This window comes from Pristiophorus japonicus, chromosome 10, assembly GCF_044704955.1.
Source record: "Pristiophorus japonicus isolate sPriJap1 chromosome 10, sPriJap1.hap1, whole genome shotgun sequence".
NCBI lineage: Eukaryota > Metazoa > Chordata > Chondrichthyes > Pristiophoridae > Pristiophorus > Pristiophorus japonicus.
Genome location: NC_091986.1, coordinates 209,255,352 through 209,399,530, shown reverse-complemented (window position 1 = coordinate 209,399,530; position 144,179 = coordinate 209,255,352).

Genomic DNA, 144,179 nt, shown 5'->3' with positions numbered 1-144,179 from the left:
TGGTGCAGACTCGCAGGGCTGAATGGCCTACTCCTGCACCTATTTGTTATGTTTCTATTTTTCTATGTTTGCTCGGGCTCTTTGGTGCCGAAGTTAGTGGAATGCTGCCTTGATGTCAAGGACAGCTATTCTCACTTCTCCTCTGGCATTCAGCTCTGAATATCCGAATCGAGACTGAGGAGGTCTGGAGCCCTGTAGTTCTGGCAGAACCCGAATTGAGCATGTGCAGTTTGATGGGACTGTCGATGACTCCTTCAATGGCTTTGCTGATAATTAGGAGGAGGTTCATTGGAAAATAATTGGCTAGCTTAGATTTATCAGCCTCCATTTTAACTCCCGGGCCTCATTGCCAAGCATTACGAGAGTGATTATAATCCAGAAGTAGTTCCTTGGCTGGGAAGCACTTTAGAGTATCCTCAGGTCATGATGTGCACTACATAATTATAACTTCTTTCTTTCTTTCATTAACTTTTCTCAATAAGCTTATGAACTTCGTAACTGGCATAAATGTCAATAAAAATGTTCATCCAGCGACAAAGTGCGTAAGTCTAATAGAAAAGAGTTGAAGAGAAACAGAGAAAATTCAGATTTAATACCAAGATTCAGATTTAATACTCAGGCCTATAACCACCATCCTGATTACTTCCTTGACAATGGCTTGAAGCAGGACACATGTAAAAGGTTAAGTTACAAGGAGAGATAACACAAATTAAGTTGTATTCCCTAGAATTTCGAAGGTTAAGTGGGGGATCTGATTGAAGTTTTCAAGATATTAAGGGGAACTGATAGGGTAGATACAGATAAACTATTTCCGCTGGTTGATAAGTCTCGGACGCATGGTCTAAAAATTAGTACCAGACCTTTCAGGAGTGAAATTAGGAAACACTTCTACACACAGAAGGTGATAGAAGTTTGGAACTCTCTTCCACAAACGACAATTGATACTAGATCAATTGTTAATTTTAAATCAGAGATTGATAGCTTACAGTTAACCAAAGGTATTAATGGATATGGGCCAATGGCGGGTATATGGAATTAGGTCGCAGACCAGCCATGATCTCATTGATGGTGGAACAGGCTCAAGGGGCTGAATGGCACCCTCCTGTTCCTATTTTCCTAAGACTAATAGCAAGATGTACACAGGAGCCTGATCAAACTGATCAAAAGGGATGTTGATAGTTTCTTGAAAAAGGTACTATTAAAGCGTTTGGGGAGTAAGATGTGTGAGGGGACATTCAAATCACTGTCCAAGTCACACACCATCCTGATTTGGAAATATATCGGCCGTTCGTTCATCGTTGCTGGGTCAAAATCCTGGAACGTCCTCCCTAACAGCACTGTGGGAGTACCTTCACCGCACGGACTGCGGCGGTTCAAGAAGGCGGCTCACCACCACCTTCCCAAGGGGCAACCAGATGAAGTGCAATAAATGCCGGCCTTTCCAGCGATGCCCACATCCTGAGAAGGAATTTTTTTTAATTGAGACCAGGTGACTCATGTGGAGAAAAATGCTGGCACAGACATCGGAAGGAATTTTAACCCCCAAAAATGGGATGGGTTTGGGTCGGCTGAGATATGACAAATAAAAAAATCTCAAACCTGACCCCATTGCGTCTCCAACCCACCCTACATCCGGTTTTAACGGGGGCAGGGTGGGGGCGGTCAACTATCCCACTCCCAGGAGGCAGGTTGTCATTTAAATATTATAATGAGGCTGCGTGCCTCAGATTTAACCTATCATACCGGTGCAACCCTGGCCAGCTGGGTTTCCTGGGCTCCGGCCAACTCACCAGGTAAAGGGAGGGTGGGAAAGGTTATTGCTTTTCCAGCACTGCATGTGGACCAGGAGGAGGAGTACTTCTTCCCGGCCCCAAGCTTAACTTCTTCCCTGCCCTCCATCGGAGCCTCCCACCGCCCTATGAAATGATCTCACCACTCTCATTCGATGTGGCTTCTGACCAGTCCACACCACTGAGCTTGGCAGTGTCATCTTCTGAAGGAGGGAACTGGCTGCAGAGTAGCCTGACTGCTAGTGCCCATTTGCATGTCCATTTTGCCCACCCCCATTTCACCCACTCCTATTACCCTCGGTCCCATTACCCCCACCCCAATTATACCCACCTCATTACCCCACCCCCATTACCAACACCTCTACACGCGCTCCCATTACCTCCCATTACCCCCACCCCATTACACCCACTCCCATTACACCCACTCCATTACACCCCACCCCATTACACCCACACCCATTACCCCCATCCCATTACACCCACTCCAATTACCCCCACTCCATTAACCCCACCCCATTATCACATTAACCCCACCCCATTACTCCAATTACCCCCCATTACTCCCACCCCATTACCCCCACCTCCATTACACCCACACTCCCATTACACCCACTCCCATTACACCCACCTCCATTACACCCCCACCCCATTAACCCCACCCCATTACCCCTGCCATTACCCCATTTGCATTATCCCCCACTCCAATTACCCCCACTCCCATTACCCCCACCCCAATACATCCACTCCCATTACCCCCACCTCATTAACCCCCCCATTACCCCCACTCCCATTATCCCCATTCCTATTACCCCTACCTCATTACACCCACTCCCATTACCCCCACTCCTTTAACCCCACTCCATTATCTGCATTTCCCCCACCCCATTACCCCAATTACCCCCATTATCCCCACCCCATTACCCCCACCTCCATTACACCCACACTCCCATTACACCCATTCCCATTACCCCCACCTCCATTACACCCCCACTCCCATTACCCCCATTCCCATTATCTCCACTCCCATTACCCCCATTCCCATTACTCCCACTCTCATTTTCACCACTCCCAATATCCCCACTCCTATTACCCCTACCTCATTACACCCAATCCCATTACCTCCACTCCAATTACCCCCACCCCATTACCCCCACTCCCATTACCCCCACTCCCATTACCCCCACCCCCATTACTGCCAGTGCCATTTGCACGCCCATTATCCCCATTCCCATTATTCTCACTCCTGTTCAGCAAGGGCAGGGGTGATGGGTGAACAAGACTGGGTGTGACTTAGGATACGGTCAAACACTCCCACAATCTCTTCCCATTATCTTTTTCCCTAATCTCCCACCTTACCAAGAGCAATGGATTATTCTGCAACCGAGTGTCCTCTTCAAGGCAGCCCTTTAAAAGCTGAATCTGCCCTGCCCCCTCCAAACTCCCGCAGCCCAAAACAACCCTGGATGGAAGGAATGTGGGGCGCTCGTGGCCTCCCAACTTTGCTAAGAGGCAAATTAATGGGAATTTGACAGTAGTCTTATTCCATACATTTGCAACTGATTGTGATCATTTGCCATTACAGAGACGTGTTTGCAAGGTGCCCAAGGCTGGGAACTGAATATTCGTAAGGATAGGCAGAAAGCAAAAGGAGGTGGGGTAGCTCTATTAATAAGGGACGAGAGCAGTGCAGTAATGAGAAATGATATTGGTTCAGAAGATCAAGATGTAGAATCAGTTTGGGTGGAAATAAGAAATAATAAGGAAAATAAGTCACTGGTGGGAGTGGTCTATAGGCCCCCAAACAACAGCCACACTACGACAGAGTATAAATCAAAAAATAATGGAGGCTTGTAAGAAAGCTAGGGCAATAGTCATGGGCGATTTTAATCTTCATGTTGATTGGACAAATCAAATTGGTCAAGGTAGCCTTGAGAAGAGTTCATAGAGTATATGAGGGATGGTTTCTTGGAACAAAACGTTGTGGAACCAATGAGGGAACAGACTATTCTAGATCTGGTAATGTGCAATGAATCAGGATTAATTAATGATCTCACAGTGAAGCAATCTCTTGGGAAGAGTGATCATAGCATGGTAGAATTTCAAATTCAGTTTGAGGGTGAGAAAGCTAGGTCTCAAACTAGTGTACTGAATGTAAATAAAGGTAATTATAAAGGTATGAAGGCAGAGTTGATTAAAGTGGACTGGGAAATTATATTAAAGGGTAAGTCTGTAGAAAAGCAGGTGCAAACATTTAAGGAGATATTTCATAACTCTCAGCAAAGATATATTCCAGTGAGAAATAATGACTCTAAGAGAAGGATGAACCATCCGTGGCTAACTGAGGAAGTAAAGGATGGTATCAAATTGAAAAAAAAGGCATACAATATTGCAAAGAATAGTGGAAGGCCAGAGGATTGAGACATTTTTAGAAACCAACAAAGGATGACTAAAACAATGATAATGTCAGAGAAGATAGCATCTGAGAGTAAACTAGCAAGAAATATAAAAACAGACAGTAAGAGTTTCTACAGGTACATAAAAAGGAAATGAGCAGCTAAAGTAACATTGGTCCCTTAGAGGATGAGACTGGAGAATTAATAATGGGTAACAGGGAAATGGCAGAGACTTTGAACAAATATTTTATATTTGGTCCTCACGGTAGAAGATACTAAAAAATCCCAAGTTATTGGGGCAGGGAGGGAGGGTGGAATTTAAAACAATCACTTTCACTAGAGATAAAGTACTAGGCAAACAAATGGGACTAAAGGTGAACAAGTCCCCTGGACCTGATAGCCAGCATCCTAGAGTCTTAAAAGAAGTGGCTGCAGATAAAGTGGATGCATTGGTTGTAAGCTACCAACATTTTCTGGATTCTGGAGAAGTCCCAGCGGATTGGAAAACCGCAAATGTAACGCCCCTATTTTAAAAAAGAGGCAGACAGAAAGCAGGAAACTATAGACTATTTAGCCAAACATCAATCATTGGGAAAATGCTAGAGTCCATTACTACGGAATTAGTAGCAAGACATTTAGAAAATCATAGTGCAGTCAAACAGAGTCAGCATGGTTTTATGAAAGGGAAATCATGTTTGACAAATTTGCTGAAATACTTTGAGGATGTAACTTATAGCGTGGATAAAGGGGAACCAGTAGATGTCATGTATTTGGATTTCCAGAAAGTATTCGATAAGCTGCCACATGAAAGGTTACTGCACAAGATAAGAGCTCATGGGTTTGGGGGCTAATATATTAGCATGGATAGAGGATTGAAAACAGAGAGTCGGGAAAAATGGGTCATTTTCAGGTTGGCAAACTGTAACTAGTGGAGTGCCACAGGAATCAGTGCTGGATGCTCAACTATTTACAATTTATATTAATGACTTGGATGAAGGGACCAAGTGTAATGTAACCAAATTTGATGATGATACAAAGATAGGTGGGAAAGCAAGTTGTGACGAGGATGCAAGGAATCGACAAAGGAATAGAGATAGGCTAAGTGAGTGGGCAAAAATTTGGCAGATGGAGTATAATGTGGGAAAATATGAGGTTATCCACTTTGGCAGGAAAAATAAAAAAAGAAAATTATTATTTAAATGGGGAGCGATTACAAAATGCTGGAGTACAGAGGGATCTGGGGGTCCTTTACATGAAACACAAAAAGTTAACATGCAGGTACAGCAAGTAATCCGGAAGGCAAATGGAATGTTGGCCTTTATTGCAGGGGGATGGAATATCGAAACAAAGAAACATAGAAAATAGGTGCAGGAGTAGGCCATTCGGCCCTTCGAGTCTGCACCACCATTCAATAAGATCGTGGCTGATCATTCACCTCAGTACTCCCTTCCTGCTTTCTCTCCATACCCCTTGATCCTTTTAGCCGTAAGTGCCATATCTAACTCCCTCTTGAATATATTCAATGAACTGGCATCAACAACTCTCTGCAGTAGGGAATTCCCCAGGTTAACAACGCTCTGAGTGAAGAAGTTCCTCCTCATCTCAGTCCTAAATGCTTACCCCTTATCCTTAGACTGTGACCCCTGGTTCTGGACTTCCCCAACATCGGGAACATTCTTCCTGCATCAAACCTGTCCAGTACTGTCAGAATTTTATATGTTACTATGGGAGTGTTTGCTAGTGCTGTTGGGGAGGAGTTAAACTAATATGGCAGGGGGATGGGAACCAATGCAGGGAGATAGAGGGAAACAAAAGGAGGCAAAAACAAAAGACAGAAAGGAGATGAGGAAAAGTGGAGGGCAGAGAAACCCAAGGCAAAGAACAAAAAGGGCCATTGTACAGCAACATTCTAAAAGGACAGAGGGTGTTAAAAAAACAAGCCTAAAGGCTTTGTGTCTTAATGCAAGGAGTATCCGCAATAAGGTGGATGAATTAACTGTGCAAATAGATGTTAACAAATATGATGTGATTGGGATTACGGAGACGTGGCTCCAGGATGAGCAGGGCTGGGAACTCAACATCCAGGGGTATTCAACATTCAGGAAGGATAGAATAAAAGGAAAAGGAGGTGGGGTAGCATTGCTGGTTAAGGAGGAGATTAAGGCAATAGTTAGGAAGGACATTAGCTTGGATGATGTGGAATCTATATGGGTAGAGCTGCAGAACACCAAAGGGCAAAAAACGTTAGTGGGAGTTGTGTACAGACCTCCAAACAGTAGTAGTGATGTTGGGGAGGGCATCAAACAGGAAATTAGGGGTGCGTGCAATAAAGGTGCAGCAGTTATAATGGGTGACTTTAATATGCACATAGATTGGGCTAACCAAACTGGAAGCAATACGGTGGAGGAGGATTTTCTGGAGTGCATAAGGGATGGTTTTTTAGACCAATATGTCGAGGAACCAACTAGGGGGGAGGCCATCTTAGACTGGGTGTTATGTAATGAGAAAGGATTAATTAGCAATCTCGTTGTGCGAGGCCCCTTGGGGAAGAGTGACCATAATATGGTGGAATTCTGCATTAGGATGGAGAATGAAACAGTTAATTCAGATACCATGGTCCAGAACTTAAAGAAGGCTAACTTTGAAGGTATGAGGCGTGAATTGGCTGAGATGGATTGGCGAATGATACTTAAGGGGTTGACTGTGGATGGGCAATGGCAGACATTTAGAGACCGCATGGATGAACTACAACAATTGTACATTCCTGTCTGGCATAGAAATAAAAAAGGGAAGGTGGCTCAACCGTGGCTATCAAGGGAAATCAGGGATAGTATTAAAGCCAAGGAAGTGGCATACAAATTGGCCAGAAATAGCAGCGAACCTGGGGACTGGGAGAAATTTAGAACTCAGCAGAGGAGGACAAAGGGTTTGATTAGGGCAGGGAAAATGGAGTATGAGAAGAAGCTTGCAGGGAACATTAAGACGGATTGCAAAAGTTTCTATAGATATGTAAAGAGAAAAAGGTTAGTAAAGACAAATGTAGGTCCCCTGCAGTCAGAATCAGGGGAAGTCATAACGGGGAACAAAGAAATGGCGGACCAATTGAACAAGTACTTTGGTTCGGTATTCACGAAGGAGGACACGAACAACCTTCCGGTTATAAAAGGGGTCGGGGGGTCTAGTAAGGAGGAGGAACTGAGGGAAATCCTTATTAGCCGGGAAATTGTGTTGGGGAAATTGATGGGATTGAAGGCCGATAAATCCCCAGGGCCTGATGGACTGCATCCCAGAGTACTTAAGGAGGTGGCCTTGGAAATAGTGGATGCGTTGACAGTCATTTTCCAACATTCCATTGACTCTGGATCAGTTCCTATGGAGTGGAGGGTAGCCAATGTAACCCCACTTTTTAAAAAAGGAGGGAGAGAGAAAACAGGGAATTATAGACCGGTCAGCCTGACATCGGTAGTGGGTAAAATGATGGAATCAATTATTAAGGATGTCATAGCAGTGCATTTGGAAAGAGGTGACATGATAGGTCCAAGTCAGCATGGATTTGTGAAAGGGAAATCATGCTTGACAAATCTTCTGGAATTTTTTGAGGATGTTTCCAGTAGAGTGGATAAGGGAGAACCAGTTGATGTGGTATATTTGGACTTTCAGAAGGCGTTCGACAAGGTCCCACACAAGAGATTGATGTGCAAAGTTAGAGCACATGGGATTGGGGGTAGTGTACTGACATGGATTGAGAACTGGTTGTCAGACAGGAAGCAAAGAGTAGGAGTAAATGGGTACTTTTCAGAATGGCAGGCAGTGACTAGTGGGGTACCGCAAGGTTCTGTGCTGGGGCCCCAGCTGTTTACACTGTACATTAATGATTTAGATGAGGGGATTAAATGTAGTATCTCCAAATTTGCGGATGACACTAAGTTGGGTGGCAGTGTGAGCTGCGAGGAGGATGCTGTGAAGCTGCAGAGCGACTTGGATAGGTTAGGTGAGTGGGCAAATGCATGGCAGATGAAGTATAATGTGGATAAATGTGAGGTTATCCACTTTGGTGGTAAAAACAGAGAGACAGACTATTATCTGAATGGTGACAGATTAGGAAAAGGGGAGGTGCAAAGAGACCTGGGTGTCATGGTACATCAGTCATTGAAGGTTGGCATGCAGGTGCAGCAGGCGGTTAAGAAAGCAAATGGCATGTTGGCCTTCATAGCAAGGGGATTTGAGTACAGGGGCAGGGAGGTGTTGCTACAGTTGTACAGGGCATTGGTGAGGCCACACCTGGAGTATTGTGTACAGTTTTGGTCTCCTAACCTGAGGAAGGACATTCTTGCTGTTGAGGGAGTGCAGCGAAGGTTCACCAGACTGATTCCCGGGATGGCGGGACTGACCTATCAAGAAAGACTGGATCAACTGGGCTTGTATTCACTGGAGTTCAGAAGAATGAGAGGGGACCTCATAGAAACATATAAAATTCTGACGGGGTTAGACAGGTTAGATGCAGGAAGAATGTTCCCAATGTTGGGGAAGTCCAGAACCAGGGGTCACAGTCTAAGGATAAGGGGTAAGCCATTTAGGACCGAGATGCGGAGGAACTTCTTCACCCAGAGAGTGGTGAACCTGTGGAATTCTCTACCACAGAAAGTTGTTGAGGCCAATTCACTAAATATATTCAAAAAGGAGTTAGATGAGGTCCTTACTGCTAGGGGGATCAAGGGGTATGGCGAGAAAGCAGGAATGGGGTACTGAAGTTGAATGTTCAGCCATGAACTCATTGAACGGCGGTGCAGGCTAGAAGGGCCGAATGGCCTACTCCTGCACCTATTTTCTATGTTTCTATGTTTCTATGTCTATCCTTCTAAACTCCAGTGAATTAGAGGGCATAGTTTCAGAATAAGGGATCGGCCATTTAAGACAGAAATGAGGAGGAATTTCTCCTCTCAGAGGGTCGTGATCTTTGGAATTTTTTACCTCAGGGAGCTGTGGAGGCTGGGTCATTGAATATACTTAAGCTGGAGATGGACAGATTTTTGAATGATAACGGAGTCAAGGGTTGTGGAGAGCGGGCGGGAAAGTGGAGTTAAGGCCAGGATCAGATCAGCACGATCTTATTGAATGGAGGAGCAGGCTCGTGGGGTCAAATGACCTACTCCTGCTCCTATTTCTTATGTTCTTATGTTCTGATTACAAAATGCCCACATTTACATGGCCGGCATATTGGATGCCTGACGTCTCTCCTGGCAGAGATTGTTGGAACACCAAGTCTCATTCACTCATCACCCCTTTCCTCACTGACTTATGTTGGTTCTTGTTCCCAGAATGCTTCGAGTTTAAAATTCTCATCCTCATGTTGAAATGGTCTCACACGCTCCCTACCTGTTTAAACCCCTCCAGCCGGACAACCCTCCAAGAACATTGCTTTCCTCCAACTCTGACCTCTTGTCCATCCCCCACTTCCTTCACCCACACCATTAGCTGCGAAGCCTTCAACTGTCTATGTCCCTTGTTCTGGAATTCCCTCCCTAAACCTTTCTGTATCACTCTGCTCCCTTAAGACCCTTCTTAAGGTGTGTGTCAGGTGTGGCTCAATGGGTAGCACACTAGCCTCTCTGTCAGTTCAAATCCTGCTGAAAGGGACTTGAGCACAAAATTCTCATCTGACGCTCCAGTGCAGTGCTGAGGGAGTGCTGCACTGTCGGAGCTAACATCTTTCAGATGAAATGTTAAACCGAGGCCCCGTCTGCTCTCTCAAGTGGACGTAAAAGATCCCATGGCACTATTTTCATAGGAGTTATTGCTGATGTCTTAGCCAATATTTATCCTTCAAACAACATAACAAAAAAAACAGATTATCGGTCATTATCATATTGCTGTTTGTGGAAGTTTGCTGTGCGCAAATTGGCTGCCATGTTTTCTACATTACAACAGTGACTACACTTGCAAATTACTTCATTGGCTGTAAAGCTCTTTGAGACATCCAGTGGTCGTGAAAGACGCGATATAAATCCAAGTCTCTCTTTCTTTAAAACTTATCAATTTGACCAAATGGTCCTAGTTGATCCTTCTTTGGCTCAGTGTCACTTTTTATTTGATTACGCTGCCGTGAAGCGCCGTAGGATGTTTTGCTACATTAAAGGCGCTATATAAATGGAAGTTGTTTGACACCGAGCCGCATAAATAGAAATTAGCGCAGGTGACCAAAAGCTTAGTCAAAGAGAGAAGTTTTAAGTAGATTCTATGAGGAGGAAAGAGAGGTAGAAAGCAGGAGAGGATCAGGCAGGGAATTCCAGAGCTTGGAGCCGAGGCAACAGAAGGCACAGCCACCAATCCTATACTCAGAGATGGTTAAGAGGGAAGAATTAGAGGGGTGCAGACATCTCGGGGCGGGGGGGGCTGCGGGCAGTGGGGTGAGGGGATTACAGAGATAGGGAGGGGCGAGGCCATGGAGAGATTTGAAAACAAGGATGAGAATTTTGAAATCGAGACGTTACTTAACCGGAAGCCAATGTAGGCCAGCGAGCACAGGAAGTGATGGGTGAACGGGACTTGGTGCAAGTTAGGACACAGGCAGCTGAGTTTTGGATGATCCCACATAGGGTAAAATGTGAGAGGCCACCCAGGAGTGCGTTGGAATAGTCAAGTCTAGAGTTAACAAAGGCATGGATGAGGGTTTCAGCAGCGGATGAGCTGAGGCAAGGGCGGAGACGGGCGATGTTACGGAGGCGGAAATAAACTGTTTAGTTATGTTGCGGAGGCGGAAACGGCCGGCTGGACCTCGATGGTCTTTTCCATTCCTGTGCGTTCTCACGTTCCTTCCCAAATGCGGCACAGGATCACTCAGGAGTGAAGTGAGCTTCCCGAGGACCTCCATCCAGGTCGGAGTCAGCCAAAAAAAAAACAGAAGAGAAAATTGAGGCGAAGGTGGGTCAAGAAATGGTGTTATTTTCAATCTTCTTCTCCCCAGCCCACTGTACACCCTCAAAATCTTCCCACCTCCTGCTCTAATTTATTAGAATTCTTTGAGGATATCACGAGCATGGTGGATAGAGGTGTACCGATGGACGTAGTGTATTTAGATTTCCAAAAGGCATTCGATAAGGTGCCACACAAAAGGTTACTGCAGAAGATAGAGGTACGCGGAGTCAGAGGAAATGTATTTGCATGGATAGGGAATTGGCTGGCGAACAGAAAGCAGAGAGTCGGGATAAATGGGTCCTTTTCGGGTTGGAAATCGGTGGTTAGTGGTGTGCCACAGGGATTGGTGTTGGGACCACAACTGTTTACAATATACATAGATGACCTGGAAGAGGGGACAGAGTGTAGTGTAACAACATTTGCAGATGACACTGAGATTAGTGGGAAAGCGGGTTGTGTAGAGGACACAGAGAGGCTGCAAAGAGATTTGGATAGGTTAAGCGAATGGGCGAAGGTTTGGCAGATGGAATACAATGTCGGAAAGTGTGAGGTCATCCACCTTGGGACAAAAAACAGTAAAAGGGAATATTATTTGAATGGGGAAAAATTACAAAATGCTGAGATGCAGAGGGACCTGGGGTTCCTTGTGCATGAAACTCTTTTAGAGTTCCTTGTGCATGAATCCCAAAAAAAAGTTAGTTTGCAGGTACAGCAGGTAATCAGGAAGGCAAATGGAATGTTGGCCTTCATTGCGAGAGGGATGGAATCTAAAAGCAGGGAGGTCCTGCTGCAACTGTATAGGGTACTGGTAAGGCCGCACCTGGAGTACTGCGTGCAGTTTTGGTCACCTTACTTAAGGAAGGATATACTGGCTTTGGAGGGGGTACAGAGATGATTCACTAGGCTGATTCCGGAGATGAGGGGGTTACCTTATGATGATAGATTGAGTAGACTGGGTCTTTACTCATTGGAGTTCAGAAGGATGAGGGGTGATCTTATAGAAACATTTAAAATCATGAAATAGATAGACAAGATAGAGGCAGAGAGGTTGTTTCCACTTGTAGGGGAGACGAGAACTAGGGGGCACAGCCTCAAAATACAGGAGAGCCAATTTAAAACTGAGTTGAAAAGGAATTTCTTCTCCCAGAGGGTTGTGAATCTGTGGAATTCTCTGACCAAGGAAGCAGTTGAGGCTAGCTCATTGAATGTATTCAAGTCACAGATAGATAGATTTTTAGCTAATAAGGGAATTAAGGGTTATGGGGAGCGGGCGGGTAAGTGGAGCTGAGTCCACGGCCAGATCAGCCATGATCTTATTGAATGGCGGAGCAGGCTCGAGGGGCTAGATGGCCTACTCCTGTTCCTAATTCTTATGTTCTTATGTTCTTATGTAGACCCACAAACTATGCTTCTCAAAATAAATCAGCATCTGTGCAGCACAACTTCCCTCACCAAATAGTCTGACTGAATATAGTCGCTGGGAATCGGGCACTTTGAACATTATAATTGTGTCTTTGTGCGAATGTCACTGCTCTAATTTGTGTCGAAGTCCATCAAATGTAACCGAGCACACTATTATGCCCAGCCTGCTCAAAGGCCAAATTACCGGCAATTTCCTCGCCTTTGGGTAACCATGGTTACTTCATCATTAGAAACTAATTTACTCAAAGTTCTACCCGAGGTCAGTTGAAGAAAAAGGTCTCACAGATGTTAAATTAAATCAATCTCGCTCCTGGGAGCCACTGGTACAATACACCGACCAATGTCAGCTCCTGGTGCATTTCTTTTTTATTAAGATTGCAAGATCAGTCACAACTTGCGTCGTGAGAAAATTGATACAAATATGTCATGGCAAGTCAGTGCGAGAGGGCATCAGATTCCCTTCTTTATATTTCTGTTGCTTCAACTTTCTTCCCGTCTTCTAAAGCCACTGTTTCTTGCGGTAAGGTACAATGGATGCCTTCAGTCTCCCTGCTGATTCCTGTTAACCATGTAATTTCCATATAATTTATTTCACTTCCACTGCACTGATCAGCTCCACTGGGCAGGCCACATTGTCCGCATGCCAGACACGAGACTCCCAAAGCAAGCGCTCTACTCGGAACTCCTTCATGGCAAACGAGCCAAAGTTGGGCAGCGGAAACATTACAATGACACCCTCAAAGCCTCCCTGATAAAGTGCAACATCCCCAACGACACCTGGGAGTCCCTGGCCAAAGACCACCCTAAATGGAGGAAGTGCATCAGGGAGGGCGCTGAGCACCTCAAGTCTCATCGCCGAGAGCATGCAGAAATCAAGCACAGCCGCACCCACCCTTTCCTTCAACAACTATCTGTCCCACCTGTGACAGGGACTGTGGTTCGCGTATTGGTCTGTTCAGTCACCTAAGAACTCATTTTCAGATGTGGGTACGGATGGAATTCCTGCTGAGGCGCTAAAATATGGCGCAGAGGCGCTGTTGGCGCGGATACATGACCTCATCTCTCTCAACTGGAGGGAGGAGAGCATGCCGGGAGATCTCAGAGATGCAGTGATTGTGACCATTTTTAAAAAGGGAGCCAAGTCCGACTGCGGCAACTACAGGGGAATCTCCCTGCTTTCAGCCACTGGGAAAGTTGTCGCTCGAGTTCTCCTCAATTGTCTTCTCCCTGTGGCCGAGGAGCTCCTCCCGGAATCATAATGCGGATTTTGTTCCCTACGGTGCACAACAGACATGATCTTTGCAGCGCGACAGCTGCAGGAAAAATGCAGGGAGCAGCGCCAGCCCTTATACATGGCCTTTTTCGATCTTACAAAGGTCTTTGACAGTGTCAACCATGAGGGTCTATGGAGCGTCCTCCTCCGTTTCCGATGCCCCCAAAAGTGTGTTCACGATGACATGCAGGCCGTGATCCTTACCAACGGATCCATTACAGACCCAATCTACGTCCGGACCGGGGTCAAACAGGGCTGCGTTATCTCTCCAAACCTCTTCTCAATCTTCCTCGCCGCCATGCTCCACCTCACAATCAACAAGCTCCCCGTTGGAGTGGAATTAAACTACAGAACCAGTGGGAAGCTGTTTAACCTACGCCGTCTCCAGGCCAAGTCCAAGATCACCCCAACCTCTGTCATTGAGCTGCGGTATGCGGACGATGCCTGCGTCTGCGCACATTCAGAGGCTGAACTCCAGGATATAGTCAATGTATTCACTGAGGCATATGAAAGCATGGGCCTTACGCTTAACATCCGTAAGACAAAGGTCCTTTACCAGCCTGTCATCGCCGCGCAGCACTGCCCTCCAATCATCAAGATCCATGGTGCGGCCCTGGACAATGTGGACCATTTCCCATATCTCGGGAGCCTCTTATCAACAAAGGCAGACAATAATGCGGAGATTCAACATCACCTCCGGTGTGCCAGTGCAGCCTTCGGCCGTCTGAGGAAAAGAGTGTTTGAAGACCAGGCCCTCAAATCGACCACCAAACTCATGGTCTACTGGGCTGTAGTAATACCCGCCCTCCTGTATGGGTCTGAGGCATGGACGATGTATAGAAGGCACCTCAAGTCGCTGGAGATATATCACCAATGATGTCTCTGCAAGATCCAGCAAATCTCCTGGGAGGACAGGCGCACCAACATCAGTCTCCTCACCCAGGCTAACATCCCCAGTATTGAAGCACTGACCACACTCGATCAGCTTCGCTGGGCAGGCCACATAGTATGCATGCCAGATACGAGACTCCCCAAGCAAATGCTTTATGCGGAGCTCCTTCATGGTAAACGATCCAAAGGAGGACAGCGGAAACGTTATAAGGACACCCTCAAAGCCTCCCTGTTAAAGTGCCACATTACCACTGACACCTGGGAGACCCTGGCCGCAGACCGCCCGAGGTGGAGAAAGTCCATCCGAGAGGGCGTTGAGCTCTTCGAGTCTCAACGCAAAGAGTATGAAGAGGTCAGGCGCAGGCAGCGGAAGGAGCGCGCGGCAAACCAGCCCTACCGACCCCTTCCCCCGACAAATGCCTGTCCCACCTGTGACAGGGTCTGTGGCTCTCATATCGGACTGTTCAGCCATCAAAGAACTCACTTTGGGAGTGGAAGCAAGTCTTCCTCGATTCCGAGGGACTGCCTTTGATGATAATGATGATGACTCTCAGCAGACTCACAGCAGAAGTACATCAGAAGCAGGAGAGACTAGGGAAGCTGGGATTGTTCTCCTTGGACCACAGAAGGTTAAGGGGAGATTTAATAGAGTCGTTCAAAATTAGGAAGGGTTTTTGAAGAGTAAATAGTTTCCAGTGGTGGGAGGGTCAGTAGCCAGAGGACACAGATTTAAGGTAATTGGCAAAAGAACCAGAGGTGGAGATGAGGAGAAATGTTTTTTCGCAGCGAGTTGTTACAGTCTGGAATGAACTGTCTAGAAAAGTGGTGAAGGAAACAGATTCAATAGTGACTTTCAAAAGGGAACTGGATAAATACTTGAACATTTTGCAGAGATCTGGGTCCAATATTACAATCTTTTCAGGTAAGCTGCCTCACACAGGAACCATAAGAACAGGAGGAGGCCATTCAGCCCCTTGAGCCTGGTTTGTCATTCAATTAGATCATGGCTAATCTGAAAGAAAGAAAGACTTGCATTTATATAGCACCTTTCATGACCACCGGACGTTCCAAAGCGCTTTACAGCCAATGAAGTACTTTTTGAAGTATACTCACTGTTGTACAGTACAATCGGCGCCCTCAGTCTCCCTGCTGATTCTTTTTGAGTTATGGTCATCATCATCATCATCATAGGCTGTCCCTCGGAGTCGAGGACAACTTGCTTCCACTCAAAAAGTGAGTTCACATGTGTCTGAACAGTCCAATATGGGATTTACAGTCTCTGTCACAGGTGGGACAGACAGTGGTTGGAAGAAAGGGTGGGTGGGGAGTCTGGTTTGCCGCACGCTCCTTCCGCTGCCAGCGCTTGGTTTCTGCATGCTCTCGGCGACGAGACTCGAGGTGCTCAGCGCCCTCCCGGATGCTCTTCCTCCACTTAGGGCGGTCTTTGGCCAGGGATTCCCAGGTGTCAGTGGGGATGTTACATTTTATCAAGGAGGCTTTGAGTGTGTCCTTGAAATGTTTCCTCTGCCCACCTGGGACTCGCTTGCCGTGTAGGAGTTCTGAGTAGAGCGCTTGCTTTGGGAGTTTTGTGTCCGGCATGTGGACAATGTGGCCCGCCCAACGGAACTGGTCGAGTGTGGTCAGTGCTTCGATGCTGGGGATGTTGGCCTGATCGAGAACGTTGACGTTGGTGCCTCTATCCTCTCAGAGGATTTGCAGGATCTTGCGGAGACATCGTTGTCTTGCGGATGCTTTGTATGAGGCCCGTGCTTTCGTGTGGGGTATGGTACAATGGTTATGGTTCCATTCCAGCCTTTCCCCTGCTGACCTTCCAGGCTGGAATCCCTGACTCCCGCTGATCTCCCAGATCGGAAGCTCTGATTCCTGTTCATCTCCCAGACCCCGTGCTCGGATTCCCGCTGCTTTCCTCGACACAAAGCTGTGGTTACTGCTGCTCGTCCAGCCTGGGAGCCCAGGTTCCTGCGGATCTTCAGACCCAAAGCTAAATGGCAGAGTTGCTTTCTATCAGTCACTGTATCTGCAGATACTTTATACTCGACTGGAGCAAGAGCTCAGAACCTGAGAGGAATCAGTCAGTTCAAACTTTCTATTGCATTTCATCCAATTTTGCAAAACTAAGTCTAGAATCCCATTAAAATTCCAGTTAATAAATGAGATTGGGGATAATGGGAAGGTGGATCATGAGAATGTGGATAATGGAACATGATTAATGGGAGTGGGGGGATGGGAGTGTGGGGGGGATGGGAGTGTGGGGGGATGGGAGTGGGGAGATGGAAGTGGGGGGTTGGGAGTGTGGGGGATGGGAGTGTGGGGGATGGGAGTGGGGAATGGGAGATGGCACCTGCGTGCCAACTTTCAATGACTGATGAACCATGACACCCAGGTCTCGTTGCACCTCCCCTTTTCCTAATCTGCCACCATTCAGATAATATTCTGCCTTTGTGTTTCTGCCCCCAAAGTGGATAACCTCACATTTATCCACATTATACTGCATCTGCCATGCATTTTCCCACTCACCCAACCTGTCCAAATCACCCTGCAGCCTCTTATCATCCTTCTCACAGCTCACACCACCACCCAGTTTAGTGTCATCTGCAAACTTTGAGATATTACACTCAATTCCTTCATCCAAATCATTAATGTCCCAGCACTGAACCCTGTGGCACTCCACCAGTCACTGCCTCCCATTCTGAAAAGGATTCGTTTATCCCGACTCTCTGCTTCCTGTCTGACAACTAGTTCTCTATCCACGCCAGTACATTACCCCCAATACCATGTGCTTTAATTTTGCACACCAATCTCTTATGTGGGACCTTGTCAAAAGCCTTTTGAAAGTCCAAATACACCACATCCACTGGTTCTCCCTTGTCCACTCTACTAGTTACATCCTCAAAAAATTCTCGAAGATTTGTCAAGCATGATTTCCCTTTCACAAATCCATGCTGACTTGGACTGATCCTGTCACTGCTCTCCAAATGCGCTGCTATTTTATCCTTAATAATTTATTCCAACATTTTCCCCACTACTGATGTCAGACTAATCTGAGGAAGGACGTTCTTGCTATTGAGGGAGTGCAGCAAAGGTTCACCAGACTGATTCCAGGGATGGCTGGACTGACATATGAGGAGAGACTGGATCAAATGGGCCTTTAGACACTGGAGTTTAGAAGGATGAGAGGGGATCTCATAGAAACGTATAAGATTCTGACAGGACGGGACAGGTTAGATGCGGTAAGAATGTTCCCGATGTTGGGGAAGTCCAGAACCAGAGGACACAGTCTTAGAATAAGGGATAGGTCATTGAGGACTGAGATGAGGAGAAACTTCTTCACTCAGAGAGTTGTTAACCTGTGGAATTCCCTGCCGCAGAGAGTCGTTGATGCCAGTTCATTGAATATATTCAAGAGGGAGTTAGATATGTCCCTTATGGCTAAAGGGATCAAGGGGTATGGAGAGAAAGCAGGAAAGGGGTACTGAGGTGAATGATCAGCCATGATCATATTGAATGGTGGTGCAGGCTCGAAGGGCCCAATGGGCTACTCCTGCACCTATTTTCTATGTTTTTAATTTCTATGGGAATGTGTATAATAGGTATTCAGATAATGGAAAACCCACAAAATGAGGACTGCAGATAATCTCAGTGGGACTACATAAGAACATAAGAATTAGGAACAGGAGTAGGCCATCTAGCCCCTCGCGCCTGCTCCACCATTCAACAAGATCATGGCTGATCTGGCCGTGGACTCAGCTCCACTTACCCGCCCGCTCCCCGTAACCCTTAATTCCCCTATTGGTTAAAATAGACTGTATCTAATTATGGACCTCCTTCTAACATTTAACCCTGAAAGTTTTTATTTAGTGCTGATGGGTGCCATAGTAACAGAAACATTCTTATATTTACTTTGGTTAAACGTTTTCACTGAAAATACAGCGCAGTTTCTTTTGTCTTAACCTCGTTATGAATGGTAAGCTTGAAAAGTTTTGCAATGGAGCTGCATAATTCTCAAATATTAAAACATTCTGAAGAAAGTAAATTCTGAATAAATCTTGAATACCTTGACTCCTTATAAAGTCATAAAGAAATGTTGTGGTTTGTTAATATATTCTAATACATATCCTGAAGCATATTAGATTAGGAAATCACATTATACATTTATGTTCTTTTAACCAACACTGCTCGCCTCGTGCTGAAATTGCATTGGGGTTGAATTGTCCTGTGGTGTTAATAATTAATGATTTATTTTAAGTTGCCTATTATATTAATCAAAGTGGTAAAATAAATGAGTCAATATTAAGAAAAGAAGCAGGAGTTTGCAGTTATAGCGCACATCATCACATTCTCAGGATGTTGCGATGCACTTTACGACCAAAGAATCACATCTGAAGTGTAGTCACTGCTGTAACCGAATCAGATGCGGCAGCCATTTTGCGCACAGCAAGCTCCCGCAAACAGCAAGTGAGATAGATGGCCAGTTAATCTGCTTTCGGTGATGTTTGTTGAGGGATCTACGTTGGCCAGGGTGTGTTTCCTTACGTTACCACAGTGACTACACTTCCAAAAGTACCTCATTGGCTGTAAAGCGCTCTGCGGCGACCTGAGGTTTTAAAAGGCGCTATATGAATGCAAGTCCTTTCCTTTCGTTGTTATTATTTCCCTATCTGCCTTGAAGGTCATAGAATCGTACAGCACAGAAGGAGGCCATTCGGCCCATCGAGACTGCGCCAGCTCTTTCGAAGAGCAACCCAGTTAGTCTCACTCTCCCGCTCAATCCCCATATCCCCACAATTTTTCTTCCTTCAGGTGTTTATCCAATTGCCTTTTGAAAGCGACTATCGACACTGTATCCAGCACCCTATCAGGCAGTTCATTCCAAATCCTAACCACTCATTGAGTGAAAAAGTTTTTCCTCATGTCGCTTCTGGTTCTTTCTTAAATCTGAATCCTACATTACAACAGTGACTACACTCCAAAAGTACTTAATTGGCCGTAAAGCACTTTGAGATGTCCGGTGGTCAGGAAAGACGCTATATAAATGCAAATCTTTCTATCTTTACTTTAATGTCTCATCTGAAAGACTGCACCTCCGACGGTGCTAGAATATTGTGTTCAGTTTTTGACTCCTAATCTGAGGAAGGACATTCTTGCTATTGAGGGAGTGCAGAGAAGGTTCACCAGACTGATTCCTGGGATGGCAGGACATATGAATAAAGACTGGATCGACTGGGCCTTTATTCACTGGAGTTTAGAAGAATGAGAGGGGATCTCATAGAAACATGTAAAATTCTGACGGGACTGGACAGGTTAGATGCAGGAAGAATGTTTCCGATGTTGGGGAAGTCCAGAACCAGGGGTCACAGTCTAAGGATAAGGGGAAAGCCATTTAGGACCGAGATGAGGAGAAACTTCTTCACTCAGAGAGTTGTTAACCTGTGGAATTCCCTGCCGCAGAGAGTTGTTGATGCCAGTTCATTGGATATATTCAAGAGGGAGTTGGATATGGCCCTTACAGCTAAAGGGATCAAGGGGTATGGAGAGAAAGCAGGAATGGGGTACTGAGGTGAATGATTAGCCATGATCTTATTGAATGGGGGTACAGGCTCGAAGGGCTGCATGGCCTACTCCTGCACCTATTTTCTATGTTTCTATGATAGATTCTTGGATATTAAGGGAATCAAGGGACATGGGGACAGTGCAGGAAAGTGTTGAGGGTTGAGGTAGAAGGTTAACCATGGTCTAGTTGAATGGTAGAGCAGGCTCGAAGGGCCGAATGGCCTACTCCTGCACCTATTTTCTATGTTTCTATGTTTCCCTCAGTACTGCATTGCAATATCAGTCTAGATTTTTGTGGGGACCACGTAGGACTTGAACCCACAAACTACTGACACAGAGGCAAGAGTGCTACCCACTGAGTCATGGCTGACAAGGCTGAAGACGTGCAAAGAAACCATGAATATTTTAGCATAGTATCGAAGTATGAGCTGGGTAAGTTTGGAATGCCTCATTGATCCACAGTGAGACTTTCACAATGGGCTCAAGCAGTGAAAAAGTGCTAGTTTGTTAATGGCCACTTACTGTTCAATGGTGGATGCATCTGCTGTGTTGTCTGCATGCTCTATAATGATCTACTTTTAAAAATACTGCACCTTGTTAATGGGCTATTAATGAAGTACCATGACACACTCCTCTCTCTTCCTCTCGCCGCGTAACAATGCAGGGCGCACTCTCTCTGTCAGAGGCCATTCTGACACATAGACAAGCCATCGCCAATGATGCTGGAGGCACCATCACCCTCCTGGGAAGTAGGGGAGAGGAGTTCGTTGCTGACCATAAGGTCCCCTCAGGAGCAAGGCACTCCCTTGTCAGGTGTGGCTCAGTGGGTAGCAATCTGAGTATTAAAGTTGTGGATTCAGGTCACACTCCAGGGACCTGAGCACAAAAAAAAACTCGGTTGACAATCCAGTGCAGTGCTAAGGGAGTGCTGCACTGCCGGAGGTGCCGTCTTTTGAATGAGACATTAAACCGAGGCTGCGTCTGCTCTCTCGGGTGGACGTAAAGGATCTATTTCGAAGAAGAGCAGGGGATTCTCTCCAGTTTACTGGGCCAATATTTATCCCTCAATCAACATAACAAAAACGTATTATCTGATCAGTATCACATTGCTGTTTGTAGGAGCTTGCTGTGCGCAAATTAGCAACACATTACAACAGTGACTACACTCCCCGCTTTATTGGCTGTAAAGTGTTTTGAGACTTCCGGTGGTCGTGATAGGTGCTATATAAATCCAAGTCTTTGCTTTTCTTTCTTTCCAATGGATGCACTTGCATTGATTCCATCTTCTCGTCTCTTGGGCGTGTGAGGGAACGGATGTTGTCACTTACTAATTTATGCTGTTCCACAAGATAACAGAGTTCAAAAGCCTTTAGTGTCTTTCATAGGCATCTTGCATGCAATGATAACCATTATAACTAATAATCACACATGTACACAATCATAATAATTATTACTAATAATAATTCCACATTTACGTTACTTACGGTAAATCAAATGACCAGAGAATTCACAGATTTCAAGCTCGAGGTGATTGAGTGGACAAGCCTTGTCAAATTCTGAAGTATCTGCTCTAACACTGCTCTCTTTATACTCCGGCTATGTGAGGATCAATGTTCCCTCTAATTTATTTTTTCATGCACTGTCCCTTTCAATTCGCTGCGTGGCCGCTCTCGTCCATTTTGAGAGCGGCCTGCGCGGAATCTCCCGATTGCTGCTTACCTTGTATTTATATAGCGCCTTTCACGACCACCGCATGTCTCAAATGAGGTTCTTTTGGAGTGCAGTCACTGTTGTTATGTGGGAAATGCAGCAGTCAATTTGCGTGCAGCGAGCTCCCATAAACAGCAATGTGATAATTACCAGATGATCTGTCTGAGGCTGAACCACACTGTTCACAAACTTAGTGTTGTATTTGACCCTGAAATTAACTTTCAACCACATAGCTGCAGCATAAGAAAACCGCCTATTTCCACCTCCGTAACATCGTCCATCTCCGCCTTTGCCTCTGTTGCTGAAACCCTCATCCGTGCCTTTGGTACCTCCAGACTTGACTACTCCAATGCACTCCTGGCTGGCCTCCCACGTTCTACCCTACGTAAATTTGAGGTCACCCAAACTCGGCCGCCCGTGTCCTAACTCGCTCACCCATCGCCCCTGTGCTCGCTGACCTACATTGACTACCGGTTAAGCAACACCTCGATTTCAAAACTTTCATCTTTGTTTTTAAATCCCTCCATGGCCTCGCCCCTCCCTATCTCTGTAATCTCCTCCAGCCCCACAACCCCCCGCAATATCTGCACTCCTCTAATTCTGCCCTCTTGAGCATCCCAGATTTTTATTGCTCAACCATTGGTGGCCATGCCTTCTGTTGCCTCGGCCCTAAGCTCTGGAACTCCCTGCCTAAACCTATCTACCTCTCTACCTCTCTTTCCTCCTTTAAGACGCTCCTTAAAGCCTACCTCCTTGACCAAGCTTTTGGTCGCCTGCCCTAAATTCTCCTTATGTGGCTCAGTGTCAAATTTTTTTGTCTCATAATATTCCTGTGAAGCGCCTTGGGACGTTTCTCTACGTGAAAGCTGCTATATAAATACAAGTTGTTGTTGTTGTTGCTCACTTCCTGATGAAATCTACCCTGCGATTCAAATAAAACACGGCAGCCAATGTGCGCACAGCAAGATCCCAAATACACAATATAATAATGACCAGATAATCTTTTGTTATGTTGATTGAGGGATAAATATTGGCCAGGACACCCAGGATAACTCCCCTGCTCTTTTTCAAAATCGTACCATGGGATATTTTACCACCTGAGAGAGCAGACGGGGCCACTATTTAAGATCACATCTGAAAGACGGCACCTCCAACAGTACAGCCCTCGGGAGTGGGACTTGAACCCACAACCTTCTGCTTCAGGAGGTGAGATTGCTACCCATGAGCTAGTTGTATAAATAGGAAGGATTGGATAAGTTTGCCTCAATTCGGCACAATCGTGGAACTGTTGGAATGATCCCTTATATGTCATAAAAGGGACATATCACTCCATTTTACATTGTCCAATAAATTGCGGTATTTACGGGCATTCTAACAGCCATGGCAGTTCTGCGTTGATTCTAAGGAGGCCACTTGCATATCAACAACAACAACTTACATTTATATAGCATCTTTAACGTAGTGAAACGTCCCGAGGCGCTTCACAGGAGTATCATGAGATAAAAAATTTGACATAATAAAATAGACTGCATCACCATCTGACACACATGCATATACAATCAAGCAAGCACCCTTAATGCAGGAGAAGGAAAATTATTCCAGAAATGGCCCACCCATGTGTTATCCTGTCTGAATATTTGCGTCCAACTGGTACAATTCTTTCATGCCACACAAAAGTTAGGTACTGTTTTTGACTGGATTGGACGTCACCATAACTCAGGTCGGTGATTGGAGCGTAGGCAGGTACAGCAGGAGCGACGTGATCGGGGCCCAGGAGAGGCGTGAGTTCGGAGCCCAGAAGAGGCGAGGGCCCAGGGGCAGCACGGGCCAGCCCACACTGCGATATGTGCGCGCACTAGGTCCGCGCAGCAGAGCTGATCTCCGGTTGTCTCGGTTAATCCTTGCCTCTGGACCAAGACCTGGTCCTATCAAGCCCGTGTGGTGGCTGGTGTGCAACGGCCACCACACGTTAAAAAAAATCCATGCACAGGCATCTTCCACCCTTCAACATGCAGTTCGGGACTTGGAATATTAGGTCCTTCATTGAAACACCTGTGAACTCATCTCTTTTTGGCGTGGAAGCAAGTCATCCTCGATACGAGGGACCGCCTTTGATGATGACTGTTCTTCAGCTATTATTCACAGGGACTTTACCAGCGTGCATAATACAAACACATTTCTCGATCTAAGAGGATGCTCAATTTCATCTTTGGACCAACTTCCTAACCATAACAGTTCTGGCGAAAGGTCATCGACCTGGAACGCTAATTTGTTTCGCGCTCCCTGAGCCATTTGACTCTCTGTTCCACTCCGTAGCAACAGGACAGTCAGGCACCCACTCTGATAAATCAGGCCGAGCGATCCTTTTATTCCGCCGTTCTCTATCTCTTGTTCTCTCTCGCTCTCTCGCTCTCTGAAAGGTCTCAGCGCTGAATCAATTACTGTTAATTTATGAGAAACATGTTACTTCCAGTGGTTTTCAGGCCAGTAGCGTTTGCCTATAATTACTTTATTACACATGGATGAATCCAATTAATGCAATTACAGGATCCTCACCAGCAGTGTTTCCCAATCACGACTCCAGCTCACCTCCTTTCAGTGGCCATTGCTCCCACGGAAAAGGTTAAACTCTGAAGAGCTCACCTTTAATGCTGCCACTTAGAATCGATGGGGTTTTAATATCCTCTGCGCGCTAATTCTAGCGCGTTGTCTCATGCCTTCTTGTAAAGCCCTGTCGGCGATGACCTTCTTTGTGTTACACAGTTGTGGGCCCGGTTCGAATTAAATCTAGCATCGTCCTGGCAATGCCCTCACCTCCGAGTTCACCTGCCCGTCCTGGGTTAAGTCTCCTTCGTTGCTGCTGGGTCCATATCCTGGAATTCCTCACCCAACACCAGGACCCCGTAAGATTTTCTCCCTCTGGCATTAAATTGACAGCAAGACCAATTTGGAGTAAGTTTATTAAACACACACACACACACACACATACATGCACATAGCCTATCGGACAAAACAACAGTCGACTGTACCCTGTGGCTCCACTTAATTACAACAGGTAAGGTAATGAGTTGCAGATTTAAACAGACTGAGACTTCCCTCTGAGTCGCTCGCTTCGCTGCTGCTGCCCGACCTCAGGCTTCGCCTCACCGCTCCTCGCCTCGCCCCACTTGCTGCTGCCGCCCTTATCTCGGGGTCTCCTCGCCGGCCAGCCCGAACACCTGCTCGGCAATCCGGCCCAACCGATAACCTCCTTGACAGGGCTGGCCCGACGACGACCTCCTCGGCGGGACCAGTCCGCCCAACAAACTCCTCGGCAGAGCCAGACGGCCAAACAGCTCCTCGGTAGGAATCCTGTCCTTCCCACCGCTTTCTGACTGTCATGCATGCACTTTTGGGATCACTAGCCACTAGATGGCGTCACTGTTGGAGGCCATTGGGCTGCGCGCACGTGTGTGCAGCCCAAGTATAAAAGGCCAGACATTTTTTATATTGGTCACTTTGGGCCTTAACAAAGCAGAGCCAATGTTATACCTCTTGGAGCTAAACAGTAGTCAGTCTAACCGTTATTGCATACACAACATTTGGCGAGAGGCAACAAGAACCTTTGCATGCAAAAATGAGCAAAATTAGATTGTTATAGCAATTTGTGGAAGGAGAAGATTGGGTAGACTTTGTGAGTCGTTTGAGCCAGTTCTTTGTGGCCAACAAAATGGAGGAGATCGACGACGCAGATTGGCGCCGAGCGATATTCCTCACGGTTTGCGGTCCAAAAATTTATGGTCTGATAAAGAATCTACTCCTGCCTGTGAGTCCAACAGAGATGAGGTATGAAGAATTGTGTACACTGGTACAGGACCAGCTTAAGCCAGATGAAGGCACCATCATCTCGAGATACAGATTTTATATGCACGTTCGCTCAGAGGGCCAGAATGCAGTGGAATTCGTTGTCGACCAGAGACGTCTCGCGGGACCGTGTAAGTTCGGGGCTGTGTTGGCAGACATGCTGCAGGACTTCTTTGTAATCGGCATCAACCACGAGTTGATCCTGTATAAACTATTGGCGGTGGAGACGTTGGACTTGAACAGGGCAATCACGATCGCTCAGTGATGCATGACGACGGATAGAAGTCTAAAGCAGATATCCATGAAAAATCAAAACTCGGCAAGTACTGTGAATAGGATTGATTTGGCGTTCGACAGACCGGCACATGGCAGGGTGTACCTCACTGCGTATGCGAAACCTGTGGTTGCCCAAAGCCCAGCAGCGGGAATGCATCCGATTTCTCCGTGTTGGCGTTGTGGGGGAAATCACCGGCACTAGCAGTCACAATTTAAGCAATATAGTTGCAAAGGCTGTCTGAGAGTGCAGCATCTCCAGCGCAAGTGTCCGCAGATGAGCAAGTGTGCTGCGACACACCACGTGGAGGATGATGGTCAGACTAGCGCGGATCCGGATGCAAATCCGAGGTACCAGAGGAGGAAGTGTATGGACTGTACTCGTTCCTAACTAAGAGCAAACTGATAATGATCAACATGAAATTTAATGGGGTGCCGGTATCGATGGAACTGGACACAGGGGCGAGTCAATCGATAATAAGCCAGAGCGCATTTGACAAGCTGTGGGATACTAAGGCTGTGAGGCTCCGGCTGAGTCTAGTCAATGCCAAGTTGCACACTTACACCAAAGGACTCATACCCAAGAAAATGTACGAGGAGACCAAACCTTACATTCATCGCAAAGATAAACTGTCTAATTAGTCAGATTGTATACTGTGAGGCAATCTTGTTGTTATGCCCAAGCAAGGGAGAGAGAAATTTCTATGTGAGCTACATAGCACACATCTCAGCATTGCAATGATGAAAGCCATCACCAGGTCTCATGTATGATGGCCAGGAATTGACTCTGAGTTGGAATCATGTGTGCATCAGTGCAATACTTGTATGCAGCTCAGCAAAGCACCAGTGGAATCGCTGCTGAGTCTGTGGTCGTGGCCGTCCAAACCATGGTCCAGACTCCACATAGACTGTGCAGGTCCCTTCCTGGGGAAAATGTTTTTAGTTGTGGTGGATGCGTATTCGAAGTGGATAGAGTGTATAATCATGTCATCCAGCACATCCACAGCTACTATTGAGAATCTCAGTGTCATGTTCACGACACATGGTCTGCCTGACATCATTGTTAGCAACAACAGATCGTGCTTCACCAGTCAGGAGTTTCAAGCGTTTATGAAACTCAATGTTTCAAACATCTAAGGTCAACACCATTCAAATCTGGATCCAATGGGCAAGCAGAATGTGCTGTCCAGATCATAAAACAGAGTGTGAAGCGAGTAACCCAAGGGTTACTGCAGACCTGCCTGTCAAGCATACTGCTTAGTTACAGAACAAGGCCACACACGCTTACCGGGGTCTCACCTGCTGAACTAATGATGAAGAGAGGTCTTAAGACCAAACTATCTCTTGTACACCCTGAGTTGAATAATCATGTTGAAGAAAAAGACAAAGTCAGCAGGGGTATCATTATCGCGCAGCTGTGTCACACATTATTTCTGTAAATGATCCTGTATATGTTCTGAATTATGGTCAGGATCGCCGGTACTGTCATGGCCAATGAAGGCAACAGAGTATTTACTGTCAAGCTTAAAAATGGACAAACATGCAGGAAATATATGGATGAGACAAAGCCGCAGCACACAGACGAACCAGAACAGTCAGAAGAAGAGACAACCGATGACCAACCAACCTACCCTCATTCATCGGTGATCATCAGTGAATTGGGACTTTCCATCCCTGATATGTTCAATGAAAATGGTCTTTCAATCCTTGACATGTCCATTGCCACTCCTACCAGGTCAGCCACCCAATCACCAGTCACAACAGACTCTGAACGCTCACCCAAGGGCCGGAGTTGAACTGGGACAGCCAACCCGGGAGCGTAAAACACCGGACCGTCTCAATTTGTAAAAGACTGTTAATATCTCAGAGGGGGGTATTGTCATGTAGTACTTTTGGGATCAGTAGCCACTAAATGGCGTCACTACTGGAGGCCATTGGGCTGCTCGCACGTGTGTGCAGCCCAAGTATAAAAGGCCAACCATTTTGTATATTAGTCACTGTGGGCCTTAATAAAGCAGAGCCAAGATTATACCTCTTGGAGTTAAGCAGTATTCAGTCTAACAGTTATTGCTTACATAACACTGACCTTCCGAAATCCGGAAATACCCTCACTTGGGCTTGGGTGTTTCCAGATTGGTGACGTCAGAAAACAAATCAAAAGGATGGAAAAGCCCGGAATCCGGAACGGCCTTGGTCCCGAGGATTCCGGAATTTAGGCGCTGCACCCGTACATACATCCTGTAACAATAGTCTCGAGTCCATCAAACACCATAATTCTATTGTTAACATACACTTTTATTCTTACAACCCCTTGCTACGAGGCCTGCAACTGTTCGAGAACAAGAACCTAGTCTCTCCACCTCAAGGTAACTAATCATCATCATCATAGGCGGTCCCTCGGAATCGAGGAAGACTTGCATCAACTCTCAAAATTAGTCCTTAGGTGGCTGAACAGTCCAATACGAGAACCACAGTCTCTAACACAGGTGGGACAGATAGTCGTTGAAGGAAAGGGGTGGGTGGGACTGGTTTGCCGCACGCTCCTTCCGCTGCCTGAGCATGATTTCTTCATGCTCTCGGCGACGAGACTCGAGGTGCTCAGCGCCCCCTCGGATGCACTTCCTCCACTTAGGGCGGTCTTTGGCCAGGGACTCCCAAATATCGGTGGGAGGGCAATAAATACGGCCTTACCAGCGATACCCACATTCTGGAAACTCATTTTTTTCCTTAAATCCCTGTGTCCTGGAAGCACTTGATCCGGAGTTTTGGGACTGGTGCTTGTTGAAATGTCTCTCAAAATATGCCAATGTGTATCCCTTCCATCGAAGGAAACGGACAAAAATATGAGCGATCAAACGCCCGCGATTTACCTGGGTGGGCAGAAGTACTGGGTGGACACATCGGATTGCGGAAGCTACCTGATACTGAGCTGAGCTGAGTTTCTGACCGCACATTCTCTCCATCATCAAGGCTGCCTACTATAAACTTAGAAACATAGAAACATAGAAAATAGGTGCAGGAGTAGGCCATTCAGCCCTTCGAGCCTGCACCACCATTCAATATGATCATGGCTGATCATGCAACTTTAGTACTCCATTCCTGCTTTCTCTCCATACCCCTTGATCCCTTTAGCCATATCTAACTCCCTCTTGAATATATCTAACAAACTGACCTCAACAACTTTCACTGGTAGGGAATTCCACAGATTCATAATTCTCTGAGTGAAGAAGTTTCTCCTTATCTCGGTCCTAAATGGCTTACCCCTTATCCTTAAACTGTGACCCCGGTTCTGGACTTCCCCAACATTGGCAACATTCTTCCTGCATCTAACCAGTCCAATCCCGTCAGAATTTTATATGTTTCTATAAGATCCCCTCTCATTCTTCTAAATTCCAGTGAATATAAGCTTAGTCGATCCAATCTTTCTTCATATGTCAGTCCTGCGATCCCGGGAATAAGTTACACTCCCTCAATAGCAAGAATGTCCTTCCTCAGATTAGGAGACCAAAACTGTATACAATATTCAAGGTGTGGCCTCACCAAGGCCCTGTACAACTACAGAAAGACCTCCCTGCTCCTATACTTAAATCCTCTCGCTATGAAGGCCAGCATGCCATTTACCTTCTTCACCGCCTGCTGTACCTGCATGCCAACTTTCAATGACAGATGTACCATGACACCCAGGTCTCGTTGCACCTCCCCTTTTCCTAATCTGTCACCATTCAGATAATATTCTGCCTTCCTGTTTTTGCCACCAAGGTGGATAACCTCACATTTATCTACATTATACTGCATCTGCTATGTATTTGCCCACTTAACAAATCTGTCCAAGACAACCTGCAGCCTCTTAGCATCCTCCTCGCAGCTCACACTGCCACCGAGCTTAGTGTCATCTGCAAACTTGGAGATATTACATTAAATTCCTTCATCTAAATCATTAAATGTATATTGTAAATAGCTGGGGTCCCAGCACTGAACCTTGTGGTGCCCGACTCGTCACTGCCTGCCATTCTGAAAAGGACCCCTTTATTTCTGCTCTTTGCTTACTGTCTGCCAACCAGTTCTCTATCCACATCAATACATTACCCCCAATACCATGTGCTTTAATTTTGCACACTAATCTCTTGTGTGGGACCTTGTCAAAAGCCTTTTGAAAGTCCAAATACACCACATCCACTGGTTCTCTCTTTTCCACTCTATTAGTTACATCCTCAAAAAATTCTAGAAGATTTGTTAAGCGTGTATTCCCTTTCATAAATCCATGCTGACTTGGACCAATCCTGTCACTGCTTTCCAAATGTGCTGCTATTATATTTTTAATAATTGATTCCAACATTTTCCCCACTACCGATGTCAGGCTAACCGGTCTATAATTCCCTGTTTTCTCTCTCCCTCCTTTTTTAAAAAGTTGGTTTACATCAGCTACCCTCCAGTCCATAGGAACTGATCCAGAGTCTATAGAATGTTGGAAAATGACCACCAATGCATCCACTATTTCGAGGGTCACTTCCTTAAGTACTCTGGGTTGCAGACTATCAAGCCCCGGGGATTTATCGGCCTTCAATCCCATTAATTTCACTCACACAATTTCCTAACTGTTAAGTATTTCCTTCAGTTCCTGCATCTCACTAGACCATTGGTCCCCTAGTATTTCCGGAAGGTTATGTGTGTCTTCCTAAGTGAAGACAGAACCAAAGTATTTGTTCAATTGGACTGCCATTTCTTGTTCCCCATTATAAATTCACCTGATTTTGACTGCAAGATACTTACATTTGTCTTCACTAATCTTTTCCTCTTCATATATCTATAGAAGCTTTTGCAGTCAGTTTTTATGTTCCCAGCAAGCTTCTTCCCATACTCTATTTTCCCCCTCCTAATTAAACCCTTTGTCCTCCTCTGCTGGATTCTAAATTTCTCCCAATCCTCAGGTTTGCTGCTTTTTCTGGCCAATTTATAATCCTCTTCATTGGATTTAACACGATCCCTAATTTCCCTTGTTAGCTACGGTTGAGCCACCTTCCCCATTTTATTTTTACGCCAGACAGGGAGATGTACAACTGTAGAAGTTCATACATGTGATCTTTAAATGTCTGCCATTGCCGATCCACCGTCAACCCTTTAAGTATCATTCTCCAGTCTATCCTAGCCAATTCACATCTCATACCATCGAAGTTACCTTTCTTTAAGTTCAGGACCCTAATCTCTGAATTAACTGTGTCACTCTCCATCTTAATGAAGAATTCTACCATATTGTGGTCACTCTTCCCCAAGGGGCCTCGCACAACAAGATTGCTAATTAAATCTCATTACACAACACCCAGTCTAGAATGGCCAGCTCTCTAGTTGGTTCCTCGACTTATTGGTCTAGAAAATCATCCCTTATACATTCCAGGAAATCCTCCTTCATGGTATTGCTACCAGTTTGGTTAGCCCAATCTATATGTAGATTAAAGTCGCCCATGATAACTGCTGTACCTTTATTGCACGCATCCCTAATTTCTTGTTTGATGCTGTCCCCAACCTCACTACCACTGTTTGTTGGTCTGTACACAACTCCCACTAACTTTTTCTACCCTTTGGTATTCCGCAGCTCTACCTATACAAATTCCACATCATCCAAGCTAATGTCCTTCCTTAATCTCCTCTTTAACCAGCAATGCTACCCCACCATCTTTTCCTTTTGGTCTATCCTTCCTGAATATTGAATACCCCTGAATGTTGAGTTTCCAGCCTTGGTCACCCTGGAGCCATGTCTCCGTAAGCCCAATTACATCCTATCCATTAACAGTTGTCTACGCAGGTAAATCATCCACCTTATTACGAAGGCTCCTGGCATTGAGGCACAGAGCCTTCAGGCTTGTCTTTTTAACACTTTTTGTCCTTTTAGAATTATGTTGTATTGTGGCCCTTTTTGATTTTTGCCTTTGATTTCTCTGCCCTCCACTTTTCCTTATCTCCTCTCTACCTTTTGCTTCTGCCCCCATTTTACTTCCCTCTGTCTCCCTGCATAGATTCCCATTCCCCTGCCATATTAGTTTAACCCCTCCCCTAGCAAACACTCCTCCTCGGACATCAGTTCCAGTCCTGCCCAGGTGCAGACCGTCCAGTTTGTACTGGTCCCACCTCCCCCAGAACCGGTCCCAATGTCCCAGAAATGTTAATCCCTCCGTCTTGCACCATTCCTCAAGCCACGTATTCATCTTAACTATTCTGCTATTTCTACTCTGACTAGTACGTGGCACTGGTAGCAATCCTGAGATTACTACCTTTGAGATCCTACTTTTAAATTTAACTCCTAACTCGCTAAATTCAGGCTGCAGGACCTCATCCCATGTTTTACCTATATTCGTGGTACCTATATGCACCATGACAACTGGCTGCTCCCCCTCCCCCTCCAGAATGCCCTGCAGCTGCTCCGAGAGATGCTTGACCCTTGCACCAGGGAGGCAACACACCATCCTGGAATCTCGATTGCGGCCATAGAAACGCCTATCTATGATCATTACAATAGAATCCACTACCACTATAGCTCTTCCACTCTTTTTCCTGCCCTTCTGTACAGCAGAGCCACCCATGGTGCCATGAACTTGCCTGCTGCTGCCTTCCCTTGATGATCCATCTCCCCCAACAGTATCCAAAGTGGTATATCTGTTTTGGAGGGAGATGACCGCAGGGGACTCCTGCACTACCTTCCTTCCACTGCTCTGCCTGATGGGAACTCATTCCCTATCTGCCTTTGTAAACTTTACCTGCGGAGTGACCAACTGACTAAATGTGCTAATTCACGACATCCTCAGCATTGCGGATGCTCCAGAGTGAATCCATGTGCAGCGCCCGTGCCACAATGCGGTCTGACAGGAGCTGCAGCTGGACACACTTCCCGCACACATAGTAGTCAGGGACACTGGAAGTGGTAGTGGATAAAATGATGGAAGCAATTATTAAGGATGTCATAGCAGCGCATTTGGAAAGAGGTGACATGATAGGTCCAAGTCAGCATGGATTTGTGAAAGGGAAATCATGCTTGACAAATCTTCTGGAATTTTTTGAGGATGTTTCTAGCAGAGTGGACAAGGGAGAACCAGTTGATGTTGTGTATTTGGACTTTCAGAAGGCTTTCGACAAGGTCCCACACAAGAGACTAATGTGCAAAGTTAAAGCACATGGGATTGGGGCTAGTGTGCTGACGTGGATTGAGAACTGGTTGGCAGACAGGAAGCAAAGAATAGGAGTAAATGGGTACTTTTCAGAATGGCAGGCAGTGAATAGTGGGGTACCGCAAGGTTCTGTGCTGCGGCCCCAGCTGTTTACACTGTTTACATTAATGATTTAGACGAGGGGATTAAATGTAGTATCTCCAAATTTGCGGATGACACTAAGTTGGGTGACAGTATGAGCTGCGAGGAGGATGCTAAGAGGCTGCAGAGTGACTTGGATAGGTTTGGTGAGTGGGCAAATGCATGGCAGATGAAGTATAATGTGGATAAATGTGAGGTTATCCACTTTGATGGTAAAAACAGAGAGACAGACTATTATCTGAATGGTGACAGATTAGGAAAAGGGGAGTTGCCACGAGACCTGGGTGTCATGGTACATCAGTCATTGAAGGTTGGCATGTAGGTATGGCAGGCGGTTAAGAAAGCAAATGGCTTGTTGGCCTTCATAGCGAGGGAATTTGAGTACAGGGGCAGGGAGGTGTTACTACAGTTGGACAGGGCCTTGGTGAGGCCACACCTGGAGTATTGTGTACAGTTTTGATCTCCTAATTTGAGGAAGGACATTCTTGCTATTGAGGGAGTGCAGCGAAGGTTCAACAGACTGATTCCCGGGATGGCGGGACTGACATATCAAGAAAGATTGGATCAACTGGGCTTGTATTCACTGGAGTTCAGAAGAATGAGAGGGGATCTCATAGAAACGTTTAAAATTCTCTCAGGTTTAGACAGGTTAGATGCAGGAAGAATGTTCCCAATGTTGTGGAAGTCCAAAACCAGGGGTCACAGTCTAAGGATAAGGGGTAAGCCATTTAGGACCGAGATGAGGAGAAACTTCTTCACCCAGAGAGTGGTGAACCTGTGGAATTCTCTACCACAGAAAGTTGTTGAGGCCAATTCACTAAATATATTCAAAAAGGAGTTAGATGTAGTCCTTACTACTAGGGAGATCAAGCGGTATGGCGAGAAAGCAGGAATGGGGTACTGAAGTTGCATGTTCAGCCATTAACTCATTGAATGGCGGTGCAGGCTCGAAGGGCCGAATGGCCTACTCCTGCACCTATTTTCTATGTTTCTATGTTTTCTATGTTTCCCACATAGCACAGCAGGAGCATGACACAGGTCCATGCCCATCTCTGCCCCTGCCTCAGCTCATCTGCTGCGGAAACCCTCACCCGTGCTTTTGTTATCTCTAGACTCAACTGTTCCAATGCTCTCCTTTTTTTTCTATTCCGTCATAGGTTGTAGGCGTCACTGGCAAGTTCGGTATTTATTGCCCAGCCCAAAATGCTCCTTGAGAAGGTGGTGGTGAGCCACCTTCTTCAACCCGGAGGGCAGTTAGGAGTCCACCACATTGCTGTGGGGTCTGGAGTCACATATAGACCAGACCTGGTAAGGACAGCAGATTTCCACCCCTAAAGGACATTATCGATCAGGACAGTGTCCTGATTGCCCCTCCCTATCTCTGCAACCTCCTCCAGCCTGACAACCCTCCGAGATCTCTGCCCTGCTCCAATTCTGGCGTCTTGCACATCGCATCCTCGATTTCCATCGCTCCACCATTGGTGGCTGTGCCTTCAGCTGCCTGGGCCCTCATCTCTGAAATTCCCTCCGTTAACCTCTCTGCCTCACTCTCCTCCTTTAAGTCGCTCCTTAAAAACTACCTCTTTGACCAAGCTATCCTAAACTATCACCTGTCCTAATATCTCATTCGTGGCTCAGTCTCAACATTTTTCTGATGACATTCCTATGAAGTGACCTTGGGATGATTTAATATGTTAAAGGCGCAAGTTGTTTTTGTATCTAAAAAAAACTGAGCAACTGTTGCACAGATTAAAAAGCATTGCCTTTGTCAAGGAGTGGCGTTGGAAAGTCTCAGTGCAATATTGTTGGACAATCACATGTCTTGCAATAAAAGGACAAGTGAGGCTGTCTCCAGCTTGCCTGATGGAAACTGCAACTTTTGTGGAATAGAACACACCAACATAAGAAATAGGAGCAGGAGAAGTCCCTCGAGCCTGCTCCGCCATTCAATTAGCTCGTGACTGATCTCCTATCTCAACTCCACTTGCCTCCACTATCTCAATATTCCTGGATTCCCATCATAGGAACAGGGATTAAATAGGTTGCAGGAGGTTGAAAGTGCCAATCAAGGGGGGAGATTTCTTCCATTTGTGTCTGTTGTTGATGGAAAATGCCTGTCTACATAACAACAATTATGGGACTCCAAATGACTGCGATTGGTGATATAAATGCAGGTGGTTCTCTTTCTTTGGTTGCGCTGTGTTAGCCACCTCACAAATACAGCTGGAAGATTTTCTACATTTGCCATTCCAGAACTGCAAAAATGTTCTACCTCGTAGCACAGAAGGAGGCCATTCAGCCCATTGCGCCTGTGCCAGCTATTTGAAAGAGCTATCCAATTAGTCCCACTGCCCTGCCCTTCCCCAGAGCCCTGCAAAATTTTCCCCATCAAGTTTCTATCCAATTCCCCTTTGAAAATTACTATTGAATCTGCTTCCACTGCTCTTTCAGGCAGTGCATTCCAGATAGAAATATATAACATAGAAACATAGAAAATAGGTGCAGGAGTAGGCCATTCGGCCCTTCGAGCCTGCACCACCATTCAATAAGATCATGGCTGATCATCACCACAGTACCCCTTTCCTGTTTTCTCTCCATATCCCTTGATAACTTTAGCCGTAAGGGCCATATCTAATTCCCTCTTGAATATATCCAATGAACTGGCATCAACAGCTCTCTGCGATAGGGAATTCCACAGGATAACAACTCTCTGAGTGAAGAAGTTTCTCCTCATCTCGGTCCTAAATGGCTTACCCCTTATCCTTAGACTGTGACCCCTGGTTCTGGACTTCCCCAACATCGGGAACATTCTTCCTGCATTTAACTGTCCAGTCCCGTCAGTGTGTTATATGTTTCTATGAGATCCCCTCTCATTCTTCTAAACTCCAGTGAATACAGGCCCAGTCGATCCAGTCTCTCTTCATATGTCAGTCCTGCCATCCCACGAATCAGTCTGGTGAACCTTCGCTGCACTCTCTCAAAAGCAAGAACGTCCTTCCTCACATTAGGAGACCAAAACTGTACACAATATCCCAGGTGAGGCCTCACCAAGGCCTTTACAACTGCAGTAAGACCTCCCTGCTCATATACTCAAATCCCCTAGCTATGAAGGCCAACATGCCATTTGCCTTCTTCACCGCTTGCTGTACCTGCATGCCAACTTTCAATAACTGATGTACCATGAGACCCACGTCTCATTGCACCTCCCCTTTTCCTAATCTGCCGCCATTCAGATAATATTCTGCTCTCGTGTCTTTGCCACCAAAGTGGATAACCTCACATTTATCCACATTAAACTGTATCTGCCAATCATTTGCCCACTCACCTATCCTGACAAAGTCACCCTGCAGCCTCTTAGTATCCTCCTCGCAGCTCACACGCCACCCAGCTTAGTGTCATCTGAAAACTTGTAGATATTACACTCAATTCCTTCATCGAAATCATTGAAGTATATTGTAAATAGCTGGGGCCCCAGCACTGAGCCCTGTGGCACTCCAATAGTCACTGCCTGCCATTCTGAAAAGGACCCATTTATCCCGACTCTCTGCTTCCTGTCTGCCAACCAGTTCTCTATCCACATCAGTACATTACCCCCAATACTATGTGCTTTAATTTTGCACACCAACCTCTTGTATGGGATCTTGTCAAAAGCCTTCTGAAAGTCCAAATACAACACATCCACTGGTTCTCCCCTGTCCGCTCTACTAGTTACATCCTCAAAAAATTCTAGAAGATTTGTCAAGCTTGATTTCCCTTTCATAAATCCATGCTGACTTGGACTGATCCTGTCACTGATTTCCAAATGCGCTGCTATTTCATCTTTAATAATTGATTCCAACATTTTCCCGACAACTGATGTCAGGCTAATCAGTCCATAATTCCCTATTTTCTCTTTCCCTTCTTTCTTAAAAAATGGTGTTCGATTAGCTACCCTCCAGTCCATGGGAACTGATCCAGAGTCGAGAGACTGCTGGAAAATGATCACCAATGCATCCACTATTTCTAGGGCCACTTTCTTAAGTACTCTGGGATGCAGACTATCAGGCCCTGGGGATTTATCAGCCTTCAACCCCATCAATTACCCTAACACAATTTCCTGACTAACAAGGATTTCCTTCAGTTCCTCTTTCTCACTCGAACCTCTGTCCCCTAGTATTTCTGGAAGGTTATTTGTGTCTTCCTTCGTGAAGACAGAACCAAAGTATTTGTTCAATTGGTCTGCCATTTCTTTGTTCCCCATTATAAATTCAACTGATTCTGATTGCAAGGGACTTATGTTTGTCTTCACCAATCTTTTTCTCTTCACTTTTCTATAGAAGCTTTTGCAGTCAGTTTTTATGTTCCCAGCAAGCTTCCTCCCATACTTTATTTTCCCCCTCCTAATTAAACCCTTTGTTCTCCTCTGCTCAATTCTAAATTTATCCCACTCCTCAGGTTTGCTGCTTTTTCTGATCAATTTATATACCTCTTCCTTGGATTTAACACTGTCCTTAATTTCCCTTGTTAGCCACGGTTGAGCCACCTCTCCCGTTTTATTTGTACTCCAGACTGGGTTGAAGTTTATCCATATGATCTTTAAATGTTTGCCATTGCCTATCCACCGTCAACCCTTTAAATATCATTCGCCAGTCTATTCTAGCCAGTTGACGTCGCATACCATCGAGTTACCTTTCCCTAAGTTCAGGGCCCGAGTCTCTGAATTAACTGTGTCCCTCACCATCTTAATAAAGAATTCTATGATATTATGGTCACTCTTTCCCAAGGGGCCTCGCACAACAAGATTGCTAATTTGTTCTTTCTCATTACACATCAGCCCTCTAGTTGCTTCCTCAACATAGTGGTCTGGAAAACCACCCCTAATACACTCCAGGACACCCACCTCCACTGTATTGCTACCAATTTGGTTGGCCCAATCGATATGTAGATTAAAGTCGCCCATGATAACTGCTGTACCCTTATTGCATGCATCCCTAATTTCTTGTTTGACGCTGTCCCCAACCTCATTACTACTGTTTAGTGGTCTGTACACAACTCCCACTTGCGTTTTCTGTTCTTTGGTATTCCGCAGCTCTACCCATACAGATTCCATATCATCCAAGCTAATGTCCTTCCTTATATTGCGTTAATTTCCTCTTTAACCAGCAACGCTACCCCACCTCCTTTTCCTTTCTGTCTATCCTTCCTGAATGTTGAATACCCCTGGATGTTGAGTTCCCAGCCTTGGTCACCCTGGAGCCATGTCTCCGTAATGCCAATTATATCATATTTGTTAATAGCTGCCTGCGCAGTTAATTCATCCACCTTATTACAAATTTTCCTTGCATTGAGGCACAGAGCCTTCAGGCTTGTCTTTTTAACACGCTTTGCCCCTTTAGAATTTTGCTGTAATGTGGCCCTTTTTGATTTTAGCATTGTGTTTCTCTGCCCTCCACTTTTACTTTGCTTCTTTCTATCATTTGCTTCTTCCCCCATTCTACTTCCCTCTGTCTCCCTGCATAGGTTTCCATCCCCCTGCCATATTAGTTTAACCCCTCCCCAATAGCACTAGCAAACACTCAACCTAGGACATTGGTTCCAGTCCTGCCCAAATCAGTTTGTACTGGTCCCACCTCCCCCAGAACCAGCTCTAATATCCCAGGAAATTTGAATGCCTCACCCTTGCACTGTTCCTCAAGCCACATATTCAGCTGAGCTATCCTGCAATTCCTGGTCTGACTAGCACGTGGCACTGGTAGCAATCCTGAGATTATTACCTTTGAGGTCCTACTTTTTTATTTAACTCCTATTCCCAAAATTCAGCTTGTAGGACCTCATCCCATTTTTTACCTATATCGTTGGTACCGATATGTACCACGACAACTGGCTGTTCACCCTCCCCCTCCAAAATGTCCTGCAGCTGCTCCAAGACATCCTTGATCCTTGCACCTGGGAGGCAACATACCATCCTGAAGTCTCGATTGCGGCCACAGAAACGTCTATCTATTCCCCTTAAAATAGAATCTCCTTCCACTATAGCTTCTCCCACTCTTTTTCCTGCCCTCCTGTGCAGCGCAACCAAACACAGTGCAATGAACTTGGCTGCTGCTGCCCTCCCCTGATGAGTCATCCCCCCCCCCAACAGCACCCAAGGCAGTGTATCTGTTTTTGAGGGGGATGACCGCTGGGGACCCCTGCACTACCTTCCTTGCACTGCTCTTCCTGATGGTCACCCATTTACTATCTACCTGAGTAACCTTTAGCTGCGGTGTGACCAACTCACTAAACGTGCTATTCACGATATTCTCAGCATCGCGGATGCTCCAGAGTGATTCCATGCGCAGCTCCAGTGCTGCAATGCGATCTGTCAAGTGCTGCAGCAAGATACACTTCCTGCACATATAGTCGCCAGGGACACTGGAAGTGTCTCTGTGTTCCCACATAGCACAGGACGAGCATGACACGGGTCCGAGCTCTCCTGCCATGACTTAACCCTTAAAGTAACTTAATTTGGTAACAATGCCAAAGGTTACCGACTGATAAAGGAAAAGAAAAAGAAGAAAAACTACTCACCAATCACCAGCCAATCACTTACCCCCTTGGCTGTGACGTCACCCTTCGATTTCCTTTTGCTCTTTTTTGCCTTCTCTCCCTGCACCAGCTGGCCTCCTCCGTACTCCCGCGCCTGCCTCCTCAATGACTCATCGCTCTTCGACTGTTGGGCCTTTATAGGCCTCCCCTGGACTCCCGCGCTGCCTCCTTGATGAGTTTCTGCGTAAACATATTTGCTTCATGGGTTATTTGCTTAAGAATTCATAGAACACATTGCTATTAAGAACTAGTTGATTTATGAACAAATGTTTAACAATCACAATACACATTACCAGTTCATCCACTAGGCTCACAACTGCATACCTCATCATGGGTGACCTAGACTCAACTGGCTGGACCTAGACTCAACTGGCTAAGCCACTCACAATGCAACAGCTCCACAACTATTTTGGTTGATCTGTAGATCAAATGCCCCTTATTAAAGGGGCACTAAAAAACGACAAATAAAGAAATTAAACTTTGGATATTAAACAGATCAAATTAAAATTTGGTTGCTGGGGGTGATGATGCACTCCAGTCCCTCTGGAAGTCCGCGAGCGTACCGGTGAACACCGCCTGCTCCAACTCCAGGGACACCTAATAACCAGAACCTGCTGAAATCCAGCCTGTGAGCATACATTACACTGTCCTCCTTTGTTTGAAACAAGTTTGCTGGCTGCTTCTTAATGTAATATTTCTCTCTCTCTCACTCGTTTTCCTGACTCGCATTGCAGTGATTGTCAGCATGTCAACTCAAGGTAAGCAAGTGTGAAAATGAGATGGAGCAAGTTAATTCTTTCTATTTTTTCCTCTCTGCTTGAGAAGTTGCTAAAATTCATTCACCAACTACTGAAGTGTGAATGAGTGCTCTTTTCATCTCCCAGTCTTTCTGTTATGATGTTTTTCTGAGTGCCGTCTCTCAACCATTAGCGTCTAATGCACAAAACCAGTTCCTCTCTGTTCTTGACATCAGCAGACATGACAGCCCTGATTATAGGAGGAACTGGAAACTTTTGTTAGCTCAACAAAATATTTACAAAATATAAACACAACATGTACAGATTAAGTTCATTATCCTGCCCTTCACATAAGACAGCTCCAAGGGTAATTTAATTGAACCATTCGCACATTCTCCTGGTGAGTCTCGCTCGCTCTGTGAAGTGCTGCCAGGAAAGATACATTGTGAATGAAGACAGGTTACGTCCCAATCACAGTCCGGCTAGTGATTTATTTTGTCACCACTGTCGGGAGTTTCATCCTTGGGCACAGCCCAGAAGATAGATGGTGACGTACTGGTTATGTTACTGGGCTTGTAATCCAGAGGCCGGGACTTGTCATCCTGAGACATGAGTTCAAATCTCACGAAGGCAGCTGGGGGAATTAAATTCAGTTAATCAATAAATCTAGAATAAAAAGCTACTGTTGGTCGTGGTAACTGTGAAACTACTGTATTGTTGTAAAAACCCATCTGGTTCACTAACGTCCTTTCGGGAAAGAAACCTGCTGCCCTTTCCTTGTCCGGTCTACAGCAATGTGGTTGACTCTTAACTTCCATCTGAAATGTACAGCGGTTCAAGAAGGCTGGCTCACCACCACCTTGTCAAGGACAATTAGGGATGGGAAATAAATACCAGTCTTGCCAATGATGCCCACATCCCAGGAACAAATGAATAACATTTAAAAATGTGCCCAACATCACATGCATCTTAACATTAGGACACTTGGAATAGGCCATTTGGCCTCTCGAGCCTCCTCCACCATTCAATAAGATCATGGCTGATCTTGGCCTTAACTCCACTTTCCTGCCCGTTCCCCTTAACTCTTGACTCCCCTATGGGTCAAAAATCTGTCTATCTCCACCGTAAATATATACAATGACCCAGCCTCCACAGCTCTCTGGGGCAGAGAATTCCATAGTTTTACAACCCCCTGAGAGAAGAAATTCCTCGTCATCTCCATTTTAAATGGGCGGGCCCTTATTCTGAGACTATGCCTCCTAGTTCTAGTTTCGTCCACGAGGGGAAACATCCTCTCTGCATCTACTTGTCGAGCTCCCTCAGAATCTTATACGTTTCAATAAGATCACCTCTCAATCTTTTAGTCTCCAATGAGTATAGGCCCAACCTACTCAACCTTTCCTCATAAAGCAACCATTTCATCTCTGGAATCAACCTGGTAAACCTTCTCTGAACGGCCTCCAATGCAAGTATATCCTTTCTTAAATAAGGAAACCAAACTATACGCAGTACTTAAGGTGTGGCCTCAACAATATCCTGTACAGTGGTAGCAAGACCTCCCTACTTATGTACTCCAACCCCCTTGCAATAAAGGCCAACATTCCATTTGCCTTCCTAATTACTTGCTGTACCTTTTTGCCCACTCACATAAGCTATCTATATCGCTTTGCAGATTCTTTGTGTCCTCCTCACACCTATATTTCCCACCTATATTTGTATCATCAGCAAATTTGGCTACATTACACTCGGTCTCTTCAGCCAAGTCATTAATATAGATTGTAAATAGTTGTAGCCCCAGCACCGATCCCTATGACACCCCATTAGTCACTGTTTGCCAATCGGAAAATGACCCATTTATCCTGACTCTCTGTTTTCTGTTAGTTAGCCAATCCTCTATCCATGCTAATATATTACCCCCAATCCCGTGAGCTCTTACTTTGTGCAGTAACCTTTTATGTGGCACCTTATCGAATGCCTTCTGGAAATCCAAGTACACCACATCCACTGGTTCCTCTTATCCATCCTGTTCATTACATCCTCAAAGAACTCCAGCAAATTTGTCAAACATGAGTTCCCAATTGTTGTAGGCATTAGGAACCCTAGGGCAACGGCACCTGTAGGATAAGGTTAGAACTACACCTGTAGTATAAGGTTAGAACTAAATATGTAACTTGTACCATAAAATGTCTACCCATGAAGCCTCAAGGGATTTCTGTTAGATGAAATAATTGTTGTTTCCCACACACAGGACTAACAAGCAAACCCTGCAGGTGTCTCTAATCAGCCAGGCCTCAGGACTAAATGTTCTGGTGAAAGTAAGGACAATACGACTCTGTAGCAGGATTGAGATAAGGAGGCTACCCAAAGACACCACCCAAGGACAGTAAGATAAGGGCGGCCTGAACCATGTTACAAGACACATGAGTCATTCCTAGCAACACACCCCTTAGCAACACATCTCTTGGCAACACATGAGCCACTTTATGTTTAGAGACTAACTCTATCTATTGGTCTAATTGAATCTATAATCAGTATGATTGGATAGTGTCCAGCCGAAATGGGTTGATGTAACTGTAGTAAACTGTTGTAAAACATATAAAAATCCATGAAACCCTTTGTTTGGTGGAGAGTGGAATGCCTGGAGTTAACCAGAGGCTCTCTCCCTACCGGTGTAATAAAGGCCGCATTGGCGTTGGAACCGACTCTGAGTGTTGAGTGATTCTTCTGATAAAACACTAACACTAACACCTTTCATAAAACCACACTGCTGTCATGTGACACCTATGTATCCTGCCAATCTCATTAGAATATGGCCGAACATAAAATGGCCGTTAATCAGCGTAACTCAAGGAAAGCGCTAAATGCAAAATGGTACATTTCTTCCTTAGATATGAAAAATTATGTTTCATCACAATTCACCATCATTCATGCACATCGGGTACAGCGTGTTTAGAAACAGGCCACCAGCTCTACATCCTGCTCTCCGTCCACTCAGGTATCTGCACTCCTCTAAATCTGGCCTCTCGCACTTCCCCAATTTCCATTGCTCCACCATTGGTGTCTGTGCCTTCTGTTGCCGAGGCCCCAAGCTCTGGAACTCCCTGCCTAAACCTCTCCGCCTCTCTACCCTCTCTCTCCTCCTTTAAGACTCTCCTTAAAACCTACCCCTTCTCATCTGTCCCAATGCATCCTCATGTGGCTCGGAGTCACGTTGGGCCCAAGTTTCGGATGCCCTCCCAGAACGGCGCACTCCGAGAGGCCCGCCTATTTCTTCGAATAAAAAAAGCACCTAAAACTTAGCTCATGGTTCTCCGAGTCCAGCAGGCTTGCTTCACAGTCAACGCAGCGTAACACAAGCAGCTGGGGGCGGAGCTGCAGCTCTGCGCCACAAAGAGTGCCGGCAGCTGCGCGCGTGCGCAGTGGAGTCTGCGCGTGTGCGCAGTAGCTCCTGGCTCTCCCAGCGCATCCTGTCTCCGGGTGACCCTATCCCTGGCCGAAGGGACGTTGCGCTGTTCGCCGTCACTATTCCGGGCCGAGTGGCCTGCCCGCCTCACCGTCCCTCGCCTATCCTCGTCTCCACTGCCCTTACCTCCTCAGTGGTGGGGCCTGCCCGAACTCCTCTCCGGTGGCGGGCCCTGCCTGACCAGCAGCTCTTCGGTGGCGGGATCCGCCCGAACACCTCTTCGGCTGTTGGAGGGCTCCCAGTGCTGCAGTAGGTGAGTAGAAACGTTTAATTTTTTATTTATTGATTGAATTTTTTAAATTATATTTTATTTTTTAATTTTTAAATTATTTTTTGATTGACTGATTGATTAATTGATTGAGTTATTGGTTGATTTATTGATTTATTTAGCATTTATTATTGATGATGGCTCTTTATTGGTAAAAGTGAAGTGTTTAATGCTTTGTAAAATCCACTAACTTCCCTTCCCCCCCCGCATCTCTCGCTACCTATGCCTAATTTATAAAGTGTACGCAAGGTTTATCTGAGCGTACAAAAATCTACACTTACTCCGTTCTAAGTTAGTTTGGAGTAACTTTTCGCTGCCTAAACTTGCAAAACAGGCGGAAGTGGCTGGTAACGCCCCCTTTTGAAAAAAAAAACTGTACTAAAACAAAACTATTCTAACTAACTAGAACTGGAGCAAAATAAATTCCAGAATTGCGATTTCTAAGATATTGCATACTAAACTAGTTGCTCCAAAAAATAGGAGCAACTCGAGCCGAAACTTGAGCCCACTGTGTCTGATAAAGCTTCTGTGAAGTGTCCTAAAAGGAAAAAAAAGAAGCCTTGCATTTATATAGCGCCTTTCATCATCACCGGATGTCTCAAAGCGCTTTACAGCCAATGAAGCACTTTTTGGAGTGTAGTCACTGTTTTATTTGTGGGAAACGCGGCAGCCGATTTATGCACAGCAAGCTCCCACAAATAGCAATGTGATAATGACCAGATAATCTGTTTTTATTATGTTGATTGAGGGAGAAATATTAGCCAGGGCACCGGGGAGAACTCCCCCTACTCTTCTTCTAAATAGTGCCACGGGATCTTTTATGTCGACCTGAGAGAGCAGATGGGGTCTCAGTTTAAATTCTCATCCGAAAGACGGCACCTCAGACATGCCGCACTCCCTCAGCACTGCACTGGGAGTGTCAGAATGGATTTTGCGCTCAAGACTCTGTTCAATGAGGTAGATTATAAGTAGGAAGGAAAAGTGTAGAGATGGATGGACGGGCTCCCTCCCCCCTTCACCCACCCCCCGCTCCCCCACTGCCCCCCCCACCCCAACCACTCCCCGCCCCCCCAAAGCCCCCACTTAATCCCCCCTTCCTCCGACTACTTAGTCAACCCTTCTGGGACCTATTTGACATTGAATTTGGGCCCTCTATTTTATCCAGAATGGAAGCTAGAAAGAGCCGGCGCAGAGGACTCGAAGGGGTGAGTGGCATCCTTCTGCGCTGTACTGTTCTATGATAATATGATCCTGAGCCTGTTTCAGAGGCCCATGTGGCAGGGTTACAGGGGTAGCCTAGTCATCATTGGTGGTCCCTCGAACAAGGATGACTTGCTTCCACGAGTTCACAGATGTTTCAATGAAGGGCCCGATGTTCCAGTCCTGAACTCCAGTTGAAGAGGTGGAAGATGCCTGTGGGTGGATTTTTTTAACGTGTGGTGACCCGTTGCACATCAACCACGATACAGGCTCGATAGAGCTAGGCCTTTATCCAGTGGCAAGGGTTAACGAGGACGACTGGAGACCTGCTCTACTGCACGGACCTAGCATGCATACATATCGCAGTGTGGGCTAGCCCGTGCTACCCCTGGGCCCTCGGCTCTTCTGGGCCCTGTACCCTCATCTGTCACACTTCCCCCACGATCTCTCGCTGTTCCTCGCCCTAAATATTCACCGCATCTCGCCACAAACACTCGTCATTGATCCGCCCCGATCTTCCCACTCCTCTGTACCTGGGCCTGGGGGGGGCGGGGAGGGGGGAGGGGGGTAGCCTAGTAATGCTCCCTCCATCACCCCTACAACCTGCCCTCCAGATGACTGACAGGAAGTAATGGGTTGTGGGCCAAAGACGTGCCCTTTCCCCCACTTCCCTCTCCACCCACATAGTACCAAAGGGACGGATGTTCAGCGGTTTTGGGCTCAGCTCCATTTCCAGCCGCACACCTGGGAAATATGCCGGGGTTGCACATTTCCCAGCCGGAACGTTAGCCTGCCTATTCTGTTTACAGAGGCTGACTGACTAGTGTCAGCTGTGGCTCAGTGGGTAGCACCCTTGCCTCCGAGTCAGAAGGCTGTGGGTTCAAGTCCCACTCCAGGGACTTGAGCACATAAATCGCAAATCTTGGCTGACACTCCAGTGCAGTGCTGAAGGCGTGCTGCACTGTCGCAGGTGCCATCTGTCGGATGAGACGTTAAACCGAGGCCCTGTCTGCTCTCTCAGGTGGATGTAAAAAGATTCCAAGGCCACTATTTCGAAGAAGAGCAGGAGAGTTATCCTCGGTGCCCTGGCCAATATGTATCCCTCAATCAACATAGTAAAAAGAGTTTATCTGGATCATTATCACATTGCTGTTTGTGGGAGCTTGCTGTGCGCAAATTGACTGCTGCATTTCCCACATTGCAACAGTGACTACACTCCAAAAGTACTTCATTGGCTGTAAAGCGCTTTGAGACATCTGGTGGTCGTAAAAGACGCTATCGAATAGCAAGTCTTTCTTTCTGACCTGCTGTGTGTTGCTAGCATTTTCTGTTTCTGTTTGGGAATGTCAGTATTACTTCTCAAACTGTGAGCAGCTGAGGTAAATTTGTAGAACTAGTAAACTACCATTAAGCCTGCAGATGTTTGGAGAGAGAAACAGAAAAGGAAAGGAGGAAGGGAAAGCTGCACTGTTGGTGCAATATTGTTGGTGGTTTAATATTTTTGCTACATGAAATGCAGTTTCTTGCCTCAAATTCGCATTTGTACAGGCTTTGGACCAGGCTGGTGTTTGAATGGCTCTAAATACTCCTTCCAGGTGAAACGGCGATTTACTTGGACTTCTTTCAATTTAGCACACTGCATTCGCTGCTCACGATGTGGTCACCTCTACATTGGGTGACTGCTTTGTGGATCACCTCCGTTCAGTCCGTAGATGTGACCCTGAGCTTCCGGTCGCCTGTCACTTTAATTCTCCGCTCCACTCCCACTCTGACCTCTCCGTCCTCGACCACCAATGAAGCACAACACAAGCTTGAGTCACAGCACCTCATCTTTCGTTTAGGCACTTTGCAACCTTCTGGACTCAACATCGAGTTCAACAATTTCAGACCATAACCTCTGCCCATTTTTGGTTCTCTTCCCCATCCCACCCCCACCGATCTTATGTGGAAGCAGCATGCTATATAGACAGGGCTAAGCGATCCCACAATCAATGGATCAGATCAAATCTCTGCAGTCTTGACACATCCGGTCATGGACGCTGGTGGATAATTAAACAACTAACAGGAGGAGGAGGCTCCCTGAATATCCCCATCCTCAATTTTCTCTCTGTCTTCAATCTCAGATGGTCATTATTCCAGGACTTGGTGTGAATTAGGACACGTTCACAATGTTGCTATGCGTAGTAACCAGAGCAATTGTGGCCTGTAGCGGTTTGAGCGAAACAGCTCTAATTGGTTCTAAACTGGATACTTCAATCAGCAACTGAGCCGTAATGACAAGAAGGTCTAAGTTTCAATCCCAATAAATTGGAAAGCAGACAGAGGTTAAGATGGGAATGGAATCTTGAACTTTTGAGAGGTGCTTCATGGCTGACGAAAATTAATTTGAAAGCTTTAATCACCTTAATAACTAACGCCTCCGCTTTGTGAGACACTCAAGTCAATGGGGGAAAAAAATGGTCATTTATTAAAAAATAGAGTGCTTGGAATCTGGCTACTTCACAAAAAATTGTTATGAATGCTCTGCCTGAAAGGATCTTGGGAGAAGATTTAAGAGTAACTTTCAAAGGGCAATTAGCTCTGTACTTAAAAAGAATAAAATGTTGGCGGGCTATGAGGAAAGAGCAAGGGAGTGAGACTAATTGATATTTCTTTCAGAGGGCCGGTACAGGTAGGTTGGGCCGATTGACCTTCTTAACATAAGAACATAAGAACTTGAGAAACAGGAGCAGGAGTAGGCCATTCGGTCCCTCGCGCCTGCTCCGCCAGTCAACAGGATTATGGCTGATCTTCTACCTCAATGTCCCCATATCCCTAGATTCCCTTAATATCCAAAAATCTACTGATCTCGGTCAACGACTTATAATCAACAGCTGAGCCTCCACAGCCCTCTGGGGTAGAGAATTCCAAAGATTCACCATCCTCTGAGTGAAGAAATTTCTCCTCATCTCAGACCTAAATGGCCAATCCCTTAGACTGAGACTGTGATCCCTGGCTCGAGACTCCTCCAGCCAGGGGAAACATCCTCCCTGCATTTACTCTGTCAAGCCCTGTACAAATTTTGTAAGTTTCAATGAGATCTATGACGTATGATTTTATAATACCTCTTAAAATTGTTTGGATGACTCATTCAAAAACCAATCCAGGCAAGTGAAGAGTATTCCATTACACTCTGGTCAATGGTAACCCCACAGGATGTTGATGGTGGGAGATTTGGCGATGGTAATGCCATTCAATGTCAAGGGGCAGGCGTTAGACTCTCACTTGTTGGAGATAGTCATTGCCGGGCACTTGTATGCCGCAAATGTTACTTGCCACTTATCAGCCAAAGCCTGAATGTTGACCAGATCTTGCTGCATGCGAGCATGGACTGCTTCATTTTCTGAGGGGTTGCAAATGGAACTGAACACTGTGCAATCATCAGTAAACATCCCCACTTCTGACCTTATGATGGAGGGAAGGTTATTGATGAAGCAGCTGAAGGAATTGGGCCTAGGTCACTGCCCTGAGGAACTCCTACAGCGATGTCCTGAGGATGGGATGATTGACCTCCAACAACCACAACCATCTTCCTTTGTGCTCGGTATGACTCCAGCCAGTGGAGAGATTCCCCCCCTGATTCCCATTGACTTCAGTTTTACGAGGGCTCCTTGATGCCACACTCGGTCAAATGCTGTCTTGATGTCAAGGGCAGTCACTCGCACCTCAAGTCTGCAACTCAGCTCTTTTGTCCATGTTTCGACCAAGGCTATAATGAGGTCTGGAGCTGAGTGTTCCTGGCGGAACCCAAACTGAGCATCAGTGAGCAGGTTATTGGTAAGTAAGTGTCACTTAATAGCACTGCCGACGACACCTTCCATCACTTTGCTAATGATTGAGGGTAAACTGATGGGGCGGTAATTGGCCAGATTGAATTTTGTCCTGCTTTTTGTGAACAGGACATTCCTGGGCAGTTTTCCACATTGTCGGATAGATGCCAGTGTTGTAGCTGTACTTCAACAGTTTGGCTAGAGGCACAGCTAGTTCTGAAGCACAAGTCTTTAGCAAAATAGCCTGGATGTTTTCGGGGCCAATAGCCTTTGCTGTATCCATTGCGCTCAGCTGTTTCTTGATATCACGTGGAGTGAATCGAATTCGCTGAAGACTGGCTTCTGTGATGGTGGGGTCCTCAGGAGGAGGCTGATATGGTTCATCCACTCAGCACTTCTGGCTGAAGATGGTTGCAAACGTTTCAGCCTTGAGGGGGGGAGGAAGACATTCCAGACGGCGGGAGGGAGGGAGTGCGGGCCCGATCGACCGAACGCAGCGGAGGTGGGGGGGGAGGAAGCCGTTCCAGACAGCGGGCGGGAAGGAGACAGTGAGAAGGCTGCAGGAAGCCTCAGTGCTGATGTGCTGATGTGCTGATGGCAATGTGCTTTTATTAAAAAATGTTCAAAAATTAAACAGCTACAAAGAACTACAAAAATGGCCGAGTGCCAATGTTTCCTTCACACTGCGCGTGCGCGAACGCTCCAACGCGCACGCGCAGGGTTGCCGGCAGGAATAAAACTAATTTAAATAGTACCCGCCCCCTCCCACTTACAAAATCGGCGCGAGTGTAGGCTCCGTCCCACTGGGCGCCGTGGCAAACAGACAAGGAGCTGCAGGGCTCTCCAGAATCGCGAGTTTTTTTTCCGGCGCCGTTTTAGGCGTGAAAAACGGGCGCCCAGCTCGGAGGGGAGCCCGTTTTTTATCGTGTGGAAAGTTGGGCCCATAGAATGGTTACAGCACGGAAGGAGGACATTTGGCCCATCGAGTCCCACTCCCTCGCCCTTTCCCCATAGCCCTGCAAATTTGTTTTCTTCAGGTACTTTTGAAAGATAAAATTGAGTCTGCCTCCACCAGCCTTTCAGACAGCGCATTCCAGACCTTAACCATTCGCAGCGTAAAAGCTTTTTTTCTTAGGTTGCTTTTGGTTCTTTTGCCAATCTCCTTAAAACTGTGACCTCTGGTTCTCGACCCTTTAGCCAAAGGGAACAGTTTCTCTCTATCTACTCTGTCTAGACCCCTCACGATTTTGAATACCTCGATCAAATCTATCAAACACCTCTATCAAATCTCCTCTCAGCCTTTTCTGCTCTGAGGAGAACAAACCCAGTTTCTCCAGTCCATCAACGAAACTGAAATCCCTCATTCCTGGAATCATTCTTGTAAATCTTTTCTGCACCCTCTCTAAGACTTTCACATCCTTCCTAAAGTGTGGTGCCCAGAATTAGACACAATTCTCCAGCTGGGGCTGAACTAGTGTTTTATAAAAGTTCATCATAATTCCATGCTTTGTACTCGATGCCTCTATTTATGAAACCCAGGATGCTGTATACCTTTTTAACCGCTTTCGCAACCTGCCTTATCACATTCAACGAATTATGCACATATACCCCCAGGTCTCTCTGTTCGAGCACCCCCTTTAGGATTGTACCATTTAGTTTAAATGTCCTCTCCTCATTCTTTCTCCCAAAATGCATCACTTCACACTTTCCTGCGTTAAATTTCATTGGCCACGTGTCCGCCCATTTTACCAACCTGTCTATGTCTTTCTGAAGTCTATCACTCTCCTCCTCACTGTTCACTATACTTCCAAGTTTCGTGTCATCTGCAAATTTTGAAATTGTGCATTTACTGACACTTGCTCCCTTGACCGACCTCATTCCCCAGATCCAGAGATCGTTGGGCCAGGAACATACTGATCAAGAAAGTTCTCCTGAACACACTTCAGAAATTCTTCCCCTTCTCTGCCCTTTCTCAGTCTATATTAGGATAGTTGTGAAGCCCCCCATTATCACCACTCTATGGGCGAGAACCTCCACTTCTTTTGCCTGCTTAAAGCCCAATTAACACCCATTTAACTGATGAAATGACGTATAACGCCCATATATCACCCATTTTGGTACAAAATGGAAACTGAAGGGCTTTTTTAGAGACTTATCAGCGAGCGTTATTTTCCCAATGGGCTTAACGACGAGAAAAAATATTACCGCCCGCCCACGATTTTTGGGCGGAATCAGCAGAATGGGCGAAATCAACGCCCATATTATCGCCCAACGTTACTTTCCTCACGGGCTTAACGCCGAGCTTCAATAATAACAGCACGCGACTGTTTTTTGCCGTAAAGAGCTTATTTACCCAAACTTGCCCGCTCAAAAAACTGCCCACAAAAAGTGGAACTAACCGGGAAGGACGCCAGCGGTGTGGCTGACATTTGTTAAATCCCACTCTTGCATAAGGAGCTGATATCGGAAAGATTCACCTGAAAGAGCGCTGATGTGAGTGACAACGCTGATACACTGCTGTGTGTGTGCAGCTCAGACATTAATGGTGCCCATCATCTTGGTGCCAGTTAAAGTTTACGTTGATTGATGTGAAGTTGAATTTAACCCTTTCATGGTAAGGAATCACCAGTGTGTAACGGTCCAGCTATCTGAGACAATGCGCAACAAGGATATGTACAATAATAAAAGTTTAATACCAACATTGGTCTGAAATCATAAGTATCACAGCCAATATCACCCAACCCCTGCCCACATCCCACTTTTTCCACGATTGACAGAAATCACATGGTCAACATGTCCAGCAACACAGAATACAAAGGCAAAGCAGGAGCATGGTCCCCAGCCTCCATACAGTGCAACAAATTGCATACATCCAGATGGAGATATAACACAGCCATCACCTGCGCACATGCAGCTCACTTTCCTTCCCCCCTCTCTTTCTTCTCCCCACCTCTATCCCTCCCTCTCCTTACTCCACAGCACCTGGCTGAGGAGCTCCTCAGGCGGTGCCTCATTGGGGGCGATGAAGGCAGAGGCGTTGGTTGGACAGGTACGGGAGTGGGCTTGTCGAGAGGGCAACATTCTCTGATGCAGAACAGGATCTTGGTCCTTGCTCTCATCTGTCGTTCGCAGTGGTGGTGCGGAACCTAGGGGTGGAGTGCCGCGCTCTGGGACCACTGGGAGGCCTGTGGCAGCAGTGTTATGACTATCACATCCAGGGACTCTGCCATGTGCGGAATGTACTCGGACATGGTGGCCAGGTGTCGGGATATGCCCCCAATGCTTCAATGAGCTGGTCACCAATGTCTACAGTCCTCCTGGACAACTGAACCATCTCTCCGCTATCATGTTGCACTCGTGGAACAGACCTGCCGCGTCCACGAGGCCTCTGCGGGGTTGGCGCCGTCCTGGGGACAAATGGGGTGTCTTGTGGAGAGGTACTTGGGCCCAGCACCTCCAGAGTGGAGGTGGAAATGACTTGAGGACCAATAGATGGTCTTGAGATGAATGGGTTCTGGAGCGTGGCGATGCAGGTTCTTCGAAGTCCACATTCTCATCCATCGCGAACAGACCCAGCGGATTGACGGGCGACAATCGGAGCTCCTCAGTACCAGATGTAGTAGGATCGTCCGCCGACTCCTGCCCCGTGCCCCCACCTTCTGGCCTCTGTGGTCTTGCCTGGGGCCGCGCTGCTGGCTGAGTTGCAAGACACAAGTGAGATAGTTAGAGGAGAGGGGGGCGCTAGTGTGACAAGGTGAGTCCAGTGCTACACACAGCATATGCACGACAAAAGAACCACTCTCAAAATCATCGCGCACATCACATTTCATGACCATCAACACTTTGTGCATTGCAATGATTTTCAGTAGGCCAGCATTATTTCTATGACACTTTTAGAAAGCATCTATCATTTATGATTGGTCGGATATGAGTGGGTGTGGCATGTATTGACCACATCATGGAATGGTGTAAGCTTTACTCACGTGGCATCACTTCAGTGTCGGCAGTGGCTGTCCGGGGGTGCTTCCCCACGAGTACGTGCACTCGCTCCTCCATGTCAGTGATGTCGCTGGAGACTGGTGGCCCCCCACCCATTCACCTCTGCACGGACCTCATCGTCGATAGTTTCTTCTGTAAATGTGACAGGGCGACATGGCATGAGATCATTGCATGATATTATTGCTAGGTACTGTCACAGACACTGATGCAACACATAACCGATAGATGTAATCATGATTATTATGATTATTATCATTCTTTACCTGAAGACGTGCACCGTGACCGCAGGCTTTGAGTAAAACATTCCCGGTAAAAGTGAAAGACCTCACATCTGCTGATAGTCACTCATGACTGTTACAAATCAAATTATATAAATACATAAGTACATGTAAATCAATGTAATACTTACTCTTGCGGATCCCACAAGGTCGTTCCATCATTTGCGGCATTGGTTGCCCTCACGCACCTCGTTGTTCACCGACAAGACCACCTCTGCTATCTCGGTCCACATCCTCTGGTAGGTCTTTGGAGTGGGTGTCTCACACCCTCCCTGTGTCAAATCACCCCAGCGTGACTCGACCTCCTACAGGAGGGAGGCATTTGCCTTGTCCGAGAACCTCCTGGCTCTTTTGAGGCCTCCAGTGTGCTCCTCTCCCACCTCACTGCTCTCTCCAGCATCAGTCTCCACAGCGTGCTGTGATGCCTCCTCCTCTCCCTCCATTATAGGCCAAATTCAATCAAATATGTGGCTGTTAACAGCTACTTTTTGTGTCATGTATCCGACATGGTTACTGCTTGTACTATTACAAGGTGTACCACCAGAGGGCACTGCAGTGGGACACTTGTAGGTTACCTGTACAGGTGTGCCAGGCCTAGTATAAAAGGCAGGCCACCATGTGTGATCCTCATTCTGGTGTTACATTAAATGGACTAAGGTCACGACAGTTCAAGTACAACACATTGCCTCGTGGAGTCATTATCCGAGCATTTGAAGACATAACAATTGGCGACGAGATTACGGACCGTCACGCGAAAATGGCTAACTTTAGTACGTTGCAGCAGTTCGCAAATGGTGATGATTGGGACGCCTTTGTAGAGAGACTCGACCATTTCTTCACAGCAAACGACCTGGCCAGCGACAATCCGGCCACACTGGCTGATAAGCGCAGAGCTATCCTGCTAACCAGTTGTGGACCCACCATCTATGGCCTCGTCAGGGACTTGCTGACACCAGCGAAGACAATGACCAAGATGTACGAGGAGCTTGTAACGCTGATCCAAGAACAACTCAAGCCTAAAGAGAGTATCCTCACAGCCAGACACTGGTTTTAGACACACCGACGGCCCGAAGGCCAGGAGATCGCGAAATATGCTGCAGACCTCAGGAGGCTGGCGGCACCGTGTGATTTCGGCGACCACCTCACCGAAGCACTGCTGGATATCTTTTCCATCGGAATCGGCCACGAGGGCCTTCTTCATAAGCTACTATCTGCGGATACCACAGTCACACTGCAGAAGGCCATCTCCGTGAGCCAGGCATTCATGACCTCGACCTGCAGCTCTAGGCGGATGACTCATCCTCAGGACTCAAACCCGGCAAGTACTGTGCACAGAATGGCACCTTTTAGAGGCTGGACTGTAGAACGTAAATCTTCTAAGGGGAGAGAGAACAGGCCCCCGAGTCCCTTAACTCACAGTCCGCTGAGGGAAGCTAATCGAGTAGCACCATGCTGGCGTTGTGGAGGGAATCGCAAGGCTCAGCAGTGCCGTTTTAAAGGCTATGTGTGTAAAGGCTGCAGCACAAATGTTAAATAAATATGAGTCACTGTGTTGATGAAGAGTCTGCAGATGGCCATGAATCCAGCGCGGATTATGAAGCGATAGTCAGAGAGGCAGCTCAGCCTCACGATGAGGTATATAGCATGTTTATCTGCACCACTGAATGTTCCCCGTTGAGGATGGAAGTTGAGATAAATGGCGTTCCAGTCTTCATGGAAGTGGACACGGGGGTGAGCCAGTCAGTAATGAATCAAGAAGCCTTTGGGAGGCTGTGGGACAATCAATCTGAATGACCCAAGTTGGTCCCGGTTCAGGCAAAGCTGCACACCTACACCAATGAACTTATCCCAGTCGTTGATAGCGCGGATGTAAAGGTACTCCATGACGGTGTGGTGCACAAGTTACCTCTGTGGATTGTTGCAGGTGACGGACGAACGCTACTCGGAAGAAGGTGAATGGAGAAGATCCATTGGGGTTGGGAAGATTTCATCCCTCCAGCAATCGACATCCTCCACGCTCAGAGGCAAATCAAGCCCTCACCTGAGGGTGGACCCGGCACCAGAGAGCAGATCAGCACAGCCTCCAAGGCACAGACCGCTCAGCACGACTGCGTGGAGATGATCCAGCTGAGATGACCCGAACGCACCTTCCGGGCTCCAGTGGCAGGACTCCGGAGGAAGAAAATCGGATCCAGAGGCAACTTCCCAGCTTCGGTGGCAGAACCCGGGAGAAGATGATCACAGCAGACGACTTCATAGATGGAGGAAAGACGGCGCCCAAACCACGAGGTGAAGCGCTAAAAAAAAAGATGGCGGCGGCCAGATCATGAGGTGAAGCACTGATGGAGCAACACGTGATAACAAGCGAAGAAGAGGATTGGGGTAAAGATAGCAAGGCTCTCTTAAAGGAGGCCTACAACTCACCACACTTAAAAAGGCAGTTCCACACACTCAATCAATGTAATAGCAACTGTGAGTTGGATGTAAAATGTGTAATTGATGATCAGAGTTGTGTACATGCAATAAGCAAAGAAAAGTCACGTGATTGCGATCGGAGCTACAGGTTATTTACAATCAGTAACGAAACATTGTGCGATGTAGAATTTCAACTGCATACAGTCAATGCAGCGGGCAGATACCCATCGGGAGCATACAGGTCCAGCGAGCTACCCAATGCTGCAGCCTGCATCCCTGGGACCAGAGTGATGCACCACGGAGTGTGGCCACAAGCAACTAATATATACAAGCTGCAGAGCAAGCGATCTCAGGAGGGCAATGGCACCGGTATGGATACCCTGCCCCCGATCGTCTCCACCTCTCAGGCACCCGATGGCACCAACCACCACGAGCCTGAAAGAGCAAACCGCGCCAAGGCACAGCCCCCAGACCCTATCGCCACCAAGGCCACACCAAGGAACAAAGGGTCACCCACAATGGTTCTCCCAAATGGCACTGGGACCAGCCAGGATCCTAAACCAAATAACGCATAGGCAAGCGAGTCAGCGGTTCCCTGTGCACTGCTAAATGACTGCTCCTCAGGGAGCAGCAGCGACCCAGGGCGCAAAGAAAGGACAGGGAGGTCACAGACATCTGTGAACTGCCCGACACTAGGAGCAAAGGCAAAGGCCCCGAGAGCAGGCAACTTGAGCCATCCGGGCTCCCACTGCCAGCACTGGGCACCGCGCCACCAGACTACCTGGACACCACCCAGCAGTTCTGTTACTAGTTTGTCCTCATGCACTGGTGCTGACCCCAGCACTGACTCCAAGTATACTCCAAGTATGTACCTCACCATTCAAATGTACTTGCCTCACTACGGTACCATGAATGTAATACTGTAAATGCAAATTTTTGGGGGGATTTGAATGTATATGAAAGTAATGAGCCAACGGCACAATCTCTATGTGGGGGGCGGGGGGAGAGAATGGAGTGGTCATGGACGCACAAACAGAAACCACCAGCACCTCTACTGCCGACGAAACACCACCTACTCACCCAAGATGCAAATGACCCTCCAAGGGTCAACCAGATAGAGCTAAGCCCAGAGCACAGTCAATGCAAAGGCGATTTGCACGAGGGACTTGGGTGAGAGTGATGTCATGTATCCTAAATGGTTACTGCTTGTACTATTACAAGGTGTGCCACCAGAGGGCACTACAGTGGGAGACTGCACAGGTGTGCCAGGCCTAGTATAAAAGGCAGGCCACCATGTGTGATCCTAACTCTGGAGTTACATTAAATGGACTAAGGTCACTACTGTTCAAGTACAACACGTTGCCTCGTGGAGTCATTATCCGAGCATTTGAAGACATAACATTTTGTTTGCCTACTTGCTGTGAAGCTCTAAAATCTCCCTCCTTCCTCCCAAAGCAGCCACACCACAACCAGCCACGCCTTCAGTCCCTCTGAGCTCCCTCTCTCTCTGTCTCCTCTTCTGCGCATGTCCTGGTGACCCTTGACCTTCTGAATCGCGGGAATCGAGCGCTGCCATGCCGTTGCTAAGGACAGCCACACTTTACGGCAGAAGGTCAAAAAAATCTGACGCTGCTGTCCATTTGATATCGCTCACGGTCACGCCCATTTTCAAAAATGTATACTAAGTGTTTTGAGAATGGGCGAGAAGCCGATGATCTGAGAACTCTTTTTTACTGCCCACACCGGAAATAATGCCCATTTTTGGGCAATAAGCTCAAAAGTTGAAGTTCTAGCCCCAAAGTTCTTGCACCTCTCTGTAATTTCTCTGCAAATTTGCTCCTCCATATCTTTCCCACTATTTGGTGGTCTATAGAATACACCTAGTAGTGTAATGGTACCTGTATTATTTCTTAACTCCAGCCATATAGATTCTGTCCTTGACCCCTCCAGCACATCCTCCCTCTCCAGCACTGTAACATTCTCCTTAACCAATACTGCCACACCACCTCCTATCTTTCCTGAACACCTTATAACCAGGAGTATTGAATATCCAATCCTGCTACTTTTTGAGCCAGGGTCTTAGTTATTCCCGTCCAGTAACATAACCATATCTTTGCTGTGTTAAAGGCTCCAATATAAATTTCCATTCGAGACCTAACTTAAATGCTTTGGTTTGAATTGACATCATTAACCTGACAAGAAAATTCATCTTATTGTTCAATTAAGAAAGAAATATTTCTAAACTTGAATGAGGTTGTCACTGCTTTATGAATCCTTCTGATGCATTTACAGATGAGGAAGATTTAAAGGTACAACGGTGTCAGCTGGTATGTGAGCGGAATAAATGGGACACGGTGGCTACCTTGGGAGAGAGTTGCAAGGTTATATCTTAATTGAAGAGTCGGTGAGATACTGCAAGGAAATCTCTTTAAACTCAATTAAATGACTCCTTGTGATTCAGGCTCGAGCGTATTGTCCAAATGCAAGTTTATTACTCAGACACCAATGGTATAGTAACTATCACGGATAGACAATAGACCCATACAGCCTGGTTTCCTGCAGACGCACGGTGATCGAGCTTGGCCTCCATCGGTAATAGACTTATGTCCCGTGAGCTCTCCCTATAAGAAGGTTGCTACCCGTTCCTTTGCTTCCATCTTTTTACGCATCTGTTCAAAAAAAACATCCAGCCATCCTTAAAGCAACCTCCCCTTTAACGTGAGTCATATCAAATGATCCCCAGAATGTATATTGATCCAACATAATAGCCATCTTGATGGTTTACCTGCTAGAAAGAAAGAAGAAGAAATAAGAAAGAAAGACTTGCATTTATATAGTGCCTTTCACGACCGCAGAACGTCTCGAAGTGCTTTACAGCCAAGTAAATACTTTTCGAGTGTAGTCACTGTTGTACAGCAAGCCCCCACAAACATCAATATGATAATGACCAGATAATCTGCTTCTTGGCTCATCCATATTGTCCCTTGCTCTGTCAACTGTGGCTCAGTGGGCAGCACACTCACTCTGAGTGGGTTAAATCCCACTCCAGGGACTTGAGCACATAAATCTCGGCTGACACTCCCAGTGCAGTGCTGAGGGAGTGCTGCATTGTCGGAGGTGACGTCTTTCAGATGAGAAGTTAAATCGAGGCCCCGTCTGCTCTCTCAGATGGACAGAAAAGATCCCATGGCACTATTTTGAAGAGGAGAAGGGGAGTTATCCCTGGTATCCTGGCCAATATTTATCCCTCAATCAACAGATTATTTGGTCATTATCACATTGCTGTTTGTGGGAGCTTGCTGTTCACAAATTGGCTACTGTGTTTCCTAATTACAACAGTGCCTACACTCCAAAATTACTTCTTTGGCTGTAAAGCGCTTTGAGACGTCTGGTGGTCATGAAAGGGGATATATAAATGTAAGTCTTTCTTGACATTACAAGAGGAATAGGAGATGACACTGATAATCCCAGATAGTTAATGTGATACTGCTTGGGTGCTTCCATTGTTCTGCCGAATCCCTGATACTAGCAGCTCACATGGAATGTAGCCAATCCATCTTCTCGTTGCTACTCCCCACTGTCCCGACTGATCTCTAATATTAGCATATCCTAATCGGACAATGGGCCAGAGATATTGTGACTGGCGTTAATGGGACACCTGATATAAAGCGAGAGAGGTCACACTACAGCCGTAAACATATTCTCAACTATCTCTTTGTCGTGTGACACCTAGGTTGTCCAATTGTGCCTGATTACGCTCCTGTGAAGCGCCTTTGGAATTCTCTTACCCCAGAGGGCTGTGGATGATGAATCGTTGAGTATATTCAAGGCTGAGATCGATAGATTTTTGAACTCTAGGGGGGAATCAAGGGATATGAGGATTGGATGGGAAAGCAGAGTTGAGGTTGAAGATCAGCCCATGATCTTATTGAATGGCGGAGCAGGCTTGGGGGGACCATATGGCCTACTCCTGCTCCTACTTCTTATGTTATTTTCCAGGGAATTTTGCTCGGTTAAAGGCACTATATAAATGAAAGTTGCTGTTTTTGTTCCTCATTTAAATTGAGCCTCGAATGCGATTACAAAGAGTTTTTGTTTAATTCATCGCTGGCGAAACCAACATTTATTGCCCATCACTAATTGCCCTTAGCAAGGTGGCAACGTGGGAGGCATCAAATCCACGCATTGGGTTTTGAAACGGAGCTGCCCTGCTTGCACCTGTGGGTAGATCTCTACAAATAGCATCGCAGCAATCGCCACACAGTGACATTAAACAACGCTTTTCTTTTTCACGCACGGGGCAGCAGGAGTCCGTGGGCAATACAGAAGGAGGCAGGCAGCAGGCTGTATTTATACTGGAGGGCATCCAAATCATATGCTAACACAGCTTGAGAAGCCCAAGTCGAAATGCAGAGCGAATTGATGCCAGTTCAGAACGCGTGCTTCAGCCTATTTATGGTGGGAGCTCAGGGATCAGTTTTGAGCTCAATCCAGTTTCCTATTCCCAACGATAAACATTGATGGGTAGAGATGTGGGAAGAGAGCTCCCTGCTGGCCCTTAATCAAAGACAAAATCTGAAGCCCGGGCCTGTCACCAGCTCTCAATAGCTGGTCTTTACAATGATAAAGGGGTAGATGCAGATAAACTATTTCCTCTGCTAAAGGAATACAGACTATCATCCTAAAATTTGAGCCCGGCCATTTCAGAGTGAAACGAGGAAGCAATATTTTCTCCCAATAGGGAAGTGGCAATTTGGAACTCTCTCCCTCTCTCCTCCAAAAGGCTGTGGTTGCTGGGGGGAGGGGGGGAGGGCGCGGCAATTGAAATTTTCAAGACTGGGATCGATAGATTTTTGTTGGGTAAGGTTATCTAGGGAACATAAGAACAGGTGTTGTCCATTAAGCCCCTCGAGCCTACTCCACCATTCAATGAGATCATGGCTGCTCTATGACCTAACCATATATCCACCTTTGGCCGATAATCCCTTAATACCTTTGGTTAACAGAAATCTATCAATCTCCAATTTAAAATTAACAATTGATCGTGCATCTATTGCCGTTTGTGGAAGAGCGTTCCAAACTACTACCACCCTTTGGGCCCAAATTCCCCCAACCCCTTTTTCCGGCGCACTCACCCGAGATGCACCGACTTTGTGCAGTGAAAACGGCACCAAAAAACGTACTCACGCTTCTGACTGCTCTGCTGTGTGTCCCGGGTCCTAGCGCAGCATTTCTTGTGGAGTGGCAGGGGGGGGGGGGGGCGGAGCTACAGCCCTGTGCCGAAAACAGTGCCAGCAGCTGCGAGCATGCGCCATGGAGTCTGCGCGCATGCACAATAGCTCCTTGCTCTCCCAGCGCGTCCTGCAGGCTATGAGCCGGACCCGATGCTCGCCGCCCCTATCCCTGGCCGAAGGGATGGCCTGATAATCTTTAGTACTGATACTGCTGCTGAGGTGCTTCCGCTAAAGTGACTTTAGTCTCATTTTAATGAAGTGAGAATTTATGCCTGAAACTTGACCAAGGCTGTAACAGAATATCAACGTCTTGTTGTAGGCATTAGGCAACGGCACCTGTAGGATAAGGTTAGAACTACACCTGTAGTATAAGGTTAGAACTATATATGTAACTTGTACCATAAAATGGCTACCAGTGAAGCCTCAAGGGATTTCTGTTAGCTGAAATACTTGTTGTTTCCCACACACAGGACTAACAGCAAACTCTGCAGGTGTCTCTAATCAGCCAAGCCTCAGGACTAAATGTTTTGGTGGAAGTAAGGACAATACGACTCTGTAACAGGATTAAGGTAAGGAGGCTACCAAAGACAGCACCCAAGGACAGTAAGATAAGGGAGGCCTGGAACATGTTACATGCGTCGTTCCTAGCAAAACACCCCTTAGCAACACATCTCTTAGCAACACATCTCTTAGCAACACATGAGCCACTTTATGTTTAGAAACTAACTCTATCTATTGGTCTAATTGAATTTATAATCTATATGATGTAACTGTAGTAAACTGTTGTAAAACATATAAAGATCCATGAAACCCTTTGTTCTGTGGAGTGAAGTGCCTGGATCCAGTCCTGAGGCTTCCTCCCCGCTGACATTAATAAAGGCCGCATTGGCGTTGGAACCAACTCTGAGTGTTGAGTGATTCTTCTGATAAAACACTAACACTAACAGTCTCAAGGCATAGTTTGTTCTGCTTGGCTTGGAATTTTAAAAATTGCATGCACCAGAGAAAACCAATTAAACTTTCTGCAGTCGTTTCAGAGCCTCACTAGAAAGTTCACCCAAGTCGATACAGGGGCACCAAAGCTGACAATCAGTGAAAGCACCCCAGGCAGTGTGTTGTCTCAAGATCAAAGGAGATCACAGACTTTATTACAAAAGATACACACCCACCATCTGTGACTGATGTCCAGGGATTTAGAGGACTGGTGCTCTTCCTGGTACTATGTTGCAACTAATTTGTCCCTTGGACAGAAGTCCAGTCCCTCAGAGAGAAGTCCAGTCGCTCGGAGGGAATTCCAGTCCCTTGGAGAGAAGTCCAGTCCCTCGGGGGGCCGAGTTAGCAAGGTAGAACTTAAGTTTTATTTTTTATTTATTTATTATTTACCATTGATGGTTTTTATGCTTCTTTAATGTTGTTGTGAAGATGTTTAGTGCTTTGCAAGGTCCTCTGCTTCCCTTCGCCCCCTCCCCCCAACCCCCGCCCTCCTGCCCTATCTCTGGCTACCTGCACTGATTTCTTAATTCTCTGCAAGGGTTTTCTGTGCAGCCACAAATGGCCACATATGCTGGCCTAAGTTGTTTGGAGCAACTATTAGCTGTCCAACCTGGCTTAAATGGCCAAAACAGGCGTAGGTGGTTGGTAACGCCCCCTTTTGAACAAAACGAAACAAAACGAAAAAAAATCCTAACTAACTCACTTACACTGGCGCAAATTAAATGTGCAGAATGGGGATTTTTAAGATACTCCAGAAAAATCAAGTTGCTCCAAAAAAACAGAGCAACTTCTGGCCAAATTTTGGCCCTTTGTATGTAGACGTGTTTCCTAATTACTCTCCGGAAAGGTCTGGCTCTAATTTTTAGACTATGCCCCCTTGTCCGAGAATCCCCAACTAGCAGAGATAGTTTCTCGCTAGCTACCCTATCTGTTCCCCTTAATATCTTGAAAACTTTGATCAGATCACCCCTTAACCTTCCAAATTCCAGGAAATACAAGCCTAGCTTGTGATATTCCCACACCAAAGGAAATTGTCACAAATTTTGATGTGGAGCAAAGGCGGGTAAATTGAGTTGGGGTCGCAGATCAGCTGATCTGATTGAATGGTTCAAACAGGCTCGAGGAGCTGAATGGCCTCCTCCTGTTCCTATAAGGATACACTTTTCTCCGTCAGCTGTGGCTCAGTGGGTAGGACACTCGGCTTTGAGTCAGAAGGTTGTGGGTTCAAGTCCCAATCAAGGAACTTGAACACAAAATTCTAAACTGACACTCCAGTGCAGTCTTTTGGATGAGACATTAAACCGAGGCCCATGTGCCCTCTCAGGTGGATGTAAAAGATCCCATGGCACTATTTCGAAGAAGCGCAGGGGAGTTACGCCCAGTGTTCTGGCCAATATTTATCCCTCAATCAACATAACAAATACAAATGATCTCATCATTATCACATTGCTGTTTGTGGGAGCTTGCTGTCCGCAAGTTGGCTGCCGCGTTTCCTACATTACAACAGTGACTACACTCCAAAAAGTACTGCATTGGCTATAAAGCGCTTTGAGACGTCCAGTGGTCATGAAAGGCGCTATATAAATATAAGTCTTTTTTATTGATTAGGAAGTAGATATTTTGTTGCAAAGACTATCCTTTCATGGACTGTTTCCTTTTGTGTTGGAAAGGAGAAAAGGTTATTTTGTTTTTCAGTCTCTTCCCGTCAGAACCTGTGGTAAAAAAAATGCTTCCTTCATTGAAGAGAAGTCTCTTGTAGGTTCCAGCACAAAAGAATCGCAATTCTACCTACACAATTGCAACTCCGAGCACGGCATTTCACTTGAACACAAATAAAAATGGTCTTTTTTGAACTTAACTGCGAGAAATGCATTTGCAGAGCTGACAAAGGCTAGGGTTTTCAGGCTGTACACACGATTACAATTCAGGCCAAACGGCGGGAGGAACAGCTTCCATTCAGTAGAAGGACAACGCTTCAGCTACACTCTTTTTTTTGTTGGTTAAAGCGGTAACTTGCCTTCTTGTTTCCTTTTATTCGTTGAGCTTCACCAGCGGGGAACCTGAAGGCTTCATTTTTCCAAGGACCCCGCGCAATCTCTAGCGGTCCCACGAGAGAGCACAGGTGCCACAATGTCAGAGCTTCGTAGAGAAAAATATATCACGCTCGAAATGTCACGGACTTTGTAATTATAATAGGGTGCACTGTGTAAAACAGCAGCTCCCTTTACGTCATAAGAACATAAGAAATAGGAGCAGGAGTAGGCCATATGGCCCCTTGAGTCTGCTTCTCCATTTAATATGATCATGGCTGATCCGATCATGGACTCAGGTCCACTTCCCTGCCCGCTCCCCATAACCCCTTATTCCCTTATTGGTTAAGAAACTGTCTATCTCTGTCTTAAATTTATTCAATGTTCCAGCTTCCACAGCTCTCTGAGGCAGCGAATTCCACAGATTTCCAACCCTCTGAGAGAAGAAATTCCTCCTCATCTCAGTTTTAAATGGGCGGCCCCTAAGATTATTCCCTCTAGTTCTAGTCTCTCCCATCAGTGGAAACATCCTCTCTGCATCCACCTTGTCAAGCCCCCTCATAATATACGTTTCAATAAGATCACCTCTCATTCTTCTGTATTCCAATGAGTAGAGGCCCAACCTACTCAACCTTTCCTCATGAGTCAACCCCCTCATTCCCAGAATCAACCTAGTGAACCTTCTCTGAACTGCCTCCAAAGTAGTTTTGGGTCCTGGGTCCTGTAATTGTAACAGTCAAAGGAAATAAAAGTATTCTTATACAGATTAGAGAATTAAAAATTGTGGATAGGAATTGGTAAGCGTTGTGTCCATTTGCTTGGGCGTAAAACGAGTTCAAAGCATAGACCAATTTCAGAGAAACATAGAAAAGTTACGACACAGAAGGAGGCCATTTGGCCCATCGTGTCCGTGCTAATCGAAAAAGAGCGACGCAGCCTAATCCCATCTTCCAGCACTAGGTCCGTAGCTCTGTAGATTTCAGCTCTTTACGTGCACATCTGAGTACTTTTTAAATATGGTGAGGGTTTCTGCCTCTATCAGCCTTTTAGGCAGTGAGTTCCAGACCCCCACCACCCTCTGGGTGAAGAAATGCCTCCTCATCTCCCCTCTACTCCTTCTACCAACTACTTTAAATCTATGCCCTCTGGTTATTGACCCCTCTGCTAAGAGAAATAGGTCCTTCTTATCCACTCTATCTAGGCCCCTCATAAATTTGTACACCTCAATTAAATCACCACTCAGCCCCCTCTGTTCCAAGGAAAACAACCCCAGCTTATCCAATCTTTTCTCATAGCTAAAGTTTATCAGCAACATTACAAGGATGGCAACATCCTCGTAAATCTCCTCTGCACCCTTTCTAGTGCAATCACATCCTCGGTCCTGGGTCCAAGTCAGCATGGATTTATGAAAGGGAAATCATGCTTGACAATCTTCTGGAATTTTTTGAGGATGTAATTAGTAGAGTGGATGTGGTGTATTTGGACTTTCAAAAGGCTTTTGACAAGGTCCCACACAAGAGATTAGTGTGCAAAATTAAGGCACATGGTATTGGGGGTAATGTGTTGACGTGGATAGAGAACTGGTTGACAGACAGGGAGCAAAGAGTGGGAATAAACAGGTCCTTTTCAGAATGGCAGGCAGTGACTAGTGGGGTGCCACAGGGTTCAGTGCTGGAACCCCAGCTATTTACAATATACATTCATGATTTAGATGAAGGAATTGAATGTAATATCTCCAAGTTTGCGGATGACACTAAGCTGGGTGGCAGTGCAAGCTGCGAGGAGGATGCTAAGAGGCTGCAGGATGACTTGGACAGGTTAGGTGAGTGGGCAAATGCATGGCAGATGTAGTATAATGTGAATAATTGTGAGGTTATCCACTTTGATTGCAAAAACAGGAAGGCAGAATATTATCTGAATGGTGACAGTAAAAGGGGAGGTGCAACGAGACCTGGGTGTCATGGTACATCAGTCACTGAAGGTTGGCAAGCAGGTACAGCAGGCAGTAAAGAAGGCAAATGACATGCTGGCCTTCATAGTGAGGGGATTTGAGTATAGGAGCAAGGAGGTCTTACTGCAGTTGTACAGGGCCTTGGTGAGACCACACCTTGAGTATTGTGTGCAGTTTTAGTCTCCTAATCTGAGGAAGGACATTCTTGCTATAGAGGGAGTGCAGTGAAGGTTCATCAGACTGATTCCTGGAATGGCAGGACTGACATATGAATAAAGACTGGATCGGCTAGGCTTATATTCACTAGAATTTAGAGGAATGAGAGGGGATCTAATAGAAACATGTAAAATTCTGAAGGGATTGGACAGGTTAGATGCAGGAAGAATGTTCCCGATGTTGGGGAAGTCCAGAACCACGGGTCACAGTCTAAGGATAAGGGGTAAGCCATTTAGGACCGAGATGAGGAGAAACTTCTTGATTCAGAGAATTGTGAACCTGTGGAATTCTCTACCACAGAAAGTTGTTGAGGCCAGTTCATTAGATATATGCAAAAGCGAGTTAGATATGGCCCATGCGGCTAAAGGGATCAAGGGTATGGAGAGAAAGCAGGAATGGGGTACTGAAGTTGCATGATCAGCCATGATCATATTGAATGGTGGTGCAGGCTCGAAGGGCCGAATGGCCTACTCTTTCACCTACTTTCTATGTTTCTTCCTGTAATGTGGTGAGCAGAACTGCACGCAGTACTCTAGCTGGGCCTAACCAGTGTTTTATACCGTTCTAGCATAACTTCCCTGTTCTTGTATTCTATGGCTCAGCAAATAAAAAAAGCATTCTGTTTGCCTTTTTAACTACCTCATTGAATTGTCCTGCTACCTTTAAGGATCTGTGGACATACACTCCAAGGTCCGTCTGTCCCTCCTTACCTCTCAGTATCCTCCCATTTGTTGTGTATTCCCCTGCCTTGTTGCCCCTCCCCAATTTAGCAGTGGGACAGCCCATGCCCAATCTGCCCAGGAATTGGTCCAACTTGCTAAATTTGTGGTGGCCATTTTTTAGACTTTAGGCCTCCCGAATATCTAAATTAGTGGTAAATTGTCTATTGAGGACCTCTTGCGAAAATTTGTCTGCGAGAAAGATCCTGCATTTACATAGCGCCTTTCACGATATCAGTGAAGTGCTTTTTGAAATGTGGTCACTGTTGTAATGTAGGAAACACAGCAGCCAATTTGCACACAGCAAGCTCCCACAAACAGTAATGCAATAAATGATCAAATCATCTGCAGTCCTTTTGGTGAAGATACTCCCACAGTGCTGTTCGGGAGGGAGTTCCAGGATTTGGACCCAGCGACGATGAAGTAACGGTGATATATTTCCAAGTCAGGATGGTGTGTGACTTGGAGGGGAACTTGCAGGTGGTGGTCTTCCCATGCGCCTGCTGCCCTTGTCCTTCCAGGTGGTAGAGGTCGCAGGTTTGGGAGGTGCTGCCGAAGAAGCCTTGGCGAGTTGCTGCAGTGCATCTTGTAGATGGTACACACTGCAGCCACGGTGCGCCGGTGGTGGAGGGAGTGAATGTTGAAGGTGGTGGATGGGGTGCCAATCAAGCGGGATGCTTTGTCCTGGATAGTGTTGAGCTTCTTGAGTGTTGTTGGAGCTGCACTCATCCAGGCAAGTGGAGAGTATTCCATCACACTCCTGACTTGTGCCTTGTAGATGGTGGAAAGGCTTTGGGGAGTTAGGAGGTGAGACACTCACTGCAGAATACCCAGCCTCTGACACACTCTTGTTGCCACAGTATTTATGTGGCTGGTCCAGTTAAGTTTCTGGTCAATGGTGAGCCCCAGGATGTTGATGGTGGGGGATTCGGCGATGGTAATGCCGTTTAATGTCAAGGGGCAGCGGTTAACCTGCGTCACAGACTTCTCTGATCTCCCTTTACTACCGATCCTTCCAATCTCCTCCGCGAGGCCTCCGATCTCTCCCTCGACCCCGACCTGCGATCTTGCCTCCGGCCGCCGATCTTCCACTCCACCACCTCCCACCTCCCACCTTGATCCCTCCCTCCCTCCTCTCTGCTCCCTGTCTGTGGCCTACATACCAGACAGCCAGCCTGCCCTCAATCTGGCTGGCTGCAGATGGGAAACGGCCATTAAAAAATGGTAATCAGGTCCTGGTGTTAAATTCGGCAGGGCTTGCGGGAAATCCGTTCTTCCGGGTTTGCCGACCTCAAAGCAGTGCCTCCCCCCCACTTCCTCCCTGCCTCCGAGTTAATATCTAGCCCATAGTGGCACAGTCAGGAAATAGAGTAGAAAGTTCTCCCGGGGCCCTGGGTAACATTTCTCCCTCAACTGTCACAATAAAAATTGATGAACTGGTCAGGCACCTTATCGCTGTTTGTGGGATCTTGCTGTGCTCAACGTGGCCACTGTGCTTGCTTCATTAGCAATGGTTAGTTTGCTTCAAAGTTATTGATTGTATGTGAAGCTCTTTGAGACGTGACGAGACACACTACGTCCTTCCTTACATAACCAGTGTAAACTATATAAGCTATTTCCAAGTAATCAAATGCAAATCGTTTCTTGTTGTGTCAGAATCTTTGGATCGTCAATGCAGATGTCAACAAGTATCAGCAACATGCAGCAGATGAGCTGTCAGTGTCCACACTGAGAAAAAGGCCAGAGCTGGATAAAGTCGGCTGTCAACTCGTAAAGGACATTTATCTCTCATTAGTGCAAATTGTATATTTCTCCCCAATCTCTCTCTCTCTCTCTCCTTACTTCTATCTTTACCTGCATGTCTCATTGTTCTGTCACTCCTCCCACCTCTGCTTCTCTCCCACATGTCTACCCTTCCCTCTCACAGTTACACTGTCGGAGGTGCTGCCTTTCGGAGGAGACATTAAACGGTTGCTCTCTCAGGTGTACCTAAAAAATCCCATGGCACCATTCCAAAGTGGAGCAGGGGAGTTCTCCCCGGTGTCCTTGCCAATAATTATCCCTCAACCGACATCACTAAATCTGGCCATTATCACATTGCTGTTTGTGGGAGCTTGCTGTGCACAATTTGGCTGCCACATTTCCCACATTACAACAGTGACTGCACTCCAAAAGTATTTCCTTGGCTGTAAAGCACTTTAGGATGACCTGAGTTCCTGAAAGACGCTGTATAAATACAAGTTCTTTCTTTCTTTATTTATTTATTTCTACATTCTCTTGTAATCTCTCTTGCATGCAACCTCTCTGTCTCCTGTCCAATTCTCCCATTTTCTCATCTAGTCTTTACTCTCTCTTTCTCTGTGACATACATACTCTGTCACCCTCACATAAACACACTCGCACACACACACACTCGCACTCGCACACATACTCACACACTCGCACACACACTCACACTCACACTCACTCACAAACACACACACACACTGGCACACACACACATTCACAAACACACTCGCGCTCACATATACGCACACACACACACACACACTCACACACACTCGCACACACACACACATGCACACACACTTGCACACACACTTGCACACACACTCACATACACTCGCACACACCCGCGCTCACACACTCGCACACACACGCGCATGCACACACACACGCGCACACACATTCGCACACGCACACGGACTCGCACACACACTCACACTCACACTCATCCACTCACACTCGTATACACACACACTCACACTCACACTCACACTCACACACACACACTCGCACATGCACACACTCGCACATGCACACTCGCACACGCACACACACACTCGCACTCGCACACACACTCGCACACATACACACATTCGCACACACAGACACTCACACTCACCCACTCATACTCGCACTCACACACTCACATTCACACTCACACTCACACACACGCACACTGACACTCACACACACCCATACACACACATTCACACACACACACTCTCACACACAATCGCATACACACACACACTCGCACTCACACACTCGCATACACACACACACACACTCGCACTCACACACACTCACACTCATACACACACTCGCAATCACACACACACACTCGCAAACACACACACACTCGCACTCATCATCATCATCATAGGCAGTCCCTCGGAATCGAGGAAGACTTGCTTCCACTCCTGAAGTGAGTTCTTTGGTGGCTGAACAGTCCAATACGAGAGCCACAGACTTTGTCGCAGGTGGGACAGATAGTCGTTGAGGAAAGGGGTGGGTGGGACTGGTTCACCGCATGCTCTTTCCGCTGTCTGTGCTTGATTTTCTACATGCTCTCGGCATTGAGACTCAAGGTGCTCAGCGCCTTCTTGGATGCACTTCCTCCACTTAGGGCGGTCTTGGGCCAGGGACTCCCAGGTGTCAGTGGCGATGTTGCCCTTTATCAGGGAGGCTTTGAGGGTGTTCTTGTAGCGTTTCCTCTGCCCACCTTTGGCTCGTTTACCATGAAGGAGCTCCGAGTAGAGCATTTGCTTTGGGAGTCTCGTGTCTGGCATGCGAACTATGTGGCCTGCCCAGTGGAGCTGATCGAATGTAGTCAGTGCTTCAATGTTGGGGATGGGCCGAATGGCCTACTCCTGCACCTATTTTCTATGTTTCTATGTTAGCCTGAGTGAGGACGCTGATGTTGGTGCGCCTTCCTCCCAGGGGATTTGAAGGATCTTGCGGAGACATCGTTGGTGATATATCTCCAGCAACTTGAGGTGTCTACTGTACATAGTCCATGTCTCTGAGCCATACAGGAGGGCGGGTATTACTACAGCCCTAAGACCATGAGCTTGGCAGCAGTTTGGAGGGTCTGGTCTTCAGACACTCTTTTCCTCAGGCGACCGAAGGCTGCACTGGCGCACTGGAGGCGGTGTTGGATCACACACACACACACACACTTGCATTCACGCACTCACACACTCGCACACACACACTCGCACACACACACTCGCACTCACACTCACACACTCGCACACATACTCGCACACACACACACACACTCGCACTCACACACACACACTCACACACTCGCACACACACACACACTCGCACTCACACACACACTCACACTCACACACTCGCACACTGACTCACATACTCACACACTCGCACACATACTCGCACACACACACACACACACACTCGCACACTGACTCGCACTCACACACACTCGCACTCACACACATACACTCACACTCACACACTCGCACACACACACACTCGCACTCACACAAGCTATTTTCTCTCTCACACAAGCTATCATGCACACATTCAAGTTAATTCTACCAGTCCATCACAGTATCGTTCTTTGACTAATCCAGCTCTGCATTAAAGTTGCATTCTAGACTGAATTACCTGCTCCAGTTAATAATGAGTCAGCACTGCTGCCAATGACTATCAATGGTTCCAAATGAATGAAGATCTCAGAGATATAACAGAGGCTCCTGTTGCTGTCCCGTCTCAGGACATTTGCGTTTCTTTGACAAGTTGGCTGGGTTTAAAGTAGAATGATTTTATTCTTGATCACAGATTAGGGTTGCCGGTCCCCCCAGGATTGTAGTCTCCAGGAATTGAAAGTTAAACGCCAGGACACTGGGTACAAGCAAGGGAGCATCGATTAAAAGTAATTGGTGGGAGGTTTAGAGTGGATTTGAGGAGAAATGTTTTCACTCAGAGGGTGGTGCGGGTCTGGAACTCACTGCCTGAAAGGGTGGTAGAGGCAGAAACCCTCACCGCATTTAAAAAGTACTTGGATGTGCACTTGAAGTGCCGTAACCTACAGGGCGACGGACCGAGAGCTGGACAGTGAGATTAGGCTGGGTAGTTCTTTGGCAGACCCCACAGATACGATGGGCTGAAATGGCCTCCTTCTGCTTCTACGATTCTATGAAACCTGGGGAACAAAAATCATTGAGCATTATAAAAATAAAGTTCTTTGAACACATCAACTTATTAGTTAAAAAATAATGGAGAAGGAGGAACAAAGGGTTGTCTGACTGAGAGTCAAGAATTATCCAGTAGAGTTTTGGTTTCCATATTTAAGAAAGCATTATCATCACCATCGTCAACCCCTCGGAATCGAGGAAGACTTGCTTCCACTCCTGAAGTGAGTCCTTAGGTGGCTGAACAGTCCAATACAAGAGCCACAGACTCTGTCACAGTCTTTGAGGGAAAAGGAGGGTGGAACAGATTTGCTGCACGCTCCTTCCGCTGCCTGCGCTTGCTTTCTGCATGCTCTTGGTGACGAGACTCGAGGTGTTCAGCGCCCTCCCGGATGCACTTCCTCCACTTAGGGTGGTCTTTGGCCAGGGACTCCCAGGTGTCAGTGGGGATGTTGCACTTTATCAGGGAGGCTTTGAGGGTGTCCTTGTAACCTTTCCGCTGCCCACCTTTGGCTCGTTTGCCGTGAAGGAGATCCGAGTAGAGCGCTTGCTTTGGGAGTCTCGTGTCTGGAATACGAACTATGTGGCCTGCCCAGCGAAGCTGATCGAGTGCGGTCAGTGCTTCAATGCTGGGGATGTTGGCCTGGATGAGGTCGCTAACGTTGGTGCGTCTGTCCGCCCAGGGGATTTGTAGGATCTTGCGGAGACATTGTTGGTGATATTTTTCCAGCGACTTGAGGTGTCTACTGTACATGGTCCACATCTCTGAGCCATACAGTAGGGCGGGTATTACTACGGCCCTGTAGACCATGAGCTTGGTGACAGTTTTGAGGGCCTGGTCTTCAAGCACTCTTTTCCTCAGGTGGCCGAAGGCTGCACTGGCGCACTGGAGGCGTTGTTGGATCTCGTCGTCGATGCCTGCTCTTGTTGATAGGAGGCTCCCGAGATATGGGAAGTGGTCCACGGTGTCCAGGGCCGCGCCATGGATCTTGATGACAGAGGGAGTCTTTGAGGTGGTCAACCAGCTCGTTTTTAATGGCGAAGCCGACTCCATGGGCGCGACGCTCTTCCTCTGGTTTGCCTTTCCAGAAGAAGGTGTAACCTCGACCTTGGTCCTTGAGCTGGCCTTCCCCTGCCCGCCGGGTCTCACTTAGGGCGGCGATGTCAGTATCAAAGCGTCTAAGTTCCCGGGCAACTATGGCGGTGCGGCGTTCCGGCCTATCGCTGTTGTGGATGTCCATGAGGGTCCTGACGTTCCAGGTCCCGAACTTCATGTTAACGGAGTGGAAGATGCCTGTGCGTGAATTCTTTTAACGTGGGGTGGTCGTTGCACACCAGCTACCACACGGGCTTAGCTGAGCAAGGTCTTGGTCCAGTGGCAAGGGGGTCCAAGATGACTAGAGACCAGGCACTGCTATACGGGCCATAAGAAAGGATATACTTGCTTTGGAGGCAGTTCAGAGAAGGTTCACTAGGTTGATTCCAGAGTTGAGGGGGTTGACTTATGAGGAAAGGTTGAGTAGGTTGGGCCTCTACTCATTGGAATCCAGAAGAATGAGAGGTGATCTTATTGAAACATATAAGATTATGAGGGGGCTTGACAAGGTGGATGCAGAGAGAATATTTCCACTGATAGAGGAGACTCGAACTCGAGGGCATAATCTTAGAATAAGGGGACCGCTCATTTAAAACTGAGATGAGGAGGAATTTCTTCTCTCAGAGGGTTGTAAATCTATGGAATTCGCTGCCTCAGAGAGCTGTGGAAGCCGGGACATTGAATACATTTAAGACCGAGATAGACAGTTTCTTAACCGATAAGGGGTTATGGAGAGCGGGCAGGGATGTGGACCTGAGTCCATGATCGGATCAGCCATGATCGTATTGAGTGGCGGAGCAGGCTTAAGGGGCTGTATGGCCTACTCCTGCTCCTATTTATTTTGTTCTTATGTTATCCAATTGGGTAATGAAGAGTCTGTTTGCTTTCCAATTGGCCGTGGGAAGGCAGGGCTCCATGAGGAGGACAGAATACATTTTGTACTGCATTACTGACTTTCAATGAAAATACCAGTGACTTTCCACTGTATTACAGACTTTCTTCCCCAGATGTAAAAAGTTACAATTGTTACCACTTGAGAACACTTAAATAGCAATAGAGAATAAACTCTCACTGAAACAACAAAATTATTCGAAACATAGAAACATAGAAAATAGGTGCAGGAGTAGGCCATTCGGCCCTTCGAGCCTGCACCACCATTCAATAAGATCATGGCTGATCCGATCATGGACTCAGGTCCATTTCCCTGGACCTGAGTCCATGTGTTTGGCGACCAATGGTGGGAGCGTGGGGGCGGGGCAGTTGGAGGCGAGAGGTCATGTGATGAAGAAAGAGGGCTTTAAACTAATTAGTGGGGGGAGGATTCATGTGAGCGAACATTTTAAAAGTCAAAGAATAAGGAGAAGGCAACAGAGAAGAGTAGCACTGGGGGAAATGAAAACCAGAGGAGCGTGACAGGAAGGGACAGAATGTATAAACATAAAGGTCAATCAGAAAGTAGGGTCAAAGCAGGAAATAAATGGTAAAAAAATACATTTAAAAGCTCTTTATCTGAATGCACGCAGCATTCGTAACAAAATAGGTGAGTTGAAGGCACAAATAGATACAAATGGGTATGATCTGATGGTCATTACAGGGATGTGGTTATCAAAGGTGACCAAAACTGGGAACTAAACATTCAGGGGTATTTGACAATTTGGGAGGACAGACAGAAAGGAAAAGGAGGTGTTAATAAAGGATCAGATCAGTGTGTTAGTGAGAAACGATATTGGCTCAGAAGATCCAGATGTTGAATCAGTTTAGGTGGAGATAAGGAATAATAAGGAGAAAAAGTCGCTGGTGGGCATTAAGCTATCGGCCCCTAGTAACTACACTGTTGGATGGAGTATAAATGGCAGAGCCAGTTCCAGGAGCCGAACGGCCTCCTGCTGCGCCAATGTTCTTCATGTCAGCAAAATGTGACAGCCAGTGTGTACACAGCATGATCCCACAAGCATCAATGAGATAAATGACCAGACAATCTGTTTTAGTCCTGTCAGTTAGAACAGTAGAACATAAGAAATAGGAGCAGGAGTAAGCCATGTGGCCCCTCGAGCCTGCTCCCCATTCAATAAGATCATGGCTGATCTGATCATGGACTCAGCTCCACTTCCCCGCCCACTCCCCATAACCCTTCACTCCCTTATCGCTCAAAAATCTGTCTATCTCCGCCTTAAATATATTAAATGACCCAGCCTCCACAGCTCTCTGGGGCAGAGAATTCCACAGATTTACAACCCTCTGGGAGAAGAAATTTTTCCTCATCTCGATTTTAAATGGGCGGTCCCTTATTCCAAGACTTTGTCCCCTAGCTTTAGTTTCCCCTATGAGGGAAAATATCCTCTTTGCATCCACCTTGTCGAGCCCCCTCATAATCATAAACGTTTCGGTAAGATCACCTCTCATTCTTCTGAATTCCAATGAGTAGAGACCCAACCGACTGAACCTTTCCTCATAAGTCAACCCCCTCAACTCCGGAATCAACTTAGTGAACCTTCTCTGAACTGTCTTCAATACAAGTCTGCTCCCGCTGCTGCTCCCACACAGGTCCGCTGCCTCTGCTTGAAAGATAAAATAAAGAATCAGTTATATTGACTGCCACTTGAATCTGCAACAGCCACATAAGTACTGTTTGCGGTTTTTCCAAAGCAATGTGTTACTCTGTGTCATTGACCTGAAAACGTCCAAACTTTAGCAGGCCATATTTGGATTGCAAGAAAACAGCGGACAATCATCAACCGCCCTCAGAACCGGTCATGCTCAATGCTGACACCTTCTCCATAGGTGGGAGATTAAAGCATCCCCATCATGCGACTGTGGAGCTCCTAATCTGACCTTACAGCACATCATTGAGCACTGCCCTCGGAGGGAATTCGCAGGCAGCCTCCAAGATATCCACGCTGTTACACCGGAAGCTTTGGCCTGGATATCTGACCGATAATGGCATTTTAGTTTTTTTGCTACTTCCATACGAGAAAAGATGACACAGTTTCATTCGTACAATGAATTTTGTTTTCCCTCACCTTGGTCATCTTCTTCAGGTCATAGAAAATTTTATTTCAACTATAACTGTCGGAATTTGCTCATCCCAAAGTTGGGTTCGCAAAACCTTTACCGTTTATAGAAAAGAAAAAAAGATTTGCATTTCCGTAGCGCCTTTCACAACCTCAGGATGTCCCAAAGCGCTTTATAGCCAATGAAATACTTTTGAAGTGCAATCACTGTTGTAATGTAGGAAGATGTAATAACCTTATAGAACCTATCGTTCGAGATCAGTGATTGGTTCACCTCCAATAATGCTGGCAAGTTTGAGAAAAATGAAATGAATGCTCGGGAGCTCTATCAATGCGTTTTCGTTCTCTGCCTACACTCTTCATGATTCTCGTTCAACTTCTTATGTCAGCCGTGGCTCAGTAGGTAGCTCACTTGCCTCTGATTCAAAAGGTTGTGGATTCAAACCCTACTCCAGGTACTTGAGCGTGTAGATCTAGGCTGACTCTCCAGTGCAGGCTGAGGGAGTGCTGCACTGTTGGAGGTGCCGTCTTTCGGATGAGATGTTAAACCAAGGCCCCGTCTGCTCTCTCAGGTGGATGCAAAAGATCCCATGGCACTATGTGCCAATATTTATCCCTCAATCAACATAACAAAAACAGATTATCTGGTGATTATCGCATTGGTGTTTGTGGGAGTTTGCTGTGTGCAAAATGGCTGCTGCGTTTCCCACATTACAACAGTGATCACACTTCAAAAGTACTTCATTGGCTGTAAAGCACTTTGAGAGGTCCAGTGGTTGTGAAAGCTTTTGAGTTGTTAACTTATAGAATAAGTTACCAAGAAATGTCACTAAAGCAGATCTGGAGTCAGAAGGGATAGGTCAATGAATATATTTAAGGCGGAGATAGACAGATTTTTGAGCGATGAGCGAGTCAAGGGTTGTGGGGAGTGGGCAGGAAAGTGGAGCTGAGGCTAAGATCAGATCAGCCATGATCGTATTGAATGGCGGAGCAGGCTCGAGGGGCCAAATGGCCTACTCCTGCTCCTATTTCTTATGTTCTTATGAATTAAGGGATATGCTGAAAAGATATCGGTCTTTTAGAAAGGACCAGGCCTGTTGGGCTAAGTGATCGTTTCATTCCACGTGGTTTACAGCTTTAAGAAGTTGTCACACCAACCTTTTATTTTCCTCACGGTTTTAGAGATTCTAATCATGTGTTCTCTGCTTTGTCCCTGGTAGCACACAATGAGCTTCCCAGTTTCTACTTTATTGTTTCAGTTCATAATTTGCCAGTATTTATGAGCCTTTCATCATCTCTGAAAATAATGGCAGAATTTGGACAATAACCTAACATCGTGCCTCATAAAAAAATTCATTAATGCTAAAATTACTTTGTCATTATAATGACAGCAAAATATTAGAAACTTAAACACTGCACTCTCTGTGCGATTCAGTAATTCCAATATATGCAGGAAAATATGATGTCGTGCTTTCTTTCTTCTTTTCCAACTTCCTCCCATCGCTTTCTCTCCTGAAGCCACTGAGTCATTGCTGACGTACGATACCTGGCCTTCCCCCACAAGGACCTCAGCCAAGTGGCCATTATTCAGGTATGGGCCTTGACGTGTTGGGGTTTTACTGAGGCCCCTGGGAGGACAGATGGACCAACGTTAGCGTCCTCAACCAGGCCAACATCCCCAGCATTGAAGCACTGACCACACTCGACCAGCTTCGCTGGGCAGGCCGCATTGTCCGCATGCCAGACACGAGATTCCCAAAGCAAGTGCTCTACTCGGAACTCCTTCACGGCAAATGAGCCCAAGGTGGGCAGAGGAAACGTTACAGGGACACCCTCAAAGCCTCTCTGATAAAGTGCAACATCCCCACCGACACCTGGGAATCCCTGGCCAAAGATCAACCTCAGTGGAGGAAGTGCATCCGGGAGGGCGCCGGGCACCTTGAGTATCATCGCCGAGAGCATGCAGAAATCAAGCGCAGGCAGCGGAAAAAGCGTGTGGCAAGCCGGTCCCACCCATCCTTTCCCTCAGTGACTATCTGTCCCACCTGTGACAGGGACTGTGGCTCTCGTGTTGGACTATTCAGCCACCTAAGGACTCAGGTTGAGAATGGAAGCAAGTTTTCCTCAATTCCGAGGGACTGCCTATGATGATGATGATGGGCCTTGACAATGATGACAATCAGAGCTCTTTGCCATAGAGATATCCCAACCAGGCCTGATCCTGTTGTCACCGGGGGTCGAAATTCATCTCCGCCCGAAACGGGACGCACCTATCGCTTTTTGCTGGTCATTACCGCCTCATTGGTTGCCACTGGATCGAAATTCAACATTTTTGCTGGCGAAATGGAGCGGTTTGGTATCGGCTGGCGGTAATCGGCAGTTTGCAGCGGTCTGGGTGCGGAGCGGAGCGTTTGGACTGCGAAATTCACCCGCTGCTGATGGGCCTTCCCAAAGGGCCGGATTTGCGGCCAGGCCCCGAGCAGGGAAGGCTTTTGAGTCAAGGACTTGGCAGATGCACCAGAAGCAAGGAGGTACAAGCAGATTTCTCAAGCCCCACAATGAGGCCGCTGTGGAGATCAGATTGAGGCCCCTCCCCCCCACAGCCCACGAGCATTCAATGCCGCTATGAAAAGGGCGAGTGAGAAAGTTTGGAGAACTCCGAAAAAATTGCGGCCAAAATAAAGAAGATGCACGCAACACGCCTTTGACGTCCGCTGGCGGTCTTGAGCCGGCACAGCGCACCGACAAAAACAAACTGTCGGGGTCACCGACAGACGACCGGTTGAATTTATCTTCAGAGGCAGAGAGGCTGTGGCACGTGCTCTGAGGACAGTCTTTAACCACGCATCTGCAGGGGCGGAAATGGGGGAGCGAGGCGGATACCACACCGCTGCAAACATTCCCCCACCCCCGAGGAGAATTGTGCAATTGGCGGAAATTCGGCCACAAATCGGCGGCCGCACGAATCCGCCGGATGGTCTTTGCTTTCCGGCGATAACAGGCCTTATCGAGAGGATGAATTTCAGCCCCCGCTGTCCACACTCATGCACTTCCAGCAGGGGTCACTAGAGAGTGATCAGCAGCAGTAACCCGAGCTGCCTTCGTTCTCCCTAACCCAGAGGCAACGTGGCCTCACACTCCTTTATCCATTATCTTCCTCTTCAATCTCTCCTTTCACGACACCTCTATGCCAGTGATGTCCAACACATTAGCCATTTGGAGGTGGGTGGGGTGGCTTGACCCATCCACCTCCACGGAGGTGTGTGGGGGACCTGACCCATCCACCTCCATGGCACGAACCTGGTATTGCAGTACTTCCAGGAACGGTGCAGTGGCTCTAGGCCTTTTGGCTAAGAGCATTGGCGCAGAGTGATCCTTGGCGTGTGCAAGGTGACCTCTGGCGTTTGTGATTTGACAAAGAATTGGAACGATTGGCTAAGAAAAAAAAAAAAAAAAACACATTAGCCATTAGCCACATGTGGCTAATTGAGCGCTCAGATGCGACTAGTTGCATTTCTGATTAGTAAATAAACAATGAGTGACAGATACACGGGTTAGAGCAAGCGCTCTACTCGGAACTCCTTCACGGCAAACGAGCCAAAGGTGGGCAGAGTAAACGTTACAAGGACACCCTTAAAGCCTCCCCGATAAATTGCAACAACCCAACCGACACCTGGGAGTCCCTGGTCGAAGACCACCCAAAGTGGAGGAAGTGCATCCGGGAGGGCGCTAGGCATCTCGAGTCTCATCGCAGAGAGCATGCAGACATCAAGCGCAGGCAGCGGAAAGAGGGTGCGGCAAACCTGTCCCACCCACTCTTACCCTTAACGACCATCTGTCCCACCTGTGACAGGGACTGTGGTTCTTGTATTGGACTGTTCAGCCACCTAAGGACTCATTTTAAGAGTTGAAGCAAGTCTTCCTCGATTTCGAGGGACTGCCTATAATGATGCCACTGATGTCCAATACATTAGTCATTGGCCACATGTGGCTAATTGGGCACTCAGATGTGATGAGTTGCATTTCTGATTAGTAAATAAACAACGAGTGACAGATCGAACAAGGGGTCATAGTCACAGGATGTGGGGTTGCGGAGCCAAGTGGCACCGTAAAGTGCTCCGTGATAACATCCAGGGCATCACCAAACCTGCCATCTGCCGCCTGGCTTACCGTGGCGGTGTCAAGCAGATCTCGGGCCTGATCTACGAGGAGACCCGCGGGGTGCTGAAGGTTTTCCTGGAGAATGTGATCAGGGATGCGGTAACCTACACCGAGCACGCCAAGCGCAGGACTGTCACTGCCATGGATGTGGTGTGCACTCTGGCGCCTCTGAAGCCTCTGGCCCAGCAGGCTGAGCACGAATAAATCCCCGGCCTGCAAGCACCATCGGAGCAGGCCAGGGAGCGGAGGGAGCAACCTGGCGGCCTGGCCCAGCAGCTTAAGCGGCTCCCAGCCTGCGAGCACCATCGGAGCAGGCCGGGGAGAGGAAGGAGCAGTGAGGCGGTGTACCACTCCAGGGAGCAGCACGTGCTGGAGCAGGAGAGCAACGGCAGCGAAGAGTGACGTCACCAAGATCCAGGTCGGTGATTGGAGCGTGGGCATGTACAGCAGGAGCGGCGAGGTCGGGGCGAAGGAGCGGCAAGAGTTCGTAAAGGGGTGTGATCGAATCCCAGGAGCTGCCAGGGCCCAGAAGAGACGAGGGCCCAGGGGCAGCACGGGCCAGCCCATGCTTCAATATGTATGCGCACTCGGTCCGTGCAGCAGAGCTGGCCTCCAGTCATCTTGGTTAACCCTTGCCACTGGACCAAGACCTCGCTCTGTCAAGCCCGTGTGGTGGCTGGTGTGCAATGACCACCACACTTTAAAAAAATCCACACAGAGGCATCTTCCACCCTTCAAGATTTAGAGCAGGATCTGGAATATTAGGTCCTTCATTGAAACACCTGTGAACTTTTTGACGTGGAAACAAGTCATCCTCGATTCGAGGGACTGCCTATAATGATGATGAGGAAATTTAGGATTGAGATGAGGAGAAATTTCTTCACTCAGAGGGCCACAGAAGGTTATGGAGGCCAAGTCACTGAATATATTTAAGAAGGAGGTAGATAGATTTCTTGACACAAAAGGCATCAAGGGATATGGAGAGAAAGCAGGAATATGGTGTTGAGATAGAGGATCAGCCATGATCATATTGAATGGCAGACTCAAACTGCTCCTATTTTCTATGTTTCTCTACCGTCGTTGGGCATGTGATCTCAGTACTCATAATTGCATGCCGTATACATTTTTGTGTGTTTGTTGGTCGAAAAGCAGAGTATGTTAGCATCTTTTAACATTGTGAATGCTTTTCATCCCTGGTTACTGATGGGTGGGAGGTGTTTGTTGAATCAATATACACATGTGAAGTCCATTTATCTCTATTGCTCACCTACATTGGCTCTTGGTCCGACAACGCCTCGATTTTAAAATTATCATCCTTGTTTACAATCCCCCCCATGGTCTCACCCCTCCTTATCTCTGTAACCTCCTGCAGCCCCACAACCCCCCGAGATCTCTGCGCTACTCCCATTCTGGCCTCTGGCGCATCGCCAGTTTTTCCGTTCCCCCCTTGGTGGCCGTGCCTTCAGCTGCCTCTGTAATTCCATTCCGCCTCTCAGTCTCTACCTCTCTCTTCCCTTTTGAGATAGTCCTTAAAACCTCCCTCACTGACCAAGCTTTTGGTCACTTGTCCCAATACCCCCTGACGTAACTTAGGGTTACAGTTTGTTTGGTAGCACTCCTGTGAAACACCTTGGGACATTTTGCGATATTAAAGGTGCTATATAAATGCAAGTTGTTGAGTGTATGTAAGTTGCTTTCCTCTAAAATTAGTGCATGTGGCAAAAATGATGCCACATTGTACATTAATGATTTAGACGAGGGGATTAAATGTAGTATCTCCAAATTTGCGGATGACACTAAGTTGGGTGGCAGTGTGAGCTGCGAGGAGGATGCTATGAGGCTGCAGAGTGACTTGGATAGGTTAGGTGAGTGGGCAAATGCATGGCAGATGAAGTATAATGTGGATAAATGTGAGGTTATCCACTTTGGTGGTAAAAACAGAGAGACAGACTATTATCTGAATGGTGACAGATTAGGAAAAGGGGAGGTGCAACGAGACCTGGGTGTCATGGTACATCAGTCATTGAAGGTTGGCATGCAGGTACAGCAGGCGGTTAAGAAAGCAAATGGCATGTTGGCCTTCATAGTGAGGGGATTTGAGTACAGGGGCAGGGAGGTGTTGCTACAGTTGAACAGGGCCTTGGTGAGGCCACACCTGGAGTATTGTGTACAGTTTTGGTCTCCTAACTTGAGGAAGGACATTCTTGCTATTGAGGGAGTGCAGCGAAGATTCACCAGACTGATTCCCGGGATGGTGGGACTGACCTATCAAGAAAGACTGGATCAACTGGGCTTGTATTCACTGGAGTTCAGAAGAATGAGAGGGGACCTCATGGAAAGGTTTAAAATTCTGACGGGTTTAGACAGGTTAGATGCAGGAAGAATGTTCCCAATGTTGGGGAAGTCCAGAACCAGGGGTCACAGTCTAAGGATAAGGGGTAAGCCATTTAGGACCAAGATGAGGAGAAACTTCTTCACCCAGAGAGTGGTGAAGCTGTGGAATTCTCTACCACAGAAAGTAGTTGAGGCCAATTCACTAAATATATTCAAAAGGGAGTTAGGTGAAGTCCTTACTACTCGGGGGATCAAGGGGTATGGCGAGAAAGCAGGAAGTGGGTACTGAAGCTGCATGTTCAGCCATGAACTCATTGAATGGCGGTGCAGGCTAGAAGGGCTGAATGGCCTACTCCTGCACCTATTTTCTATGTTTCTATGTTTCTATCTGTGGCTGGTCAGGAGTTGCTCTTATTGCTCTATGCATCTTAGAACTCGCTTCCAGTTGTCTACAACAACAACAACAAAAATTTGTTTTATATAGCGCCGTTCCAAGGTACTTCACAGGAGTGTTATGACAAAAATTTGATACGGGGCCACATAAGAAGAAATGATGGCAGATGGCCAAAAGCTCGGTCAAAGAGGTAGGTTTTAAGGAGCATCTTAAAGGAGGAAAGAGAGGTAGAGAGGTTTAGGCAGGGAGTTCCAGAGCTTAGGGCCTGGGCAACAGGAGGCACGGCCACCGATGGTTGAGCAGTTATAATCAGGGATGTTCAAGAAGTCAGAATTAGAGGAGCGCAGATATATCGGTGGGTTGTGGGGCTGGAGGAGATTGGAGAGATAGGGAGGGGGTGAGGCCATGGAGAGATTTGTAAACAAGGGTGAGAATTTTGAAATCGAGGCAGTGCTTAACCGGGAGCCAATGTAGATCAGCGAGCACAGGGGTGATGGGTGAGTGGGACTCGGTGCGAGTTAGGGCACGGGCAGTCGAGTTTTGGATCACCTCTAGTTTACGTAGGTTAGAATGTGGGAGGCCAGCTAGGAGTGCGTTGGAGTAGTCAAGTCTGCTTCTAAAACTTCACTCTCCTTCAGTTACATCCCCTTTTCTCCTATGTACTGTTTCTCAGATTCGTACTAATTTCAGCTCTTTCACAGGAGCACCAATGTCATTTGAATCCAGTGGAATTTCACCCCGTTAATCTCACTTTGTTATTTTTCTTTTCTCACTGACTCCAAGTCTTCCCTTTCTTTTCACCTTCAAACCGTTCATGGGTAAAAATGTGTTTAAAAAACGATTTAACTTTTGTCCATTACTCATTGCTATTTCAGCTGCACACACAGTCAGAGAAGCCCCCATTGTGCCCAAGGCAGTCTCGGCTTTGCAGGAATTCACGTGGAGTTATCCACTTTTGCAAATTGATCCCTCCTGACTGGTAAATACAGGCCTCACGCAATGTCTCTTTTTTTTTTACTTCCTCTTAGCTCTCTCAGCAGGAACGGTGGCTAAAGTAGCTAAATCTATTCTCAAAGGAAAAAAGGAAATCGAATCGTCATTTGGAAAAAGATTAGCAGGAATCGATAATGTGCGAGGTAGAGAGGTGTACTCTGAAAGGCCGAGGCTTGGGGCACAGGAGGAATTCACAAACCAAAGCAGGCTCAACTCAACTGTTCTTTCACAACAACAAAAGCAACGACAACTTGCATTTATATAGTGCCTTTAACGTAGTCAAACATCCCAAAGCGCTTCACAGGAGTGTTATAAGACAAACCAAATAAATCTGATACTGAGCCACATAAGGAGAAATTGCGGCAGATGACCAAAGCTTGGTCAAACTGGAAGATTTTAAGGAGCGAGGAAAGAGAGGTTAGAGAGACAGAAAGGTTTAGCGAGGGCGTCCCAGAGCTTGGGGTATAGGCAGCTGAAGGCACGGCCACCAATGGTTGAACGATTATAATCAGGGATGCTCAAGAGGGCAGAATTTCAGTGGGGGGGGGGGGGCGGGGTTGTGGGGCTAGAGGAGATTACACAGATAGGGAGGGGTGAGGCCATGGAGGGATTTTTAAAAAAGGACGAGAATTTTGAAATCGGGGCGTTGCTTAACCGGGAGCCAATGTAGGTCAATGTAGGTCACACGGCAAAAAGCTCAAGGGGCCATTCCATTTTGATGGAGATGGAGATGCCATCTGTCCACCATGTCACCCTCTATCTACCCATCCTCTCTCCAGAAACTCATCCAGTTACCTCTCGAACCTGGTTACCCTGTCCACTTCAATCGCTTTGCCTTGTAATCTTTCTCTTCAGATATTACCAGCCTAGATATTGGGCCGCATAGACTGGGGCCCCCGCTTGCCACTCCCCGCCCACCCCATCTTCCGATTCCTCCTCCGCGAGCCTTCCATTCCCCCACAGCCTTCCAATCCCCTGAATCTTCCGATCCCTCCCAAGTCTTCCAATTCCCCCTACCACCAGCCCTCTCCGAGTCTTCTGATCCTCTCTATAATCTTACATTCGGCCATCTTCCGTTCCCCCAGTCTTCTGATCCCATCCACCCCACCCCCGAGACTTCTGAGGGCCAATATGGGTACTCTTGTTGCAACAGCTAGATATTCCCATCTCTACATTATTTTAATTCAGACAGAAAGCAAGACAGGACTTTCATTATTACAACACCTTTCACATCCTAGCTGTTGCATCAAGTGTACCCAAATTCATCCTCCCAGAGTGACACTGACTGCCTCTTGTTGATATGCATCAACTGCAGATCGATATTGTCTGTCAATAAATGCAAACGACAAGAACGACCATTTGTTGAGCCCTCTGTGGCAACAACAAAAACAACTTGTATTTATATCATGCCTTTAACGTAGCAAAACGTCCGAAGGCACTTCATCATAGGCAGTCCCTCGTATCAAGGCTGACTTGTTTCCACGCCAAAAAAGGATGCGTTCACAGGTGTTTCAATGAAGGACCTAATATTCCAGGTCCTGAACTACATCCTGAAGGGTGAAAAATGCCTGTGCGTGGATTTTTTTAATGTGTGGTGGCCATTGCACACCAGCCAACACACAGGCTTAACAGAGCTAGGTCTTAGTCTAGTGGCAAGGATTAACCAAGGCAACTGGAGACCTGCTCTGCTGCACAGGGGTATTATATGACAAAACAAAGAATTTGATACCAAGCCACATAAGAAGAGATTACGGCAGATGACTTGATCAAAGAGGTATGTTTTAAGGAGCGTCTTGAAGGAGGAAAGTGAGGTAGAGAGGCAGAGAGGTTTAGGCAGGGAGTTCTAGAGCTTGGGGCCCAGGCAACAGAAGGCACGGCCACCGATGGTTGAGCAGTTATAATCAGGGATGCTCAAAAGGGCAGAATTAGAGGAGCGCAGATATCTCAGGGGGGTTGTGGGGCTGAAGGAGATTGGAGAGATAGGGAGGGGTGAGGCCATGGAGGGATTTGTAAACAAGAATGAGAATTTTGAAATTTAGGTGTTGCTTAACCAGAAGCCAATGTAGGTCAGCGAGCACATGGGTGATGGGTGAGTGGGACTTGGTGCGAGTTAGAACATGGGCTGATGAGTTTTGGATGACTTCAAGTTTACTAGGTTAGAATGTGGGAGGCCAGCCAGGAGTGCATTGGAGTAGTCAAGTCTAGTGTTAACAAAGGCATGGCAGTCGGAAGCAGAAGCCTTGCAGAAGATCCTTGCAAAAAAAACTGTTTCAGCGTGAAGCTTGGCATAAGTCCTGATATGAAACAGATTGCTAAAAGATGGCTTAGCGTGAATGGGTGCCAGCTAATACTCATTCATTTGCTTCGTGAGCTCAATCAAGGATTAGTTCATTCCCATTTTACTGGATTCTTAAGCCAAGAAGAATTTATTAGCTTATTAAGATGTGATGCTTATATGAAATTACTTGAATGGTAGATATTTTTTCACTGTTATTAAAAATGCTACTGCAAGGAATCTATTATCATAGTGCAAATGAAAAGGCATTCTCCCACAGTGCCTTATCCAATAGTTCTTCTATGAGTGGGGGAGTTAAAGCAGTTAATTCTACTCAGTCACAATTATGTATTTAGCTGGGATTAAATCCTTCTTCTGTTGTTCGTCATGCTTGATTAAGCACATCCAGTTCAGGCATCATTAAAATGATGGAAGGTGTCATCGACAGTGCTATCAAGCGACACTTACTCACCAATAACCTGCTCACCCATGTTAATTTTGGATTCCGCCAGAAACATTTGGTTCCAGACCCCGTTACAGCCTTGGTCCAAACATGGTCACAAGGTCTGAATTCCAGACGTGAGGTGAGAGTGGCTGCCCTTGACATCAAGGCAGCAGGCGGTCCACATTGTTCACATGGCTGACACAAGACTCCCAAAGCAAGTGCTCTACTCGGAATTCCTACATGGCAAGCGAGCCCCAGGTGGGAAGAGGAAACGCTTCAAGTACACCCTCAAAGCCTCTTTAATAAAATGCAACATCCCCACCGACACCTGGGAGTCCCTAGCCAAAGACCACCCTAAGTGGAGGAAGAGCATCCGGGAGGGCGCTGAGCACCTCTAGTCTCGTCGCCAAGATCATGCAGAAATCAAGCGCAGGTAGCGGAAGGAGCATACGGCAAACCAGACTCCCCACCCAACCTTTCCTTCAACCACTGTCTGTCCCACCTGTGACAGAGACTGTAATTCCCATAAAGGACTGTTCAGTCACCTGAGAACTCATTTTTAGAGTGGAAGCAAGTCTTCCTCCATTTCGAGGGACTGCCTATGATGATGATGATTTGATTAAGGTGCCCTAGTAAAGCTGAAGTCAATGAGGATCAGGAAGAAATCTCTCTGGTCATTGGAGTCCTAACTGACACAACAGAGACGTGATGACAAAAAAATCTGGGCTGACACTCCAGTGCACTACTGAGGGAGCGCTGCACTGTTGGAGGTGCCGTCTTTCAGATGAGACATTAAACTGAGGACCCGTCTGCTCTCTCAAGTGGACGTAAAAGATCCCGTGGTACTATTTCGAAGAAGAGCAGAGGAGTTATCCCCGGCGTCCTGGCCAATATTTATCCCTCAATCAACAGAATAAAAACAGCCGAACTGGTCATTATCACATTGCTGTCTGTGGGAGCTTGCTGTGCGCAAATTGCTAGCCATGTTTCCCACATTACAGCATGACTACACTTCAAAATGCACTTCATTGGTTGTAAAGCGCTTTTGGACATCCGGTGGTCATGAAAGGCGCGATATAAATGCAAGTCTTTCTTTCATTCCTACTGGCACCCAGGTGTGATCATTGAATTTCCCACAGAATGGGAATCTGTGATGTCTGTCAGTGCTGTAAGCTTGTAATGCTTGTAGCTCCATACTGTGGATGTGGACGTATTGTGTACTGCAGCTGCAGAGTTATAATAAACAGACAGGCAGCTTCCGGACAGAGAGCCTGCCATCTTAAGAGCTGTGTGCTCTGTGAAGATATCATAGTTGGCGACTGAGGATGGAGATTTTTTGGATGTTTAAAGCTTAAATTTTGTTGGTGAAGGATTCAGCCAACTGACAGAAGACTTTGGAAGTTTCTGTCTTTGAAAAAAAAGCTACAAAATCCGAGGTAAACTACAGCACACGGTGAGAGCAGCTAGAGATTAAACATAGCAGGTGTAATCGGATATTTGGGTGAATGTAGACATGGCCAGGAACATTTTAAAGTGTATGTGGATCGGCTAGAAATGTATTTCACTGCAAATAACATAATCTAAGTTCCAGACAATGCAGTCCAAAACCAGGCTGTGTTGGAATGTAAGAAAGCGATTTTCTTATTGGTGGCAGGTCCGGCATTATACAAAACCCTTGTAAATCTGCTTGTACCTGACGAGCCAAAGGACACAACACTTAAAGAGATTTTAACGAAGCTGGAGCAGCACTATAACCCCAAACCGTTAGAAATTGCTGAAAGCTATCGTTTTGGGATTCGGCAGACAGCGAGGTCGATGTTAATGGCCGAACAATACTCCCGAGAATTAAATAATAATTACGGTCGTCAGTCAATCGAGGTAAATCACCTGCAGGTTCAAAGTAAAAGACGGGCATGGCCGAAAATCTCAGAAACTGGAAATTCTACCAGAGCGTCGAAGTCGTGCTATAGGTGCATGGGACAACACATTGCTCAAAGTTGTCCATACGTGAAGGCAGAGTGTTTCTTCTGCTGAAAGACTGGGCATCTTGTGAAGGCATGCCGACTGAAAGGTAAAGCAGCTTTTAAAGCTATGAGTCCAGCGTTCAAAGCTATGAGTAGTAATCCAAAGAGACTGCATAGCATGGAAGAACAACAACAGGACGAGGAGATGTTAGAGTTACACATCATCAGGAGCACGAGGTTAACGGACAGCGATTCAGAAAGCATCAAAATAGATGTTGCGGGATTCAAGATACCAATGGAAATTGACATGGGTGCCTACGTGAGTGTAGTACCGCAGTCACTGTGCCGCGACAAATTGCGTGATTTCGAACTGGAGAAATCCAAAATAGAGCTGCGAGGCTACTCGGGAGAGAAAATTCCTGTAGTAGGCCGTATCACTGTACCGGTGATTTATAAAGTTCAATTTCAGAACTTGCCTCGAGTAATAGTGAAAGGAGACAAGACTGCTTTACTAGGAAGAAATTGGTTAAGCTCACTGAAGCTGGATTGGAATAAGATCTTCTCTGTGGAAGCGAGATTTTCATCAACGGATGAGGTTATCAAACAGTATCCGAAGGTGTTCTGCGAACTGGGCAGTCTGATCCAAGGCTTCAAGGCGAGTGTCAGAGTAAGAAGGACACTAGATCAGTTTACTACAAGCCACGTTCCATACCATATGTACTCAAAGAGAAAGTTGAGCGAGAACTCAAAAGACTAGAGGCTGAGAACATTATTTGTAAGGTAGATCGATGTAATTGGGCTACACCCATTGTTGTTGTACCTAAGTCTGATGGTAAAGTAAGATTGTGTGGTGATTATAAGGTAACCGTAAACCAGGTTCTAGAGGGTAATGTCCCCAATACATTGCCAAATATAGAAGATTTGTTCACAACACTGACAGGTGGTCAGATCTTCTCAAAACTGGATCTTACGAATGCCTACTTACAGCTTGAACTAGATGAGGAGTCCAAGTCATGTTTGACTATAAACACTCATCTAGGCCTATATCAATTTAATAGGCTACTGTTTGGAGTGTCCGCCGCCCCTGCCATATTACAAGGGGTGATGAACCAGATTTTGCAAGGTATTGAAGAGGTAGTATGTTATTTGGATGACATGCTAATTTCAGCAAATAGGCAAATTCATAATAAGCTATTGAATGAAGTCCTCAAACGGCGAGAGAAGCACAGAGTACGAGTGTCTGCTCGTAAGTGTGAGTTATTTAAAAACTCAGTGGAGTACTTAGGGTACAGAGTAGACAAAGATGGTTTACATCCAACCATGGAAAAATTGGATGCAATTAGAAATGCACCCATTCCCAGGAATGTCACTGAACTTTGTTCATTCTTGGGTCTTTTGAATTATTATGGGAAGTTCCTACCAAATTTGGCTACAGTATTACATCCACTGAATGAACTTTTGAAAAAACAGGTCCAGTGGAAGTGGTCAAAAGAATGCGATAAAGCATTCAAAGAGTGTAAAAACAAATTGGTAGAGAGCACCATGTTAGTTCACTGTGACATATCTAAGGAGATTAAATAGCATGTGATGCCTCTCCGTATGGAGTTGGGGCAGTAATCTCTCATGTATTAAGTAGTGAGGAGGAGAGACCAATTGCTTTTGCTTCACGCACTCTCAGTGCCAGTGAGAGAAATTATGCGCAAATTGAAAGGGAAGCTTTGCATTAATTTTTGGGGTCAAGAAGTTTCACAAATACTTGTATGGTCGTAAGTTTACCATCGTTACAGATCATAAGCCCCTAACAGCAATCCTCCACCCAAAGTCACCAGTTCCAACATTAGCTGCAGCCTGAATGCAGAGATGGGCTTTGATTTTGTCAGCATATATATATGATATTGAATACAGACGATCAGCTGATCACAGTAATGCTGATGCAATGTCTAGATTGCCTTCCCCATCAGAGGGTACACCCGATAGGGAAGAAGTGTTTTATTTTTCATAGATTGATGAACTGCCAGTCACAGCTGAAGAGGTTGGTAGAGCAACCAAACGTGACCCAGTTATGTCAAAGGTGTATGAGTATATTGCAACTGGATGGCCAAACCAGGTAATAGATAAAGATACACATCCATCCTTCATTCATAGGAATGAATTATCAGTAGATAAAGATTGTATCATGTGGGGTGCAAGAGTGGTTATACCAAATAAATTCAGGTCCAAATTATTAGGAGACCTCCATGACCAGCACCTGGGAATGTGCTTGACCAAGAGTTTTGCACGCAGTTATTTATGGTGGCCAGGTCTTGATAAAGATATCGAGTACATTGTGAGTCAGTGTACGAAATGTCAATCAGTAAGCAAGCAACCACCACCAGTACCATTACAGTCATGGAAATGGCCTCCCAGAGTGTGGCAAAGGCTACATATTGATTTTGCTGAGTTAGATGGACAACAATTGTTCATTGTAATTGATAGCCATTCAAAGTGGATTGAGATGTTTCCAATGTGGAAAATAACAACAAGTAAAACATTGGACATTTTACAAAAATTATTTTCTGCATTTGGCCTCCCTGAGGAAATTGTTTTGGATATTGGACCAAAATTTAGTTCAGAAGAATTTGCACAATTCACAAGCAAAAATGGTGTGAAACATACCAAGGTTCCACCATACCACCCTGCTTCGAATGGTGCAGCAGAGCACACTGTACAAATTGTACAACGTGCCCTCATAAAACAAATGTTAGATCCAAATCCAAGAAAACAACAGTTGTCATTGGATTACAAATTGGCTAATTTTTTGATTACATATCAAAATACTCCTCATACAACTACTGGTAGAACGCCAGTGGAGTTGTTTCTCAAACGACAGCCACAAACCAGATTCTTATTGTTAAAGCCAAATTTGGCACAGTCTGTAGAAGAGACATAAATTAGACAAAAAAAGAATCATGATAAAGGGAGACTAAAAGAGAGAAGAGTGAAATTAAACCAGAAGGTGAGTGTGAAGAACCATCACCATAAATGGTTAAAGTGGTTACTCGGAAGAGTGGTGAAGATATGTGGTCCTCGCACATATTTGGTAAAGATGTTTGATAATGGACAGGTTAGGTTTGTCCTTATTGATCATATTTTACCTACAGACATGGAAGGAGTTGAAGGTGGGAATGATTCAATTATTTCTGACTCATCAGATAGTTTTGATGCACGAGTAGCATATCCTAAATCCAATGTACTGGAAACAAATCCAGGAGAGAATCAGAATGAAAGTCTGAGTCCGATTCCGGGAAACAAAGAGCCTGAAGTTAGAGTGAGTGCAAATGAAAATCAAGGAAATTCCATGGAGGAAAATGTTCCTCAGGATGAGCCTCAAATGAGTGTGAAATCAACACCATGTTTGGAAGGTTCTGTTCGAGAGCGAAGGTATCCTCTTCGAAACAGAAAACAAGTCGTAATGTTAAATTTGTAAATATGATTTAAAAAAATGAAATTATTTGTGATGTTTGTTCTGATGGTTTTTTCATTAAGGAGGGAGAAGTGTGATGTCTGTAAGTGCTGTAAGCTTGTAATGCTTGTAGCTCCATATTGTGGATGTGGCGTATTGTATACTGCAGCTGCAGAGTTATAATAAACAGACAGGCAGCTTCCGGTAGCTCCCGGACAGAGAGCCTGCCATCTTAAGAGCTGTGTGTGTGTGCTCTGTGAAGATATCACTGAATCGAAGCTGGGGTCTTTCTGATCTACGTGGACCATGAGGTTATCAAGTTGAGCCGCTATATAAATCCAAGTCTTTCTTTCTTTTTCAAATGTAGTTTGTTGTGGTTGTTGGAGACTAATCATTGCAACCCCAGAACATCACTGCAGGAGTTCCTCAGGGCAGCATGCTTGACCCAACTATCTTTAGCTGATTCATCAATGACCTCCCTCCATTACATCAGAAGTGGGCTGTTCGCTGATGATTGCACAGTGTTCAGCTCCAATCACAGTTGCTCAGATAATGAAACAGATTATCTGGTCATTATTACATTGATGTTTGTGGGAGCTTGCTGTGTGCAAATTGGCTGCCGCGTTGTCCACGTTACAACAGTGACTACACTTCAAAATGCTGAAAAGCGTTTTTGGACATCACCATCACCGAATCCCCATCGTCAACATCCCGGGGGTCACCATTGACCAGAAACTGAACTGAACCAGCCACAGAAATGCTGCGTCTACTACAGCAGGTCATAGGCTGGGCATTCTGTGGCGGATGGCTGACCTCCTAACCCCCTAAAGCCTTTACACCACCTACAAGGTACCTACAATCTCTCCTCAGAGGATAACCCTCTCATCCCAGGAATCAATCAAGTGAACATTTGTTGCAGCCTGAAAGACAACAGCATTTTATTCATCTCATTTTTCCACAAACTGCTCCAAGCTGGCTGAAAACATGGCTTGACCATTTATATAATGACCCACAATACTGTGCAAAGTCAAAAGACTTTCTCATGAGTTTTAACATCTCACAGCTGCATTTTCAGTAAGAGATGTCCTTGTATGGTGCTAAGAAATGAGAAGACCTAATTGATGGGTAGGATTTGTTTAAGAATATTCCTTTGTTTCAATGCTAGACTATTGCATACACAAGTTGGGCAGTATAAAGTAGCTGAAACACGTGAGATAGGCTGCTACAGTCAAGAGAACTGGCAACCTGGTTAGTTGCCAAGAGAATCGGGGGTTAAGTCTTCCAATCGCTGACCATGGTCTGGTGTGAGTGTCTTTGTTTCTTTTAATCTCTTAGGGGATAGGCGATTGTAACTGTTATAAAGGATTTAACGGGATAGGTTAGTCTGAGCTAATAATTAAGGAATTATTGTGCATTTTATTCAATCGTAAATTGCTTGTATTTCTTTTAATTATTGTGAGTAAAGATAACCCTGGATTGGGGTGGTTGAAGACACATCCTGTGTCTGCTTTGTTTTGTCTCACAAGTTCGAACTCTGAAAGTGGAGAGTCAAGTCATCATCATCATCATCATCATAGGCAGTCCCTCGAAATCGAGGATGACTTGCTTCCACTCTAAAAGTGAGTTCTCAGGTAACTGAAGAGTCCAATGCGGGAATTACAGTCTCTGTCACAGGTGGGACAGACAGTGGTTGAAGGAAAAGGTGGGCGGGGAGTCTGGTTTGCCGCACGCTCCTTCCGCTGCCTGCGCCTGTTTTCTGCATGCTCTCGGCGACGAGACTCGAGGTGCTCAGCGTCTGTTATTCTGTTTAGTGAAAAGAATAAGACAAAAAATCTTGAAGGATAAAAAACCTGTCCTAATGAAGATAAGACTTACAAAACCCCTCTATGGCACGTATATCCATCCTCAGATAAGGAGACCAAAACTGCACAGTACTCCAGGTGTGGTCTCCCCAAAGCCCAGTACAATTGTACCAATGCATGTCCTTTGCAGCTAATAAACAATCATTTTCATTGCAAAGATTACCAATATGTGCAGACCCTGGTCATTAGATCAGGCTCTTCTCAAAGCTGCTGAGCCACTCCCCACAAATACAGTTCCATTATCACCAGTTAACTGCCTTTCGAGCTGAGTGGCAGTCAGAGGCGGGAGTTCATGGCATTGGTGAGGCCTACAAAAAGCGAGCTTGTGCAGCTCCAGCCGGGATAAAAAGCATAAAAGAAGTAGAAAGAAAACAAATGGTGACATCACAGCCAAAGGGGTAAGTGATTGGCTGGTGATTGGTGAGTAGCTTTTCTTTTTTTTATATCAGTAAGTCACCTGTTCACAGTGTTGTCACCAAATTAAGTGTTTCTAAGGGGTAAGTCATGGCAGGAGAGCTCGGACATGTGTTATGCACCTCCTGTACCATGTGGAAACTCAGGAACACGTCCGGTGTCCCTGACGACGACGTGTGCGGGAAGTGTAACCGCCTCCAGCTCCTGACGGACCGCGTTGCGGAATTGGAGCTAAGGGCGAAATCACTCTGGAGCATCCACGATGCTGAGAATGACGTGAGTAGCACGTGTAGCGAGTTGGTCTTACTGCAGGTGAAAGGACCACAGCCAAATAGCGAATGGAAGACCAGCAGGAAGAGCAGTGCAAGGAAGGTAGTGCAGGGGTCCCCTTCGGTCATCCTCCTGAAAAACAGATGCACCGCTTTCAGTACTGTTGAGGGGGATGACTCATCGGGGAGGGCAGCAGCAGCCAAGTTCATGGCACCGTGGCTGGCTCTGCTGCACAGGAGGGCAGGAAAAAGAGTGGGAGAGCGATAGTGATATGGGATTCGATTGTAAGGGGAATAGATAGGCGTTTCTGCAGCCACAACCGAGACTCCATGATGGTATGTTGCCTCCCTGGTGCAAGGATCAAGGATGTCTCGGAGTGGGTGCAGGACATTCTGAAAAGGGAGGGTGAACAGCCAGTTGTCGTGGTGCACATTGGTACCAACGACATCGGTAACAAAAGGGATGAGGTCCGACAAGACGAATTTAAGGAGCTAGGAGCTAAATTAAAAAGTAGGACCTCAAAAGTAGTAATCTCGGAATTGCTACCAGTGCCAAGTGCTAGTCAGAGTAGGAATTGCAGGATAGCTCAGATGAATATGTGGCTTGAGTAGTGGTACAACAGGGAGGGATTCAAATTCCTGGGGCATTGGAACCGGTTCTGGGGGAGGTGGAACCAGTACAAACCGGACGGTCTGCACCTAGGCACGACCGGAACCAATGTCCTAGCGGGAGTGTTTGCTAGTGCTGTTGGGGAGGAGGAGTTAAACTAATATGGCAGGGGGATGGGAACCAATGCAGGGAGACAGAGGGAAACAAAATGGAGACAAAAGAAAAAGACAGAAAGGAGATGAGTAAAAGTGGAGGGCAGAGAAACCCAAGGCAAAAAACAAAAAGTCCACTGTACAGCAAAATTCTAAAGGGTCAAAGTGAAATAAAAAGGCAAGCATGAAAGCTCAGTGCCTCAATGCGAGGAATATTCGGAACACAGGAGAGGGCTCTGAGCTAGTTAGAGTGGGTGAGAGCTCAGATGAACAGGACCCCAAGAAAGAATGCAAAAGGCAGGAGGCAACAGAGCAGAGTAACCACAAGGTGATAGGAAGGGACAATATGTATGAATATAATGGGGCTGCAGGAGGGGTCAAAACTAAAAATCATGGTTTAAAAACTAGTATTAAAACACTCTACCTAAATGCACGCAGCATTCGAAATAAAGTAAATGAGTTGACGGCACAAATCATTACAAATGGGTATGATTTGGTGGCCATTACAGAAACGTGGTTGCAGGGTGGCCAAGACTGGGAATAAAACATACAGGGGTATCTGACGATTCGGAAAGATAGACAAGAAGGGAAAGGAGATGGGGTAGCTCTGTTAATAAAGGATGATATCAGGGCAGTTGTGAGAGACGATATTGGCTCTAATGAACAAAATGTTCAATCATTGTGGATGGGGATTAGACATAGTAAGGGGAAAAAGTCACTGGTGGGCGTAGTTTATAGGACCCCAAATAATAACTTCACGGTGGGGCGGGCAATAATCAAGGGAATAATGGAGGCATGTGAAAAAGGAACGGCAGTAATCATGGGGGATTTTAACCTACATATCGATTGGTCAAATCAAATCGCACGGGGAAGCCTGGAGGAGGAATTCATAGAATGCATACGGGATTGTTTCTTAGAACAGTATGTTACAGAACCTACAAGGGAGCAAGCTGTCTCAGATCTGGTCCTGTGTAATGAGACAGGAATAATAAACGATCTCCTAGTAAAAGATCCTCTCGGAATGAGTGATCACAGTATGGTTGAATTTGTAATACAGATTGAGGGTGAGGAAGTAGTGTCTCAAACGAGCATACTATGCTTAAACAAAGGGGACTACAGTGGGATGAGGGCAGAGTTAGCTAAAGTAGACTGGGAACACAGACTAAACGTTGGCACAATTGAAGAACAGTGGAGGACTTTTAAGGAGCTCTTTCATAGTGCTCAACAAAAATATATTCCAATGAAAAAGAAGGGCGGTAAGAGAAGGGATAACCAGCCGTGGATAACCAAGGAAATAAAGGAGAGTATCAAATTAAAAACCAATGCGTATAAGGTGGCCAAGGTTAGTGGGAAACTAGAAGATTGGGAACATTTTAAACGACAGCAAAGAATGACGAAGAAAGCAATAAAAAAAGGAAAGATAGATTATGAAAGTAAGCTTGCGTAAAACATAAAAACAAATAGTAAAAGCTTTTACTGATATATAAAACGGAAAAGAATGACTAAAGTAAATGTTGGTCCCTTAGAAGATGAGAAGGGGATTTAATAATGGGAGATGTGGAAATGGCTGAGACCTTAAACAATTATTTTGCTTCGGTCTTCACAGTGGAAGACACAAAAACCATGCCAAAAATTGCTGGTCATGGGAATGTGGGAAGGGAGGACCTTGAGATAATCACAATCACTAGTGGGGTAGTGCTGGACAGGCTAATGGGACTCAAGGTAGACAAGTCCCCTGTTCCTGATGAAATGCATCCCAGGGTATTAAAAGAGATGGCGGAAGTTATAGCAGATGCATTCGTTATAATTTACCAAAATTCTCTGGACTCTGGGGAGGTACCAGCGGATTGGAAAGCAGCTAATGTAACGCCTCTGTTTAAAAAAGGGGGCAGACAAAAGGCAGGTAACTATAGGCCTGTTGGTTTAACATCTGTAGTGGGAAAATGGTTGAAGCTATCATTAAGGAAGAAATAGCGGGACATCTAGATAGGAATAGTGCAATCAAGCAGACGCAGCATGGATTCATGAAGGGGAAATCATGTTTAACTAATTTACTGGAATTTTTTGAGGATATAACGAGCATGGTGGATAGAGGTGTACCGATGGATGTGGTGTATTTAGATTTCCAAAAGGCATTCGATAAGGTGCCACACAAAAGGTTACTGAAGAAGATAAAAGTACGCGGAGTCAGAGGAAATGTATTAGCATGGATCGAGAATTGGCTGGCAACAGAAAGCAGAGAGTCGGGATAAATGGGTCCTTTTCGGTTTGGAAATCGGTGGTTAGTGGTGTGCCACAGGGATCGTTGCTGGGACCACAACTGTTTACAATACACATAGATGACCTGGAAGAGGGGACAGAGTGTAGCGTAACAAAATTTGCAGATGACGCAAAGATTAGTGGGAAAGCGGGTTGTGTAGAGGACACAGAGAGGCTGCAAAGAGATTTGGATAGGTTAAGCGAAGGGGCTAAGGTTTGGCAGATGGAATACAATGTCGGAAAATGTGAGGCCATCCATCTTGGAAAAAAAAACAGTAAAAGGGAATATTATTTGAATGGGGAGAAATTACAACATGCTGCGGTGCAGAGAGACCTGGGGGCCCTTGTGCATGAATCCCAATAAGTTAGATTGCAGGTGCAGCAGGTAATCAGGAAGGGGAATGGAATGTTTGCCTTCATTGTGAGAGGGATGGAGTACAAAAGCATGGAGATCCTGCTGCAGCTGTACTGGGTATTGGTGAGGCCTCATCTGGAGTACTGTGTGCAGTTTTAGTCACCTTACTTAAGGAAGGATATACTAGCTTTGGAGGGGGTACAGAGACGATTCACTAGGCTGATACCGGAGATGAGGGGGTTACCTTATGATGATAGATTGAGTAGACTGGATCTTTACTCATTGGAGTTCAGAAGGATGAGGGGTGATCTTATAGAAACATTTAAAATAATGAAAGGGATAGACAAGATAGAGGCAGAGAGGTTGTTTCCACTGGTCGGGGAGACTAGAACTCGGGGGCACAGCCTCAAAATACGGGGGAGCCAATTTAAAACTGAGTTGAGAAGGAATTTCTTCTCCCAGAGGGTTGTGAATCTGTGGAATTCTTTGCCCAAGGAAGCAGTTGAGGCTAGCTCATTGAATGTATTCAAATCACAGATAGATAGATTTTTAACCAATAAGGGAATTAAGGGTTATGGGGAGCGGGTGGGTAAGTGGAGCTGAGTCGACGGCCAGATCAGCCATGATCTTCTTGAATGGCGGAGCAGGCTCGAGGGGCTAGATGGCCTACTCCTGTTCCTAATTCTTATGTTCTTATGTTCTTATGAGTGATAAATAGTGAAGGAGCTTAGACGAATGAGAGGTGATCTTATTGAAACATATAAGATAATTGACAAGGCAGATGCAGAGAGGATGTTTCCCCTCCTGGGGGAATCTAGAACTAGAGGGCATAATTTCAGAATAAGGGGCTGTCTATTTAAGACGGAGATGAGAAGGAATTTCTTCTCTCAGAGGGTTGTAAATCTGTGGAATTCTCTGCCCCAGAGAGCTGTGGAGGCTGGGTCATTGAATATATTTACGTGGAGATAGACAGATTTTTGAGTGATAAGAGAGTGAAGGGTTATGGGGAGCGGACAGGGAAGTGGAGCTGAGTCCATGATCAGATCAGCCATGATCTATTGAATGGCGAGCAGGCTCGAGGGGCCAAATGTGCCTACACCTGCTCTTATTTTGTATGTTTGTATGACTACAGCTAGAGCAGCTATTACTTTTTTCATTGCCACTGTTAGTATTATTAGTATTAGGCAGTCCCTCGTATCGAGGATGACTTGCCTCCACACCAAAGTTCACAGGTGTTTCAATGAGGGACCTGACATTAAGGTCCCGAACTACACATTGAAGATGCCTGTGTGTGGATTCTTTTAACGTGGCATGGCCGTTGCACACCAGTCACCACATGGGCTCGACAGAGCTCGGTCTTGATCTAGTGGCAAGGGTTAACCAAGACGACTGGAGACCAGTTCTGCTGCACAGACCTAATGTGCACACATTTATTGCAGTGTGGGCTGGCCCCTGCTGCCCCTGGGACCTCGCCTCTATTAACATCACATTCAAAAGAAGTTGTACAATTGAAAGTTGGGGGTGCAGGTACATAGATCATTAAAATGTCATGAATAGGTACAGAAAATAATCAAAAAGGCTAATGGAATGCTGGCCTTTCTATCTAGAGGACTAGAGTACAAGGGGGTAGAGGTCATGCTGCACGTATATATATAGCCCTGGTGAGACCACATCTACAGTACTGTGAGCTATTCTGGGCACCACACCTTCGAAAGGATATATTGGCCTTGGAGAGAATGAGGTGTGGGTTTACCAGAATGATACCCGGACTCCAAATGTTAAATTATAAGAGGAGATTACACAAATTAGGGTTGTATTCCCTAGAATTTAGAATGCTAGAAGGTTATCTGATCAAAGTTTTCAAGATATGAAGGGGAACAGATTGGGTAGATAGAGACAAACTATTTCCGCTGGTTGGGGAGTCCAGGACTCGGGGGGCAAAGTCTAAAAATTTGAGCCAGACCTTTCAGGAGTGAAATTGGGAAACACTTCTACACACAAAGGGTGACAGCAGTTTGGAACTCTCTTCCGCAAATGGCAATTAATGCTAGATCAATTGTTAATTTTAAATCTGAGATTGATAGATTTCTGTTAACCAAAGGTATTAAGGGATATGGGCCAACAACAGGTATATGGTCGCAGATTAACCGTGATCTCAGTGATTGGAGGAACAGGCTCGAGGGGCGAAATGGCCGACTCCTGCTTCTATGTTCCGAAGAAAGAACTCTGCATTAGTTGGCAGAATATAAATTACAATTAAAAAAAACACAAGCTTTATTTTGAAAATTCGACAAAAATGTGGCCCTGGGTTATTCTGTCGCAAGTAGACTTTTCAAATTGTTAATTTCCAATCGGCACTCAACCTATCAGCCCCGACTTTTGTCGGATGCTAGGTCGCAGTGAATTTACTATATGCGCTGGTTTTATTGTGGATGGAAAGTTCTCGGAAATTGTTTGGAGGAACTTAGCATTTCCGTACAATTCTGCTGCTGGATCCACTGCAATATAACTTGTCTCATGCCTGAATGAATGGCATGTTAATAATAAAGAATTGTGAGTCCTGGGAATTCGAATGTGTGCAAGTACATAACAATCCAGGAGACAACTGAAAGAGAACGATGCCAAGAATTTCTGGACATAATCTTTCATGAGAATTGGATTGAAAGGCACGGGATTCAAGGAAAAAGAAAGCCTTGCTTCTAAAAATAAAAAAGAAAGACTTACATTTATATAGTGCCTTTCGTGACCGCTGGACGTCTCAAAGCACTTTACAGCCAATGAAACACTTTTGGAGTATAGTCACTGTTGTAATGTGGGAAACGCGGCAGCCACCTTGCGCATAAGCAAGCTCCCACAAACAGCAACGTGATAATGACCAGATATTCTTTTTTTGTTATGTTGATTGTGGGATAAACATTGGCCAGGGTGCCAGGGATAACTCCCCTGCTCTTCTTCGAAATAGTGCCATGGGATCTTCTACGTCCACCTCGGTTTAACTTCTCATCCAAAAGACGGCACCTCCGACAGTGCAGCACTCCCTCTGCACGGCACTAGATTTATGCGTGCAAGTCCCTGGAGTGGGACTTGAACCCACAACCTTCTGACTCAGAGGCGCACTTGCTATCCACTGAGCCACAGCTGGCCATGCCATCTTTGGCAGCACGTCCCAAACCTGCGACCTCTACCGCCTAGAAGGACAAGGGCAGCAGGCGTACGGCAGCACCATCACCTACGCGTTCCCCTCCAAGTTACACGGCGTCCTGCAAGGACTGCAGCGGTTCAAGAAGGCGACGCACCACCACCTTATCAAGAGCAATTAGGGACGGGAAATAAATGCTGGCCTTGCCAGTGACACCCACATCCCGGAACGAATTTAAAAAGAAACACCTGGGGCTGCATATAGAGGCACCTTTATTCCCAACCAGTATGCTGATGATTCCCAGTCAATCACGCCTACTGTAAGTGACTGGGATTGAGTTTACACACATAATGTGTATCAAGCAACAATCATCCACTCATTGCATTTGGCTGGAGGAATCACCCTGCTTTAATAGGGAAAAGTTGCCATAGTTTCGGTCATGCCGTAATTCATAGCGACTCTTTTTAAATAGACCCTGTAGACTGTTTGCTGTCGTGTGCTGTTTAAATACTCTGTTTGCTGAGTAAATAGACATTGTTTGCTAAAACTGGAGTGTTATGAGTCATGCTGTAAGTCCCGCCTTGCCTGTAACTCATTGGCTGACACAGTGCAACTCCTTGGCTGGATTGATCATGGGCCGAATTTGCAGGGCATCTCATGTCAATGTCGTAGGGGGGCACATCTCTGGTGTCTAACTGACTGGCCCGTGGCCACATAAATTCAGTCACCCACCTGCCCTAAGGCTGGGTGGCGTTTCCCAACCCCCCTCAGTCTCTGAAACATAGGATTACATCGGATATACAGCACAGTCGGCCCAACCAGTCCATGCCGGGATTTAGGCTCCACTCGAGCCGCCTCCCGTCTTTCCTCATCTAACTCTATCAGCATAACCCTCTATTCCCTTCTCCCTCGTATGCTTATCAAGCCTCCCCTTAAATATATCTATACTTTCACTTCAACCAATCCCTGTGGTAGTGAGTTCCACATTCTCACCACTCTCTGGGTAAAGAAATTTCTTCTGAATTCCCTATTGGATTTCTTGGTGACTATCTTGTGTTGATGGCATTTAGTTTTGCTCTTCCCCAGAAGTGGAAACATTCTCTCTGTATCCACTCTATCAAAAGCTTCCATAATTTTAAAGACCTCTATTAGGTCACCCCTCAGCCTTCTCTTTTCAAGAGAACAGAGACCCAGCCTGTTCATCCTTTCCTGCTTGTTATGGCTACTATGATTATCTCACAGTGACTACACTCCAAGTATACTTCATTGGCTCTAAAGTGCTTTGAGATGTCCAGTGGTCATGAAACTCGCTTTATTCATTTTTCTTTCTATGTGTGGGTGGGGAGTGGGGGGAGGCGAGTTCGATTGAATAATTTGTTTCAGAAGAAAAATTGCCCCTGTTTGAGGGTTAAGTTGATTTCTTTATTTTTCAGCTTGTTTACTATTGCCCAGAAGTGGGCTTCACTGGCAAGGCCAGCATTTATTGCCCATCCCTAACTGCCCTTGAGAAGGTGGTGGTGAGCGGCCTTCTTGAACCGCTGCAGTCTGCGTGGTGAAGGCACTCCCACAGTGCTGTTAGGGAGGGAGTTCCAGGATTTTGACTGAGCGACGATGAAGGAACGGCTGATATATTTCCAAGTCAAGGTGGTGTGTGTAACTTGGAGGGGAACTTGAAGGTGATGGTGTTCCCATGCGCCTGCTGCCCCTGCCTTTCTAGCTGGTAGAGTTCACAGGTTTGGGAGGTGCTGCCGAAGAAGCCTTGACGAGTTGCTGCAGTGCATCTTGTAGATGGTACACATAGCAGCCACGGTACGCCAGTGGTGGAGGGAATGAATGTTGAAGGTGGTGCACGGGGTGGTAATCAAGCGAGCTGCTTTGTCCTGGATGATATCCAGTTTCTTGAGTATTGTTGGAGCTGCACTCATCCAAGAAGTGGAGAGTATTCCATCACACTCCTGACTTGTGCCTTGTAGATGGTGGAAAGGCTTTGGGGAGTCAGGACGTGAGACACTCACCACAGAATACCCAGCCTCTGACCCGCTCTTGTAGCCACAGTATGTAGGTGGCTGGTCCAGTTCGGTTTCTGGTCAATGGTGACCCCCAGGATGTTGATATTGGAGGATTCGGTGATGGTAATGCCATTGAATGCCAACGGGCGGTGGTTAGACTCTCGCTGATTGGAGATGGTCATTGCCTGGCACTTCTGTGGTGCGAATGTTACTTTCCACTTATGGATGCTTACAGGTTTGTAGAGCTGTTGCATTGTGAGTGGCTTAGCCAGTGACGTGATATTCACAAGACTCAATAAAACCCCAGTCAATTGGGCCTAGGTCATCCACGATGAGGTATGCAGTTGTGAGCCTAGTTGATGAACTGGTAATGTGTCGTGTGATTGTTAAACCTTAGTCAATAAACCAACTAGCTCTTAATAGCAATGTGTTGCTATGAATTCCTAAGCAAAGAACCCAATCAGCCAAACCTGAATGTTGTCCAGGTCTTGCTGCATGCGGGCATGGACTGCTTTATTTTCTGAGGCGTTGCGAATGGAACTGAACACTGTGCAATCATCAGCGAACATCCCTACTTCTGACCTTATGATGGCGCTAAGGTCTTTGTGAAGCAGCTGATGATGGTACCTGCACTTCACTGGTGTGGCTCATATGCACCATTGCAGAGGTTGGTCAGCCAGAACTTCAAAGAAGGTTCCTTCTTTGGGGCTGGAGCAGGAACTCCTGGTGCAGAGAGTGCCTGTCCCTGCCCTCGCTCTGTCCAACACAGAAATTCAGAAACCCACCTGCCCAGAGGCCTTGTAAGGGACAGATGGCAGTCAATAGGAAGCCCCCGGAAACAGTGTAGACTTGCAGTAACTGGGACTCTGCTGTTCCCATGGTGGTTCTGCTGGTTTCCCACCAGAACCTTCAAAAGATTTCAGAGTGGTCAGCAATGGGAGTGGTACGTGTTACTCTCTCTCAGGATGAGAGTACCACTGCACCACCTTCTCTACCAGCATTTACCATAGTGCCAGCTGGGACCGACTGAACCAGCAGCATCGGAGCTACTGCAGTCGGATCTACTGAGGTCTGAGCTCCCTGAGGTTATTGACCACCAAGAGTCTCTACTCTCATTTCATCAACAGCAGCTTTGCACCAGCTCTGCTGGGACCACTGAGGGAACAGCACATAGGAGCAGCAAGATTAGAAAGACACTACGGGTGGACACATGGGCGACAAATGATATTACGGCTATTGGTGCCTTGCAATTTTATCTGATTTCATAGCAGGTTGTGTGTTCGCTGCTCCTTGTGATAGGACAACCTATTCTGCCTCCTTGTGATAGGACAACCAACCCCTGTCATTGTGATAGGACAACCTACCCCTGCTCCTTGTGATAGGACAGCTTGTCCTACTCATTGTGATAGGACAGCCTGCCCTGTCATTGTGATAGGACAACCTACTCCTGCTCCTTGTGATAGGACAGCCTGCCCTGCTCATTGCGATAGGACAGCTTGCCCTGTCATTGTGATAGGACAACCTACCCCTGCTCCTTGTGATAGGACAATCTATCTTGTCATTGTGATAGGACAGCCTACACTGCTTCTTGTGATAGGACAGCCTCCCCTTGCTCCTTGTGATAGGACAGTCTACCCTGCTCATTGCGATAGGACAGCTTGCCCTGCTCATTGTGATAGGTCAGCCTGCCCTTGTTCCTTGTGATAGGACAATCTACCCCTGATCCTTGTGATAGGACAATACCTTGTCATTGTGATAAGACAGCTGACCCTGCTCCTTGTGATAGGACAATCTACCTTGTCATTGTGACAGGTCAGCCAACACCTGTCATTGTGATAGGATAGCCTGCCCTGCTCCTTGTGAGAGGACAACCTGCCCTTGTTCCTTGTGATAGGACAGCCTACCCTGCTCCTTGTGATAGGACAGCCTACCCTACTCCTTGTGATAGGACAACCTGCTCTTGTTCCTTGTGATAGGATAGTCTGCCCCTGCTCCTTGTGATAGGACAGCCTACCCTTGCTCCTTGTGATAGGACAGCCTTTCCCTGCTACTTGTAATAGGTCTGCAGAGTTAAAATAGCAGCCGGCAGGAATCAAGTGCAAATGAGGCACTATCACCCGATGCAATTTTAACTCCACTGCCACCCCATTCTGACCAGGCGGAGAAGGGAATTAAAACTGCCTCTTCCATGCGAGTATAGTTCCAAAATGGTTGCCATTTTTAACTAGTTTAATTTTATGCATTGCGAGCATTAGACATGCGGCACAATTCAGTGATCACCTTGTAATAAGAATGTGCAGTTAATTGGCACATTCACTGAGAAGCAGATTAAGTCTCAGTACTTTGTAATCAAAAAGGACGTGATTGTTGCAGCAGGTTGCATACCAGTTGCTACATAATTATTAGGCAAGGCTGGAGCTGGTCTTTCATTGAGTGAGCACGTATAATTAAGATAAAAAAGAATATGATATAAGTTCACTCCATCCTGTAAGGTTCCTTGTGTCCTGTCCAACATTTACTACTCAAACAACATTACTCGAACAGATGATCTGGTCATTATCTCACTGCTGTTTGTGGGAGTTTGCTGTGCGCAAATTGACTGCCGCATTTCCCACATTACAACAGTGACCACACTTGAAAATACTTCATTGGCTGCAAAGCGCTTTGGGACTTCCTGAGTTTCATGAGAGGCGCGATGTAAATGTAAGAACCTCCCTTTTTTCTCCTGATTTCTCAATGGTATAATCAGGCAAATCGACAGTTTAGTGTCTCAGCTGAAAGACACCTCTGACTGTGAAGGACCCTCTCAGTACTGGCACAGAGAATAAAGAACATAAGAACATAAGAAATAGGAGCAGGAGTAGGACATACGGCTCCTTTAGCCTGCTCTGTCATTTAATACGATCATGGCTGATCCGATCATGGAATCAGGTCCACTTCCCTGCCCGCACCCCAGAACCCCTTATTCCTTTATCGGTTAAGAAACTGTCTATCTCTGTCTTAAATCCATTCAATGACCCAGCTTCCTCAGCTCTCTGAGACAGTGAATTCCACAGATTTACAACCCTCTGAGAGAAGAAATTCCTCCTCATCTCAGTTTTAAATGGGCGGCCCCTTATTCTCAGGTTATGCCCCCTATTTCTAGTCTTCCCGATCAGTGGAAACATTCTCTCTGCATCCACCTTGTCAAGTCCCCTCATAATCTTATAAGTTTCGATAAGATCACCTCTCATTCTTCTGAATTCCAATGGGTAGAGGCCCAACCTACTCAACCTTTCCTCATAAGTAAACCCCCTCATCTCCAGAATCAACCTAGTGAACCTTCTCTGAACTGCCTCCAAAGCAAGTATATCCTTTCGTGAATATGGAAACCAAAACTGCACTCAGTATTCCAGGTGTGGCCTCACCAATACCCTGTACAACTGTAGCAAGACTTCCCTGCTTTTATACTCAATCCCCTTTGTAAAGTCCTGTCCCCTCAGTACAGATTCACACGAGGCATGTAGTGAAGTCAAGGTCACTCTGGACCTGCACCTTTATTTCACAGCTCTGGAATGCTGCACTTGCCTGAGACCTGTCCTTATATACCTGTCTCTTGCAAGTGCACCCCTGGTGGTAAGGTATGCTGGTAGTTACAGGTCATATCTTATTACAGTCATGTGTAGCATGTTAGGATACAGTTATATATAATAATGTAAGATACATGACATCACCCTCCCCCAAGGTCTTATTGTCTTTATAGGTTCAGTCTCTCAGGTGGTCTACGCTCTCGCGTGGAGCGTCTGAGTTGTGGTTCAGTTGTTTGCCTTGGTGTTTGTTTTTCTTTGGGTGTGGTTGCTAGTATCTCGCCTGGGCTGTCTGTTGGGATTGCCCTTTCCTCAGGTTGTTCCCTCTGTCTGTCCACCAGGTGTGGTGCGAGTTCCACATTGTAGTTTGCCTCTGGTTCCGCAGTGCTGTTGGTAAATCTGCTTTTGACTTGGTCCACATGCCTCCGGCAGGTTTTGCCATTGTCCATTTGTACTACCAGTAGCCTGTTTCCTTCATTGCCCGTTACTGTCCCTGCAAGCCATTTGGGACCCCTGCCATAGTTTAGCACAAACACTTTGTCCCCTACCTCATTCCATCTCCCCCTCGAATTTCTGTCATGGTACTCAGTCAGCTTACGGCGCTTTGCCTCAACGATTTTGTGCATGTCTGGGAGGATTAATGAGAGCCTTGTTTTTAAAGTCCTTTTCATCAACAGTTGTGTGGGGGGGGTCCCAGTCAGTGAGTGCGGATGAGATCTGTATGCCAGCAGCAGTCGCGACAGGCGACCCTGCAGCGTGGGACCTTGGATTTTAAGCATGCCTTGTTTAATGATTTGCACTGCTCTCTCCACCTGGCCATTGGAGGCCGGCTTGAACGGTGCCGTCTTGACGTGATTTATGCCGTGGTCAATTATAAAATCTTGGAATTCTGCGCTGGTGAAGCACGGACCATTGTCACTGACCAATATTTCAGGGATTCTGTGCATTGCAAACATGGTTGTGAGGCTCTCCACAGTGGTGGAGGTTGTGCTCGAGTTTAAAATGGTGCATTCGATCCACTTTGAAAATGCATCTTCAACTACAAGGAACATTTTACCCATGAATGGGCCCGCATAGTCTACGTGCACCCGCGACCACGGTTTGGTAGGCCAGGGCCAGGGGCTCAGTGGAGCCTCCCTTGGGGCATTGCTGAGTTGGGCACAAATGGTGCACCTTCGGATGCAGAGCTCCAAGTCTGCGTCAATACCAGGCCACCAGACGTGGGATCTGGCTATGGCCTTCATGAGAACGATCTCCGGGTGCTCGCGTTGGAGCTCCCGGACAAATGCCTCTCTGCCTCGCAGAGGCATGAATACTCGGCTGCCCCACATCAGGCAGTCTGCTTGTAGTGATAGCTCATGCATGCGCCTGTGAAAGGGTTTTAATTCCTCGGGGCAGGCATCGCGAGCCTCTGTCCAGTCACCAGTTAGGACATCTTTTTACTAAGGATAACGTGGGGTCGCTGGCCATCAGGCTCTGATTTGGCGAGCCGTCATGGGCGAACCCGTGGACTCAAAGGCATTGATTGCCATGACTATCTCACAGTCCTGTTCGTCAGACCCTTCCATGGTCGCCAGGGGTAGCATGTTGAGCGCGTCGGCACAGTTGTCTGTGCCTGGTCTGTGCCTTATGGTATAGTCGTAGGACGCCAGCATGAGTGCCCACCATTGAATTCGCACCGAGCCGTTGCCGTTTATTGCCTTCCTCTCGGATAGGAGGGACGTGAGGGGCTTGTGGTCGGTTTCTATCGTGAACTTGGCCCCGAAAAGGTATTGGTGCATCTTTTTGACACCGTACACGCACGCGAGCGCCTCCTTCTCTACCATTCCGTACCCTCGCTCCGCCCGCGAAAGTGACCTGGAGGCATAAGCTATGGGTTGTAATTTGTCCGCACTATTGACATGTTGCAAAACGCACCTGACCCCATTTGCTGACGCATCGCATGTGAGAAGTAGATTTTTACCTGGGTCAAAGAAAGTCAAAACACTGTTGGAACACAAAAGGTTGCGTGCCTTATTGAAGGCGCGTTCCTGGGCGACCCCCAAAACCAATCGCACCCCTTCCTGAGTAGCACGTGGAGAGGCTCCAGCAGCGTGCTTAAGTTCTGCATAAAGTTCCCAAAGTAATTGAGTAGCCCGAGAAAGGCGCGCAGTTCTGAGACATTCCGGAGCCTGGGTGCCAGGTGTATTGCTTCTGTTTTGGACTCTGTTGGGCAGATTCCATCAGCGGCAATCCTTCTGCCCAAAAATTCAACATCGGGTGCGAGAAACAGGCACTTGGATTTCGTGACTTGTAGGCCTACCCGATCCAACCGCTTTAGTACTTCCTCCAAATTACGGAGATGGGAGTCGGTGTCCCTGCCCGTGATAAGTATGTCGTCTTGAAATACAACCGTCCTCGGGATGGGTTTGAGCAGACTCTCCATGTTGCACTGGAATATGGCAGCTGCTGACCTGATGCCGGATGGGCATCGATTGTACATGAAAAGGCCTCGATGTGTGTTGATGGTGGTGAGTAGCTTGGATTCTTCGGTCAATTCTTGCGTCATATACGTAGATGTGAGGTCTAATTTTGAGAAAAGTTTACCTCCAGCCAATGTGGCAAATAAGTCCTCCGCTCTGGGCAGCAGGTACTGGTCCTGCAGGGAGACTCTGTTTATGGTAGATTTGTAGTCCCCACAGATTCGTACGGATCCATCAGGCTTCATGACTGGGACGATGGGACTTGCCCAGTCGCTAAATTCCACAGGTGATATAATGCCTTCCCGCAGAAGCCTGTCTAGTTCATGTTCAATCTTTTCCCTCATCACATAGGGTACAGCTCTGGCCTTGTAATGGACCGGTCTAGCATCCTGTGTGATGTAGATTTTGATTTTGGCCCCTTTGAAAGTGCCCACACCTGGCTGAAAGAGATGTTCAAATGGCTTTATAACTGTTGAGCAGGAAGTCCATTCCTCTAATGACATGGCATGGACATCATCCCATTTCCAGTTTAGTTTTGCCAGCCAGCTTCTCCCCAGCAGTGCTGGGGCGTCTCCGCGGACAATCCACAGGGGAAGTCGGTTCACTGTCCCTTTGTGTGTGACAGAGAGCATGGCGCTGCAGAGGACTGGTACGATTTCTTTGGTACAGGTCCTTAGTGTGGTGTTGACCCTTGTGAGTTTTGGTCTGTCTCTTTTATGCGGCCACAGTTGTTCAAATTGTTGAGCGCCCATGAGAGATTGACTCGCTCCCCTATCCAGCTCCATATTGACAGATATCCCGTTGAGTAGGACCCTCATCATTATAGGAGGCGTCCTGTTGTAGGAGCAGCAGCCATTGATCGTGTTGACCCGCTGTACATCGGTGTCCCGGGTACTGTCCCCACCATCATCTGGTCTGCTTTCTGACCCATCCGATTCATATACCAGCCGAGCTGCCGTTTTTTTACACATGCGGGCCAAATGCCCTGTATATTCACAATTTCTGCAAACAGCCTGCTGAAATCGACATCCCCTTGACGAGTGCCCACCCCCACACCTCCAGCACAGACCTGTTCCATTGTTCAAAGTGTTCCCAATGAATGAGGTGCGTCTGGCTGATCTCTCTTGAGCTTCTCTCAGTTTGTATTTGATTGCCCGCATTGTGGGTTGATGAGGTGTGAATGGCCATTCCTGTGGCCCTTGATGGCTTCTGCCTGCTGTCGAGACCCTATTCTCCCGGTTTTGTCTGTGCGTGGGGGTAGCAGCTTGTTTAGTGCTGTGAACTTCTTGTTCCGATATTTCGTTAGTTATCGTACCTGCATTGTAAATCAACCTCGTTTCTTCTTCCTCCACCAAGAATGTTTGTGCAACCAGTGTTGCTGCCTCTAAGGTCAGTTTCTTGGTCTCTATGAGCTTTCGGAATATGCCTGCGTGGCCTATTCCTTCAATGAAAAAGTCTCTCAGCATTTCTCTCCTCAGTTCATCGGAGAACTCACATAAACTAGCCAACCTCCGAAGTTCCGTCACAAAGTCGGGTATGCTCTGGCCCACACAGCGTCTGTAGTTGTAGAACCTGTGTCTGGCCATGTGTCGGCTGCTCGCTGGCTTCAGGTGATCTCTTACCAGTGTGCTCAATTCTTCAATCGACTTGCTTGCTGGTTTCTCGGGTGCCAACAGATCCTTCATTAAAGCGTGTGTTTTTGAGCCACAGCTGGTCAAGAGATGGGCTCTTCTCTTGTTTGCCTTATCGTCACCTAACCAATCTTTGGTTACAAAGCTTTGCTGGAGCCTTTCTATAAAGTCCTCCCAATTGTCTCCCGCATTGTACTTTTCATCTGATCCGTTGTTCGCCATTCTGTGGATGCTGTAATTCTGTAACTCGTCGCCACTGTAAAGTCCTGTCCCCTCAGTACAGATTCACACGAGGCATGTAGTGAAGTCAAGGTCACTCTGGACCTGCACCTCTATTTCACAGCTCTGGAATGCTGCACTTGCCTGAGACCTGCCCTTATATGCCTGTCTCTTGTAAGTGCACCCCTGGTGGTTAGGTATGCTGGTTGTTACAGGTCATATCTTATTACAGTCATGTATAGCATGTTAGGATACAGTTATATATAATAATGTAAGATACATGACACCCTTTGCAATAAAGGTCAGGATTCCCTTGGCCTTCCTGATCACTTGCTGTACCTGCATCCTAACCTTTTGTGGTTCATGCACAAATACCCCCAGGTCCCGCTGCACTGCAGCACTTTGCAATTTTTCTCCAGTTAAATAATAACTTGCTCTGCGATTTTTTTTCTGCCAAAGTGCATAACCTCACACTTTCCAACATTATACTCCATCTACCACCAATTTTTGCCCACTGGTTTGCAGCTGAGCATTGCAACATCCACAAGCAATGGCACAGCACTTACACATTTGGCCCGCCATCTGTAGCGAGTGAGGGATTGTTCAGTGTCAATGGTTAAAGTCTGTCATTTGCTCTGAGACCTGTGTTGGTGCAAAGAAATAATGCTGATTACATCTGACAGAGTAGGCTTGTCCACACAATGAGTTGTCCCACCGAGGAGACTGTGGCGAGGATAACACTAAAGGACATGATCAAATATTCATGACTCGAACAATAACAGCGACACGGCAACCTCTTCAGTCAGGTTTCTAAGGGAGCACAAAAGCTATCAAGAAGAAGTTCTTTTGAAATCTTGAAATAAAATATGATTCTTTTGATGCCAGCTTTGCCGGAGCACGATTGTATTTTACTTCTTTCAATTTCCCTGGGGAAATTTATGGAAAATGCAGCCTTAGAAAATAGCTCTTTTGCTTCGATACACTTCTTTTTTTTTATCGTTTCAGAAGTTGCATCTGAAATATATCTTGTAATCTGCGGGCGCTCACAATGCGTCCGCTCAAGTCAATAACCCTCACATTTGTTGCGCTTTGAGAGCGTGCTATCAGGCCTAAGTATAGCATTAACAACACATCATTAGCCATTTTTTTCATAGCTAAGGCCAGGCTCAAGTGATTTGTTTTGGAACCATAGAATGATACAGCATGGAAAGAGACCACTCAGCTCATAGCACCTGTGCCAGCTCTTTGAAAGGAAGAAAGACTTGCATTTGTATCGCGCCTTGCACGACTACCCGACTTCTCAAAGCGCTTTACAGGCAATGAAGTACATTTGCGAGTGTAATGTGGGAAACGCGACAGCTAATTTACATACAGCAAGCTCCCACAAACAGCAATGTGATAATGACCAGATAATCTGTCATGTTGTTTGAGGGATAAATATTGGCCACAGCAGCAGGGATAACTCCCCTGCTCTTCTTCGAAATAGTGCCACGGGATCTTTTACATCAACCAGAGAGGGCAGACCGGCCCTCGGTTTAACATTTCATCCGAAAGACAGCAACTCCGACAGTGCAGCACTCCCTTAGCACGGCACTGGAGTGTCAGCCTAGATTCATGTGCTCAAGTTCCTGGAGTGGGACTTGAACCCACAACCTTCTGACTCAGAGGCGAGTTTGCTACCCAATGAGCCACAGCTGACATAAGAATAATCCATTTAGTCCCACTCCCCTGCTCTTTCCGCACAACCCTGCTGATTTTCCCATTCAATTATTTACCTGAAAGTTACTATTGAATCTGCTTCCACCGCCCTTTTATGCAGTGCATTCTAGATCATAACTTTTTGTATGCAACCCTATGTAACAAGCATTTTACCGCCACCAGAGGGCATATCTGTTGGAGTCCCAAGGGATCCCAGCATCCCTTGGGAGCACTGTATATAAGCAGGCCTCCCATGCTGTACCAGCACTTTGGAGTTAGAATAAAGAGACTAAGGTCACACTTACTCACGTCTACAGTACTCAATCACATTAGTTTATTCTGGACATAACAACTGACGACGAGATAACGAACCATCACGTGAAAATGGAGAGAACTGTTGGTATCCTGGAGAAATTCTCAGAAGGGGACGATTGGGATGCCTTCGTGGCTCGACTTGACCAATAATTCATGGCCAATGAGCTGGAAGGCCATGTGAACGCTGCCAAATGAAGGGCGATCCTCCTCACCATCTGCGGGGCAACAACTTATGGCCTCATAAATAATCTTCTTGCTCCGGTGAACCCAACAACCAAATCATATGAAGAACTGTGTACGCTGGTTTGGGAGCACCTAAATCCGAAGGAGAGCATTCTGATGGCAAGGTATCGATTTTACACATGTCAACGGTTTGAAGGCCAGGAAGTGGCGAGCTACGTCACCAAACTAAGGCGCCTTGAAACACTGTACAAATTCGATGGATTCCTGGAGCAAATGCGAAGAGACATTTTTGTGCTTGGCATTGGCCATAAGTGTATCCTTCGCAAACTATTCATTGTTGAAACAACGAACCTGAGCAAAGCCATAACGATAGTCCAGGCATTTATGTCCACCAGCAACAACACCAAACAAATCTCGCAGCACAAAGATGTTTCGGCAAGTACAGTACACAAAGTAACATCATTTTCAGGCAGAATGTACACACCTGCAGCTGCACGACCTCAGATGACTCAGAGTCCGCCATCAAGCGTGAATGCAAGGCAGTTAACAACTTGTTTGTGCTGCAATTGAGCCCATCAATGCTACTTCAAACACTATGCGTGCAAAGGCTGTGGAACAATGGAACACCTCCAGCGAATGTGCAGACGAGCTGCAAACCCTGCAAAGTACCACTTTGCAGAGGAAGACCGATCCATGGCGGATCAAACTGAACTAGAGACTCAAACCGAGGAGGCAGAAGTGTACCATTAAATGTCCACCGATCATGTTAAAAGCTGGACTGAACAGAATTCCAGTATCCATGGAATTGGGCACAGGTGCGAGTCAGGCCATCATGAGCAAAAAGGCCTTTGTCAGGCTGTGGTGCAACAAGGCACACAGGCCCAAGCTGAGCCCCATTCACACCAAGCTGAGAACTTACACTAAAGAGCTGATCCCTGTAATTGGCAGCGCAGCAGTAAAAGTCTCCTATGATGGAGCGGTGCAGGAACTCCCACTATGGATAGTTCCAGGGGATGACCCCACACTGTTCGGCAGAAGCTGGCTGGGTAAAATCCGCTGGAACTGGGACGACATCCGACTGCTTTCGTCCGTCGACGATGCCTCATGTGCCCAGGTTCTGAGCAAGTTTCCGTCGTTGTTTGAGCCAGGCATGGGAAGTTTTTCGGGGGCGAAGGTACAGATCCAATTGATTCCCGGTGCACGACCCATCCACCACAAGGCACGGGCGGTGCCATACATGATGCGAGAGAAAGTGGAGATCGAGCTAGACATGCTGCAACGAGAGGGCATCATCGCGCCGGTGGAGTTCAACGAGTGGGCCAGTCCGATTGATCCGGTTCTCAAGGGTGATGGCACGGTCAGAATTTGTGGGGACTATAAAGTAACAATTAACTGTTTTTCACTGCAGGACCAATACCCGCTACCTAAGGCAGAAGACCTATTTGCGACGCTGGCAGGAGAAAAGACGTTCACCAAGTTGGACCTGACCTCGGCCTACATGACGCAGGAGCTGACGGAATCTTCAAAAGGCCTCACCTACATCAACACGCACAAAGATCTGTTCATCTACAATAGATGCCTGTTTGGGATTCAATCGGCCGCGGCTATTTTTCAAGGAAACATGGAGAGTCTGCCAAAGTCGGTTCCGCGCACGATGGTTTTCCAGGACGACATACTGGTCACAGGTCGGGACACCATCGAACACTTGCAGAACCTGGAAGAGGTTCTAAGTTGGCTAAATCATGTGGGACTCAGGTTGAAACGCTTGAAGTGTGTTTTCCTGGCGCCAGAGGTCTAGTTCTTAGGGAGAAGAATCGCGGCAGACGGCATCAGACCCACCAACGCCAAGACGGAGGCCATCAAGAACGCACCAAGACCACAGAACGTGACGGAGCTGCGGCCGTTCCTGAGATTCCTCAATTATTTTGGTAATTTCCTACCTGGGTTAGAACCCTTACACATGTTGCTACGCAAGCGAGATGACTGGGTATGGGGGAAATCACAAGAGACAGCTTTTCAGAAAGCCCGAAATCTGTTATGTTCCAACAAACTGCTTGTCCTGTATGATCCTTGTAAACGTTTAGTGTTAGCTTGCGATGCATCTTGTATGGGGTCGGGTGTGTGTTACAACAAGCAAACGAATCAGGAACATTGCAACCGGTCGCTTATATGCCCAGGAGCTTGTTCAAGGCTGAAAGGGCCTACAGTATGATTGAAAAAGCTCTGGCATGCGTTTACAGGGTAAAAAAAATGCATCAGTATCTGTTTGGGCTTAAGTTCAGTTAGAAACTGACCATAAGCCGCTAATATTGCTATTCTCAGAGAGCAAAAGTATCAATACCAATGCCTCTGCTCGCATCCAAAGATGGGCACACATGCTGTCTGCATGTAACTATGTAATTTGCCACAGGCCAGGCAGTGAGAATTGCACTGACACCCTCAGTCGGCTACCATTGCCCATACCGGGGTGGAAATGGCACAGCCTGCAGACTTGGTCTTGGTGATGGATGCATTTGAAAACGAAAAGTCACCTGTTATGGCCCGCCAGACCAGGACCTGGACCAGCCAGGATCCTTTACTGTTCCTTGTAAAAAGCTGTGTCCTCCATGGGAGCTGGTCCAGCATCCCAACGGAGATGCATGAAGAGACCAAGCCATTCCAGTGGCGTAATGACAAAATGTCCATACAGGCGAATTGTCTTTTGCGGGGTAATCGTGTGGCTTTGCCCAAGAAAGGCAGTGAAACGTTCATACGCGACCTACACAGTATCCACCCAGGCATAGTAATGATGAAAGCTATAGCCAGATCCCACGTGTGGTGGCCCGGCATCGATTCAGATTTGGAGTCTTGCGTGTGCCAATGCAACACTTGCTCTCAACTGAGCAATGCACCCAGGAAGGCACCGCTAAGTTTGTGGTCATGGCCCTCCAAGCCGTGGTCTAGGATCTACATTGACTTCGCTGGCCCATTTCTAGGCAAAATGTTCCTGGTTGTTGTGAATGCTTATTCAAAGTGGATTGAGTATGTAATAATGTCTGTAAGCACGTTCACTGCCACCATCGAAAACCTATGAGCCATGTTTACCTAGCACGGCCTGCCTGATGTCTTTGTCAGCAACAATGGGCCGTGCTTAACCAACGCTGAATTCAAGGATTCATGACCCACAATGGGATCAAGCACGTCACATCTGCCCTGTTCCATCCTGCGTCCAATGGCCAGGCAGAACGGGAAGTCAAAACCATCAAGCAAAGCTTGAAACGTGTGTCGGAAGGCTCCCTGCAGACCCGCCTGTCCCGAGTCCTGCTCAGCTACCGCACCAGACCCCACTCGCTCAACGGGGTTCCCCCAGCCGAGCTGCTCATGAAAAGAGTGCTCAAAACAAGTCTCTCTCGTCCACCGTGATCTGCAGGATTATGTCGAGGTCAGGCGGCATCAACAAAGCATGTACCATGATCACGCAAATTAGTCACGCAATATTGAAGTCAATGACCTGTATTTTACTCAATTATGGACATGGTCCCAAATGGCTTGCTGGCACTGTCATAGCCAAAGAAGGGAGTAGGATGTTTCAGGTCAAACTCGCAAATAGACTAAATGCAGAAAGCATTTGGACCAAACCAAACTGCGATTTACAGACGGCCATGAGCAACTTGAAGAGGACACCACCAACTTCGACACTCCCACACACACACAAGTGGCAACCGACATCACGGTTGACCACGAAGCTGAACTCATCATCGCCAGCAGCCAAGCAAGGCCAGCTGCGCAGCAGCCCAGTGAAGAATCAACCAACTCACCCACACCTGCATTTGTACCAAGACGATTGACGAGGGAGCGAAAAGCCCCAGATCATCTCACCCTGTAAACAAGTGTACTATTGACTTTGCGGGGGGGTGGGGAGTGGTGTTATGTATGTAACCCTATGTAACCAGCATTTTACCGACACCAGAGGGCGTATCTGTTGGAGTCCCAAGGGATCCCAGCATCCCTTGAGAGCACTGTATATAAGCAGACCTCCTATGCTGTACCAACACTCTGGTGTTAGAATAAAGAGACTAAGGTCACAATTACTCACGTCTACAGTTTATTCTGGACATAACAGTAACAACTTGCATGTAAAAACAAATTCTCCTCATCTTTGCCCCTTGTTCTTTTGACAATTATCTTAAATCTGTTTCTTCTGGTTACTGACACTCCTGCCACTGGAAACTGTTTCTCCCAATCTACTCTATAAAAAGCCTTCATCATTTTGAATACATCTATTAAATCTCCTCTTAACCTTCTCTGCTCTAAGGTGAACAAGCGAGATTCTCCAGTCATTCTCCAGTTTTTTTCTAATGTCCTCCCTAATATGTCTAAAGGGCAAAGTGTGTTAGAAAGACAAGCTTGAAGGTTCTGTGCCTCAATGTGAGGAGTATTCGGAATAAGGTGGACGAATTAACTGTGCAGATAGCAGTTAACGGGAATGATGTAATTGGCATCACGGAAACATGGCTCCAGGATGACCAAGGCTGGGAAATCAACATCCAGGGGTATTCAACATTTAGGAAGGATAGACAGAAAGGAAAAGGAGGTGGCGTGGCATTGCTGGTTAAAGAGGAAATTAATGCAATAGTAAGGAAGGACATCAGCTTGGATGGTGTGGAATCGGTATGGGTGGAGCTGCGGAATACCAAAGGGCAGAAAACGCTAGTGGGAGTTGTGTACAGACCACCAAACAGTAGTAGTGAGTTTGGAGACAGCATCAAACAAGAAATAAGGGATGCATGCAATAAAGGTACAGCAGTTATCATGGGTGACTTTAATCTACATATTGATTGGGCTAACCAAACTGGTAGCAATGTGGTGGAGGAGGATTTCCTGGAGTGTATTCAGGATGGTTTTCTAGACCAATATGTCGAGGAACCAACTAGGGAGCTGGCCATCCTAGACTGGGTGATGTGTAATGAGAAAGAACTAATTAGCAATCTTGTTGTGTGAGACCCCTTGGGGAAGACTGACCATAACATGGTAGAATTCTTTATTAGGATGGAGAGTGACACAGTCAATTCAGAAACTTGGGTCCTGAACTTAAGGAAAGGTAACTTCGATGGTTTGAGGCGTGAATTGGCTAGAATAGATTGGCAAATGATTCTTAAAGGCTTGAGGGTGGATAGGCAATGGCAAACATTTAAAGATCACATGGATGAACTTCAGCAATTGTCTGGAGTAAAAATAAAACGGGGAAGTTGGCTCAACCGTGGCTAACAAGGGAAATTAAGGATAGTGTTAAATCCAAGGAAGAGGCATATAAATTGGCCAGAGAATGCAGCAAACCTGAGGACTGGGAGAAATTTAGAATTCAGCAGAGGAGGACAAAGGGTTTAATAAAGAGGGAGAAAATAGAGTATGAGAAGAAGCTTGCCGGGAACATAAAAACTGACTGCAAAAGCTTCTATAGATATGTGAAGAGAAAAAGATTAGTGAAGACAAACGTAGGTCCCTTGCAGTCGGATTCAGGTGAATTTATAATGGGGAACAAAGAAATGACAGATCAATTGAACAAATACTTTGGTTCTGTCTTCACGAAGGAAAACACAAATACTAGGGGACCGAGGGTCCAGTGAGAAGGAGGAACTGAAGGAAATCCTTATTAGGCGGGAAATTGTGTTAGGGAAATTGATGGGATTGACGGCTGATAAAACCCTGGGGCCTGATAGTCTGCATCCAGTGAGTAAGTGGCCCTCGAAATAGTGGATGCATTGGTGATCCTTTTCTAAATGTCTATCGAGTCTGGATCAGTTCCTATGGACTGTAAGGTAGCTAATGTAACACCACTTTTTAAAAAGGGAGGGAGAGAGAAAGCGGGTAATTATAGATCGGTTAGCCTGACATCAGTAGTGGGGAAAATTTTGGAATCAATTATTAAGGATGAAATAGCAGCGCATTTGGAAAGCAATGACAGGATTGGTCCAAGTCAGCATGGATTTCTGAAGGGGAAATCATGCTTGACAATCTTCGGAAATTTTTTGAGGATGTAACTAATAGAATGGACAAGGGAGAACCAGTGGATTTGGTGTATTTGGACTTTCAAAAGGCTTTTGACAAGGTCCCACACAAGAGATTGGTGTGCAAAATCAAAGCACATGGTATTGGGAGTAATATACTGACATGGATAGAGAACTGGTTGGCAGACAGGAAGCAGAGAGTCAGGATAAATGGGTGCTTTTCAGAATGGCAGGCAGTGACTAGTGGGGTGCCGCAGGGCTCAGTGCTGGGACCCAAGCTCTTTACAACATACATCAATGATTTGGATGAAGGAATTGAGTGTTATATCTCCAAGTTTGCAGATGATACTAAACTGGGTGGTGGTGTGAGCTGTGAGGGGGATGCTAAGAGGCTGCAGGGTGACTTAGACAGGTTAGGTGAGTGGGCAAATGCATGGCAGATGAAGTATAATGTGGATAAATGTGAGGTTATCCACTTTGGGGGCAAAAACGCGAAGACAGAATATTATCTGAATGGTGACAGATTAGGAAAGGGGGAGATGCAACGAGACCTGGGTGTCATGGTTCATCAGTCATTGAAAGTTGGCATACAGGTGCAGCAGGCGGCAAAGAAGGCAAATGGTATCTTGGCCTTCATAGCCAGGGGATTTGGGTATAGGAGCAGGGAGGTCTTACTGCAGTTATAAAGGGTCTTGGTGAGGCCTCACCTGGAATATTGTGTTCAATTTTGGTCTACTAATCTGAGGAAGGAAATTCTTGCTATTGAGGGAGTGCAGCGAAGGTTCACCAGACTGATTCCCGGTATGGCTGGACTGACATATGAGGAGAGACTGGATCAACTGGGCCTTTATACATTGGAGTTTAGAAGGATGAGAGGGGCCCTCATAGAAACATACAAAATTCTGACGGGACGTGACAGGTTAGATGCGGGTAGATTGTTCCCGATGTTGGGGAAGTCCAGAACGAGGGGACACAGTCTTAGGATAAGGGGTAGGCCATTTAGGACTGAGATGAGGAGAAACTTCTTCACTCAGAGAGTTGTTAACCTGTGGAATTTCCTGTCGCAGAGAGTTGTTGATGCCAGTTCATTGGATATATTCAAAAGGGAGTTAGATATGGCCCTTACGGCTAAGGGGATCAAGGGGTATGGAGAGAAAGCAGGAAAGGAGTACTGAGGGAATGATCAGCCATGATCTTATCGAATGGTGCTGCAGGCTCGAAGGGCCGAATGGCCTACTCCTGCACCTATTTTCTATGTCTCAACTTATCTGTAGAATAGCTCCACGAGGCCTCGTGCTGTGCTTGAAATGCTGTCATTTTAGTCTCTTTATTGTTTGCAGAGTGCCTTCACCACGTGGTGACCAGCCTTTTATACAACTCCTGCCGGGGCGTCCCACAGTTGCACCCTCTAGTGGTACCAGCATAGTATACACACAGAGTATATATATATGACACTCCCCTCCTCCCCTGGGGCTGATTTTGTTGCAGTCCGTATCTCACGGGCACTCGAGGTCTGATATCCTGCGCCATTTATTTAAGGAGGGATATACGTCATTGGAGGCAATTCAGAGAAGGTTCACAAGGTTGATTCCTGGGATGAAGAGTTTGTTTTATGAAGAAAGGTTGAGCAGGTTGGGTCTATACTCATTGGCATTTAAAAGAACGAGAGGTGATCTTATTGAAACAGATAAGATACTGAGGATGCTGGACAGGGTAGATGCAGAGAGGATGTTTCCCCTCGTGGGGGAATCTAAAACTAGGGGGCATAGTTTCAGAATAAGGGGCCACCTATTTAACAGTGAGATGAGGAGGAATTTCTTCTCTCAGAGGGTTGTAAATCTGTGGAATTCTCTGCCCCAGAGAGCTGTGGAGGCTGGGTCATTTAAGGTGGAGATAGACAGATTTTTGAGCGATAAGGGAGTAAAAGGTTATGGGGAGTGGGCAGTGAAGTGGAGCTGAGTCCATGATCAGATCGGCCATGATCTTATTGAATGGCGGAACAGGCTCGAGTGCCTACTCCTGTTCGTATTTCTTATGTTATTATGGTCAGACTTCATGTGTATACCAAATGGCAGATACCGTAGCCGATCCCCGAATCCAACGTCTCACTTTCCAGGAGGAAGTCACTGAATGCGGATCCAGAGCGATATATCTGCTCAATGTTTAGCTGCTCCCGAGTTTAGGGAGCTGAGACCAACTACCATACTCCAAACAACTTCGCTCGCTAGGCCGCTTTTGGTTCGAAGGAGCGAGTGACCTTCTCATAGTGGCCGCTGCGGCTCAGAGGTTAGCACTCTTACTTCTGCGTTGGAAGGTCGTGGGTTCAAATCCCACTCCAGAAGCTTGAGGACAAAAACTGAGCTGACCATCGAGTGCAGTGCTGAGGGAGTGCTACACTGTCGGAGGTGTAGTTCTTCAGATGAGATGTTACACGGGAATCAGCCGTAATCTTATTGAATGACAGAGCAGCCTGAGGGGGCGAATGGTCTACTCATAACTTCTCTAGTAATTTCTGCTCTTAGTTCTTATCTTCTCCAGTAACTTCCCTGTCGACAGCATCCAATGCTTTTCTCCCAATTATCATATCTGTTACCTCCTTAAAGATTTCATTGAGGTTTGTCAAGCAAGACTGGCATATACTTGGTCGCTCCTTCTCAATACTTTCTCTTCATATAGATACGTAGTAATTTCATCCTGAATTAAAGACTTCAATTTTCCCCAATGCAAAAGCAACTTACTGTGGATGCTGGAAATCTGAAATACAAACAGAAATTGCCAGAAACACTCAGCAGGGCAGGCAGCAACTGCAGAGAGAGAAACAGAGTTAACGTTTCAGGTCGGTGACCTTTCGTCAGAAGGTCCCGGTGCGATGCTGAAAGCTGGCCGCCAGCCCGGAAGTGCTTATCGCCAGCATTTCCGCCACTCCGGGGTGCTAACAGGGACGGCAGGAGACTGAAAATCCAGCCCAATCACTACAAAGGATATAGGGCCTGAATTGATCACCACACTGCTGCCGAAATTCCTCGTGAAGAACCGTCCAGTGCCACTTTGGAGGTGGCCTGTAGCGGTCGGGAGAGGAGGACGGCCGAGTAATGTAAGTGACCTCCCGCCCGCCGAGCTCCCAGATTCCTGCGGGCGGGACTCGGCGGCAGTACGGGGTTTGGACCGCTGGCTGGAGGCTGGTCTGTCCCCGACAGTAGGTCGGAAAATCCTGAAAAAAAAAAGGTTAGTGAACTTTTTGAATTTTTTCTTTTCACAGCGAGTTATCTGGATGGGGTCCCCTGAAGGTCTTCAGATGTTGATTACATTTTATTTTTTATGCTTTTGCATTTCAGGTCTTCGACCCTCCATGGGCCTGACTCCATCCTTGGCGGCACTTGGGCGACAAGTGCCTTTGCCGCCAAGATCAGGAGCTTCCGCCGGCTGCCGCCCGGATTGGCGACATAGGTCGCTCATTTGCCGCCTGCTGACCATCGAGGGACCTCGGCGATGAAAGCCCCGTCCATAGTACCGTCCGGTACCTCGGTGGCCATCGGTGGTCCTTTGGACGGCACTTGGGCAGAACGGGGGCCTTCATCAAATTCGGGCCCATCGGAGAAGGTGCAAGAACGATTTGCTCGAATGATACCAGAATTGGGAGGTTACATCAGGAAAGGCTGAATAGGCTGGGACTCTTTACTCTGGAGAAGAGAAGACTGAGAGGTGACCTGATAGCGGTCTTCGAGATTATGAAAAGGTTTGAAAGAATTGATGTGGGGAGAATGTTTTCTCTTGTGGGCAAGATCAGAACGAGGGACCATAAGATGAAGATAGTCACTAATACATCCAACAGGGAATTCAGAAGAAACCTCTTTACCAAAAGAGTGTTAAGAATGTGGAACTCCGCACCACAGGGAGAATTTGAGGCGAATGGTATCGATGCATTTTAGGGAAAGCTAGATAAACATATGAGAGAGAAAGGTATAGAAGGATATGCTGATGAGATTAGATGTGGAAAGGAGGGAGGAGGCTCGTGTGGAGCACAAACATGGACCTTATAGGCCGACTGGCCTGTTTCTGTGCAGTAAATTCTTTCTAATACTTTGTAATTCGTCACACTTTAGATTCTGGCACACATCCACAATCATCAGATCCCTGAACGATAGGTCATGATTTTAACGGCGCTCCCACACCCACCCCGCCGCCCCTCCCCAACCCCTCACCGTGCCTGGTGTAAACCGAGCAGGAAGGGAAAACAGTTAAAACGAGGGGAAAGACTTACCCTCTCCAATTCCACTGCCTTCCCCATGGGTCCGAATATTAACAATGCTCTTTGAGCAGGCGAACACCTGCAGTAAGGCACCAAGAAAGAAAGAGGAAGACTTGCATTTATATAACGCCTTTCACCACCTCAGGACGTCCCAAAGCGCTTTACAGCCAATGAAGTACTTTTGGAGTGTAGTCACTGTTGTAATGTGGGAAACACAGCAGCCAATCTGTGCACAGCAAGCTCCCACAAACAGCAACGTGATAAAGATGAGATAATCTGTTTTTGTTATGTTGATTGAGGAATAAATATTGGACAGGGCACCAGGGATAACTCCCCTGCTTTTCTTGAAAATATTGTCATGGGATCTTTCACATCCACCTGAGCGAGCAGACAGAGCCTCGGTTTAACGTCTCATCCGAAAGGCAGCACCTCCAACAATGCAGCACTCCCTCAGCACTGCACTGGGAGTGTCAGCCTGGATTTATTGTGCTTGTTATATATGCAGACTATAGATATAATCTCTGTGTAGTCACTGTATAATTGCATAAGATGGAGACTTGTTCAGCTGATGTACTGTCAATAAGGTTTACACTGTGTATATATATACATGTTGGCACCACTAGAGGGTGCAACTGGTGGAGACCGGGGTTTCATGCCCTGGGGGCAGGGCTGTATAAAAGGGGAGTCACCATGCAGCTGCCTCACTCTGGAGTTATGAATAAAGGACCAAGGTCACTCCAGTTTGAGTACAACACATTGCCTCGTGGAGTCATTCATAGATACATTATAGACATAGTAACTGGCGACTTTCACGCGATTATGGCTACTTTTGGAACGTTAAAAGACTTCACAGAGGGTGATGATTAGGATGCCTTCACGGAAAGACTCGAGCAATATTTTGTGGCAAATGACCTGGCAGGGGAGACAGACACATTGGCGGAGAAGCGCAAGGCTATACTGCTGACCAGTTGTGGGCCCGATGTCTACCGTCTCGTCAGGGACTTGCTGGCACCCACGAAGGCCAAGGATAAGACATACAATAAACTGACTGAACTAATTCGCAACCAACTAAAACCAAAACAGAGCATCCTCACGGCCAGGCACAGATTTTACACTCACCGCAGACCTGAGGGACAGGAGATTGCAAAATATCCGGTCGACCTCAGGAAACTTGCGGCACTGTGTGATTTTGGCATGCACCTCAGCGAAGCATTGCAAGACATCTTCGTTATTGAAATTGGCCAAGAGGGCCTCCTTCACAAGCTATTATCTGCCGACACCACAGTCAACCTGTAGAAGGCCATCAGCATCAGTCAGGCGTTCATGATCTCGACCTGCAGCACCAAGCAAATTATTCATCCTGTAGACTCAAACCTGGCAAGTACTGTACACAGAATGGTGCCTTTCACAGGCAAGACTGTAGAACATGGTTCTGCCCAGGGTAGAGAGCACAGACCTCAGGGTTCCAGAACTCAGAGTCCGCCGAGGAGTGCTAATCAAGTATCACCGTGCTGGCGTTGCGGAGGAAACCATAGGGCTCACCAGTGTCGGTTTGCTGAGTACGTATGCAAAGCATGTAACACAAAGGGCCACCTCCTGCATATGTGTAAATGAAATACGACTCACCGTCTAGCAGAGGAGTCGGAAGATGACTTTGAATCCAGCGGGGAGTATGATGATTTGGCCAGAGAGGCAGCTCTGCCCCAAGAAGAAGTGCATGGAGTGTACTACCGATTGTCCTCCAGTAAAGATGGAAGTTGAGATAAATGGCATTCCAGTCTTTATGGAATTGGACATGGGAGCGAGCCAGTCAGTGATGAGCCAGGATGCCTTTGAGAGGCTAAGGAATGAAAAACGACCCGAGCTGGTTCCAGTACAGGAAATGTTGCGCACCTACACCAAGGAGCTGATCCCAGTCCTTGGTAGTGAGGATGTAAGTGTAATCCATAATGGCGTGGTGCACAAGTTACCCCTGTGGATTGTTGCAGGTGATGGCCCAACGATACTCGGAAGAAGGTGGATGGGGGAGATCTCTTCACTCCAGCAATCGATGTCTCCTGTGCTCAGAGACATAGCAAAACCTCACTTTCGCTCGGGCCAGGCACCAGAGAACAGAGCAGCGCAGCACCTGAGACACAGATCGTCCATCACGACTGCATGGCAATGATCCGACCGGAACGACCTAAAAGTACCTTCCCGGCTCCAGTGGCAGGAATCCTGGGGAGGAAGATCGAATTCACAGGCACTCTTCCAGCTTTTGTGGCAGAATCACGGGAGAAAAGGATCAAGGCAGTCGACCTCGAGGACAGAGGCAAGATGGCATCCCTGCTGCAGTGAGGTGCAGCGTGGATAAAAAAAAGATGGCCGCGGCCATATCATGAGGTGCAACGCTGAGGGACCAACACGTGATGTCTGAGAAAGGATTTGATTGGGGTAAAGCCAGCAGGGTTCTCTTAAAGTAGACCTGCAACCAACTGAACTTAAAGAGACATTGTATGCATGGCCAACAATGTAACGAACAGATTAAGAAAGTAAAGAACAAAATGTTGTTGCGAGTTGTCAGGAATAGAGTATCCCCAAAAGTAGCAAGCGAGCGAATTCAGGAAGGTAAAAGTGCTGATCCTGATGCCCTGCCCCAGATGTCCCCTCAATTTTTAGGCCAGCGACCTCAGGAGGGTGAAGGCACTGATCTGATACCCTGCCCCAGTACTCTCCCAAACTGCAGGCACCCGATGGCACTATTTGCCATGGATCTGGAAACGAAAATGGCACCAATACACGCAGTCGGCCTCCGTTCCCCACCACCCGGGTGGATACGGCGCAGCCCCCAGACCCAGTCGCTAACTTGGTCATGTCAGGAAGTGAAAGATCAGAAACAATGAGTTCCCCAAATGGGACCTGGAACAACCAGGTTCCCAACACCGTTAGAGTGCAGGCAGAAGATTCTGCAGCCCTCAAAGGAGGACAGGGAGGCCACACACATCTGTGGCTCTGCCCACCACTAGGCAATGGCAAAGGCTCTGAGTCCTGGCAAGGTGAGCGAACCAAGCCCACCCCGCTAGCAGGGGGCGCAGCGCCACCATCAGAGGACTAGGACTCCCTCCGGTTGCTCTGGAACTAGCGTCCTCGCATACCTATCCTGCTACCTCAGTACTGACCATGACTGAACCATGAATGCAATCTACCCAATCCTGGCGCATGACCATAAAACATAACGAATGTAAGTCATTGAACCAAGGTGTCATGATACAAACTGTAAAACAATTTTTTTTTCTTCCTTTCTTTGTACTTGCACTGTGTCTGATCCTGTATTTTAATGTAATGGGTGAGCTGCATGATCTCGTTATGAGAGCGGGGGTTGCGGGGGGAATGGATGTATGTTGCCATGGACACACACATGGAACACACTCAGATCCCACTGGAACTTCCACTGCATCATCGAACCACCCAAACTGGTAACCACTACACAACGTTGTGACAAAAGGACTTGGGGGTTAACAGGGAGAGAGCCAAGCGAAAGCACAGCCAAGGTGCAAGGGCTATTGGCACTTAAGTCTGGGGAGAGCTAAGCTAGATTGGGTAGATTGGCACAAAGGAATTAGGGGAGAGTGATGTTATATATGCAGACTATAGATACACTCTCTGTGTAGTCATTATATAGTTGCATAAGATGGAGACTTGTTCACCTGATGTGTTGTCAATAAGGTTTACACTGTGTATATACTATGCTGGCACCACTAGAGGATGCAACTGGTGGAGACCCGGGCTTTCCGACTTTGATGGCAGGGGCTGTATAAAAGGGGAGCCACCATGTGGCTGCCTCACTCTGGAGTTATGAATAAAGGATCAAGGTCACTACAGTTTGAGTACAACACATTGCCTCGTGGAGTCATTCATACAGACATAATAGTGTTCAAGTCCCCGGAGTGGGGACTTGAACCGACTACCTTCTGACGCAGAAACGAGGGAGCTACCCACTGAGCCATGGCTGACACAGTCCTGTTTAACTATACAGAGCAGGTCCCGAAGATGTTAGCGAGCTCTGATCTGCAATGTTAGTCCGAGACCTGAGCGGTGAGTGGGGAGCAGTGATACTTTCCCCAGTCAGCCTTGTTCTGCAGGGGAGGGGGCTCTGGGGCCAGAATAGGTCCGGGCCGGTAAGTTTAAATGCTTTATTTAGGTTTCCTTCTGGGTCAGGAGGAGCAGGAGTTCTCCTCTGGACCCCACGAGGAAGCCTTGGGCCCTTAACACTGAACTGACTACCAGGGAGCAATCCCGCGGGTCCTTGGCCACGATCTCCAGCTTGCACTCTCCGAATCCCGCCCAGCCACCAGTGGTCTGGCCACGTTCAGGCGGATCTCCAATGATATTTATAGTAATGAGGTCCAGCCGCTAAGGTCCGTCATGTCTCCAAGTCTCCGGACTCCCCCAGTTGCGGCAGCCGCTTCGAGGCTCGCACGCCTCTGTTACCGCCACACCCTTTAAAATCGGGGCACTGAAGAAGTACCATCAACGCTGCCTCCGCAAGATCCCACAAATCATTTTGGAGGATGGGTGCACCAACGTCAGTGTTCTTTCTCAGACCCAGCATCGAAGCACTGACCACACTCGATCAGCTCCGATAGATGGGCCACATTGTCCACATGCCCGACACGAGATGCCAAAAGCAAGCGCTCTACTCGGAATTCGTTCAGGGCAAGCAAACCCAAAGTGGGCAGAGGAAACGTTTCAAGGACACACTCGAAGCCTCCCTGATAAAGCGCAACATCCCCACCGACACCTGGGAGACACTGGTCAAAGACCGCCCTAAGTGGAGGAAGCGCATCCGGGAGGGCGCTGAGCACCTCGAGTCTCATAGCTGAGAGCATGCAGAATCTAAGCACAGGCAACGGAAGGAGTGTGCGGCAAACCAGTCCCACCCACCCTTACCTTCAACGACTATCTGTCCCACCTGTGACAGGGACCGTGGTTCTCGTATTGGACTGTTCAGCCACCTAAGGACTCATTTTGAGAGTGGAAGCAAGTCTTCCTCGATTCCGAGGGACTGCCTATGATGGTGGAAGCAGATTCAATAATAAATTTTAAAAGGGAATTGGATAAATATTTGAAGACACACCAACTTCAGTGTTCTCGCTCAGGCCAACATCCTCAGCATCGCAGCACTGACCACGCTCGATCAGCTCCAATGGACAGGCCACATCGTCTGCATGCCCGATACACGACCCCCAAAACAAGTGCTCTACTCAGAGCTCTGACGTGGCAAGTGAGTCCCAGATGGGCAGAGGAAATACTTCAACGACACCCTCAAAGCCTCCTTGATAAAGTGCAACATTCCCACCGACACCTGGGAGTCCCTGGCCCAAGATCGCTCAGAGAAGCATCCGGGAAGGCACTGAAAACATCGAGTCTCGTCGCTAGGAGGACGCGGAAGCCAAGTGAAAATGGAGGAAGAAGCGGATGACAACCCAGGCACCCCCCGCACCCGTCCCGTCAACCACTGTCTGCCCCGCCTGTGACAGACATTCTTAGTCCTGCATTCGTTCTTCAGTCACCTGAGAACTTATATTAGTAGCAAGTCACCCTCGACTCTGAGGGACTGCCTAAGAAGAGAAGAAAATTCAGTATCCTAGGATATTTCCCATTGGAGCCTGGTGCCTTGTCTTACTTTAGACCACCTACCTAGCTTTCGTCTAAAGCCTATCCCACTATTGAGACTTGAGCACAGAAATCTCGTCTGACACTCGCTGTGCAGTCATGAGGGCGTGCTGCATTGTCGGACTTGGGCGTCTTTCAGATGAAGTGTTAAACTGAGGCACTAGCTGCCATATTAGGTAGACGTAAAAGAACCCATGGCACCATTTGAAGAAGAGCAGGGATGTTCTCTAGGCTGACACGCCAATGCAGCACTGAAGGAGTGCTGCACTGTCTCAGGTGCCGTCTTACGGATGAAAACGTTAAACCGAGACCCAGTCTGCTCTCTCAGGTGGACGTAAAAGATTCCTTGGTACCAGTTCAAAGAAGAGCATGGGAGTTATCCCCGGTGGTCTGCCAATATTTATCCCTCAATCAACAGCACTAAAAAACAGACATTCTGGTCATTATCACATTGCTGTTTGTGGGAGCTTGCTGTGCACAAATTGGCTGCCGCGTTTCCCACCTTACAACAGTAACTACACTTCAGAAAGTACTTAATTGGCTGTAAAACACTTTGGGACGTCCAGTGGCTGTGAAAGGCATTATAAAAATGCAAATCTTTCTTTCTGGTCATTATCACGTTGCTGTTTGTGGGAGCTTGCTGTGCGCATATTGGCTTCCGCATTTCCTAAACTACAACAGTGACTGCACCACAAAAAATAATTCATTGGTTGCAAAGCACTTTGGAGCATTCTGAGGTAGTGACAGGCACTGTATCAAAGCTAGTTTTTCTTTTCAAAAAGAAATTGTAATGCAATTGATAACCCGAGAATCAGAGTTAATTTGCAAACTATTTTGTTGACTGAAGCAACTCTTTTCTACCGCGACTCGCAAAGTAATTACTTTGCAACAAACACATTTCTATTCTGGCAAAATCAATACTTTGCATTGTATCTTCAGGATGTGTATGTAAATTTGGCATAATTAAAATAGGCAAGTTGAAACAGTTTATTACCCAGCTAACTTATTGTTGGGGCTTCTTTCAGATCAGTATTTCAATCCCAATTAACAAAAAATGCGTGAGCTCAGAAAGCCAAAGCACTGCGTATATATTTAGAATGCAAAATACATTTGATGTTTTTCAAGCGATTTGGAATCAGCTGTCATACTTAATAACAGAACAGCCTGCTACAGAATCTTAAAGAGATTAATGAGCAAAAATATACCTTTTCCACAAATCTCTCCTCGCAATATATTATTTAAAAAAAGACTTATATTTATAAATCGCCTTTTACGACCTCAGGTCACCCCAAAATGATTTACAGCCAACGACGTACTTTCGAAGCGTAGTTACTGTGGGAATCACAACAGTGACTTTGTGCACAGCAAGCTCCCACAAAATTATCATCATCGAAATCGAGGAAGACTTGCTTCCACACTAAAAATGAGTTCTTCGGTGACTGAGCAGTCCATTACAGGAATTACAGTCTCTGTCACAAGTGGGACAGATAGTCGTTGAGGGAAAGGGTGGCTGGGACTGTTTGCCGCACGCTCCTTCTGCTGCCTACGCTTGGTTTCTGCATGCTCTCGGCGAGACTAGAGGCGCTCAGCACCCTCCCGGATGCTCTTCCTCCACTTAGGGTGATCTTTGGCCAGGGATTCCCAGGTGTCAGTGGGGATGTTGCACTTTATCAGGGAGGCTTTGCAGGGGGCCTTGAAACGTTTCCTCTGCCCACCTTGGGCTCACTTGCCGAGAAGGAGTTTTGAGTAGAGCGCTTGCTTTGGGAGTCTTGTGTCCTACCCAACGGAGCTGGCCAAGTGTGGTTAATGCTTCGATGCTGGGGATGATGGCTGGTCAACAGCGATGTGATAATGGCCTATTTTTTCAGTGATTTTGATTGAGGCACTTCCAACAGTAACGCACTGCCTCGGTACTGCACCGGAATATCAGCCGAGATTATATGCTCAAACCACTGAGGCGGGACTTTGAACCACAACCTCCTGACTCAGAAGCAAGATTGCTACCCACTGAGCCACAGCTGATACAAAGGTGGGGACTTTGCGGTCAGTGGCAAACCAATGATGCCAGTTGTTCATTACTCTTACACTTGCCCACAGACATTCTATGGGCCTTTGCATTGTGACCTGCGGTGATTAGTGGGTCAGTAGAGGGCAGTGCCCACTACATGGGATTTGGAAGCTGTGTGAACAGGACAAGCAAATATGTATCTCCTTAACCAACCAGATTGATGAATCCTTCCTGAGACAGGCAGAGTCTAAAGCAGGAAGTATATATTAGAATATTTAATTCAATGCCAAATCAGGTATAGAAAGCGAAATAAAGAGAAGGAAAGAACAATGGGATTAAGAGAGAGAGATTAAAAGAGACAGAAAACTACTTTTTTTTAAAAGCTAGATAAATGCACGAGGGTGAAATGAATAGAAGGATTTATTGATAGAGTGAGATAAAGTGGGGTGGGAGGAGACTCATAAGAACATAAGAAATAGGAGCAGGAGTAGGCCATACGGCCCCTTGAGCCTGCTCCACCATTTAAATATATGTAAACTTGTATTTACTCTGTACAGCCACGTGAGGGCTCATCCCCTGGTGTCCCAAGGGATCCCATAATCCCTTGGGAGCACAGGTATTTAAGGAGGCCTCACACGTTGGAGAGGCACTTTGGAGACCTGCAATAAAAGACTACGGTCACACGTTACTTTGAGCTCACAGAGTTCAATCTGACCCTTTCTCCATACATAATAACTGGCGACGAGATACAGATAGCGAACCCAAAGATGCAGAGAACAGTGGGCATCCTGGAGAAATTCTCGGAGGGAGATGATTGGGAAACCTTTGTAGAGCGACTCGACCAATACTTCGTGGCCAATGAGCTGGATGGGGAAGAGAGCGCTGCCAAATGTAGAGCGATCCTCCTCACCGTCTGTGGGGCACCAACGTATGGCCTCATGAAGAATCTGCCCACTCCAGCGAAGCCCACGGAGAAATCGTACGACGATTTGTGCACACTGGTCCGAGAGCATTTGAACCTGAAGGAAAGTGTTCTGATGGCGAGGTACCAGTTCTACACCTACAAAATGTCTGAAGGCCAGGAAGTGGTTAATTATGTCGCCGAGCTAAGACGCCTTGCAGGACATTGCGAATTTGAAGGACATTTGGAGCACATGCTCAGAGACTTTTTCGCACTTGGCATTGGCCAGGAAATCATATTTCGCAAACTTTTGACTGTAGAGACCCCAACCTTGAGTAAGGCCATAGCGATAGCCCAGGCATTCATTGCCACCAGTGACAATACTAAGCAAATCCCTCAGCACACAAGTGCTGCTACAAGTACTGTGAACAAAGTGATGTTGTTTTCGAATCGTAATGTACAGAGCAGGTCACACATACCTGCAGCTACACGTCCGCAGATGTCTCAGAGTCCACCATCAAGGATGATGAATGCAAGGCCATTAACACATTGTTGGCACTGCGGGGGTGATCATCGTTTCCATTCATGCCGATTCAAAGGGTACGTTTGCAAGGGCTGTGGAACAATGGAACATCTCCAATGTATGTGCAGGTGAGCTGCAAATCCTGCTAAACCTGCAAACCACCATGTTCCAGAGCAGGACACATCCACGGAGGATCACGATGAACCAGACCCTCAGACCGAGGAGGCAGACGTACATGGGGTGCACATATTCACCACGAATTGTCCCCCGATAATGCTGAATGTTGAATTAAAAGGACTCCTGGTGTCAATGGAGCTGGATACGGGCGCGAGCCAGTCCATCATGGGCAAAAATACTTTTGAAAGATTGTGGTGGAACAAGGCCACAAGGCCAGTCTTAACGCCAGTTTGCACGAAACTAAGAACTTGTACAAAAGAACTGATTCCCGTAATCGGAAGTGCTACCGTAAAGGTCTCCTACGATGGAGCGGTGCATAAGCTACCATTCTGGGTGGTACCGGGCGAGAGTCCCACGCTGCTCGGCAGTAGCTGGCTGGGAATTATATGCTAGAACTGGGACGACGTCCGAGCGCTATCGCCCACTGACAACTCTTCGTGTGCCCAGGTCTTAAACAAGTTCCCTTTGCTGTTCGAACCAGGCATCGGGAAATTCCAAAGAGCAAAAGTGCAGATCCACCTAATTCCGGGGGCACGATCCATCCATCACAAGGCGAGAGCAGTACCTTACATGATGAGAGAAAGGGTAGAGATCGAGCTAGACCGGCTGTAAAGCGAGGGCATCATTTCACCGATTGAGTTCAATGAGTGGGCCAGTCCCATTGTCCCAGTCCTCAAGGGAGATGGCACCATCAGAATCTGTGGCGATTACAAAGTAACTCTCAATCATTTCTCCCTGCAGGACCAATATCCGCTATCAAAGGCAGACGACCTCTTTGCTACTGGTGGGAGGAAAAACATTCATGAAGCTGGATTTGACTTCAGCCTACATGAGGCAGGAAATGGAGGAATCATCGAAGGCCCTCACCTGCATCAACACGCACAAAGGTCTTTTTATTTATAACAGATGGAATTCGATCTTGAGGAACATGGAAAGCTTACTGAAGTCAGTCCCGCACACCGTGGTTTCCAGGACGACATCTTGATCACAGATCGGAACACAGTCGAGCATGTGCAGAACCTGGAGGAGGCTCTTAGTCGACTTAACCGCGTGGGGCTCAGGCTAAAATGTTTGAAGTGCATTTTCCTGGCGCCTGAAGTGGAGTTCTTGGGAAGGAGGATTGCGATGGATGGCATCAGGCTCACCAACGCGAAAACAGAGGCAATCGAGAACGCACCAAGGCCACAGACGGAGCTGCGGTCGTTTCTGGGACTCCTGAACTACTTTGGTAACTTCTTACCGGGTCTCAGTACACTGTTAGAACCACTGCATGTGTTACTGCAAAATGGGATGAATGGGTTTGGGGCAAAAGCCAAGAAAATGCCTTTGTAAAAGCGAGAAAATTTTTATTCTCAAACAAATTGCTTGTGTTGTATGATCCATGTAAGCGTTTGGTACTAGCATGTGATGCATTGTCATATGGCGTGGGTTTGTATTGCAACAAGCTAATGATTTTGGGAAACTGCTTATGCATCCAGGAGTCTGTCTAAGGCTGAAAGAGCCTACAGCATGATTGAGAAAGAAGCATTAGCGTGTGTCTATGGGGTAAACAAAATGCATCAATACCTGTTTGGGCTAAAATTCGAATTGGAAACTGACCATAAGCCACTAATATCCCTGTTTTCCGACAGTAAAGGGATAAATACCAACGCATCGGCCCGCATCCAGAGATGGGCACTCACGTTGTCCGCATACAATTACACCATCCGCCACAGGCCAGGCACAGAAAACTGTGCCGATGCTCTCAGTAGATTGCCATTGCCCACCACGGGGATGGAAATGGCACAGCCCGCAGATTTAGCCATGGTTATGGAAGCATTTGAGAGTGAGCAATCACCCGTCTCTGCCCGCCAGATCAAGCCAGGATCCCTTATTATCCCTCGTCAAAAGCTGTGTGCTTCACGGGAGCTGGTCCATTGTCCCAGTGAAAATGCAGGAAGAGATAAAGCCGTTCGAGCAGCGCAAAAGTGAAATGTCTATACAGGCAGACTGCCTTCTTGGGACAATCGAGTAGTGGTCCCCAAGAAGGGCAGAGACACCTTCATCAATGACCTCCGCAGTATCTTCCCAGGCATCATAATGATGACAGCGATAGCTAGATCCCATGTGTGGTGGCCCGGTATCGATGTGGACTTAGAGTCCTGCGTTCACAGATGTAATACATGCTTGCAGTTAAGCAATGTACCCAGAGAGGCGCCGCTAAGTTTATGGTCTTGGCCCTCCAAACCGTGGTCTAGGGTACACGTGGACTATACAGGCCCATTCTTGGCTAAAATGTTCCTTGTGGTTGTAGACGCGTACTCCAAGTGGATTGAATGTGAAATAATGTCGGCTAGCACGTCCGCTGCCACAACTGAAACCCTGCGGGCCATGTTTGCCACACACGGCCTACCCGATGTCCTGGTGAGCGACAACAGGCCATGTTTTACCAGGGCTGAGTTCAAAGAATTCATGATCCATAACGGGATCAAACATGTCACATCTGCCCCGTTTAAACCAGCGTCCAATGGTCAGGCAGAGAGAGCAGTGCAAACCATCAAGCAAGGCTTGAAGAGGGTAATTGAAGGCTCGCTGCAGACTCGCCTATCCCAAGTCCTGCTTAGCTACCACACGAGACCCCACTCGCTCACTCACTGGGATCCCATCTGCTGAACTGCTCATGAAAAGAGCACAAGACAAGGTTAGTTCACCCTGATCCACATGAACAGGTAGAGAGCAGGCGGCTTCAACAAAGTGCATACCATGATAACGCAAATGTGTCACCTGAGATTGAAATCAATGATCCTGTATTTGTATTAAATTATGGACAAGGTCCCAAGTGGCTTCCCGGCACTGTCGTGGCCAAAGAGGGGAGCAGGGTGTTTCGGGTCAAACTTTCAAATGGACTCATTCACCGGAAACACTTGGACCAAATCAAACTCAGATTCACGGACTATCCGGAGCAACCCACCTTGGACCCTACCTTTTTTGATCCCTCAACGTACACACCAGTGGCAACCGACACCACGGTTGACCACGAAGCAGAACCCATCATCCACAGCAGCCCAGCATGACCCAACACACCAGGCAACCCAGCAAGGCCAGCTGCACATCAGCCCAGTGAGGGACCAACAAATGATTCAACAATATCAGTTTTCACATCGAGACGATCAACCAGGGCAAGAAGGGCCCCAGATCGACTCACATTGTAAATAGTTACACTATTGACTTTGGTGGGGAGTGTTGTTATATATGTACACTTGTATTTACTCTTTACAGCCACAAGAGGGCTCATCCCCTGGAAGCCCAAGGGATCCCATAATCCCTTGGGAGCACAGGTATTTAAGAAGGCTTCACAGGTTGGAGAGGCACTCTGGAGACCTGCAATAAAAGACTAAGGTCACACTTTACTTTGAGCTCACAGTGTTCAGTCTGACTCTTTCTCCATACATAACAAATACGATCATGGCTGATCTGATTGTGGACACAGATCCACTCCCTTGCCCACTCTCCATAACCCCTTCTCCCTTATCAGTTAAGAAACTGTCTATTTCAGTCTTAAATTTATTCAATGTCCCAGCTTCCACAGCTCTCTGAGATAGCGAATTCCACAGATACACAACCCTCTGAGACAAAAAATTTCTCCTCGTCTCAGTTTTAAATGGGCGGCCCCTTATTCTAAGATTATGCCCTCTAATTCTAGTCTCCCCTATCAGTGGAAACATCCTCTCCGCATCCACCTTGTCAAGCCCCCTCATAATCTTAAACGTTTTAATCAGATCACCTCTCATTCTTTTGAACTCCAGTGAGTATAGGCCCAACTTACTCAACCTTTCCTCATAAGCCAACCCCCTCATCTCTGGAATCGACCTGGTGAACCTTCTCTGTATTACCTCCAAAGCAAGTGTATCCTTTCGTAAATATGGAAACCAAAATTGCACGCAGTATTCCAGGTGTGGCCTCACCAATACCCTGTACAACTGTAGCAAGAGTTCCCTGCTTTTATACTACATCCCCTTTGTAATAAAGGCCAAGATTCCATTGGCCTTCCTGATCACTTGCTGTACCTGCATACTATCCTTTTGTGTTTCATGCACAAGTGCCCCAGGTCCCGCTGTACTGCAGCACTTTGCAATCTTTCTCCATTTAAATAATAACTTGCTCTTTGATTTTTTTTCTGCCAAAGTGCATAACCTCACATTTTCTAACATTATACTCCACCTGCCATAATTTTTGTCCACTCACTTAGCCTGTCTATGTCCTTCTGCAAATTTTTTTTGTGTTCTCCTCACACATTGCTTTTCCTCTCATCTTTGCATCGATGGCAAACCTGGCTGCATTACACTCAGTCCCCTCCTCCAAGTCGTTAATGTAGCTTGTAAATAGTTGGGGTCCCAGCACTGATCCCTGCGGCACCCCACTGGTTACAGATTGCCAACCTGAGAATGAAGCATTTATCCCGACTCTCTGTTTTCTCGTGTGCAGCATGAACATCAGCAGCTTCCCTTAGAGGAAAATAGGAACAGGAGTCGGCCACTCAGCTCCCTCGAGTCAGTTCCGATCATCCACTCCTGATTTTCCTCTCATTAGTTATGCCCTGGGGATCCAGACGCAGAAACAGGAAAATCTGATCCAGTTTTTCAATACGGGAGAGGGGACAACATTCCACCTTAAGCTGGAATATAACGTTAAGAAGCTTGGGCCAATATAGCGAGGATAATTTCGGAAGGCCTAAAAGTGGATGCACAATAGACACATGAGAGAAAAAGGAATTCAAGGATGTGCTGATAGGTTTAGATGAAGTAGGTTGGGAGAAGACTCATTTGGAGCATAAACAGCAACAACTTGTATTTATATAGCGCCTTCAACGTCGTGAAACCTCCCAAGGCGCTTCATAGGAGTTGTAAGAGATTTTAAAAATTTGACACCGAGCCGCATATGGAGAACTTGGGGCAGGTGACCAAAAGATTTGTCAAAGAGGTAGGTTTTAAGGAGCATCTTGAAGGAGGAATGGGAGGTAGAGAGGGGGGAAAGGTTTAGGCAGGGAGTTCCAGAGCTTGGGGCCTAGGCAACAGAAGGCATGGCCACCAATGGTTGAGCGATTATGCTCAAGAGGGCAGAAATAGAGGAGAGCAGACATCTGGGGGGGTTGTGGGGCTGTAGGAGATTACAGAGATAGGGAGAGGCGACGCCGTTTTGGGATTTGAAAACAAGGATGTGAAATTTGAAATCGATGCGTTGTTTAACCGGAAGCCAATGTAGGTCAGCGAGTACAAGGCGTGATGGGTGAGCGGGACTTGGTGTGAGTTGGGACACGGGCTGCCGAGTTTTGGATCACCTCCAGTTTCCGTAGGGTAGAACATGGCAGCATGGACCATTTGGGCCGAATGTGCTGCTTCTGTGCTGTGAATTCGATGTGATTCTGTGTTAAATGGCTGCTGTGTTGATCTTATTTGTCATTTTACAAAATTCAATATTACTTTTTAGCTGAAAAATAGTTCAAATAGTCTACCTAGGAAAATAAACAGCTTCATTCCTTCATTTCATAACAGGGCGTCCTCAATGTCTCTACAATTATTACTAATTGAACACCGAGTGCCGCAGTGTTGGTTAAAAAAAAGGCAGACATCATTGTCAGCGTACAGGAGCTTTGTTCTGCTTTCTAATGAGGCGCATGCCGATTCTAAATGTGAACCAGTCTCTGGCCCATTATGCATTCTCCAGGACGAGATGAATTATGATTGCTTCCGGTTGCCAAGGAAACCACAAAAGTGCCTCATCCAGCAATGCGCGCACCTGGACTGGAAAGGTAGAAGCTGTGATGTCAGCTGCCGTCCGCTCCCATGGGGCCAGGTAATACAGGAGCCCATGCTGTTTCTGCTGGCATGGAGTGCTACTTCAGCATAGGGGCTGTCCAGAACGATTGTTTGCTGTTTATTATCCCGCACAGAAATGTTTTTAATTTTGATATGAAGCAGCGGAACTACAAACACAAGCAATCCAGGACCGTATTATTCTCATTTAATCCGTACAGAACGGCAGCTGAGTGTTAATGCAACTTTTGTCGTTTCCTCGCTTTCCTCCAACTCCTGGCTGCGGGGAATGTCTACGTCCATGAGTAGTATTTCTTCAGACAATGTTTATTTTTGTCTTGGAGGAGGTGGGGAAAAGGTAATGATGGAATCATTGAAATTCACAGCACGGAAGGAAGCCATTTCAGCCCACCGTGTCCGCGCCGGCCGACAAAGAGCTATCCAGCCTAATCCTGTGGAAGCTGGGACATTGAATGAATTTAAGACAGAGATAGACAGTTTCGCGAGAGGAGTGGTGTGGGAGGATAAAGGACGGCGGCAGCGACTAAGAGCGGTAATCTGAGGGGCAAGCTGGTGCAGGGGCAGAGGCCAAAGGTAAAACAAAGAAGTTGAAAAAAATCGAAGGGTGATGTCACCGCCAAGTGGGTAAGTGATTGGCTGGTGGATTGGTGAGCATTTAATCTTATTTTTCTTTTTATTTCCTTATCAGCAGGTAACCTTTGACATTGTTGCCAAATTAAGTTAATCTAAGGGTTAAATCATGGCAGGAGAGCCCAGACCCGTGTCATGTTCCTCCTGTGCTATGTGGGAAGTCTGTGTGCAGGAAGTGCATCCAGCTGCAGCTCCTGACAGACCGCCTTGCGGCACTGGAGCTGCGCATGGATTCACACTGGAGCATTCGCGATGCTGAGGATGTCGTGAATAGCTCATTTAGTAAGTTGGTCAAACCGCAGGTAAAGGTGACTCAGGCAGATAGGGAATGAATGACCATCAGGAAGATCAGAGGAAGGAAGGTAGTGCAGGGGTCCCCTGCGGTCATCCCTCTCCAAAACAGATATATGACCTTGGCTACTGCTGGGGGGGATGACTCATCAGGGGAGGGCAGCAGCGGCCAAGTTCATGGCACCAGGGGTGGCTCTGCTTCACAGGAGGGCAGGAAAAAGAGTGGGAGAGCTATATAGTGGTAGGGGATTCTAGTGTAAGGTGAAAAGATAGGCATTTCTGCGGCCACAATCGAGACTCCAAGATGGTATGTTGCCTCCCTGGTGCAAGGGTCAAGGATGTCATGGAGTGGCTGCAGGACATTTTGGAGGGGGAGGGTGAACAGCCAGTTGTCGTGGTGTATATAGGTATCAACGACATAGATAAAAAAATGGGATGAGGTCCTACAAGCTGAATTTAGGGAGCTAGAATTTAAATTAAAAAGCAGGACCTCAAAGATAGTAATCTCAGGATTGCTATCAGTGCCACATGCTAGTCAGAGTAGAAATAGCAGGATAGCTAAGATGAATACGTGGCTTGAGGAGTGGTGCAGGAGGGAGGAATTCAAATTCCTGGGACATTGGAACCGGTTCTGGGGGAGGTGGGACCAGTACAATCCGGATGGTGTACACTGGGCAGGACCGGAACCAATATCCTAGGGGGAGTGTTTGCTCGTGCTGTTGGGGAGGGGTTAAACTAATATGGCAGGGGGATGGGAAGCTATGCAGGGAGACAATAAAATGGAGGCAGGAGCAAAAGATAGAAAGGAGAATAGTAAAAGTGGAGCGCAGAGAAACCCAAGGCAAAAAACAAAAAGGGCCACATTACAGCAAAATTCTAAAGGGGCAAAGTGTGTTAAAAAGACAAGCCTGAAGACTTTGTGCCTCAATGCGATGAGTATTCAGAATAAGGTGGACGAATTAACTGCGCAGACAGCAGTTAACGGATATTATGTAATTGGCATCACGGAGACATGGCTCCAGGGTGACCAATGCTGGGAACTCAACATCCAGGGGATTCAACATTTAGGAAGGATAGGCAGAGAGGAAAAGGAGGTGGGGTGGCGTTGCTGGTTAAAGAGGAAATTAATGCAATAGTAAGGAAGGACATTAGCTTGGATGATGTGGAATCGGTATGGGTGGAGCTGCGGAATACCAAAGGGCAGAAAACGTTAGTGGGAGTTGTGCACAGACCACCAAACAGCAGTAGTGAGGTTGGGGACAACATCAAACAAGAAATAAGGGATGCATGCAATAAAGGTACAGCAGTTATCATGGGTGACATTAATCTACATATTGATTGGGCTAACCAAACTGGTAGCAATGTGGTGGAGGAGGATTTCCTGGAATGTATTAGGGATGGTTTTCTCGACCAATGTGTCGAGGAACCAACTAGAGAGCTGGCCATCCTAGACTGGGTGATGTGTAATGAGAAGGGACTAATTATCAATCTTGTTGTGCGAGGCCCCTTGGGGAAGAGTGACCATAATATTGTAGAATTCTTTAGTAAGATAGAGAGTGACACAGTTAAATCAGAAACTAGGGTCCTGAACTTAAGGAAAGATAACTTTGATGGTATGAGGCATGAATTGGCTAGAATAGATTGGCAAACGATACTTAAAGGGTTGACGGTGGATAAGCAATGGCAAACATTTAAAGATCACATGGATGAACTTCAGCAATTGTACATCCCTGTCTGGAGTAAATATAAAAATGGGGAAGGTGGCTCAACCGTGGCTAACAAGGGAAATTAAGGAGAGTAATAAAACCAAGGAAGAAGCATATAAATTGGCTAGAAAAAGTAACAAACCGGAGGTCTGGAGAAAGTTAGAATTCAACAGAGGAGGACTATGGGTTTAATTAAGAGGGGGAAAATAGATTACGAGAGGAAGCTTGCAGGGAACACAAAAACTGACTGCAAAAGCTTCTATAAATATGTAAAGAGAAAAAGATTAGTGAAGACAAATGTAGGTCCCTTGCAGTCGGATTCAGGTGAATTTATAATGGGGAACAAAGAAATGGCAGACCAATTGAACCAATACTTTGGTTCTGTCTTCATGAAGGTAGTCACAAATAATCTTCCGAATGTAGTAAGGGACAGTGGGAAGGAGGAACTGAAGGATATCCTTATTAGGCGCAAAATTGTGTTAGGGAAATTGATGGGATTGAAGGCCGATAAATCCCCGGGGCCTGATAGTCTGCATCCCAGAGTACTTAAGGAAGTGGCCCTAGAAATAGTGGATGCATTGGTGATCATTTTCCAACATTCTATCGACTCTGGATCAGTTCCTCTGGACTGGAGGGTAGCTAATGTAACACCACTTTATAAAAACGGAGGGAGAGAGAAAACGGGTAATTATAGACCGTTTGGCCTGACATCAGTAGTGGGGAAAATGTTGGAATCAATCATTAAGGATGAAATAGCAGCACATTTGGAAAGCAATGACAGGATCGGTCCAAGTCAGCATGGATTTATTAAAGGGAAATCATGCTTGACAAATCTTCTAGAATTTTTTGAGTATGTACCTAGCAGACTGGACAAGGGAGAACCAGTGGATGTGGTGTATTTGGACTTTCAAAAGGTTTTTGACAAGGTCTCGCACAAGAGATTGGTGTGGAAAATCAAAGCACATCGTATTGGGGGTAATGTACTGAACTGACATGGATAGAGAACTGCTTGACAGACAGGAAGCAGAGAGTCGGGATAAACGGGTCCTTTTCAGAAGGGCAGGCAGTAACTAGTGGAGTGCCGCAGGGCTCAGTGCTGGGACGCCAGCTCTTTACAATATACATTAACAATTTGGATGAAGGAATTGAGTGTAATATCTCCAAGTTTGCAGATGACACTAAATTGGGTGGTGGTGTGAGCTGTAAGGGGGATGCTAAGAGGCTGCAGGGTGACTTGGATAGGTTAGGTGAATGGGCAAATACATGGCAGATGCAGTATAATGTGGATAAATGTGAGGTTATCCACTTTGGGAGCAAAAACACGAAGGCAGAATATTATCTGAATGGCGGCAGATTAGGAAAAGGGGAGATGCAACAAGACGTGGGTGTCATGGTTCATCAGTCATTGAAGGTTGGCATGCAGGTACAGCAGGTGGTGAAGAAGGCAAATGGTATGTTGGCCTTCATAGCTGGGGATTTGACTATAGAAGCAGTTGTACAGGGCCTTAGTGAGGCCTCACCTGGAATATTGTGTTTAGTTTTGGTCTCCTAATCTGAGGAAGGATGTTCTTGCTGTTGAGGGAGTGCAGCGAAGGTTCACCAGACTAATTCCAGGGATGGCTGGACTGTCATATGAGGAGAGACTGGATCAACTGGGCCTTTATTCACTGGAGTTTAGAAGGATGAGAGGGGATCTCATAGAAACGTATAAGATTCTGACGGGACTGGACAGGTTAGATGCGGGAAGAATGTTCCCGATGTTGGGGAAAACCAGAACCAGTGGACATAGTCTTAGGATAAGGGGTAGGCCATTTAGGACGGTGATGAGGAGAAACTTCTTCACTCAGAGAGTTGTTAACCTGTGGAATTCCCTGCCGCAGAGAGTTGTTGATGCCAGTTCATTGGATGTATTCAAGAGGGAGTTAGATATGGCCCTTAGGGCTACAGGGATCAAGGGGTATGGAGAGAAAGCAGGAGAGGGGTACTGAGGGAATGATCAGCCATGATCTTATTGAATTGTGGTGCAGGCTCGAAGGGCAGAATGACCTACTCCTGCACCTATTTTCTATGTTTCTATCTATGTTTCTTAACCGATACAGGATTAAGAGGTTATGGGGACCAGGCAGGGAAGTGGACCTGAGTCCATGGTCAGATCAGCCATGATCGTATTAAATGGCGGAGCAGGCTCGAGGAGTTGTATGGCCTGCTCCCGCTAGTATTTCTTATGTTCTCATATTAATCCCACTTTCCAGCTCTTGGTCCATAGCCCAATGTTTGCCTCAACTCCCCTCTAAACCTTCTACCAATTACTTTAAATCTAAGTCCCCTGGTTATTTACCCCTCTGCGAAGGGAAATAGAAATATAGAAACATAGAAATTTACAGCGCAGAAGGAGGCCATTTCGGCCCATCGTGTCTGCACCGGCCGACATAGAGCTGCACGGCTCTCGGTCAGCAGCCCTGAAGGTTACATATTAACCTATGAACAATGAACAATGGTGGAAAGGTAAAGAGCTCCCGGCCCAGTCCGTCCCACACAACTGTGGTACCCCTTGCACTGAAACATTCTAAACTCCACCCCAACCGGAGCCATGTGATCTCCTGGGAGAGGCAAAAATCAGAGCTTCGTATGACGGTGGCCCCTCATAATTTTATACACCTCAATTAAATCTTCCCTCAAACTCCTCTGTTCCAAAGAAAACAATCCCAGCACATCCAATCTTTTCTCATCACTAAAATTTTGGAAACATTCTCATAAATCTCCTCTCTAGTTCA